The sequence below is a fragment of the Lepisma saccharinum genome, chromosome 12 (genome assembly GCF_977018435.1).
Source record: "Lepisma saccharinum chromosome 12, izLepSacc3.1, whole genome shotgun sequence".
Lineage (NCBI taxonomy): Eukaryota > Metazoa > Arthropoda > Insecta > Zygentoma > Lepismatidae > Lepisma > Lepisma saccharinum.
Window position 1 is genome coordinate 63,048,393 of NC_139240.1, and position 144,179 is coordinate 63,192,571.

Sequence of the window (144,179 nt, forward strand, 5' to 3'; positions counted from 1 at the left end):
CTTAAACCCACCCCCCAAAAAACCAATGTGATATTGTTTACTATAATAATCAGTAATCACGTAATGGGACTCCCCGATAGCGTAGTGGTAACGTCGATTACATCATATCATCATTAGCCAAGACTGGCAGAAAGGCGAAGTAAAATAAAAAAAATCAATCAATATTGGCCGATTAAAGCTGCTGTGAACTCCAACGATGAGAACTGTGCAAAGGGACTTAATTCAGATCATAACAAAGAAAACTACTTCATCAAAGTGTATGTTCAATATTATACTATTGTTTCCTGACATCTTTGTTACTACTGTACATTTTGTTACATTGTTTTGTCCGTCTTTCTCCTTTTTAGTTTTTCCATATGTTATTACTAGGGAACGGAACTTTATGTGCTAAAAAACATAGAAATATTTATTTTTTATGTGTCATAAATGTTGAAAATATGTGATAAAAACAGGAAAATATGTGATAAAAACAGGAAAATATGTGACAAAAATAAAAACATTTGGTAACAAAAACAAACTATAACATGCATTTTAAACACCTGAAATTAGTTTCTAAATGATTACCACTTAGCGAGCAATTTTTTGGAAGAGTTGCAGTGGATCACCATAGTTTTTTCCAAATTCTCCATTGTAAATCTGTGACGATTATCTCCAAAAAGCATCTTATATTGTGAGAAAGATCGCTCCACGTCACAAGAAACAATTCTTGCATATTTGAATCACGAAATGTCACTAACGCTTAAGTTTTCCAAAGCTTCCTCTTCCTCTACTTCACTTTCCAAAACACATGCAATTTGGCACAAAGTTTGAAAACCTTGTTTTTTCCCAAAAAATTCTGTACATTTAGACACTTAGATCCAGTGAGTTCTTGCAGTTTCGGTTCTACTATACGGACTTTAACAATGGAAGCTGCCAAAGTGTTCGCGGACGATTCAAGCTTTCATATGGAATTAGAGAGAATGGACAGGTTTGTTGAGATGTATGCCAATTCGACTTTTACGGAGGGCTCCATCAACAGTTCTTGCAGAATTCTTCTTTGTCGAGATCATTTACAACAGATACAATTTTTTCAAACTTCTGGGCATAACATCTGCATCCAACCAAGTGCCCCATCGCGTAACTACAGGTGTAGGGGGAAGGGGAACCTCAGGACATTTTTGTTTAAAATTGTCTATTCTTCTAGCCAACTTAATAAAAACTTTCTTGCCATTTGAAACCAGTTTATCGACATTGGGATAAAGAGCTCTTATCTTTTCACATATTCTATGCAACGCATGGGCCACACATTTAACGTGCACCATTTTGGGGTAGCTAACGGCAAGGCCTACTGCAGCTTTTTTCATGTAAGCTGCAGCATCTGTCACGAGGAGAAGAACATTGTCAAATGTTATGCCTTCCGGCCACAATAGCTGCATTGCTTCATTAAAAAGCCTTGCTATCATTACGTGTAGCCAGCCCCAGCTACTACTTACAGCTATTTTCTCCCAATAGGATCGTAGGCGAGGTGCCAGAAGTCTGCCAGCGAGGGTGTTCAAAGACAAAACAAACCTAGCACTCTCGATATGAAAGAGGTGCAGAGTAGCCTATAAACATTTTTCCTTCGAGGATTTCGAGGTGGATGAAGTCAATGAGCGATTTTATGTATTTAAAATGAAAATTCGCAAAATATGTATTTACATACGGAAAACTGGAAAATATGTGTTTTTATGTAAAATAAAATTTGCTGTGTTGACATATAAGGCTATAATCAGAATTTTGGCAAAAATGAGGGTCTGTATCTTATCGCAGAAAAAACATTTAATTACCTAAAGTTCCTTTCCCTAGTTATTACGCATGTCCAAGTTTCCCCTTTTTAAATTCCAGGTAGTTTCGCTCCTGCCCATCTCTAATAGGGACTTGATTCGTTAATAGTTGAAATAATAATTGTTACTAATTCTTGCCTTATTATTATCATTATTATTATATATCGATTTTGTATAAAAGAACACCCCCTTAAAAAAAATACTTTCTTTCAACTGATATTCTCTACCTCCTTCTTTCCTTCTTTACTCTCAATTGATAATTCTAACCTCAACAAGAAAATTCAACATAATTATAGTAGCCACTGTAATTAACCAAATTTATTCAATCAAAACTTCAGCGATGAAGGTTCTGTCTCGGGAGCCTGCCACTCGTCTCGCTCCATGCAAGAGTCAGCCAGCAAGCAGTGAAATGCGAATTGCTTTGCCAGTGGAGAAATTTTAGCCTCCGAAACCAGAATGAAAAGAAACAGGTGGGTGTCCTTTTCCTGGAAACCTCACTGCGGGAGTCACGCGGAGGGGAGGGGGTGGTGAAGGGAGGAAGGTTCTCTTCCTAGTCCTCTGATATGTCGCTAGGTGTCTCTGTATCGCATCGGGCCAGGAAACTACTTTCATGCCAACCGATAACCGGTGGAGGCACATAGTGGTTCGGATCCCAGTTTAAACTGTAGGTCCTGTCCCGATTTGGCTACTTGTGCATAAAGTGAACTAAAATAAAATCTCAAATTCAAGTAATCACGTATACCTAGGTACATTTCGAATGTTTTTTTCTTCATAAATTCGCTTCCCACTCTCATTATAAAACGAAGGTTTAACAACGGCAACAGTAATTATGAGAGTAAGATAGGTAAAGATTTGTTTTTATCATTCATCATCATTATTACTATTGTTGTTGTTGTTATTATTATTACTATTAACAGTGACGTGCACTGAGGAGTAGCTAGTCTAGCAGAGATAGATCAATCAATCTCACATCTCGAATTATATTCAAATCACAATATTTATTGTCTTGTTAAAGCCACCACAGCTCATATGCAACACCTTCTTTTCCACGCACTTCTCGTCCATCGGTGTTCTCCGCGGGCAAAGCAGGCTGGATACCCTAGCTCGCTCTTCTTCAGCCAGGCCAGTTTCCAGGTAGAAACGGGCGGCCCAAGGAAAAGGAAGATTTCTACCTCTACTTCCCTTGCCCCCACGCTCCCCGCTGCAATGGTTGAAAGCCCAGGCTTTCAGGTCCCCCAGTCTATCTCCTATAGGACAGATAGGGGATTGGTTTCTCATAATTTTTTTGTAAATCCTATAAAGAACACAGGGTAAAATTTTCTGCAGTACTTATGTTCTCTGTATTTACACAACCTTTTACACGTTGTACAATATGTGCGTATGTATAATATGGGATGTAGTTTTATTGTTTATAAAATGGGAACGTGTTATGTGCAGACAATAATGTTATGCTTTCTTTCTTTCTTTTTTCCTTTTTCAAATATGGAATATATAATGATTAAATTACAAATATGTGCTCAGGCTCTCTCTGACTCTCGTTTTAGTAGTGTTTTATTTAAATATACTAATATATTGGCCTGTAACAGTCATAAATACGGATGTATTTATTTGGGCAAGAGAACGCGTGTTCATATTGTTGTTGGTTTGGTTTATTTTACTTCGCTTTTCTGCCACATTTGGTTATCGCGAAAATGAGGATTGAGTGATGATATGATGAAATTGGTGAAGGGACCTCATATGAACAATCCAGGCCAGGATTTGAACCCGTGATGAGTGCGCATTCTTGTCCTATGTGTTGCAGTGAATAATGAAATAATTTGGAATGAAAAATGTATCTCAGAACTCAAAAAGTCAAATGAATATCATTGAAGAAACTACAAAAAAGTGTGTTGTGTTTTGTTTCCTGTCACCAAATCAACCAAGCGCGGGGGAGTGGTTATCACAGCGCGCTACGACACCAGGCGTTCCGGGTTCGAACCCCGACTCGGGCATGGGCGTTCCCTGTGCTCGTCCCTTCATCAGTTTCATCGTATCATCTTCACAATTAACCAAATGTGACAAAAAAACGACGCTAAGTAACAAAAATGAAATCAAATCATTGATTGATTGCTCAAATTGGTTTATTTTACTTCGCTTTTCCGCCACCTTTGGTACAACAAAATAGATGAAGGAACACACACAAAGAACACAAATGGCCAATCCGAGATTCGAACCCAGGATCTCTGGCTTAGAGTCAAATCAAATAGTTTTTTATTTTCGAATGTGGGTGGGGGTTACGTGTACTTTTTTCTAGTACTCATTCATAATTTTGCAATCTTTTCCTGTTATTGACATTCTTCTTTTTTGAAGGAATACTGGCCCTAAAGGGAGAAGAGGTGTGACTCACACCAACCCCCCCCCCCCTTGAGCACGCCACTGACTGCTACCCCAAGTGTCGACGTCACCGCACGTCACTGACTATTAATTATTATTATCTTGCAGTGGACTTAGAGTTATAACGAATATTCAGAGACTTTAATGTTGAAATTTCATCTTTATATAACTAATACATTCTGTGAAAAGGAACATAAATTAAGACTTCTTCAGGAAATTCACTTTCGAGTGCCGGCACTCAACTTTTCGCTTCTCAGAAATCAAGATTATGCGTCATCCAGCGTTCGTTCCATACACTGCGCAGCCAATAATAGTCTGACAAGCCAAATTGACATTTTTGAAAATCTGGTACGTTTTAGAAGACCGTTAACTAAAAATAAGTCTTTTAACCACATGTAATTTTAGTTTATGTTATTATTTTGTCGTCATTTTCTGTTGTTAGGCTAATACGTTCCAATGCAAAATGGCTAACGCTCAAGGACGCCTATTTAGGGGGGGTGCAGAGGGTCCGAAAGACTTACCAATTACAAAAATTAAATATTGAAAATATACGTTGTTTAACATTTTTTGTACAATCGAGTGATATTTATTTCCACCGAACTTATTTGAACGCAGTAAATATTTAGTTTTTATAATTGCTTGTTTTTTTATCTATTTTGCACTGATTTGCTTGTCAGGACAGCGATTTTTTAAGTATAAGTACGCTAGATAACGAATACATGCAATTATATATTTTAATTAATCTTATTTTAATTTAATAAAATTATAACAATTATTGTAATTTAAACGTTAATACTATTATTATTTCTGAGGCACTTTTTAATATTGCATTGCTATCATTTATATGAATAGGTAAAAAAATGACACTTGTGATGACGGACAATTGCGCTGACGGACAATTGGGATGCAAACAGTTATATGTGAAAGGGCGGGTCGACAATTGCGATGTCATTTTAAATCTTCTATCAAATTGAAGGGTGACTTAACACCTCGTACAATACCTTTTACAAGAGAATTGTGTGAAATATTGATATTTTCGGCTGGAAATTTGGTTCAATCAAGTTTTCGAACATGGGCTAGAGCCAACAGGCACCTTTTGAAGTCTCCCGTTTCCTCATATGTGCGAATACACTTTCCAACTATCTCGTCGATTTTAATGTTACGCTTCTTCCTTTTCTGACCTTCTAGATTAAGTTCCATCCTCATGTACTTGATGTTGGTGTCTTCTGCTTGGCTCTTGAGGCAGGCCAGAACATCATGAATTTTTGGATGCGGTCTTCCAAGCCACCTATTTATTTTGTTGTTCCAACCTTCTACAGCACGGGTTTCCAACTGGCGGCCCGCGATGTCTTTTCTTGCGGCTCGCGAAGCCAGTTTGCAAAATACATAAATTTTATTAAAATACGTTCTATTTATGGATTTCCTTACACAACTGGCGTTTCTAACAGATATCACAGGTCATCTGAACGAACTGAACTTGAATCTGCAGGGAAGAAACCGGCTGGTGTCAGATTTAATGGGAAACATAAATGGGTTTCGTAATAAACTGAAGATTTTCAACGTTACTTTGGAAAGGAATAACCTGGCACATTTTCCAAGCTGTCGGTGGCTAGCAGGAGATGAAGAAACACTGGACTTTTCTGAATTCAGTGTAAATATTAAAGAAATAATGGATGAGTGTGACTCCAGATTTAAAGATTTTGAAGAACTTAAAAGCAGCATCCAGCTATTTAGCAATCCTCTTGGCGTTAACATCGAAGAACAAGAAGCTTCTCTCCAACTTGAATTGTGTGATTTGCAATGCGATGTGTTCCTTCAAAGTAGGCAATAAAAGGAGCCAGAGTTTTTCAAATACCTTTCAAAGGAACGCTTCCCAAACCTACGTAGTTTTGGGCAAAGAATGACATCGATGTTCAGCAACACATACACGTGTGAAAGTGGTTTTTTTTTCTTCAATGAAATTAATCAAGAACCGCTACAGAAGTTGATTGGTAGATTCTTCACTGCTTCTCCTTCCGAGACTTTCAAATACAGAAATTGAAGTGGACATTCCAACTTTAATAAAAGAAGCAGATCGGCCTCAATTTTCACATTGAACACTTACTATGAAAGATGCTTATTTGTATGGTGTGTTTTGAATTTCTTTCAATTCATCCCTAAGTATTGGGTTTTTGTGAAATAAATTGTAATTATACAATTTTGATTTATGATTCCATTGTTTTTATTGCCTCATTTTAGAAATTTAGGTCATGCGAAAGTACTAATTTTCAGTTCAGTACTTACAATTTTTGTAATTTTTAATCCCCGCCCCTCCCCCCCCCCAAAAGAAAAATGCGGCCCTCCAATCAACTGATGGATATAATTTTGGCCCTCGGACCTTTTGAAGTTGGAAACCACTGTATCTACAGCATTATTAGTTCTGTGGCGCCTTTGGTTAACAATCCATAATTGTTCCTGTGTTTAAAAAAGGTGATAAAATGAACTGCAATAATTACCGTGGAATTTCTCTACTCTCAACAACATATAAAATATTATCTAACATTCTTTTAACAAGACTAACCCCATATGCTAATGAAATTATAGGTGATTATCAATGTGGATTTAAACGTAACAGATCAACTACAGATCAAATTTTTCACATTAGACAGACACTTGAAAAAAAAAGTGGGAATATAATCAAAATGTCCATCAGCTATTCATTGATTTCAAAAAAGCATATGATTCGGTCAAAAGGTAAAAGGTAAAATGTTCCCCTGTGCATAGCACCACGCCATGAAGGCGTATAGGGGGTGTGGGGGTAACGCCCCACACTTTCTTGATCCGGTCGTGAGTGGGGGTGATGTGATCAGCATCACGCCCCTGACCGCCTTTACCCCCCAGGGTTTCCCCCAGGTACCCATGTTATTCGACGCTGGGTAGGCGCCGGGGCCGCTTCCACCGTTAGAAAAGTTCCCGGATTTGAACCGGCCGGGGATCGAACCCGGGACCTTGAGCATGGTAGTCAGACGCATATGATTCGGTCAAAAGAGATAAATTATATAATATATTAGTAGAGTTTGGAATACCTAAGAAGCTAGTTAGTATGATAAAAGTATGCACCAGTGAAACATAAAGTAAAATTCGTGTGGGTATTAATGTGTCTGACAAATTTACAATTCATGATGGGTTAAAACAAGGAGATGCATTATCTCCATTGCTCTTTAATTTTGCCTTAGAATATGGGGGTGCACGGCTTTGCGCCAATCACTCTGGAAAATGGTTTGGTTTTGCGCCAATAATTACCGGATCCTTATCTTTCCGTACATGGTTTTGCGCCACTACAGAAAGTGGTAATTCAATGACTTAGGTTGGCAAGTATGATTTTCCGTCCCACTTAAACAGGCTGCGGACTGTGACCGAGATGGCGTGGTTAAAAATTATGCACCACCAACCATAAGTATACAAAATTGCACTTGTCAAACTGCAGTCTCTTACAATGGAACCTTTGTGGCATGTGAGATCGATTTCAAGTAATGCATGCCTGAAATTGCTTTGCGATTATATTGATCAACGTAAGATTCAATTCTGAGGTATTTTTCTCTTAAAACGCTCCTCTCACGAGCGGGTTTTTCGAGGCTATTTACTTTAAGGTAAGTGTCGGTCTGGAGGTTAATCAATGCATGTACAAATTTGAAAATATCAGGATGGTTGGTGTAAAACATGGCATTCAGTTTACCGTGAAAGGCTTCACGTGCATTTGTTGTGCGATAGGCCGAGGCAGAAAAATCTGCTCATATGTGTGGAGGGTACGTAGATTCTTCTGCAATATAGTTTTATACCAAATAATCACAGAACTTTGTAATTTTCTCATCTGATGGCTTATCTTCGAACATGTCAATTGCGAAGCAATCAGAGACATCATGGGGAGGTAAGTAAGACAAACCAAAAATATAATTGAGCCATTTACCTTCGGGACCTCTTTCCTTGTAGATTTTCGAAAGACCTAGGTTTTTCATTTTTCCCCACCAGGCTTGGCATAGGTGAAACCTACATCCTACCATAACACATCTCCCACACCATACTTCATTAATGGCACTGTGAATCCCTTGTTCAAAGTCAACGCATATTCTTTTCGGTTCAAGACTACTGCCGCAAACTTGCTCACACTTTAATTTCACAGCATTGAACAACGAAGTATACGTACTTTTTAATTTGTCCTTTAATACGCAGAATAACAGGGGCACATAATGGCCACATAATGGCCTTTTTCCAGAATATGAATCGTGAACAACCGAGTGAAATGTTTTGTACAGTAGCTGAAGGTCCCATCCATATAAAGACAATCAGACAACGTGTAACGTTGAGGTGAAACACAGGGAGGTAGACGAAAGCCACGATCAGTCGTTGCCCTTGAGAGACAGGATTGCCAACCTATACAATTCTTAGCTCGGCTAGACATTCAAGAGTGGCGGAAAAATTCTTGGCGCAAAAGATACTGTGGCACTAATATTTACAATTTGTTCATTGGCGCAAAACACGCGATTTTGGCGCAAATGCATTGCACCCAGAATATGCTGTTAGGAAGGTAAAAGAAACTAACGAAGGACTAAAATTAAATGGTATGACTCAGTTGTTAGCATATGCAGATGATGTAGACTTATTAGGGGATGATATAAATACAATTAAGAATAAAGCTAAAATATTTTTCAAAACTGCTAAAGAGATAGGTTTGGAAGTTAACAAAGAGAAAATTAAATATATGCTTACAGGTCGAAACCAAGTGTTAGGTAATAATCAAAATCTAATTATCGATAACAACTCGTTTGAACCAGTTTCCAAAGTCATATACTTAGGAGTAATATTAACAAATGAAAATTATATTAAAGAGGAAATAAAAAGTAGGCTTAATTCAGGAAATGCATGTTACTTCTCTCTCCATAAACTTTTGTCTTCTCGTTTAATATCTAAGAAACTAAAAGTTAAAATATACAAAACAGTAATTTTGCCTGTAGTATTATATGGGTGTGAAACTTGGTCCCTTACATTGAAAGAGGAACATAAATTGAGATTATTTGAAAATAAGATCCTTAGGAAAATATTTGGACCTAAAAGGGATGAGGAGTCAGGTGAGTGGAGAAGGTTACATAATTTAGAACTACATAATTTGTATTCATGTCCAGATATTATTAGAATAATTAAATCAAGAAGACAGGTGGGCAGGCCATGTGGAACGAATGGGAGAGGAAAGAGGAGTTTACAGGATTCTTGTTGGGAAACCTGATGGTAAGAGACCTGTAGGAAGGCCAAGACGAAGATGGAGGGACAACGTTGAGATGGATTTAAAGGAAATTGGTAGGGATGGAAAAGAGTATATAGAACTTGCTCAAGATAGGGAAAGATGGAAGGCCTGTGTTGCTGCAGCCATGAAGCTTCGGGTTTAAGAAGGCTAGAGAGTTAGTTAGTTAGTTAGGTCCTGATCGTCGCAACTGTCCTACCATTAATTTGTAAAATGACCTTCACCGTCAAAATCATCGCAATTGTCCGTCATTTTGGCTTCATCCTAGATGAATTGTCCTAGATTCGGTTCGGACCCGCCCCCGAAACAAATTTCTAAATGCGTGCCTGCTAACGCTGTGTTTGGAACCTTCTGTTAAATAAATAAAAGACAATTTGGCTAACAATATCCAGACAGGAAATTGAAACTACCCTTAAGGTACTCCCAGGTAAATTAGTCAGCGCACGCTTATGGACATCAATTCTAAACCACTGACAGATATAAAAAAATTGTCCAACCAAAGATTAAATCATAACTAGAAAGCATCACATTGTGGGTAAAAATAAGTTTAAAAATAGGAAATGAAATTAAACTTGACACCAGCTGCAGTTGTGACAGAATAATTAGCTGATCCAATAATGACCAACCATTCTGACGTAAATTACGACAGACCCTAGTCCCTGGGCAGAAAGAAAGGAGCAGATCACGTGTTTGTAGCTTCCTCCAGATGAACAAAACTGATTGAATTCGTGATAAGTGTGAGAGAGAGGAGAACCTGCCTTGGAGAAAACGCGTGGCAGAAATGAACCAGCGACGCTGAAAAATCTTAAATTGCGTAGCAGATGCGTATTGCCTTCTGGTCCGTTAACAGTGTTGCCAAGCACACTCATGTAAAAAGAACCCAAAAAGCACTGAATTTCAAAATCATGTTCGCCTGTTCGTGGGGGTGGGGTGCGAACCAAGTGTGTCAGGAATAATAATAATAATTATTATTATTGGGTCTCTCCGATGGCGTAGTGGTAGCGTCGTCTCCTTCTAATCAAGGTGTCCCGGTGCAGGCACATAGTGGTTCGGATCCAACTTTAAGCTGTAGGTCCAGTCCCGATTAGCCTTACAGTGCATAAGTGGACTTATAGCTCCAAATCAATGAATCAATAATAATTATTATTATATTACGTTTCAAACAAAATAATTATAAATAAATTAAATTAATAATTAATATTATATTATTATTACATGAGTAGGTATAAAGACCGAATAAGAATAGAGATATTACATTATCTAACTTACTTGTAGTTAAAGATCGGCATAATTTGAATAAAAACAAGTCCCCTGGCAGAGAAATTAATGTCAAATAGATGAAGAATTGAATGTATATTGAATAAAAAAGGATGTTAGATTAAGTTGGCGATTAACATTTTATGCATAAATAGTAGTGTGCAAGCATAAATATTTGATACTGTACTTCAAAGCCGTATGATCCCAATATAATCCTTGCCGGAAAGTGATAACCATTGATTACAATCTAATTATATAACAAATGATAAGAAAGTATACTTTCATTATTTAATTTAAGAACTTGGTAAGTATTTTGGTAAACACTGAATATTGTGTGCAATAATAGTAATGATGCATTTTTCCATTACATATTTATACTCAGAGTATTTTTCTAAAAACTGGCGGGGGGGGGCACCTTCGCGCCGACTTTAGCGTTGCCACTAATGCATGTCCAACACAAATTACTTGTCCTAGCATTCCCTGTTCCACTGCTACCTTTGCCAAGATAAATATCCGTGTTTCGCTGTTTAAATAAGGAATTTGACATTTAAGTCTTCGTATTACTGTACATTCTATGCACATAGACTAATTGAGAATGGACCTACAGTTTAAAGTGGGATCCGAACCATAATGAATGCTGAAGAAAGTAGACGTAATCCCCCCCCCCCTTTTTCGAAAGTTCTTGGTACGCAATTGTGTTCTTTGTGAGTGTCCCTTCATCAAATTCATCATGTCATTCATCACTCAACGTCACCTTCTCGAAGAAAAGCGAAGTAAAGCCCCTATCCCACGGAACTGGATTTCTAGTAGGAATGCCCTAGTTGGCGCTGAACTAACTTTCTTTTAGGTAGCCGCCTGGCTGACTGGTTTGGAGGAATAGGAGATGTTCTAATTGCTACTTGCTTTCGTCGACTGGATTCTGTGAAACAACCAATCAGAGCAAAGTTTCGCCATATAAAGATAATCTGTGAGTGTGCAAAGGAGCGCTTTTGTCTGTGGTTTCCGAGTGTTACTCCAGCAATGTATAACGTATACAGCATAAAAGGCGCGTTGAGTTACACCATCTATGCTGAGTGCGCAGTGTTTACATTTGAAACAACTAAAATATTCTTCCATACGTGTACAGTAAACGTTGTAAAGTATGTATTTAAGCAGCGCCATTGTTTTGTATCTAATGACGTTTTATACGAAACGTTATTCCTCTCGGTTGAATAGTTATCGGCTTTTAAAAATGTGAAGTGATACATTGTTTACATCTCACGCGGCCGCCATTACAACTTCCCTCGCATGGGAACAAAAGTCTATCGACAAGTTCGCTGATAAGTATCGTGTGAGGCGAAAACTAGCAAATTGGTAGCCAGTCCAGCGCCAACTAGGGCATACCTAATGGAAATCCAGTTCCGTGTGATGCGGGCTTTAAATAAAATCAGTGGCAACAAAAAAATATGATTTATTACTTGTTTATAATAACAGTAATTTACTATTATTATCATTCTATTATTCAATATATGTCACGGTCTGACCACTTCTACAAACATTTTGATAGAGAAGAATGTTACCAGGTTTAGTGAGACATATTGTAAGATGCGATCACTGATTTAGCATTCTGCCGTTATCTGCCGCTATCCCCGATTCCCAATCTACCCGGTCCCATTTGCGTGTCGGAGGAATCCGCGTAACCTCCTACTTCCTCGCACCCGAGGACCTTCCGAACGGGGCCGGCTCATTAAAACGTAATGAGCTGCTTCTGTTGCCTTCCATTCGTTCTGGTCCACGGCACGGAGAGGGAAGATGGTAGCGTGTATCCGGTTGCTCCATCTGCGGCTCAAAAGTTCAAGGTTTTCACTCAGGAACACTGCGAAATATCCCAGAGCGTAGAGCAACATATCGGCAAAGGTGCTGTAGGGGGGGGGGGGGTAAATGTATGTTGTAAACAGATACGTATCTAGAAATATATATGGTATGCCCAAATGAAAAGGAGACTACGGTTATATCTAAAGAATATCATATTACAGAATATTTGCATTACATAATATGTGAAGTACAGTTAATGTGTAACATGACACCTACACATAATTGCCATTAAAATTGATGCACTGATTCCAGCGCGTAGGAAGGGAGTGGATGGCTTCAGTGTAGAAACTCCTGGGTTGCTCACGGATCCAGTTTTCCACGGTGTTCTGCACTTCCATGTCACAGGTGAATCGGTGACCTTTCAGTGATTGTTTTAAGGAGACGAAGATATGGGAGTCACATGGGAAAATATCGGGGCTGTACGGAGGATGTGAGAGGACTTCCCATTGAAATGTTCTCAGCAGGTTGAGGGTCCTCTTGGCCACATGTGGCTTAGCATTGTCCTGGAGCAGCACTATCCCCTTCGAGAGCTTACCTCTGCGCTTGTCTTTGATGGCATGTTTAAGCCTCAACAACGTGTTGCAGTACCGTTCAGAGTACACTGTTTCACCCTGTTCCAGCCAGTTGATGAGTAGAGGACCTTCATTCCAAATTGGATTACAGCTCTCTGTGCTGATCTGGAGGAATCCATAACGCACCCGTCCACGCAAAACAACTCTCGCCAACTGAGGAAACGGCAGGCTAAGCAGTTCGCTACACCTGCAAACTGGGACAGACACCTCACCATCTCTCGATTAGATACAATGCCGCTACTGCAAAGGTCTCCTTTTCATTTGGGCATACCTATTATTTCGGAAGGGGTCCGAACCAATATCTCAGAAATAATAATAATAATAGTAATATTTATTTAAGTGATGAGAACGATTAAACAACCAGATATAAATCACTATGTTAAAATTGGTCATACAAAACTATACAATTGAATACATAATCTTCTATTATATAAAAATGGATGTATGTGTGTGTTTGTTTGTTCCGGCATAACTCTCGAACGCTTGGAGCGATTTCAACCAAACTTGGTACACTTATGACTTGCAACCTGGAAAGAAATACTGTGGGGGTAAGACACCCCTAGCACCCCTAGAGGTGTGGGTTAGGAGGGGGTGACATGTAAAAATAATCGAAAACGACCGATATTAGTGTGGAATAAATAGTTTTCGGGGTTGCTAAGCTAATTGGCGACATTCACGATGACCAACTGCCCCCCCCCTCGTCCCCGCTAATAGCTACCACTGATTTGCATCAATAGGTAAAATATAGTAAAATAATAGAGATATAACAGCATGTATTCATTATCTAGCTAACATGTCGTTAAAATCGTCAAAATTTGTGTAAAAACAACGGCCATGATAAGAATATTAATGTCAAATAGATAAAGAATTGAATAACAAAGAGAATGTTAGATCCAATTGACGAATAGTATAGTTCCTGATTAATATTTTTATGCATATTATCATTAGTGCATAAATCTTATTTAGTACTGTCCTTCAAAGCCATATACAAATTTATACACCATTAAGTGGGCATCTTCCCCAACACTTAATTCGCACACTGCTGTATATAGTAATTTAACATCTTAATAAATATGTGTTGTCTTCAAATTTGCATGCTAATTAAACAAATCAAGTTTATTCAACATTGTTGAAAATAAATTATGAACAAACCCATATTATATAAAATATTCCTATAAAAGGAACAAGTTGGGTGGGAAAAAAAAGTGTTTTTGGTAATCAACTGCTACTTTTCAAAACTGCTAAAGAGATAGGTTTGGAAGTTAACAAAGAGAAAACTAAATATATGCTTACAGGCCGAAAACAAGTGTTAGGTAATAATCAAAATTTAATTATAGATAACAACTCGTTTGAATAAGTTTCCAAATTCAAATACTTAGGAGTAATATTAATAAATGAAAATTATATTAAAGAGGAAACAAAAGTAGGCCTAATTCAGGAAATGCATGTTACTTCTCTCTTTACAAAGTTTTGTCTTCTCGTTTAATATCTAAGAAACTAAAAGTTAAAATATACAAAACCTTAATTTTGCCTGTAGTATTATATGGATGCGAAACTTGGTCCCTTACATTGAAAGAGGAACATAAATTGAGAGTATTTGAAAATAAGATCCTTAGGAAAATTTTTTGGACCTAAATGGGATGAGGAGACAGGTGAGTGGAGAAGGTTACATAATTTAGAACTACATAATTTGTATCCATGTCCAGATATTATTAGAATAATTAAATCAAGAAGACTTAGGTGGGCCGGCCATGTGGCACGAATGGGAGAGGAAAGAGAAGTTTACAGGATTCTTGTTGGGAAACCTGATGGTAAGAGACCTGTAGGAAGGCCAAGACGAAGATGGAGGGTCAACGTTGAGATGGACCTAAGGGAAATCGGTAGGGATGGAAAAGAGTATATAGATCTTGCTCAAGATAGGAAAAGATGGAAGGCCTGTGTTGCTGCAGCCATGAACCTTCGGGTTTAAGAAGGCTAGAGTGTTAGTTAGTTAGTCCTTCAAAGCCATATCATCCCAATCCGTCCATTCCAGTAAGTTCATAGGAATCGATTATTCTACAACAAATGCAATTAAAAGTATATTTTCATTGTTTAATTTTTGTAGCCTACTTGCTAAGTCCGGACCCCCTGAACCCTCCCCGTAAATACGCCCTTGCTTGTAAATCAGCACTAAATCAAAAATGTTTTTTTTCTGATTGACTAAATGCTGAAAGAACGGGTCTTGCTCATTACTAGACCTCGGAATTTTAGCTTTTTTTTAAAAAAAATATTTCTAATACGTCTTTTTTATTTCTAAAATGTATAAAAAGCAAAGTGCTTCCCTGTGCTTTGCACCACGCCATGAAGGGGTATAGGTGGTGTGAAATTAGGGCCCCATACTTTCTTGATCACGGCGGAAGGTGGGTGATGTGATCAGCACCGCGCCCCTGGCCACCTTTACCACCCAGAGTTTCCTCCAGGTACCCACTTTATACGACGCTGGGTGGGCGCCGGAGCCGCTTGAACAGGTGGAAACAACAATCCCGGTTCTCCCCCGCATGTCACCGTAACGACTGAGCTACGATTTCTAAAATAGGTTCTAAGAATTTCAAAATTCCTGAAAAGTACAATCTTTGAGAGTCGGCAGGTGGGTCTGGTGGTCACGTGGGAGATTCCAGATTCTGGAGTTGCAACAAGTAAAAGATGATAAAAAATTTCATGGTTAGTGCACGACAAGATATTTCATATTAACTGCCTGTAATACAGATTCACTATCCTCATCAACTAACTGGACCTCCCTGGCATAGGCGTGCACACGTGGGGGCTCAAGGGGGGGCAGTTGCCCCCTAATCATGGACATCCGCAGATTAATTCGGCGGAGGGACAAGCAAGGTATTTTTTTCATGGGGTATAATCCTCCGGTAATAGTGTTGCCCCCTCAAAAAACATCACTTGAATTTGAAATTATCGCATTAATGTAAATTACTATGATTGATTGATTTAGTTTATTTTACTTCGCGTTTTGTGCCTCTTGGCTAATTTGCGAAGATGGGGATGAGTGATGAAATGATGAAATTGATGAATGGACATTCACAAACAACCAAGCCCGACCGGGATTCGAACCCGGGACCCTTTGTAAATTACTATGACTGAAATCAAATATATAGGTACACACAGAACGTGTCAATTGACACATATATATTTTGATTGGTTGGTTGATTTGTTGTTTTAAGTGCAGTTTATGCACAGTAAGGCTAATTGGGACTGGACCTACAGTTTAAAGTGGGATCCGAACCACTTGAGCCTCCACCGGGTATCGAACCCGGAACCCCTTGATTACAAGGAAAAGACGCTACCACTGCACCATCGGGGAGGCCCATATATATATTTTGATTTCAGTAACACGTTAACGTGCATAAACTACAAATGATGCACCTTTTAGTGTGTCAAAATACACATAGGAATGTATTAAATGGTATTTTTATCAGATGAAGTTCCATGTGATGCACTAAACTGCATCAATTTGGAAGATCAGACAAGATCATTTCTAAGATAACAAACTTTCACTTTTTATACTCTTAAAGAAAATAAAGTAGTTTCAAGCCGATTAAAGTTCAAGGCAACTACGGGGGAATGGTGTGCAGTGGCGCAACCACAGAGAGTCAATGAACATTGAGGTAAAAGAAAGCAAGACTAGTAGAATCTAAGAGTAGCAGGACAAAAGGTTACTCAAGATGGAATTAGTTTTCACGTCTTTCTTGCATTTTTCTTTAAGGCGGCCAAGAGCAGCTGCAGGGTGGCACAGAGGAAAATTGCCCCTTCGATATAAAATTGTATACAAATAAAAATGCATTTCGTAAAATTTTCTTGCTCGCTTCGCTCGCAGTTTCTGCCTTTCACACAGTGTTGTCAAGTTCAGAGCTGTATCTAGGGGGCGGCGGGATTTGGCCCTGGACGCCGAACGATCTAAATGAAGAAAATTGTAAAAAGAGAATACCATGGAACCCCATGAAATGTTTTGTGCCGTATTAAATCAATATTGTTTGGATTTAAAAATTTTCTTGCTCGCTGCGCTCGCAAATTTATCCCTTCGTGTAATGCATTGCAAATTACCAGAGAGAGAGAAGTTATAACTATTAAGTTGTTCAGACTCTTGCTGCTCAAAGGGCTTCCCCGATGGCGCAGTGGAGGCGTCGTCGCTTTGTAATCAAGGTGTCCCGAGTTCGATACCCGGTGGAGGCACAAGTGGTTCGGATCTCACTTTAAACTGTAGGTCCAGTCCCGATTAGGCTTCCTGTGCATAAAGTGGACTTAAAACTGAAAAAAAACCCTCTAAACTCGGTTGGCCATTATAAACCAAACTGTTCACCGGACAGACGCACAGTGCTTAAATGACATCTCTAGGTAAAGATGAAGTTATTAAATAAACACGAGAACTTTCTTGAAGCTCCTTTTATGCTCAACCAATAAACATGGAGAACGTGGTGCTTTTACTTTCATTCCAAACAGAAATCCTTTGGATGATGGCGCTCGACTTCTGACTGTGCCTTTTTACACACAATCACCCCTTTCAAATGAGATTTCGAGAAGGAATAGGAAAAAAAATTAGCAGTACTAAATATACCAGACGTGAACTAATTTCCCAGTTGGGCCCAGTTAAGGAGAATGCCGAAGAAAAGTGTCTTGCTCTAGCTATATACTAACCACCCTCCATGACGGAGTGGTTAGCGTCGCGCAAATTACTAGGTGACGCCTCCCCTAAGAAACTTTCATCTTTGCTATGGTTGTTTTCAGCTACCTCCGCGCGCCCAACAAATGTATTACTATCATGCATTGCACATTATAAATCTAAAATGTAAACCTCACAAACCAAGAAACTTTTTGGTCAGCACAGGGGTTCAAATCCCGGCCTGGGCATACAGGGTGTATAATAAGTCAAATAAAAACAGTTTTCTTATTCCATAAATTTCCCCTTTGTCTTTAAAATTTCCTTTGTTTATCCCCAAATGTCAATTTAGGAGAGTACGAGCGGTTTTAGGGGGTCTGAGGGTAAATTTAGCATCAAATTAGGCCTTTGTGAACACTTTTATGGGGACGTGTCATAAAAAATGATAGGTATGTAAATTTGGGGAGGATAAATCGTATACTTGTACTGTATTTACTTAATTCATTTCCTTTCTATTATACATTAAATTTACATTGCCTTCAGTCGTTAACTTGAAGCAATTTCATTTAACCAGCTCAGTTCAGATTAAAACAAAAGACGATATTTCAGGTGCGACGACAAACAAACGCAATCGCGTGTCGTAAACAAGAAACTGTGCGCTCCACAGGGTGTGAAATCCTGGAGGGACTTAATACAAGACTAAAAAAGAGAAGAAAACTCATAAACTCGGCTGGCCAGTGTAAGCCAAACACTGGGAAAATCACCCCCCCCCCCCACTTTCCAAAAATCTTGGCCTCAAAAATCCTCCCCCACCAAAATTTACCGTGGAGAGGTTTTTGTAATAACAACAAAAGATAAACAATTAGTTTTGACTTTAAATATACTTTACTAAGGATAATATTGAAAACACACAGAATCTCTTTCAAGTGATCATTTACAGATCTACAGGGTGGCTCAAAAAGTCACCTAACACCCCCGGTACAAGGCCACTGTAGCGCGCAAGATGGAAATGGTGATGACCAATCGTTATCAGGCCAAGGGGGAACCACATTGACGCTACCCACGTGGTCTGCGGCCATCTTGAATTCAACTTCAGAATTTTAAATGGGAAGGGGGTGATATGATATATCACATCAGGATAGAATTTCACGAGAAATGCAATGGTGAAGGTTTTTTCGACGTATCTTTAACCAGTAAAACTTTATGACTGAATTCTTGTACCAATTTGCTCCTTTTCGAGGTGTTAGAAAAATGCCTTAAAATTTGTTTAGCGCATCGGTAATACATCCAGATCAAATTGATGTTTAGGGAGAGAAGTTCGCATGCGATTGCACACGATTTTAATAATAATAATAATAATAATAATAATATTTTATTGTCATTAAGCTTGTACAGCAATAGACAACGTCAAGAACGAAATACATGTGAAATATATTATAAAATTATAACCCATTTTATGTTTAAGTTGCACTAAAATACAATATTTTTAAATTCAAGAAATTCTTGAGTTGAGTACAATGGTGTAACAACTAACCAGGCATACAGTTTATGTTTAAATACATTCATAGGCATATTTGTCACATCAAGAGGTAGCTTACTAAATGGTCTTAATCCTAGAGCTTCATAACTATTCAGGGATTTTGAGAGTCTATGATAGGGTATATTTATACGTCTGCTGTTTCTTGTAGTATAGGAATGTACATCTTGTCTACTTTGTAGCTGTGGCAATTTTTTCTTTACATACAACAGCACAGTGTAAATATATAGATTTATCACAGTCATAAATTTTAACTTAATGAACAGTGGCTTACAATGAACTAATTTGTGTGAGTTGGTAATTATTCTCACGGCTTTTTTCTGCAGTATTAAAATTTCTTGTACATAAATGCAGTTCCCCCAAAGTAAAATTCCATATGAAATAATGCTTTGAAAGAAAGCGAAGTAAGCTGATCTTACGTAATCTTCAGGTACATAATCGGATACATCCACGAAGAGCTGCGCATTATGAATGGTTGTCGCGAACAATTTACAGTGTGAAGCTTCCATTGAATTAAAAGTCCTTCACAGTGACAAGGCTAATGTTTATGTTTATATATAAAAGAAATGGGTTATTTTCTATGTATTTAATAATAATGTATTTCTATTAGTAATTTATTTCATACTTGATAGCATTATAAATATGTATGTCATTGATATAATATATACATATATGTAGATTAAGATCTTTCTCCCCCCCCCCCCCCAGCAGTCTTCAATGCTTTCGCACCCTGTAGCATGGCGTCTAATTTCCCTGTTTTTTGCACACATTTTTGGACGTTTCCCCCTTTTTTCCGTATCCTGTAATTTTTTCGCTCCAAAATTACCCATTCCTGGGAAAACTCCCTGCTGGACGACATTGAAGCGGCACAGCAAAAGATGAATGACTATCGTAGCCCAAGGTCACCATCCTCGGAATCATTCAAAGGACTGAGTTCAAAGATGCCGCCAATGACAATGACCCTTGTGTTCCCGCTTTATGGATATACCCATGCAGAATCCTGGGAAGGCGGGATTCCCACACGACCGCAACCTCCTAGGGGTTTGGGGGGGGGGGGAGAACGTCGAAACTTTCTTTCTCGGAAACTACCATTGATCTGATATATAGCACGCAAATATTTGACGAAGGCCCATTTTATATGCGGCATGGGAACCATGGGTTTTTCTCAGAATGCGTATTTTATATTATCCTTCTCCTCCCCTATTCCTCTTGGGGCAACACTATTGGGGGGGGGGGGTTATGCTTCGTTTGTCCCTCGGAAAAATATCTTACTGACTCTCTCTGGAAAAATTCCTGTGGACGTCCATGGCTTGGATGCGCCCGGGAGATTCAAGACAGAGGGGGGAAAGGATCCCCCATTTCCCCTTCAAATCGCACCTGTGTATTCCATTAAAGTGTTTATTAATAATATAATTATTAAAATAGGTCAATTAACCGTAATAATTATTGTCGTTATGACATGAACAAATCTAAAGAATATATTAGAGATATAACAGCATGTATTCACTATCTAGCCTATTATATGCCCATACTCTGTCCCGTCTATTTCTAGAGCAAGGCCGAGCATAGCGGCAGAGAAGGGGGGATCGGGTGGGCAGAGCGAAGCAGTACACGCTGCTGTGAAGGCAGGTAACTACAGTCGCTTTAATTCCCTCCACGCAATCCCATTCTCTCTCTCACTTGTTCATTGGTGGAGTATTGTGGCGTCACTACTTGCGCAGTGACTTGTTTTCGTTCGCTTACTCCAGAGATAACTGGGGCAGAGTATAGTTAAGCCGGCCTCCGTGGCTGAGTGGTTAGCACGGCACGCTACGACGGCAAGGTCCCCGGGTTCGAATCTCGGCCTGGGCATGAGTTTCCTTGCATCAATTTCACCCTCATCTGCGCGATTAGCCAAAAGTGTCGGAAAAGCGAAGTAAAATAACCAAATTAAGTTCACTAAATTAAAACAGCTGTCAATAGAAATTAGGAGCAATGCAAAAAAGAGAAAAAGAAGTAGTGACAGAGGGATGATAGAGAAAATGATATAGAAGCAGAGAATGTAGATATAGTAGATGGAAATGGGGAAAGGAAGATAGAGACGGAGATTGAGAAGCAGAGAGGAAGAATGGAATGAAGAAACAAAGAAAAAGGACAGATACAAATGGGGAAGGAAGAGAAAAGGACATGCAAGAATGGGAGAAGAAACGAGGATGAAATAGTAAAAGAGAAGTAGAGGATAAAGAAAAATGGTGAAAGAAAGGAGGATGCAAGAAAAAGGAAATAGAGGAGTAGAGGAAGAAAACAAAGGGAGGAAAAGAGAAAAGACAGAGAAGCAAAGATAGAAAGAGAGAGAAACTGAGAAGATAGAGGAAATAGGTAAACCAAGAAAAATGGAATGAAGAGTGAAGAGAAAAAGGAAGCTAAGAGGGAATGAAAGAGGAAAACACAGAAACCCGGGAGAATATTTTATGCCTTTGAACCCGAATGAATGCAGCAAGGACAGTAACAGTAACATACCAAGGGGAAGGACACAGTTTTCCTTATAAAGACCGGGTGGGGGTTATAAAATTTTGTGTAAATTGTTTGCAGTGAAGCAGATATTATTTTGCTCACAACTTTGGCGAAGGATAAATTCACAGCACATGAACAGCAGCTATTACTATTACATTCGTTCATCTTATTTATAAGAAGTCTAAGTAGCGGCAAGTATTTAGGAGATTCTTTAGGTTTTGGAAAGTTCTTCCATAGGGGAGCTTCTTTACCTGTACCTTCGTTGGTCCTGTTGCAACCTCCAATATACAGAAATCTGCGACTTTTATGTCATTATTCAAATTCCCTCCGCATCTGCGTCAAAGGTTAACAGCTCCCAAGTTTTGGGAACAAAGGGGAGTTTTATTGTTTCCGCCGGGTGGAATGTAAGCTAGGCACTATGATTGAATATTGTCCATCTTTTCTGTATCATGGAGTGTGTAGTAATGGGATGATTTCAGTAGCAGCCAAATAGCACTTCAAGTAATATTTTAAAATATATAGAAAATGTAGTATTTGTGTGATATTTCTAAACTTTATGTAACTTAATGACCCTCCCCCCCACACATAATTTACCTTAATTTAACACTGTTAAACTTTTGAAAAATGGACTTGATTTATAAAGCTCCCCCTGATAACCCTTGAGCGCCCCCCCTGGAGATTAATTCTGGCTACGGGCCTGGTTTTAAGTCCACTTTTATGCACAGAGGGGCATAGCCTATACTACATTATAATCGGGACTGGACCTACAGTTTTCCGAACCACTATGTGCCTCCACTTTGTACCGAACCCGTGACCCTTGTAATACATGTTATTAGTAGGTTATTATCGGTTTTGTTATCATAGTACTTCACTTCCAATAATTGCTCGCTTTGTATTAATAACACTTGTAAACGTTAGAAACTCTTCCTTCTAAGTTTTGTCGTGAAATAAACAAGTAAAAGGACACGTTGTTTTATTTTCCTATTATCACAATATCAAGGACATGGCACAGTGGTTCGGATCCCACTATAAACTGTAGGTCCAGTCCCGATTAGCCTTCCTGTGCATAAAGTGGACTTAAAAACAACAAATCAATCAATCACAATTTCAAGGAATTTTAATGGTCGACGGCTTTTATCATTTCTGTCCCTTCAGCGTCTCGTTTTGTGCGGCCTCAAGGCTGTAGCGTAGGATAGCCTAGTGGCAAGTTTGCAGACAATAGAGGAAGGAGGTGTCTTTAGGAAAGAAAAAGAAGATGCTTACTGTTCGACTGTTGAGGCGAGCCAGGATCAAAGCCAATCCCAGGTGACCTACAACACCTGAGCTCAGAGTGGGCCCAGTGGTGTGCTACCTTGCCAGAAGTGGCTCCACCTACCTGTGAGCGCGGGATGTCATTGGTCCTCGAGCCAAGACCAGGTGCGAAGATGAGCTCGACCCGTGCCACAAAGAAAGACGCCTCCTTCTTGTTTGAAAATTGAATTACAATCAGGCTCGAAATGGAAATTCCTATCTGGGGGAGGCTTGATTGAGTTTAGGAATAAGAGGAGGGATGCTTGGAATGGCGTATTCAGAGAAAGGTCTAGGGGGTACTGGACCCCCGAAAAAACTCCTCAAGTTGTTGTTGTTGTTGTGTAATATTTATTTATTATTACTTACAATATATGCAAGGGGTAGAATGTAAATATGTGTGGTAAATACATAGTGCCTGCGAGAATTCTTTTATACCAGTTTGGTCGTCCTCTATCTCCATTTTTGTTTTATCTTTATCTCTCTTTCTCTCTCTCTCTTCTCTCTCTCTTTCGTAGAATGTCTGTCAGTGCAGGTATGAGTCTTGCAACTCGAAAGTGATGAGAGGGGGAAATTCCTTAGCTGAAGATAGGGCAGTGTAGGGAACGGAACTTTAGGTAAATAAATGTTTTTTCTGCGATAAGATAGAAACCCTCGTTTTTGCCAAAATGCTGATCATAGCCTTATATGTCAACACAACAAATTTTATTTTACATAAAAACACATATTTTCCAGTTTTCCATATGTAAATATATATTTTGCGAATTTTCATTTTAAATGCATAAAATCGCTCATTGACTTCTATAGAAATTCTGCAAGAACTGTTGAAGGATCCCTCCTTAAAAGTCGAATTGGCATACATCTCAACAAACCTGCCCTTTCTCTCCAATTCCATACGAAAGCTTGAATCGTCCGCGAACACTTTGGCAGCTTCCGTGGATGAAGTCCGTATAGTAGAAACGAAACTGAAAGAACTCACTGGATTTAACGCACAAGTGCTAATGTCTAAATGTACAGAAATTTTTGGGAAAATCCAAGGTTTTCAAACTTTGTGCCAAATTGCACGCGTTTTGGAAGAGGAAGCTTTGGAAAACTTCAGCGTTAGTGACATTTCGTGCTTCAAATATGCAAGAATTGTTTCTTGTGACGTGGAGCGATCTTTCTCGCAATATAAGATGCTTTTTAGAGATAATCGTCACAGATTCACAATGGAGAATTTGGAAAAAACCTATGGTGATCCACTGCAACTCTTCCAAAAAATAGCTCGCTAAGAGGTAAACATTTAGAAACTGATTTAATTTCAGGTGTTTAAAATGCATATAATATTTTGTTTTTGTTACCAATTTTTTTCTATTTTTTTGGTCACATATTTTCCTGTTTTTATCAAATATTTGCAACATTTATGACACATAAAAAATTAATATTTCTGAGTTTTTTAGCACATAAAGTTCCGTTCACTAGTGATCAGACCGGGATCAGATCAGAACTGGAGAGAAACGAGAGGAGAAGGGGGGGGGGGGTCGAGGTTCAAGACTGTCCGTCTACATGCACGGACAGGGTTTCATCTTCCCTTTTGACCCTTTTGAAAGCTGCGCATTCTCAAACACATAGTGTCTATAAAATTATTCAGTATCTGAGGAGTCACAGGCATTTGGGAGAGCGAGTGTCGAGCCACTGTTTTTGTAGGGCTACGACACCCTCTTTTTCTACTGCTTCTCTATTTATTTTCTCTCCCCTTCTTTATTCCTCTGCTTCTATATCTCTTTTTCTCTCTCTTCCCCGTATCTCTCTCTCTCTGGCTTTCGTTCATTTATATCTTTCTCCCTGTTTCTTTATTTATTTTCTCTTTTTTCCCACATTTCCATCTCTCCCTTTCTATATTTTCTGCTTGTATCTCATTTTCTCTATATTCCCTCACTTCTCTGACTCTCTCTTTAGCTTCTTCCCTTCATTTTCCTCTTCCTCACTTGGGGTATAAGGGGTGACCTTCCACGTAGTACACCCAAATGTCAACCTCACTTCCACGTTAGTGCACCGTGGACTGAAAACTAACGAGGCTCTGGCGACTGGCCCCATGGCCAGTATAATTTTGTTTGTATTGTCCTGTTCTTTTGTCCTTATGTGTGGTGAGTGCCCCTTTGCAGCCTCAGCTTTTAACAAAAGTCAGAACATTTTAATATTTTATGATTTTAGTTCTGCAACGATAGAGTTGTTATTTGTAACGATAAGGGGCTGGACCCCGTATAATGTGACGGGTGCGAAATAGCCTTAGTGCTGACGCACCCACAATTTTAAATTCAACTTCAACTTCAACTCTTCCTCACTTCTCTCTCCTCTCAAAAAGAGTGAGCAAGAAAGTTCAAGAAAATTAGGGGGAAGAGGTAGAAAGCTCCAGAGAAGAGAAAGGACGTATTAAAGGGGGGTCCAGGGGGTGGTAAACGTTGTAAGTGCCAAAAGCGAAAGTGTTGGGAAATCGCATCGTTCCGTAAGAACGTGCACACTAGTGACCTCTTTACACGCCCTTTGAACTACTTAGAGGGCTACCAGCCACATTTCACGCTTAGCACATTATAAAGCATGGCACATTTCACAGTTTAACGTGGAAAACGGTGTTTGAATTATTGTGGCACTTACAGCGTTTGCCAATTTTAGTCGTCATTTAGTTCCGCCAAACAAGGCATATTGTAATCATACTACTTTGAATGACAGTACCAAAGAAGATTTACACAAGATTTATTACTACTTACAATAACATACACAAAATATTACCAGGAACTTTACTTTTCGTCAACTGGATCTAACAACCATTTTTATATAGCTATCTAACAAATATTAAATTCTTTAGCTGACATTAATTTCCTTGACAGGCCAGTTTTTTGTACAAATTCTTCCGACCTTAACTATGTAAGCTATAGATAATGAATACGTGCTGTTATATCACTATTCTTATACCGCCTCTAGCTAATAAAAATATATTAGTTAATTTGAATATTTTAATTAATACTATTTTAATTAATATAATGTAATATTTTTTTAATATTATTTTTTGACACTCGGTTCGGACACCCCAGAAATATATTTCTAGATTGATTGACTTGGCGTTTTAAGTCCACTTTCTGTACAGTTAGGCCAATCGGGACTGGATCTACAGTTTAAAGTGGGATCCGAACCACTATGTACCGGGTATCGAACCCGGGACCCCTTGATTACAAGCCGACGACGCTACCACTACACCATTGGGGAGGCCATATTTCTAGATACGTGGTTAGAGATAAGATTTCTTAATTTTTGCCTACGTTTCTTTCCTTTCGTGTTTCCAGGTTCCTTTCTCTTCATCATTCTGGCTTCTCTCTTTCGTTTTATCCATATCGCTTTCTTCCTTTTCTCCTTGATTTCTCTCACTAAGGGAAACAAAGGAAGTAAAGGTGTCAGGTGTCAGGAAAGTCGCTTACTTGGTATATGCGTGCAAGAATTTAGGTAAAAATTGCAAAGGAAAAAATGCCAATGGAAAAAATGGTAACGGTAGAAATGGCAAGAATAGAAATGGCAAGAATAAAAATGGCAAATACAATATAGGCTACCTATTACGATTTTACGTGAAAATCGAGAAATTATGTGTCTTGCATTTCACAGTTTGAAATTAAAATTTAATATAATTTAATGTCTTTTAACATTAATTTGTCTTTGAATGGAAACATTTTATTTGATGTTTCCAAAAAAAATGCCGTTTATTTCTTTATTTCTTTTGGCAGGAGTTACTGCCGCTATAGATTCACATACTAATAAAAGTTAACCTTTGTAAATAATTTGAAACATGTGTGATTGATGTAACTTAAGGGGAGTGCAGCATTGAATGGGTTTCCATCAGTGACGTGCGGTGACGTCGACACTTGGGGTAGCAGTCAGTGGCGTGCTCAAGGGAGGGGTTGGGGTTGGTGTGGGTCACACCCCTCCCCCCTTTAGGGCCCAGTATTCCTAAAAAAAAGAATGTCAATAACAGGAAAAGATTACAAAATGATGAATGAGTACTAAAAAAAAAGTACACGTAACCCCCACCCACATTCGAAAATAAAAAACGATTTGATTTTACTACTAAGCCAGAGATCCTGGGTTAGAATCTCAGCTTGGCCATGGGAATTACTTGTGTGTCCCTTCATCAATTTTATCGTATCATTTTCGCGATTAGCCAAAAGCGGCGGAAAAACGAAGTAAAATAAACCAAATCGAGCAATCAATCAATGATTTGATTTCATTTTTGTTACTTCGCGTCGCTTTTTGTCACATTTGGTTAATTGCGAAGATGATGCGATAAAATTAATGAAGGTACAAACACAAAGAACACCCATGCTCAGGACGGGTTTCGAACCCGGAACTCCTGGCGTCATAGCGCGCTGTGATAACCACTCCCGCACGGTTGGTTGATTTGGTGTTTTAAGTCCACTTTATGCACAGAAACAAAACAGGAAACAAAACACACTTTTTTGTAGTTTCTTCAATAATATTCATTTGGCTTTTTCAGTTCTGAGATATATTTTTCATTCCAAATTATTTCATTATTCACTGCAGAGTACAAACACATAGGACAAGAATGCGCACTCATCACGGGTTCGAATCCTGGCCTGGATTGTTCACATGAGGTCCCTTTATCAATTTCATCATATCATCACTCATTCTCATTTTCGCGGTAACCAAATGTGGCAGAAAAGCGAAGTAAAATAAAAAAATCCAACAACAATATGAACGCCCGTTCTCTTGCCCAAATAAATACATCCGTATTTATGACTTTTAGAGGCCAAGAGTAGTATATTTAAATAAAACACTACTAAAACGAGCGTGAGAAAGAGCCCGAGCACATATTTGTAATTTTATCATTATATATTCCATACTTGAAAGAAAAGAAAGAAAGCATAACCTTATAGTCTGCACATAACACGTTCCCATTTCATAAATAATAAAACTACATCCCATATTATACATACATATTGTACAACGTGTAAAAGGTTGTGTAAATACAGAGAACTGCAGAAAATTTTACCCTGAGTTCTTTAGAGGATTTACAAATAAAACTATGAGAAACCAATCCCCTATCTGTCCTATAGGAGATAGACTGGGGGACCTGAAAGCCTGGGCTTTCAACCATTGCAGCGGGGGGCGTGGGGGCAAGGGAGGTAGAGGTAGAAATCTTCCTTTTTTTTCGGCCGGCCGTTTCTACCTGAAAACTGGTCAGGCTGAAGAAGAGCGAGCTAGGGTATCCAGCCAGCTTTGCCCGCGGAGAACACCGATGGACGAGAAGAGCGTGGAAAAAAAGGTGTTGCATATGAGCCGTGGTGGCTTTAACAAGACAATTAATATTGTGATTTGAATGTAATTCGAGATGTGAGATTGATTGATCTATCTCTGCTAGACTAGCTACTCCTCAGTGCACGTCACTGGTTTCCATCTTGACTGAAAACAAGTTTATGCTTTGCGCGCACCTGCTGACCAGTCACACATGTTTGTTACTAGTAGGACTTCAAGTCAGCCCTTATCTAACCCCCTCGCACTAAGAGGGACGAACTTGTTTACTTTTTTAAAATGAAAATTGTTAAATCTTAAAAAGCTGGAGATAAGCTCTTCTTTCTACAACAGTCTGATCTGAAGAATGTTATAAGGTGGAGGAACAATTTCAAGTGTCGAGGAATTCTAAAAACAAAATCCTGTGTGTTCCCATGACCATAATCATTCGTCTGAATATGATGCTGTGAAGGTTTAAGAAATTCAAAATATTAACCCTCCCTTCATATGAAATGTCATTATATGCGAGAAAAAATATTGCGCTACGAAATTCAATAGAATATACATATAACACCCGAAATAATGAGCTTCTAAGGCCATACTTCACAACACGTTGACTGCCATGAGACCCAAAAATGGGTCTCAAGTATCGTTTCATGAAGCCGTGATACCCACTTGTGTGTCTCAACTCAGCAATTGCTTCAGGCCGCGATACCCCTATATGGGTTCCACTTGTCATTTGCTAACATGATCAAGGATATTGTTTTGGCTCCAGAATGTTACCCTATACTCGTAGCCTGGCCATAGATAGGAACAGGCGATTACAACAATGGTGTACAAATGGCCGTAACATTGTAGTATTAAACTTAGTGCTCTGTGATTATTTATGATGACATTATTTTGTTGATTTTCAATACAACAGGCCACATTAAAAAATGCATCGTTGTTTGACATTTTTTGTATTTCAGGCAAGAATTAAACAAAGAAGGAGAAAAATAAAGGAAGAAGAAGAAATTAAGACTATATTCAGTGTGATTGAACGTGTAGATTGCATTGCGTGCAATATTTTATGGAAGAAGCACTTCTGTTGTTGTATGTTCTGTTGACGATGTATGAACAAGAAACAGAAAATATGCGTGCAACACTGGACGAGCTTGATAGTTCAAGTGATTGAAGTTGGTTATTTGAAGAAACGAAGTCATTTACAAAAAGAAGTGAGACACAGAAATGAGTCTCATGGCCTTCTGATCAAAATTCTCTTCTCCAGGCCACCATACCCAAAACTGGGTCTCAAATTTAAATTGAATTTTCAACGGTTTTTTGGATTGTTTTGAAATTTCTTGTGCTTCACAGATCTAATGACACCAACTTGATCCATTTTCACATTTTTTTTACTTGGCCCCACGATGTCATTCAGACAATCTGGCCTTGGCAGTCAACGTTTAACATTAGTTCAAGAGGAACCCGAACATATGGCAATTAAAATAATCAATAAGCTACCAAATGATATTAAAGCAGGAAATATGACAAGTTTAAAAAAAAAAAACAACTATTAGTTAATAACGAATATTATAGAGTAAATTGTAAATTATAGAAATTTTGTAACTATATTTTTTATCTGAACTGTACTGAACCCTCGAAATACCAATGTATATGGTTTATATGGAATAATGCAATTCAAATTCAAACATCCTACAGAGTAAAGACTGTAGGCTTTATTGTGGAAGCTAATCAGGTGCATCTAGCAAGAAAATGAAGCAGTGAAAGCGATCATTCTGCACCTGAGAGAGGACAACTGCCAAAGAAGAAAACTTGCCATTTTTTCCTTTGCCATTTTTACCGGACACCGCGTGCAAACAAAATTCCTGGACTTTAGTACACGGGAAAAATTAGAGGGGTGGGGGTGAGGCAGGCACGTATCTAGAAATATATTTCGGGAGGGGTCCGAACCCAGTGTCTCAGGAATAATAATAATAATGTTTAAATTAAAATAATTATATTAATTTAAATCCATACTAATAAGAAGATATGAATTAATTAATATTTTATCATTATTACAAAAAGACCGAATGAGAATAGATATAACAGCATGTATTCATTATCTAGCTTACCTGTAGTTAAGATCGCCCTTGCAAGAAATTAATGCCAAATAAATGAAGAATTGAATATATATTGAATAAAAAAAGAATGTTAGATCCAGTTGGCGAAAATTAAAGTTTCTAATTAATATTTTATGTATATTATCATAAATAGTAGTGTGCAAGCGTAAATCGTTAGTACTGTCCTTCAGTGCCGTATGATCATAATATAATCCTTTCCTTCCAATAAGTTCAGAGGCAATTATAACAATTGATTATACAATAAATACTAAACAAGTATTTGCTCATTATTTAATTTTAGTACTTAATGGTAAGTCTTTCGGGGGGGGGTCCGGACCGCCTGCACCCACCCCTTAAATACGTCCTTGGGGTGGGGGTAAAACCTATACCTTGCTGGTGGAAGGTGGCGCGGATTTTGAATACATGTCTGAGGGCAAGGAGGTCATGTTACTTGTCGTTTTCAAACTTTCCCTTCACGCTCTATCCAAGCTTAGAGCTGGCACTTATGTAGTTCTACCTGCTTAGAGATCCTATCTTGTTCACAACTGATGGTTTAAAAGTTTCTTTTAAACATAATAAGAACACAATACACGAATTGATCGAAGACATCTTCTTCCTCATCATGCTGCCAGCTAAAAATTGTAGAAACCAAAAATCAAAATTCTGCCACTTCTTTCCCAATCGCGGCAATGAGGATGAGTGATGATATGATTAAATTGATGAAAGGGCACTCACAAAGAACATCCATGTTCAGGCCGAGATTCGATCCCGGGATAACTGGCGTCGTAGCGCGCTGTGCTGACAACTCCGCCACGCAGGCCGGCAGAATTCTGTGTTTGGTACACTCAGAGAACTAAATGCATCATATCGAGTGATGCACCAGAATTCATCGATTGATGCACTAAAGTGTGTTTTATGGCTTCTTCAAAGAATCAGATTCACATTTGATCCATTTGTGTGCATTTTTGTATGTCGTGAAAGAAACACCAAAGTGCATAATTTAATTCAAGTGAGGATTTATTTCAGTTGAGATGCACTTCAATGCATCAGTTGATGCGTTTTGATGCACCAGAATGCATCTTTTTTATGATACACTTAAACGTTTCGTCTGAGCTAAATAAACTCTATACCTCAGACCAAACGTTTAAGTGCATCATCCAAAAATACGCAGATGCACCTGTTGTGTTACGGGGGGGGGGGGAAGGGTATGCATGTGTACACAAAAAGGTCGCAGAACGATCTTTTGGCATTTTGTATGATTGTGTTCAAAGATTTGTCTTATCATTCAATAAACATTTCATATTTAGTGGCTGATTAGATGAAATAGTTTTCTAAATAGAAGCAAATTGGTAATTTATCACAAAGGTAAGCCTTATTTTTTATTATTAAAACTAAAATTTATCTAAATTTTCCAGGACTAAAACAATGTGAAAATCTTAATCATAAAAGGAACAGTAAAAAATAACACCAATTTTAAATTAATAACACCGAATTTTGATCTAAACCGTGAAAAATTTACCGAATTACAGTAAAAAATAACATCGAAATTTAGGGAAAATTAATACGAAAACTTCATGTCCCCACTATACGAAATTTGGCTAGGATGGATCTGGGAGGGGGAACACGTCGACCAGGGGACATTGCAATTAGTGAAACAAGGATTAGAGGATATAGATAGGCAGGAAATAATAGCGGAATGTGAAACTAAGAGATCGCTCGAACTCCAAAGAAGGGGACCGCGGGAATGGGGACGAGTAGCGTACATCAAGAAGGTGAGGATGGTGGCAAGAAAGGGGTTGGCATGGATGAGGCTGGGGGATGGAGACACAATACAGTAAAAAATTAGGAAGGGAGATATAAATGCGTATTATGCAATGGTGATGATGGGACAGAACATTTATTCTTATGTCAGGACACGCGCGTTCTGCAGGAGGAGAAGCTACGCAACATAAGCTTGGAAAGTGTGTTCGAATCAATTGTAGTGCAAAGGCACATGGAACTATTGGAAAAAGTGGGGATATATTTACAAACAGTAGGGGGGAAAGAAGTGCTGTACAGAGACGGGAGAAGGAAGAGAAATAAGTGTTAGAACAGTTAAAACAACCAGAACTGCTATGTGAATATCTACATACGGGAATGTAATGGAAACTGTAGTCAGTGAGGAAAATCATAGTTGTGTAATAAGGATAGATGTAGTGGGCACAGCCGATGGCTCGCACATGACACGGGCAATAAATACTTACTTACTTACTTATAGACAAGGACGTATTTAGGGGAGGTCCGGACCCCCTCCCCCCGAAAGGATTACCAAGTACTAAAATTAAATAATGAAAATATTCTCGTTTAGCATTTGTTGTATAATGGATGGTTATTAATTCCCTCTGAGCAAGGCAAGGATTATACTAAGATCATACTGCTTTGAAGGGCAGCAAGGACATATTAGGGGTCCGAACCCCCCACCCTAAAGGCTTATCAAGTACTAAAGTTAAAAATGAAAATATGATTGTTTAGCATTTGTTGTATAATCGACGGTTATTAATTTCCTCTGAACTTATTGAAAGTCAATGATTATATTGGGATCATGCAGCTTTGAATGACATTATAAAGATTTAAACACGCTACTACTCATAATAATGTGCATAAAATATTAATCAGAAACTTTTCTTTTCTCCAACTGCATCTAACATTGTTTTTGTTATTCAATAAATATTCAATTCTTCATGTATTTGGTATTAATTTCATTGACAGAGCACTTGTTTTTATATAAATTATTCCGACTTAACTACATGTAAGCTACGTAATGAATATGTGCTGTTATATCTTTTTTGTTATACCGTCTCTTTACCTATTCATGTAATAATAATAATACAATATTAATTTATATGTTGTAATTAGTATTAATTTGATTTAATGCAATTATTTCAATGAAAACATTATTATTATTATTGAGACACTTGGTTCAGACACCCCCGAAATATATTTCTAAATACGTGCCTGCTTATAGCCCAATTACCATTGCATTCTACAGTAATTGTAACGATGCTTAGGCATTCTGTGTGGGCGATTCCCCGCATTGACCCCCTCCTTATCCTTGGGTTTCGTATTGACGCCGCAAACAAGATCCACTGGCGCCGCCAATACACCTGCTAAACGGTAAACACAGCTCTGCCTGAGTACCCATCCTAAAGCCATTTCCCGGAAGGCATCGGTAAGGAAGACATTGTGTGCGGATAACGTGAACAGGACGGGAAGGCTCCGAACATGTGCATGGGATAATGGCGTTACGGATTTTGATCCCTCCCTGCTGGGTTCAGGTGGCCGGCCGCTTCTGGGAGATAATGAGAAGAGGCGGTGTCACTGGTCCCCTGCGGCGTTGCCATGTCAGGCACTTGCACGCACGTGTTGGTGACTCTTCCACTGGAACTTTCTTTGAGTCGGAAATGTCAGCTGAATGACTGTACAGGATTTGTTAGACGAATACTTACTCTCTCTTGTCTCCTCTTCTCTTTCTCTATTTGAGTACCTCTATCTATCTCTCTTTTCTTTCCTCTTTTTCTCTTCTATTCTCTCTCTCTCTCTCTCTCTCTCGTATCCTATTTTACCACCTTCATCTCTTTCCATGTGTTCATATCTCTTCCCCTCTGTTTTCTCTCTAGCTCTGTCCTTATTTTTCTTCTTCTTTCCCTGCTTTTCATTTTTCTTTCTGTTTTTCTTGTTTTCTCATTCTCCCCCTCTCTCTCTCTTTGTATGTGTTTATTCTTTTTCGTTCCCTCGACTTCCTCTCCCCCTCTTTATCTATCTGTGTGTTTATAGATATAAATTTTGTTAATATGTGAGAAATGTTCGAGCCGTGTAAATTGTTCTTTTAATATTTTTTAGTTATTTATATTAAGTTGGCTTTGCCTAACTGTGGTGTTTAAAGTATAACTATAAGTATATGCGTGTACGGATTTTTTATGTCACTACTGTTTATTTGTGTACGGACATTTCACGTCACTATAGTTTATTTATATATTTATTATTTTTGAATTACAATTTTTAATTAATTGGGCGGTTTATATTCTAGATTTCACTCTAGTAGCGCCACTAGGTGTAATAGCGGATATAATTGCTATTGTTTATTTAAGAATATAATGGCGTTTTTTTATGTAGCTATTAATATGAATTTAAAAATGAGGTAATGTATTTTTAAGTTAAGGTAATATAAGGCTAGAGATTATTTTGTATATTTTTCATTATTTTTTAATTTTTTTTTTGAGGTTCTAGGAGATTTTAGTTATTAAGAATATAAATGAGTGGGTTTTGGGATTTTATTTCTTTTTAAAATTATATATTTATTAAAATGTAATATTTTAGTTGCAATAATTTTAGCAGTTATAGTTTAAGTATTTTAAATTATTTATAAGTTATGGTTAGTTTTAAATAAAATTTACATTGAAATTTTTAAGGATTTTTAATTAATAATAATAATAAAAAACATTATATTAATATATAAAGGGACAAAACACCATTATATTCTTAAATAAACAATAGCAATTATATCCACTATTACACAAAACATATATAATTAAAATAGCGCTACTAAAATAAAATTTAAAATAAAAGCCGCCCAAATAATTAAAAATTCTAATTTAAAAATAATAAATATATAAATAAACTATAATAACGAAATATCCATACACAAATAAACAATAATAACAAAAAAATCCATACACATATATACATATACGTACTTACACTTTAAACATCACAATTAAACAAAACTAACTTAATATAAATAACTAAAAAATATTAAAGAAACAATTTACACAACACAAACATTTCTCACATATTAACATTTTTTTTATACGATATTCTTTCTCTTTTCTTTTCTCGTTCTCCCGGTTCTCTCTCTCTCTATGTATTTCTCTTTTTGGTTGTCTCTCTTTTCTCTCTTCTTTTCTTTTTCTGTCTATTTTATTTCTTTCTTGTTCCCCTATTTTCTCTTTTTCTTTGTGTTTTCCTTGTTCATTCTCTCCCCTTCTCTCTGTATTTATACCTTTCTCTTCTTCCCTCAGCTTTCTCTTTCTCCTTGTTGTCTCCCTTTCTTTCTCTCCATCTCTGTGCGTTTATTTATCTTTCTCATTCCGTTATCCCTTCCTTTCTCTCTCTGTTTATTTAATTTTCTCGTTGTTCTCTCTCTTTCACTTTCCCTTCTCGTTCCCTCCACTTTTGGCTAATTGCGAAGATGAGAATGAATGATGTGATGAGATGGATGAAAAAAGTATCACGAACATGTATTGACGACAAAGGGAAGACCATGTAGGACATGAAATGAGGCAGGGTGCGAAATCACTACAGATTGGTGGGGGGAAGGAGCAGACCCACAGACACACACGCACAATATATATATATATATATACAGCGTGTAACAAAAGTCCGGGAACACTTTTAAAAAAATATTGTAGCCAAACGAATAGCATTACAAAGTGACAAAGTACATCATTTCAAAGAGTAAAATTCTAAGTTTTTCCCTCATTGCAGGTGTTACGTGTAGTTCCATATATCGTCGCTAGGCGGTGTCAATCAAGATGGAGCTATCTGGAGCTGAGAAGGCTTTCTGCGTGCTAGAATTTGACAAAACAAAGAGTGCAACGGATGATTTCTTTTATGAGGTTATGTAAAGGACCATGTACATGTCCCTCCTCTTCCACGTGATGTTGTGGAACTCAAAAGGAGAATTGAACAAGTAACAGCCACAGTCTCGGAAGACATGTTGGGCCGTGTGTGGCAAAAGTTTGATTATCGCGTCGACGTTTGTCGGGTCACACATGGTTCCCAAATAGTGTGTTTGTAAAGTGAGTGTTGTTGAAAGAAACCTACAACTTTACTCTTTGAAATGATGTACTTTGTTACTTTGTAATGCTACTCGTTTGGCTACAAAAATTTTTTTAAAGTGTTCCCGAACTTTTGTTACACGCTGTATATAAGTATATAATGTCATTAAATATATGTCAGTTATCAAATAATTCAATTATATATTATAATTATATATATATATATTATATTACAAAATATCGATTGTCCTTCATTCAAAATTCTATTGCAAATTTAAGATATTACTACACTGCTAATGCTGTGAACAATGATTTGCGTGAGTAGGAGGACTGGCCAAAATTAAGACACATAAGATAATTGTTGTCAACATAAAAATCACAACTAAAAACTAAGAAGTTTTTTTTATTTACAAATTTATATAATTTGCTGTAGTTGACGAAATGAGATGAGAAATGGAGAAGAAATAACAAATCGGACTAATTTCTGTGTTCTGGGGATTGCTGGGTTGAGTGTCCTTAGAGACGAGGCTCGATATTATTCCCGTGAAGTATATTCAACTTCAAAACTAATTGTTTAGCTTTTGTTGTTACAACAAAAAAATTCTCCCCGCTGGAAAGGTTTGGTGGGGGGGGGGGGATTTTAGGACAAGATCGTTGGTGGGGGGAATTTCCCCGGGATTTCGCACCCTGAAATGAGGGTATGAGGAGGAACATTTCGTAGAGTGGAGGAAGGAAGGAAGTTTATCTGAAGATCGTGACAGAGGGCGAGCTCTCTGTAGAACCTCGACACCAATAGGCAGGCCCGTAGCCAGAATTTTATTTCGGGAGGGGGATGGGGGCTCATCCCTTACCAGCACGGGCGTCGCCACAAATATTTGTAGATAAAACAACATTAGTACAAATAATAATGAAAATAATAATTTGTTTTTTTGCAATTATAACTATTATAAGTTATTAAAAATATATCAATTTTAATCCAAATTTATTGTTATTACATAAATGGGGAGTCTTTACTGCTCAATCCATCGTATCAGTGAATATCTAACACAATTGTTGTGCATTATTTTTCTTATATTTTGTACAGTTGGTGCATTGAAAATCATAGTTATTGTATTAACTTTTACACAATCGTTCAAAAAGAGCCTTTAATAGTTATTGGTAAATTTACTGATAAAGTTTATATTCTGTGACACCTCACAAAGAAAACTATAAGTTTTGGAAGCTGTGGATCCCTTTATTCTTTGGGTTAAATGGTAGAATATAGAAACATAACCTGGTTGCACTATTATACACTAAACTTCTTTCGATGTAATGCAGTTTTTACTGTGGCTATAACTATATTTCTGTTATTAACAATAAAAATAAGATTTAAATTAGATATTTGTAGGATTTCGGGTTGGGCTTCAGCTCCCTTATCCCTCGCCCTGGCTACGTGCCTGCCAATCGGTAGAAGAGGATCGGAATAAGACTAAAAAATATTGGCAAGGAAAGATGAGTGCCAGTGTTGGCTCTGGTATGTTTCTTAGTTATTGTTACTTGACACCATAGCTTTGCTGTTTAGAACAAGGCCTGGAGGAAGGGAAAAATCGGTGCATTTTCCTTTGAAATTCGATTCCTCTTGGTTCCGTACACCGGCGAGGTCATTAGCGGTCGGCTCTGTGCTACATTGTAAACATTTACCTTGTTACTTTGCCGATTCCGCCATCTTACTCCCTGGCTCCCTCTTTCGGTCACGCTTTGCTTCTAACAACCCCCGGGGTGAAATCTTACCCCCCGTCAGTCGGCATCCTCCCTTTGCAGTCTGTGTCCGTTTTGATGAAAATTTATGCGTTGATCATCCCCGTGTCACGTGACCTAGTCATTTATCCTATCCTCCGCACGTCAACGGATGTCCCGCCCCCTAAGCATCCCCGTTGCCACGTTGTTGAGGAATTCGGTTCCTCAAGACAGAAGACTTTCATTATCTTATTAGGAATACTGAGACAGGCTAAGGGAACCACCATTTCATCTACTGTCGGCCTCAGTAGCCGTGGTACGCGGGAGACCCGGGTTCGATTCCCGGGTTGGGTGATTTAACGTCGGAATTTTTTCGTCCTTGTTCCCGCATAAAGCGGCTTCCGAGCCCCCAGCTTCAAATCAATGAGTACCTGCGGACAACCCTGAGGGGCTGATCACAACACCTCCAAAATGGCCGTGATCGAGAATGTGTGGGGCCCTGGGCAGGAACATGGACAAGACATATGCAAACGTACAAGGAAATGCTGAGGCAATAACAAATGAAATAATGCGGACAGTATGGAAATTGAAGAAATATGATATACATTTTGTATCGTACATTATTAATAGGGTCAATAGGGTACGGGAGGGAGATATGGGGAGCAAAGGGGCGCGATGCACTAAACAGAATCCAATGCACATTTTACAAGAGGGCTTTGCATATCAGCATGGGCACTGCAAACTGCGGCGTACTACGGGAACTTGGACTGGTAAGGGAGAATACGTGGGGTATGTTGAGAAGGGTTAAATACTGGGCGACATTAATATCGAGAAGGGAGAACTCGGTAAAAGGGCAAGCGCTGATGCAACAGGTACAAGGGGAGGAAATGGGCGAAAGAGATCAGAGGCAAACTATACGAAATTGGACTGGGATGGATCTGGGAGGGGGAACACATCGACCAGGGGACATTGCAATTAGTGAAACAAAGATTAGAGGATATAGATAGGCAGGAAATAATAGCGGAATGTGATACTAAGAGATCGCTCGAACTCCAAAGAAGGGGAACGCGGGAATGGGGGCAAGTAGCGTACATCAAGAAGGTGAGCATGGTGGCAAGAAAGGGGTTGGCATGGATGAGGCTGGGGATGGAGACACAATACAGTGAAAAATGAGGAAGGGAGATATAAATGCATATTATGCAATGGTGATGATGGGACAGAACATTTATTCTTATGTCAGGACACGCGCGTTCTGCAGGAGGAGAAGCTACGCAACATAAGCTTGGAAAGTGTGTTCAAATCAATCGTAGTGCAAAGGAATATGGAACTATTGGAAAAAGTGGGGGTATATTTACAAACAGTTAGGGGAAAAAGAAGTGTTGCACAGAGACGGGATAAGGAAGAGGAATAAGTGCTAGTTTAAGTGAGAACAGTTAAAACGACCAGAACTGCTATTTAACACCTATACGGAATGTAATGGAAAGTGTAGTCTGTAAGGAAAATCATATAGTTGTGTAATACGAATAGATGTAGTGCGCACAGCCGATGGCTCGCACATGAGACGAGCAATAAATACTTACTTATTTACTTGCCTTCACGGCACGGTGCTATATGCACGGGGAACTTTGCCTTTCCTCCGTGCCGGAGTGATTAGCGCAGGCCCGTAGCCAAGGCAGGGGCCAGGGGGGGTCAGCCCCTCCCTGACAGTGTCCCCAGCCCCCTCCCCCCTGGCACTACCGCCAGCCCCTTGACATTAGGTAAAACTATTTTGTATTCTAATTTGTTTAGGTGAAGAGTGGAAATGTAGACAGCATATATTATTTTGTTCACAACTTCATTCGTTCATCTTGTTTATGAGCAGAAGTCTGAGCAGGGGCAAGTGTTTAGAAAAGTCTTAGACTTTAGAAAGTTATTTCATAGGGAGCCTTCTTGATCTGTACCTTCCCTGGCCCTGTTGCAACCTCTCGTTCGACAGAAATCTGTGACTTTGATGTCATTATCCACATTCCTTCCGCACCTGCGTCAAATGTCAACAGATCTCAAGTTTTGTTTTTTTGACCGGGCGTGTTGCTTTGACCGGGCGTGGAATGTACAGTAGGCACTATGATTGAAGTGAATATTGTACATTTTAACATGTATGATATAAATATCTGTATCATAAAAAATAGTATGGAGTGTGTATTAAGGGATGGTGTGAGTAGCAGTCTTTAGCACTTCAAGAGATGTTTTACAAGATATAGAAAAAACTGTAATATTTGTATGATATTTCTAAATTTTATATTTTGAATTAACTTAATGACCACCGACAGACATAATTGAATTTACCTTCAATTAATACTACGAGTATTAAACTTTTGAAAAATGGACTTGGTTTACAAAGCCCCCCCCCCCGACAACCCGTGAGCCCCCCTGGAGGTCAGTTCTAGCTACGGACCTGGATTAGCGCTACGACGCCAGAGGTCGCGGATTCGAATCCCGACCTGGTTATGCGTGTTCTCTGTGAGTGCCCATTCATCAATTTCTTCATATCATCACTCATTCACATCTTCGCGAAGAAGAAAAGTGAAGTAAAATAAACCAAATCAATTAATCAGGAAAATTCCTATGGAATAAAAAGACTACCATATCTAACCCTATAATACCCAAATTATCGCTTTGAACTTCTAGATGTCTTCGTCTCGTACAGTAACGGATATTCCTACACACAGAACCCAAAACGTGTCAATTAACACACACACATTTTGATTTCAATAACACGTTAACGTACATAAACTGCAAATGATGCACCTTTTAATGTGTCAAAATACACATAGAAATGTATTAAAGGGTATTTTTATCAGATGAAGTTCCCTGTGATGCACTAAATGCATCAATTTGGAAGATCAGACAAGATCATTTCGAAGATAACAAAATTACAAATTTAGCTGTGTCAATTGATGCATTAAAAGTGAAAGTTTGTTATCTTCGAAATGATCTTGTCTGATCTTCCAAATTGATGCATTTTAGTGCATCACAGGGAACTTTATGTGATAAAAATACTCTTTAATACATTTAAATGTGTATTTTGGCACACTGAAAGGTGCATCATTTGTAGTTTATGCACGTTAACGTGTTATTGAAATCAAAATATATGTGTCAATTGACACGTTTTGGGTTCTGTGTGTAGCTTGTAACGACCCCATTGATAGTCAATGACTGTACAAACAAATTTTAGTACAATCCTCCAACAATATTTACGCCATAAAAGTCAGTTAAAGCATTCTTACACAAAATTATCAGATTTTCAACGTCTCCCTACTCTTTGGTTCATTTGTTTCAACTTAGCAATGGCACTTCTCGGTGTCTGTATTCTACATCCACATCGGTCCGGGATCGAACCCTGAACTGGAGTTGTGTGTTCTTTGTTGTGAGTGTCCATTCATCAATTTCATCATATCAGCACTCATTCTCATCGTCGCGATGATAGGACCTCCCCGATGGCGCAGTAGTGGCGTCGTTGCCTTGTAATCAAGAGGTCCCTGGTTCGATTTCCGGTGGAGGCACATAATGGTTCGGAACCCACTTTAAACTGTATGTCCAGTCCCGATTAGCCTTACTGTGCATAAAGTGGACTTAAAACAATCTATCAATAAATCATCGTCGAGATGACCCAGAAGTAGCAGAAAAGCAACGCTAAATTATAAAAATCAAATGATTTTTCTCTCTCGTTCTTCACTTCTCAATTCCTGTCTCACTTCTCCCTCCAGCTCCTTTATTTCTTTCTCTGTATTGCTTCTCTAATTCTATTTCCCCCTTTTCCTCTCAATTTTCTAATTATATCTTTCTCACTTTTCTGTATTTTTCGGTTTCCCTCTTCTCTCTCTTTCTCTAATCCTGTCTTTTTCTCTCTCGCTCTTCTAATTCTGTATTTTCTCTCTCTCCCTTCTATAATTCTTTCTCTGCCTCTCTCTCGCTTCTCTATTTCCTTATGTCTTCCCTTCTGTCCCTGTCGCGCGTTTATTTCTCTCCTTCTCCTCTCTCTCTGTGTTTACCTCGCTTTCCATTTCACTTCGTTTCTTCTTCTCTCTCTCTCTGTGTGTGTGTGTCGCTTCTTCATTTCTCTATTATTATTTGTCTCTCACTTATGTTTCCCTTCTTTCCCTCTGTCTCTCTGTCCGGGTCTGGAAATCTCTTAGTTTCTCTCATTCTCTGCTTTTTCTTTCATCTCTCTAAAATAGGTCGTAAAAATCTTAAGTTAGGTTGGAAAAATCCTGAAGTAGGTTCAAAAAACTTAAAATAGTTAAAAATTTCTGAATACTGCTGATTAGGTATAGTCACCGGCAATGAAAATGGAGCACCTGTATATCCTGAATTACGCACTATCTTGCATAACGTTATGTGTGTTGCCTAACCCTACGGCGATGGCAGAACTTACCATTGGAAATTTCATATTAAAATCCACTCTTCCATTACAGTTAGGCAACAATCTTTCTTCGTGTTATCCACAGTCAAACTCCGCAATTTTGTCTGCGAGGATCATCTTATATGCTGAAAATAATCTTTCAACAAAAACATAGTCAATGGTGCAAACATCAATGCTGAAATGTTAGTTTGTAAGGCGTGAATGACCCAAAGCACCGAAGTGACGCGAAAGTGTGTAAGACCACACAGATCAGACCATTTTGGACTCTACACGTAACAGTGGCACCAGACATTTTACTTTCTTTGGAGCTTTGATAAATCACCACGAACTTAGAGGAAGGGAAACCGACAGGGAGTACATTTCAAACACGTTCGTCAATGAAGTTTTTCGTGACCAAACAAAGCAAATGCCTCTGTGTGACATAAAAATCCTGTAAAACCTTTAAAAAGATATAAAAACCTAAAAATAGGCTTGATTTAGGCGCATAATCTTAAAATAGGTTCTAACAAGCAAAATAGCTTTCATTAGGCACTATAAAACTTCATCAGTTCTTGCGTTTTTTTAACGAAACGCTGACATAACTTATTATTTCTCATATACCTTTAAAGGAAAAAAATAGGTTAAAAAACTAAAATCCGAGGTCTATTTATGTGTACAGGACCTCCCCGATGGGGCAGTGGTAGCGTCGTCGCCTTGTAATCAGGAGGTCCCAGGTTTGATGCCCGGTGGAGGCACATAGTGGTTCGAATCCCACCTTAAACTGTAGCTCCAGTCCCAATTAGCTTTACTGTGCATAAAGTGGACTTAAAACACCAACTCAATCAATCTTATGAAAAAAAAATACATTTTCGATTTTCACCCCTTTCGAATTTTTTTCCGGGCGTCCACGACACTTGACTCTGTACGTGGTCCGTTGCTCTAAACACTACACCACGTAAATCACTCATTTCCTCTCCCGCAAACAGATTTGGGACCACCGAAAAATAACGGTGTGTGTTGTGCACGTGTTCCTGAAAGCCAGGTGATTTGCCAAGCACAGCATGCAGAATCAAAAGCGACTGGGCTGACATCTGGCGGCAGCGTGATGAACCATTGATGTTTCTGGCGAAGTACGTGTTCGTCTATAATGGAATCGTTGGTTCGACGTTCGCAGCAGGGGACCGTGCTGTCAGGTTGGAAAAGCACAGCCAGCGGCAGTCCAGGGAAAGTCTAAACGGCTTAATCTTTTCAATGACTGACTTAGGAGACGCACCCTGATTGAAATGAATTCAATTGAATTGACTTTATTGCTGGGCGATGTTCAGCTGTTTCTAATCTACCACCTGGTCACTGCTTGACACGCGACAGGTTAGCTGTAAGCACCTGACTTCAGGTAGAATGCACGTGTCGACTTTCAACAATATAATTGTAAACTTTCCAGTGCCCACTTCATGGTCCAAAATAGGGGAGTTGACTACCCCTTAAACAAAGTAGTAACTTTAAATGTTTGTTTATGTAAGGTAAAGCCCCTATCACACGGAACTGGATTTCTAGTTGGAATGCCCTAGTTGGCGCTGAGCTAACTTTCTACGTAGTAATCATGGCCGCCTGGCTGACTGCTTGACTGGTTTGGAGGAATAGGACATGTTCTAATTGCTACTTGCTTTCGTCGACTGGATTCTGTGGAACAGCCAATCAGAGCAAAGTTTCGCCGTGTGAAGATAATCTGTGAGTGTGCAAAAGAGCGTTCTTGTCTGTGGTTTCCGAGTGTTACTCCAGCAATGTATAACGTATACAGCATGAAAGGCGCGTTGACTATGCTGAGTGCAAGGTGTTTACATTTCAAACAACTAAAATACGTATACAGTAAACGTTGTAAAGTATGTATTTAAGCAGCGCCATTGTTTTGTACCTAATAATGTTTTATACGAAACGTTATTCCTCTCGGTTGGATAGTTATCGGCTTTTGAAAATGTGAAGTGATACATTGTTTACTTCTCATGCGGCCGCCATTACAACTTCCCTCGTATGGGAACAAAAGTCTATCGACAAGTACGCTGATAAGTATCGTGTGAGGCGAAAACTAGCAAATTGATAGCAAGTCCAGCGCCAACTAGGGCATACCTACTGGAAATCCAGTTCCGTGTGATGCGGGCTTAATTGTATCAAGCAAGAGAAACACACAAGCCGGCTTCTGTGGCGGAGTGGTTAGCACAGCGCGCTACAACGCCGGGGATCACGGGTTCGAATCCCGGACAGAGCATGGATGTATGTGTGTGTCCATTCATCAATTTCATCATATCATCACTCATCCTCATCTTCGCAAATTAGCCAAAAGTGGCAGATATGCCAAGTAAAATAAACCAGTCGAGCAATCAAGAAACACAGAAGACCATGCAGCACCTTCATTTATTTATTTATACACGTGACGCGACGGTCTTGTATTATCACATTGTTTGTTACACAGAATATGCAATCAATTGAATCGATAAGGTATGATAATATGTGTTAAAGTAAGATAAAAAGTAATATGAAAAGGGAATAGAAAGTAGCAACCTGATAAGTGAGGTTAAATCTAACTCAGGATATGACAAAAATAGTAACAGAGAAAAACAAAACAACCAAAGAAAAAACATATGAGCCACGTATTAGTACGTGATGTATAGAAATAATGATAGTAGCTAGCAAAAAACTGGTCCTTCGCATTCATTCTTTCACCTGGACAAACAATGGCGTTTTAAGTCCACTTTATGCACAGTAAGGTTAATCGGGACTGGACCTACAGTTTAAAGTGGGATCCGAACCACTATGTGCCTCCACCGGGTATCGAACTCGGGACCTCTTGATTACACGGCAACGACGCTAGTATGTACATAGAAAATGACCGAACTGCTAAATGACGTCAAATCTTGTTTTCAAAGTAAGTTTCAATTATAAGCTTTGGAAGATGTCCACCAATTTCGTTATACAACCTACACATTTTCCGAGTGGGTGCCGCATTGGCTGACTTTGTTAGAGCTTTCGCTACTTGAAACAGCTCTCTCCGCGGTCTTGCCTTACGATATGGTATAAGAGGGATTTCTGAGAGCAGTTGAGGGGGAGTTGTTTAGAAGTTTATGTAAAAATAGTAACTAAAGCAGGTAATATTCGCTCACCATCATGAATTTTGCTGAAAAGAAATATGGAGCAGGGCATTCTATGAAAAGCGGTCCTACTCCATGTAGAAAAACGTACTGAATGATGGTATCGAACCTGCCACTCCCTATGGGTGATGTAGCTAATCATCACTCATCCTCATTAATGATGAGAGCACTTGTCATAACGACAAGTTAAATGCTTGGCAGCAAAAGGCACAACTGAAGTAAAATACCTGAAACAACTACAAATAGCAAATAGTCACTCGTTGGATTTTAGAACCTTCGAACCCGAATCATACATGGTAAGGATTAAGATAAATACGTGTCTAGACTTAGAAGGGTGATGATGAAGTTAATATCGATGAGTAAATCCTTTCTCCAGGCTTGGTAGGTAGTTCATCTAAGTCAGGCAGACTGCTGCCCTTCTCTCCTCCCCAAAGTGCTCTTGCCTGTCTCTAATCAAATCGGAAACTGACCCCTATACCAGTCTGTCCGCTCCTCTAAACCCCCAGTCCTTGCATACTTCCTATTCGCTGATACGTGAGTTTTTACCTTCCTATTATTGTAAACAGCTTGCTACTTGTTTACCTGTTGTAAACCTCGTAGCCTCAATACATCAGGAAGTGGAAGTCTGCTTAACACTCGACTGTGCATAATTCAAATACCTAGGAGTGGACAGCTGTTGTAAACAAGTGAATGAACCTTGGTGAATTGAAGTTTCCAGAGAAAGTTAAAATAAAATAAAGAATAATCCTATGGATAACAAAATTAATTAATATGGAAATTATTATTGTTTTTTATTGTATTAAAGTTTAGATGTTTGTGAATGCATATACGTAATCTGCGCATTTCATCAATAAAGGTCACTAGTATCTTCAGCCTATGCGCTTGACAGACAAATGAAGTGAAAATTTGCTACATTTTTGAAGCGTCACACACGTAACGCAATTTTGCTCATGCTTTTCATGCGTTCAGTCTATGCAATCATACTATTTTTTCCCATTTGTTAGCAGACACCACAAAGTACTTCATGATTCTATGAATTCAGTTCATAATGAATGTTTTAATATTATTTTATGTGTAGAACCAAAAATTCTGTGTCACACGTAATGCTGAAATGTCCCATATGTGGTAACAGGATTGTCTTATTTCCACGACGAAAAAAGAAGGCAGTGCATATTTCAGTAAAAAACAATTAACAACGTTAATTTTCATCCATATATTAGGGGTTTTCCTCAAACTTGCAACCAAAACTTTGTTTAGTGTTCTGAAGCAAGCGCGGAATGCTCTCGTGGTTAGGTTAAGCTTGCTATGGAGTAAATACACAACATTTAGCCTAACAATGAGAGCATTTAGTGTGACGTCAGAGGACGAAATACGGTGCTGGACGGAGAAGGTGTTTGACTTACGTGCGATAAGTGAGACACTTTCTTACCCGCAAGTGTTTGTGTCTGCCAGAAGCATCGTGAAGGACTTTTGGTCTTCCATTTTAACACGGTAACCCTTCCTGGAAGAACCTTTACGCCAGGATTCCCAGCATGAAACTCACACCTACCTGGTAAGTGTTTCGGTTAGCGCGATAATGATCCTACATAAAGTGATCGGGTGACACAACCATTGAAGTGAAGACCCTCTGTTTTCAGGAAATGGCACCATCTTGTTATCGCAGACAGACTCCTTTCCTTTTCACAGTTAAGGAGAAGGTAAGATGCAGCTGACACCTAATCCTAGTCCTTTTGTTATTAAATAGAAAGGGTAATTTGATGGAACAAATCATTTTGCACGTCGACTTGCTAAAAGCTAATTCATTTCTATAGAGGGAATGCTACCAAAGGGGTACAATAAAGATGTCCCCTAACCCACTTCCAGTCGTCGTAGGTCGGGGATGAAAGTGCACATGGATAAACATGCATCCTTACATGCGACAAAGAGTAGCCTCTCAGGAACGTATCTACAAATACATTTCGGGGGGGGGGGGGTCCGACCAAGTGTCTCAATAATAATAGGCAGGCCATGTGGCACGAATGGGAGAGGAAAGATGAGTTTACAGGATTCTTGTTGGGAAACCTGATGGTAAGAGACCTGTAGGAAGGCCAAGACGAAGATAGAGGGACAACGTTGAGATGGACCTAAGGAAATCGGTAGGGATGGAAAAGATTATATAGATCTTGCTCAAGATAGGGACAGATGGAAGGCCTGTGTTGCTGCAGCCATGAACCTTCTGGTTTAAGAAGGCTAGATAGTTAGTTAGTTAGTTATAATTAGAATAATTAAATTAATATTAATTAAATATGTAAATTAATTATAATTGTATTATCATTACATGAATAGTTAAAAATATAATAAAAGAATAGATATATAACGGCATGTATTCATTATCTAGCTTACGTGTAGTTAAGACCGCCAAAATTTGTATAAAAACAACTGCCCTGTCAAGGAAATTAATGTACGTAGATAAATAGATAAAGAATTGAATATTTATTGAATAACAAAAAAAGAGTCATAATTGTAATAGGCAAAAATAATTGTACGCTGATCACTTTTAATTGCCTATTGCAATTGACGAAAAGTAAATTTACTGATTAATATCTTATGCATATTATAATATGTAAGTAGTATAGTGTGCATAAATCTTTGGAACTGTCCTTCAAATCTGTATGATCTCAATCCTTGCCTTCCAATAAGTTCAGCGGAAATCAATAACAATCGATTATGTAACAAATGATAAACAATTATAGTTTGATTATTTAATTTTAGAAGTTGGTAAGTCTTCCAGGGTAAGTCTTATGCCTTGTCGCCTGTGTCTATTGAGTTTGAAATTATTTGCATTTTTCATGTGCGAATCGCAGGCTGTACGGACTACATGACATTTACTTAAAACAGTGATTTTCTCTTCCAACAAGACTCCATCTTTACGTTAACATACAAATTTAGATAAAAATGGCAAAGGAAACGGATATAATATCTAAAGTGGAAAACGGAAAAAAATATTTAAATGAAGGATGCCACATTCAGCGGGGAGGCACGTATCTAGAAATCGTGTTGTATCCCATTTCGCCTAAAATGGCGGACACCTGTCAGATCTGACAGGTGCTGATAAGCCATTAGGCGAAATGGGATGCGATCATAGAAATATATTTCGGGAGAGTCCCAATTCAGAAATATAATAATAATAATAATATATTTAAATTAATACGTTAATATAATTTAAGGTTCTATTCATAATAATTAATTAATAACGTATTATATTAATATTACATGAATAGGTAAAAAAGTTGGTATAAAAATAGAGATGTAACAACACGTATACGTATATATTCATTATCTATCTTACCGTTGTTCGCCAACATTTACGTAAAAGCCTGAGCCCAAAGGCTTGCGAGCGGTCGTCCAACGTTTTTCCTATAGCGGGTCATTTTCACATTCCATAAGGGATTGACACAGTTCCTGCCAGACAGTGATATAGCTTTGCAAATAATTAATGGTTTCTCTTGTTCGATGCATTCATTTACTATGCTCTTCACTTATAAATAGGGAGCGGAGTTGATGAAATGTCATCTTTTTTCTGACATCTCGGACACGATGCCCATTAAATATACACAATCTTACACTTCGAACCCAAAAAAAGGTAATTTTAAAGTGCATTTTTTGCCAATTTTCAGGTTTTAGGTAATTTTCTCCGATTTTCAGCATTTTTCGCAATATTTGGTGTAGGCTATTGTTTCGTCATATTTTGTCACTTCTTTCATTTTGGTAATATTCTTGAGTCTATTCACCAAGGTGAAATATATATCTTGCACGATTGCAATTTACGTGCAAAAGAAATGCTGAACTGTTGTTGTGTCGGGTGAAACCACCAGGTGTCCGTCTGGGGCAAACTCAAATTTAAGATCAGATAAGGAGATTGCATTTTGTTTAATTTCCTTTCCATTTAAGTTTTTAACCCGAAACTAACAAATGTAATGGTCATTTTTTGCATTTTTACGTCATTTTTTCCCATTTCTTTAGGACATTCTATAGGTCATATACCCATATTTTTTAGGTCATCAACTTCCGCTCCCTTATAAGTATTGCAAAGAACACTGGCATGTTCTGAATTGAGGTTAGGCACTACAACGCTAGAAGTTACGGGTTGGAATCCCGGCCTGGACAGTAGTGTTCTTCGCGATAAGACAAGAGCGACAGGAAAGCGAAGTAAAATAAACCAAATGAAGTCAAAACTTAGATCGGTAAAAAGAAAATATTACTTTTTTGGGGGAGAGGGGGTTACTAAATTACGTAACAACAGAAAGCAAAATAGCTTTCAGACTTCAATGAGCGTGACTCTAATATACAAAGGGAATAGGTATCTAAAGGTAACGTTCCCCGTGCATACAGAATAGCACAGTGCCATGAAGGCACATTTAGGGGATGTGGGGGTAGGGCACCACACATTCCCGATCTAAGCCAATTTGAAGGTGATGTGATCAGCACCACGCTCCGCACCCCCTTCCCCCTCAGGTACACATTGATTTGAGGTTGGCTGATCCCCAGAGCCGCTTTATGCGGGTACAAGGCTGGAAAAATTCCCACCTTAGATCATCTATCCCGGGAATCGAATCCGGGCCACCCGCGTGGCAGTCAGACGTTATACCGACTGGACCACAACATCTTAAAATTTCTCTTTTCCCCCCTAAAATTCTGCTTGAATTTCCATCCAATTTCCCTTCATGCATAGCAACGCTGCAATGGAGGTGAAGGAACCTCAAAAATATATTTTAAAAAAAAATCCAATAAAAACTGCAAGAATACTTAAAAACAACTAAGAACCTGTTTGAAAAGGGTAAGAAATATAAACTGAAAACATTTTTTAGTACTAATTGAAGGGGAACGGACTAGTATTGCCTTTCACATAGTTCCAAGGGGGAAAATATTAATTTTTCACCAACTTTCCAGCCCTGGAAATAGCCAATAAACTGAATAAGCGTGACCTGTTTATAGCTTAACGTGTCATTTTCCCACGGGTGACCCACCGTTCTGCTCTTTAATGGCTGCCCCCTCCCACCAGCCCCCAACGAAGGGGAAAGGATTGAAATGGACCGTTGTCTCCAGCAACCTGCTGCTTCTACCAACTGAGAAAACAAATCAATTTCCAGGAAGCGCTGTTAGTGTTGGGATCCAGAGAAAATAAACTTTTTCCTTGTAGTTAACAACCCACGTCTCTCTCGCGACCAAATATTATTCTCATGATGCTCTCTACTCGTCCGTAGAGACAAGGAGTATATTAGGCATAAGCCACTCTGCAATACACGATATATACTAAGATAGTTTCTAATTATAGTTTAATTTAATATAATGCATATTATGTAATAATAAGAACCTCTCTTTATAACTTATGTCGAACTCAATTTGTACGTACGTAGGGCCGCATAACGATAATGTCAAAACTGTCCGGGCCGCACATCTCGAACCAGTGTTGCCACAATCTGAGGGTACAATTTCCCTTTCCAAGGGGCAAAATTTCCCTTTTTGGACCAATTTTTCCCTTCATCTAAACAAATATAATAATAATAATAATAATAATTATTATTATTATTATTAGCAGCGGTAGTAGTAGCAGCAAAAGCAGTAGTAGTAGTAGTAATGTTTCCGTTGGTCCATGCTCTTATGAATAAAAAATGAAATAAAATTTTCACATAAATGATGCCCTAGGTTTGAATCCTGGTCAGGAATCCACTAAATCGTTAATTCCCTTATTTACAATTATCCAAAGGTATACAGAAAAGCGACGTGCAATAAACATAAAATAAATATAAGTTAATACAGGCTTGTATTCAAGGGAGCAGAAATATGAAGGAACAGAAAAAATTAAAATGTGAACATGAAACTGGAACTTAACATATATTGTTATAATGTATAGTCAGATATCTTAAAATTTTCCTGAAATTGTGGTATTTTTCATCGAAATTCCCTTTTCCCTTTTAGATAAAATTTCGGTCCAAATTTCCCTACAAAAGGGAAATTTCCCTTCATGTGGCAACACTGTCTCGAACCCAATCCCTTGATGTCCAAATCAAGGGGTTCGCCCCCGAGGGGAGGACAAAAACCTGATGCCCTTCACATACCACCCTGAATGACTGTACGACGATTACGTGTATGTGTGTAATTGTAATGAAAAATATTGGAATTAAAATCCTTATACTGAAATTAAATAAAATTGATTTTTTTCAAAGTCAGTGATACCATTTAACATGTTCGTTTCTAATAAAAGTTGTCTACAGTTGGGCAAACATTTATGGACAATTTTATGGTTCCGAGTCCCAGAGATTCGATTTTTTTTTCTTTTTTCTTTTTTGAAACTAGCTTCTCATTGTCCACGTTAAGTTTCCGTGAGCAGGAAACCCTTAACGCAGACAACAAATGGTTATCAGTAGGACTAGGATTTTTATAACATAAAATCACCAAAATATGCAAAATAAAATATGCTCTTATGATCTAAAATTTTTACAAAATATGCACTATAATTTCAAAAATATGCCCTTATAACTGGACTGTTTCAAGCATCAATATCTACATGCTGAGATATTTTCATATACGTACTTTTTTAGTTCACTTTATGAGCCCTGAGTTGCAATACACAATGAATATTATGTATTATTCACCTTAATATTTCAAATCCCTCACTACTGTCATGAATATGTGATTGTGTGTGTGTGTGTGTGTGTGTGTGTTTTGTTGTATGCTCGTGAGTATAGGTTAGGTTTTTATTCTCGTATGTATTTTTTCTTATCCTTTTTTTTGTAATTTTTTCTTTGTAATTTTATATTTTCTTTCTTTATTTTAATATTTACCTTTCTATGTAATAGATTAAATGTGGTTTTCTATAGAATTATAATTTTCATATTATCAAATTTCGATGTAAACATGGTTAAGTGGTAGAAAAGGATAGAAAGCCTTAACTTCGCCATTCTAAACAAGACGCAATAAATAAATAAATACTTTCTCTAAATTTTCAAATAAAAATGAAAAAGATTTTGCTACAGTACAAAATAAACCATCTAGTGTAAAAATGGGAGAAATAACGAATCCACTTCGAAAATGACTGTATATTTCTTGAAAATGCAAAAATATGCTGAATATTACCGAAACCCATCGAAATATGCTCTATTAGGTAGAAATGGCCAAATATGCCAAAATATGCCCTTAAAAAGCACCTTAATTGAATCAGTTTCTTCATAATATGAATTTCTACATGTTTAGGAAACACATCACCTTTACCCCAAAAAATATGCTGTCATGAAAATCAGTCCTATTTATCACTCATTCATCATAGTTGGGTTGTTTTATTAAACTTCATAATGGAGAATCGCTGTTCACTAAAATCGAGATGCGAAACTGATGCTGCTGTAGGAGATATGAGAAAAGTCCAGGAAATGCCGAAGGCGAGTGTAGCTAAGCTGGTGGACAATGTGTGTTTCGAACTTCCCCCCCTGGGGCAGGAATCAGTCGACCACGGAAGAAGAGACCCGAGGCTGCGTTCCAGAAGGGACACCTATTGACGCGTGGAGCCACACGGAGACAAGGAGGGGGAGGCCCAGGGGACATCAGAGTTGCAGCTACGGATATTTCGGCGCCCAGGGCGTGAATCGCACTTGCAGGCGGCAGGAGGGGGTGACCAGAGCGACAGAGAAGAGAGGCCTTCGGAGCTGCAGCCGAAATCAGTGCAACCGCCGGAGGGAGACAAAGATGATTCTGGACACTTCCAAGATGCAGGTGAGGGAACTTTCTCTTTTGTCCAAAATGTGGAACGCTCGCTCAACGACCCCAGATTGCATATCCTAACCTGGAATATCGAGGGTCTGGAGAAGAGGGTGCGTGATGAGAGTTTTATGGAATTTGTTCAGCAATTTGACATTCAGTGTTATATTGAAACTTGGGGAAGGTCTAATAGTGTCCCAGAGTCACTGGGGGAGGGGTTCTCGAAAGTCACGTGTAGGAGGGCTAATAGGGGCAGGCATCCGGGTGGGATAGCAATCATATTTAAACAAAAATGGAAAAAGTTCATAAAACCACTAGATATTAATCATGAGGGGATGCTGGGGATTCAATTTTCGGGGGGGTCTCTGAACTTCATGCTAATAGCAGTATACAGGCAACCACCGGGATCAAAATTCTACTCAGAACAGTTTTTCGATAACTTTGGAACCTGTCTGTTGCGTTTGGGGGAGGATCACCCGGGAATCAGCATCGTAGTCACGGGTGACCTGAATGCTCGCATAGGGGGGGAGGAAGTTCCATGGGAAACTTACCGAGAGATCGATGGGGACCAAATGACGGATGACAGAATGTATTTGGGACATAGGAGAGAAAGCAGGGACAAAACTTTAAACGCTGGGAGGAGGACGCTGTTGGATCTCTGTGCGATACACAAGATGCAGATATTAAACGGCAAATTTTTCGATGATCAACCAGGACACTTTACATACGTGGGGGAGGGGGGGAGCAGCACAATTGATTATACCATATGCTCACTTGATATGCTGAAAGAAATCAGGGATTTTCGTGTGCATGCCAAAACGCAATCCCATCATATGCCTCTCGAATTCTCCCTCCAGTACAAAATAAACGGGAAGGCAGTTTTCAATAACAGTAATACGAAACTCAAGACAGAGCCGGGAAAAAATATACGTAAATACATATGGACAAAGGAGGGGGAGGAACGATACGTGGGTTTTATGGGGGATGACATAACAAAAATTATGCGTGAACGCATGTGCGCAGCCTTAGACGAATCCAATATAGACGAAGCGGTCCAGCTGGGATATCATATCTTCGAACGTGCAGGAAGAAATATGGTAAAGGGAGGGGGGAAGGGGGACAGACCAGTAAAGACAGGGTGGTACAACGGGAAGTGTAAAGCGATGAAAAAGAAACTAGATCACGCGTTAAAAGGGTATAGATACTTAAATAGCATGGAAACCAGAAACAATTATATATCTAGTAGAAAGGCTTATAATAACATTTTAACGGAAGAAAAGGAGAAATGGGAACAGGGAAATTTTGAAGATATAAAAAAGGCCGTAGCAGAAAAGAATAACACCGCTTTGTGGGACATATTACGGAAATTACGGGGCCAAAAGAGCAACTGGGCACATATTGAACCTTACATCTGGGAAGCACACTGTCGTCGTGTCGTCGGGGGAGAAGGGGGGCCACCACGCCTAGAAGTTACGCGGGAAATATACTTTTTAGGGGATTTCGTTCCGATTCTCGACGAAGATATAGGGGTCGATGAGATAAAAATAGCGATAAGGAAACTGAAAAAGGGGAAAGCGGCAGGACTTGACTCCATTGGGGCGGAATTTTTCAAAGCCAACGAAACTGACATTCATATGGTGGAAGCACAAAGCAAACTAATGGACAAGATTTTTAAAGAGGGGTACTTTCCGAAGGACTGGGCAAGCTCCATAATCTGTCCTATTTATAAAGGGAAAGGGGACAGAAATGACGCAAATAATTTCAGGGGCATTTCTTTATTACCTATATGAAGTAAAATTTACACACACATCTTAAACCGTAGGATCCAGAAATGGACAGAAATATTCGACAAAATCTCACCACTACAAGCGGGCTTCAGGAAAGGGTACAGCACGGTAGACAACATATTCATATTACAAACACTAGTACAGAGGAAAATTAAACAGAAGCGGGGGAAATTATACGCATGTTTCATTGATTTTGAAAAAGCATTTGATAAAGTTCATAGGGAAATTTTGTGGGGAAAATTGTATGAGAAGGGAATGTCCGCGCGCATGATCAGAGCACTGCAAGCAATATATGCGAGGGTAGAATTCGGAGTAAGATGCGAAGGAAACCAAGTCTCGGCACTGCAGCCTTCGCTCAGGGGACTGAAACAAGGATGCATCCTATCACCAGTGCTATTTTCACTGTTCATAGATTGGGTAGCGCATGAAATTAAAATGGATCAGGATTCTATCCCATGTATAGGAGTGCAAAGTATACCAGTCCTTATGTATGCAGACGACATAGTCATCTTGTCCGAGACAATAGAGGGTCTTCAAAGGGGCATAGACAGCATATATGAGGGGTGCATCAAATATAAAATGAAGGTAAACATTAAAAAGACAAAAATCATTGCTTTCAAAAATGGCTACATATTTAGCAGACAGGAGACATGGACGTACGGGGTGGATTTAATCGAGCGGGTTAAAAACTTCACATACCTGGGGGCATCACTCTCCATGACAGGGAGTTGGACACACCACATAAGGGCAAGAAAAACTAAAACAAAATTTGCAATAGAACAAGTCATAAGGACAATAAACAAGGCACCTCAAATGCCTTTCCCGGTCATTCAAAACCTCTATTCATCAATAGTATTAGGTACATTAAACTATGGAATAGAACTGTGGGGGTTAAGGGGGGACAACACAATAATTGGCATACAAACAGAATTTTATAAGAGAGTAATGGGCGTAAGCAGAGGCACGGCCAACTGTGGGATTCTTAAGGAATTGGGACTGAACAGAGACACGGTACAAGCACGGATGAGGGTTGTTAAATATTGGATGCGATTATCACAAGAGGGCCAAACTACGCTGAGGGGACAATGTTTGGAAATACAGACAAGGGAGGAAAACGTTTCCAGCTGGGGTCTGGAAGTGAAAAATATCTTATATAATAGCGGAATGGGTTGGGTATGGGAAGAGGGAGGAAGGGGGGGCATCTCATCAGAAAATCAAATCAGAAACAGGTTACTCGACATAGACAAACAAGAAATAATAGCAGACTGCCAAACAAAGACCTCAATCAGGGAACAGTTAAGAGTAAGAGAATGGGGGAAAGCGAAATATATCCAGGTTGTGGGAAAAAATTAAAGAAGCGCGCTGGCATGGTTCAGACTAGGGGGATGGAAACAACTAAGAAAGATAAACGAATCAGGGGAAACGATATGTCCTTTGTGCGAGGGGGAGGAGACGGACAAGCATATCCTACTGAACTGCCCTTCTACACGTGACCTAAGGGACAAATGGATGAAAAACTTAACAGGCAGGGAGGTGATAGAAGTGGTAGACGACAGAATAAAGATAAAGGAAGCGGGGCAGCAAGTGGGGAAATACCTGGGAGAAGTAAGAGAACGGCGGGGGAAAGCTATTAGAGAAGGCAGCGAAATGAGTGATCATGCTCCAGACGAGCCATCTTTATAGTGTAAGTGTGTGTAAAGCAAAATGTAGGCGTGTTTTGGTGATAGTGCAGGAAAAGAGAAGTGAGGAGAAAGACTGGAAGAAGAACTGCCGAGGGAGGGGAAGAATGTGTATATAGGGGACAAAGTAAGAGACAGCTTAAACGAAAACTAAATGTAACAAAATAGTGTAGAAAAATCAAAAATATGTAGTGCGTGCGTACAGCCTATGGCTCGCACAAAAAGAAAATAAATCTAAATCTAAATCTATACTAAATTCAGTAAAGGCCGAATCACACGGACTGATATTTATTTCTAGTTGGCGCTGAACTGCCTACCTGGTCGGAAGTGATGGCTGCCTGGCTGGCGGCTTGACTGGTTTTGAGGAATAGGCCATGATTTAATTGCTACTGGCTTTCCTTGACTGGATTTTGTGGAATAGCCAATCAGAGCAAAGTTTGGCCATGTGAAGATAATATGTGAGTTTGCAAAGGGGAGTTATTTTGTCTGTGGTTTTCGAGTGTTGGTGGCTCTTTTTGTTCGCTTCTCGATAAAATAAGGGAAGAGACGATGTGCAGTGTAATTCGTGTTCAGTTCATTAATATTTAGTTATTCATGCAAAGCGATGAGATGCGTGGCAAATATGATTAACCGAAAATGAGAATCCTTATTATTACAAGTTGAGAATTAAATGTTCGACTTTTTTTTCTTTTCTTAACGAATCCTGCGAATCTCACGTATGAATATACATACCCGAGTTCATTAAAAAGCTTGTTGGGTACGCATTGATTACCATATATTTGCGAGCCAATTTCTACGACTACAGGGGTCCCGGGTTCGAATCCTGGAATGGGCATGGATATTTGTAAGTGTCTATTCATCAATTTCATCATATCATCACTCATCCCCATCTTCGCAAATTAGCCAAAAGTGGCACAAAAAGCGAATTAAAATAAAGCAAATCAAATCACAAATGTATCATGTGAGGCGAAAACTATAGCAAACGGGTAGCCAGTCCAGCGACAACTGGCATTCCTATACAGTTCCGTGTGATTCGGGCTTAAATCCTTTCTCTGGTTATAACTCACGAACTATAGTCGCCGCTTCTTGGTGTCCCGAGGGAAGAAGGCAGAGCAGGTGCGAGGCGCCGCGTAGCCTCTGACAGAAGTCGTGTCTTCTGAGGCGTGCATCCGACGGGGCCAGAATCGCGAGAGAGATCAGGACAAGAGGCGCCGCCCTTCATGGCCCTTGGGAGCGGAAATCTCGACCGATGCGGCGTTTGATATCACGGCTGTCTTGGGAACTTCTCTCAATGTCTAAGACTTATGGCTAGGACACCGATTTTTTATAATTACTACATTGCCATCGTAACGTGAGATCTACATTTAACATAAACCTTGAATATACTTAGAAATGATCTTAGATATGTACAACTATCACAAAAAACATTTCGTCACAATGAATATTTTACTCTCATGGAAGACGTAATGATACTATGTGCAACACGATTTGTCTTCACAATTTCAACGAATTTCGTGCACTGAATTGGAAACTTTCTTTTATACCAACTATACCATGCAATACTTAGCAGTGGCGTGCCAAGGAAGGGAGTGCGGGGCCATTGTTGAGGGACAATTCCATCCCATGTTTGCCTGACATTCCTGAAATATTAAAAAAAAACAAAAAACATTAAGTACAAGAGCACATAGACATAAAGAAACCCCCCTCCTCTTACGAAAATCCTGGACCTACCACTGTGACTTTCATTCCATGATTTGTAATTTTTCAAATGAACTGTGCCTTTATTTTTTTAGGATGAAAACGAATTATAGCTCATCTTGTACACTTTGTATATATATTATATTGTTGCATTCCATATCTCAATGCACACACACTAAGAATATTGCAGTTTTTTTAAGATATGGGATTGGACTTTTGTATACATTAATAAGTACAATTAAATGGCTTCTTTATAATTGTAGTCATTATATACATATATATATATATATATATATATATATATATATATATATATATATATATATATATATCGGCTGAACCGATACCGATGACGATACCAGTGGTATCGATATCGGAAAATACAGTGGCGGATCCAGGAATGGCACTATAGGGAGGGGCAACTTTCACACGGAAGTCCATTCTAACCAAGGTTTATATAGTTTTTATATGAACAATAGCACTATTCCGTGAGGGATCACTGGCGTATACGTAAGATTTTTTTTCGGATGGAGCTGAAGTTTTATGGCGGTGGGAGGAATACACACTAGTATTTTATTTTATAATTACCATTTTTTTAATCGTCGTCTTAAAAAAGTTATTCATAGACAAAAATGATAATTGCTGATCATTCAAAGGTGGCTTGCATTTACCACTCTGGTTTTCCTTTTCCCTTATTTCTTCTGTTGTTATTTCAAGATTTTTGATTTGCTTTAAATTTCGGAGAAGGCGTACGCCAGTGATAGCGAATGATGTGCTCAGGATGAAAATGGATATACTTGCTCCAAATCCCGTACAAGTGAAGTTTGACTATTATATTCTTCCGTCGTTATTATATCTTTCGGTTGTCGTGATAAATCTAGCGATGTAAAAAGTACCCTGTGCACTTTGCACCATGAGACATATAGCTATAGGAGGATGTGGGGGTAGAGCGCATGTACGAATTTTGCATTTTCTCTAGTTCCTCGGTGTAATTTCTGTCAATCTTACAGAGGAACATTCATGTTTGCAAACCAATTCACGATTTTCATAATAATATTGCGAAGTGTAATTGTTTGGTTTGCAATGACAAATTTTCTCTCTCTCTCTTTCTCTCTCTCTCTCTCTCTCTCTCTCTCTCTCTCTCTCTCTCTCTCTCTCTCTCTCTCTCTATATATATATATATATATATATATATATATTAGGCACGTATCTAGAAATTATTTCGGGGGTGGGTGTCCGAACCATAATAATGTTTAAATTAAAACAATTAAACAAATTTAATTAAATTTTTATTTAAATATGTAAATTTATTAATATTGCATTTTTATTATTACACGAATACCTAGAAAGATGGTGTAAGATAACAGTATTTATTATCTAGTTTGCGTGTACTTAAGATCGCCAAATTTGTATAAAAACCAGCAAATTAATATCAAATAGATAAAGAATTGAATATTTATTGAATAATAATAAAAATATGTTCCTGATTAATGTTTTATGCGCGTAGTAATGTGCATAAATCTTCTTTGCTACTGTCCTTCAAATCAATATGATCCCAATATTATAATAGTCCTTGTCTTCCAAGTTCATAAGAAACAAATAACCATCGATGTATTGTAGTACAACAAATGCTAAAAAGTGCATTTTCATTATTTTATTTGAGTACTTGGCAAGTCTTTCGGGGGGGGGGTCCGGACCCCCTAAATACGTCCTTGATTATAATAATAATAAAGAGTACAATTACACTAAATTTCTACAAAACCATCAATGGGAAATTAAGATCAGAATTTCTACTCACAGAATTCAATTTCAGAGTGCCCTATCGATCGACCCGAAACATTCAATTGTTCCACAACCCTACCACTAGGCTTTCTCTTATACAGCGTTCTCTGTTCCACAGGCTGCCCCAGTTCTACAATAAACTGCCTGCAAATATTGACGTTTTCTTCCCGGAGAGTACTTACAATTCATCTGTAGATCATTTGATTGTTTACATTGTGTGTTTACACCTTGTTTATACTTGTCATTTTAATGTTTATATATTATGCACGTATCTACCTGGAAATTATTTCGGGGGTGGGTGTCCGAACCATAATGTTTAAATTAAAACAATTAAACAAATGTAATTAAAATTTAATTTAAATATGTAAATTTATTAATATTGCATTTTTATTATTACACGAATACCTAGAAAGATGGTGTAAGATAACAGTATTTATTATCTAGTTTGCGTGTACCTAAGATCGCCAAATTTGTATAAAAAAGTATCTGAAACTTGGAATAAATAAATAAATAAATAAACCTCATCATTCCGGGAGATAAAGTTTGTCCTAGAACCTATGAGTTCGATTCCGGGGGGAGTTGTTAGCAATCCTAATCGGATCCAGGTCGAAATGCTCCCCCCACCCACTTTCCGCAATTTTGAGGCTGAATGTGACAGGAAGCGCGGCTTTCTTGTGGAATGGGAGCTGTAAACCCGCCTGACTCTCTACGCTGACGATGTTTGTCAGTTGTTGCCTCCCGAGTCAGCCATTCCGCCGACTGATGCGCGCTGTGTGGTTCCGGAAGGTCGTCTAATTGAACCTTTGCGGAGGAAGGAGGAGGGACGACGCATGCGCAGGGAGCGGTATCCATGGCGACGGATCCTCCTCTTTTTGTGCATCTTGCCACCGCACTTGGGGTCGCAGTGTTTCCAACCGAACATCGAAGGAGCTGGATGGAAGAATCGAGGCAAGGATTACACGTGGAAAAAAGAAGATATCAATAAATAGATGCAAGGTGTCGTCAGAAATTTTTCTAGGAGGGGGAGGGCCAGGCTATTGATAAAACTTGAACAGTAGAAATAATAACAATAATTGATTGATTGATTTTGTTTATTTTAATGTCACTTTTTGGTTAATCATGAAGATCTGTGATGATGAAATTGATGAAGGGACACTCACCAAGAACATCCATGACCACGCCTGGATTCAAACCTGGGACTCTTGGCGTCGTAGCCCGGTGTGCTAACCACTCAGCCACGGAGGCCGGCAGCAGAACGTCTTCAATGTTAAAAACCAAGATTTTAATAATAATAATAATAATAATATAAATGCTTAAATTGAAATAATGATATCGTAATTATATGCAATTATACTAAAATAATAACAATTAAAATATGTAAATTAATTAATATTTTGTTATTATTACATGAATAGGTAGGTATAAATACGGTATAAGAATATAGATATAACGTATTTAGTATCTACCTTAAGTGCAAGATCGCCTAAATCTGTATAAAAACAACTGCCCTAGCAAGGAAATTATTGTAAAATATATAAAGAATTGAAAATTAATTAATTAACAAAAAAGGATGCGAGATACATTCCACGAAAAGTAAGATTCTTGATTAATACTTTATGCACTAACTAGTAGTGTGCATACATTATTTCAAAGCCTTATGATCGCAATAAAATCATTGCCTTCCAATAAGTTCGGCGGAAATAAATAAACCCCCTAGCGACGAGAGCCACAACGTTTTGGGGTTTTCTTACAGTCACTAGTTGGCTACCCTGAGAAGAGAAACTGGGATAAAGTATCTGTGAGGTGGGATGGACAAGACTTGGCATCGCTGTGACAGCCACAGTCTCCGAAGCAGGTGCGGTCTCGTAGCTTCAGTTGTTTACCACTCGTTGTGCAAGACGAAAGGGGGAAGTGGAACATCAAAAGCTCTGGGTGTTGGAGAAAGACGAGCGACCAGATGCACGTCAAACAGGAGATGGGCTCTCCCATAAGCACGTACCCCCCGGACTCCAGCGGGATGCTGTTGGCAGAGACCATGGGCTATCTGCCGTCAGTGAGCGACATGCCGAGGCTCTTGGAGTTGTCGGCAGCTTCTGGGAAGCACTACCCAGGCCCGTCGTATCAAGGATTCCTAACCACTACGCCACCCCAAGCGACATCGTCCACGGAGCAACCTTGCGGAGTCAGGAAACGAAAGCACATCGGCAAAACGGACGACAGCAGGAACAAGATACGCCGAAAAGCGCCTCAGTCCTACGAGGAGTTGCAGAACCAGCGGGTGATGGCCAATGTTCGAGAGCGCCAACGAACCCAAAGCCTCAACGAAGCTTTCGCATCCCTTAGGAAGATCATCCCCACCCTCCCCTCGGACAAGCTGTCCAAGATACAGACGCTGAAGCTCGCGTCGAGGTACATCGACTTCCTGTACCAGGTCCTCCGGAGCGACGAGCACGACGCCAAGTTCGCAAGTTCCTGTTCCTACATGGCCCACGAGAGACTCAGTTATGCCTTCAGCGTGTGGAGGATGGAGGGTGACTGGAACGGTCATCTCTAGCGATTCCAGGTAATTCCACTTCTATTTACTTTGTAAAACAGTGAAGGAAATATACAGATGCATGTAGGGGCATTCCCCAAAATTTCCTCCACAATCCCTAAAATTTTTCACCAAGGTATGGGCATTATACCAAAAATTTTTGCAGAAGGGGTTCAAACCATTGATAACACTTGAATACTTACCACGGTTATAAATGTTACTTTACACAAAAATGAATGCGCTAAAATGCCTCAATTTGGAAGATCAGACAATATCACTTCAAAGATAACCAAATTACACATTTAATTGTGTCAATTGATGCATTAAAAGTGAAATTTAAAATTTGTAAATTTTGAAATTATCTTGACTGATCTTCCAAATTGATTTTTAGTGAGTCGCACGGAACACCAGCTGGTAAAAGTGCCCTTTTATGCATTTCTCTGTATTTTGACACACCAAAAAATGCATCATTTGCAGTTTATGCACGTTAAAGTGTTATTGTGTCAATTGACACGTTCTGGGTTCTGTGTGCACCCCCTGAATTTTTTCACCAAAGCATGGGCATCAGCAGAAACTTTTGCAGAAACTTTTGCACTGATAAAAGTTGAATAGTAGCAATAATAACAACAACAATTATTATTACCACGGTTATAAATGTTATTTATTAATTTATTTAATTGGAACACAACAGGCGCATACCCAATTACAGTATTCAATATGGGATGACACAAGAAAGCTGATTTTCTTAATATGTAGCCTATCGGAAACCCGAATTAGCTCACTGGGACAAACTAAAAGAATCCGAGAATGTAGATATTGCCGTTGATAAATTTTTTAAAATATCAAAAGCGTTTTTATTATACGTTACTATACGATAATATTTTGTTCGAAAATTCTTCTTCTCATTATTATTATTATTATTATTATTATTTATTATGTAAATAGGAAGCCTTTGTTACTCGATCCACTAGACGAGTGGATATCCAGCATCATTATTTCCTTTATATTTCATACAGTTAATACACTGAAATGAACAGTTATTGTATTTTGTTATTAACTTTTGCACGTCTCGATCAAGGAAAAAACTTTAGAAGTTAGGGGAAAATTTTACTCATAAAGTTTATATTGTGTGACCTACCACATAAACAAATTTTTTGAAATTTTGAAAACTGTGGAACCATTTATTCTTTGGATTATGTGTTAGAATATGAAAACATAACCTCGTTTCTATATTTTTCGCTAAATTTTTTCGATCTAATACAATTTTTCTATTATTATTCTGTTCCGATACTAACTAAATGAACTCTATTTTTGTTATTAACAATAAATATAACAAACTTGGGGTTTTTGCGATTTGAAATGAAAGATATCAATTCCCAGGAGGGGTCGACGGATCCGTTCAACCTCGCCCTACCCGACGCCAGGTTCAATTATGGCCAATTTAGCTCTAAATACGAAATTTCACCCTGAAAGATGGAAAATTCTGGATGAACTCCTGCAGACAAGCCTTAATTAATTAATTTATTTATTTCGTTTTGTTTTACATGGCGAAGTTAAGACTGTGGAGCCTTTACTTCCACCTGACCATATTTACACATTTTTTGAATGTGAATTGAAATATTAAAAAAGAAAAATATATAAAAATTACAAATCAAATAGTAATAATAATAATAATAATAAAGTTTAATTAATCATGCATCGTGGGTCGGGTATATAAAAATAACAAAAAGGCAATCAAAACAGTAGTTTGCTATTATTTGTTCTTTTGCGTTCTTTAATGAATGTAGTGTAATGATGAATATGAGAATTATTTTGCGAAATTGTGAAAAAAACAAAACAAAAAAAACACATTTCTGTGATAAGCATTCAAAATACTTACAGAATCACCTATTGGTTTTGAAACTTTTTTTTTTTTCAAAATGTGAACCTGTGTTGTCGGCCACATCCGCTCTTTATATTTAACATTTCATATACAGTTGCTGGACTGAAAGGCATACTTATTCTGTTGTTTGAGTACTAAAAGTGGTAAACGTTGTAAGTGCCAAAAGCGAAAGTGCATCAGCCCGTAAGAACGTTCACACTAGCGACCTCTTTACACGCCCTTTGAACTACTTAGAGGGCTACCAGCCACATTTCACGTTTACCACATTATAAAGCATGGCACATTTCACAGTTTAACGTGGAAAACGGTGTTTGAATTATTGTGGCACTTACAGCGTTTACCAATTATGGTTTTCATTTACTTTTACTACACGCCAGCGGACCAGGGTTCGAACCCCAGCCTGGTCCTTTGTGAATATGCCTTCATCACTCATCCTTATCGCCGCGATTAGCCAAAACTAAAGGAAAAGCAACGCTAAATAATAATAATCAAATCAACATTTTACTAATTTCACACCTACTCAAGGAAAAAATCTTTGAAAGTTGAGAGGAAATTTTAGTCATAAATAAGGGAAGGCGTTTGATGATTTTGCACTATTAACAATAAAATTGATAGCTTTCTCGAATATATAAAAATTGGTACCATGAAATAATTGTTATAATTGTTGCGTTTTCGAGAGATAGGGTGTTTCTTGGGGGGTGATTTTGAGCATACGTTTTGAGCTTTTATTTACTATTGAATATTTCTGCTTGTTAATAAGCAAGCAATTTTCAGGAAACAAAATAGATCGCATATAGCAATACTCCCTACTACTATTTTTCAAGTTTTGTCAGGTTGAGACTTATCTCTTCCTGACTGTGATTGATTGATTTCGTTTATTTTACTTCGCTTTTTAGCTACTTTTGGCTAATCGCGAAGATGAGGATGAGTGATGATGTGATTAAATTGATGAAGGGACTCTCGCAAAAGACACCCGGGATTCGAACCTCGTACTCCTGGCGCGATGTGCTAACCATTCCGTCACGGAAGTTGGCTTGTCGAATGTGAATTAGAACCAGAGAATGACAATGGAAAACCTAGATACTGAAAAACTTGTTTTCCTGCAAGGCGATGTGTGTGTTGCCTAACACTAAGGCGATGAGTGGATTTTAATAGCAAATTTTCAATGGCAACTTCTATCACCGCCGTAGAGTTATGCAACACACATAACGCCTTGCAGAAAAAAAATATTTCAGGATATATAGGAGTCCCATTTATATTACGACAATAGACAGTCATTTTTATTTGAGAATTTGAATTTATTACTCCATATAAATCATATACATTGGTATATGGTCACCATGGCGTAGTGGTTAGCACATCACGCTACGACGCCAGGGGTCCACGATTCGAATTCCAGCCTGGGCACGGGTGTTCCTTGTGAGTGACCCTTCATCAATTTCATCATATCATCTCTCATCCTCATCTTCGCAAATTAGCCAAAAGTGACACAAAAAGCGAAGTAAAATAAAAAAAATCAATCAATCAAAACATTGGTATTTGGAGGATTCAGTACAGTTCAGACAAAAAATATAATTACAAGATTTCTATAATTTACAATTTAAGCATTCACTTACGCTATAATATTCCTGATTTATAGTTTTCTCAATTTCTTTTTTAAACTTGTCATATTATTTTCTGTCTTTATATCATTTGGCAGGTTTTTGAATATTTTAATTTCAATCTGTTCGGGTCCACTCCTTGAACTAATGTTAGTCTGGTGAAGAATGTTTATTTCGGATGCTATATGACTTTTCTATTGAGCTTCGTGGTGTAATATTTTATTTCGCATTGCATTTTCTATGTGTAAAATGAAGGGAGGGTTAATATTTTGCAAGTATTTCTTAAAAAAAACATTTTGCACGATTCCCTAGTCTTTATTCCTGCTAAAATCCTAATACCTTTCTTTAGTTTTCTAAATGATTCTAAACTTGCTGGCGAGTTCCCCCAAAATTCTATTGCATAATTTGAATGAAACATTCCATATTAATATTCCTGATTTAGTGAAGTTGTATTACGTGTTGTTTTAATATCCTCCGCGATGTTTGTATTGTTCATTTCAATTCCGACTTATTTACAAATGCCACTGTAACTTGGGTTTTCAATTAACAATAATTAAAGGATAAAATTATTTTATGTAAATTGATTTTAAATTGTGCGTATGAATGGGACCATTAATGGACACGAATGATATTTTCAATACTGTTTGTTACATAGTTTGGAAATGGTATAGGTACTACATGGTTTCAATCCGATTATCTTTGAGGAGAATAAAAACATCCCTGGCATAATTTCCCTCTGCCAGATATAATTTTTTGTGGGGGTATCCCCGGCATCCCCCCCCCCCCGTAAATTCGCACAGTGATCAAAGGAAACAATTACATCTATTAGCTGATGCATTGGAAATGCATAAATTAAGCTTGACGCATTTTATTTTATGTACGAAGATTTACAACTATATTTTTCAAATTTTAAAATGTTTTAAAATTGTTGTGAACATCATCGTGCAGTAATATTTCCAAAAATCCATTCAAAATATTGAAATCGAGTACCAAAAAGTTCTTAAAAATGGCAAAAAATCAAAGTTACCTACATTTTTCAAGTTAGATGAGTATTTTAATTATTTACTCCTTTCCATAACAGTTTTTTTTTTATATTTTAACTTCTACTTGTAAACAAATTTCAGTAGAGAATTATTGCACATACTATTTCTTGCGTCGTCATTTTTAAAAATGTATGAATCTTGTCTTCCATGTGGTAGCCAGATGCTGTACCAAATGAGCGCGCCAACCTCCGTGCCGGAATGGTTAGCACAGCGCTCCAAGTCTCCCATGGGTCTCGGGTTCGAATCCCAGGTTCTTTGTGAGTGCCCCTTCATCAACTTCACCCATTCTCATCGTCGCGATTAGCCAAAAGTGGTAGAAAAGCGGCGTAAAATAAACTAATTGAATTAATACATTTCCTGATATGACTAGCGAAACATTTTTCTTCAGGCCGGGACATTTAATTGGTTGATTGATTTGTTTTATTTTACTTTGTATTTCTGCCACTTTTGTCTAATCGCGAAGATGAGGATGAAATTGATGAATTATCACAAAAAACACAAATGCGCAGGTCGGGATTCGGTCTTGAGGCCCATGGGGTCCTAGAGCGATGTGCTAACCATTCCGGCACGGAATAAATACATCCATTCATCCATACGTATAAATACATGCATTTCAGTACACCAAGTATGAATATGAAAAAGGTAATGATAATTAGTTGTGCTGGATATTCACTCATTTGGTGAATTTAAAATAATAATAATAATAATGATGAAAATAGATTTGTAATAAAATGAGTTTATTAAGTTATTTATTTAGTTCACAATAGTTGTTATTATACATATAGTAATCATTATCATAATAATGATTATTATTATTATTTCTATTTAAGTTTTTATCAACAACCTGTTTTCTTCTACAAATCTGGTGAAGCCCATACATATGAGTAGAGACATGCAAATTTCCATTTTTGACGAAAACACTAAATGTGCAAACAAAACACTCTAATGTCCATTTTTCGTGTTTTAAATAGGTGTGAGGTGCATTTTCCTGCCATGTATTGTCACGAAATGATGCGAAATGAACTGCAAAATGCGAAATAAAGTCTTAAAAGACTCGACACTCTGTATTCAGAATTATCCTGTGAATTATGCAAATCATGGTAAATTAATTTTTTTTAAAAATTTTTGCTGTAAATATTTGAGAAACAAAAATGGACTCCTTTACACAGGAATAAACATTTCTGATAATTACATAAATGTTCAATTATGGAAAGGAAATGTATCTTTTGTGTAATGAGTAGTTTTTAATATATATTGAATAAAAAAGGGAGTTACATCCAGTTGTAATATGCAAAAATAATTGTAAGATGACTACTTTTAATTGCGTATTTCAGTTGACGAAAAGTAAAGTTCGTGATTAATATTTTTTTCACATTATCACAAAGTGAGCATAAATCTTTGGAACTGTCCTTCAAAGCTGTATGATCCCAATTCCTTGCCTTCCAATAAGTTCAGCAGAAATAAATAACCATAGATTATATAACAAATGCTAAAACAATTATATTTATATTATTTAATTTTTGTACCTGGTAAGTCTTTCGGGAGGGTCCTTGCTTATATCAGTCCGTTTCCCATAAGTTAGAACTATAACACATAGTTTTTATTTTTCGGCGGTTTTTTTTTGTTGTTTTTAGGTCATTTTTCAGTATTTTTGCCGTCCCTTTCATGGCCGTAGGCAGGAAGAATTTTCGGGGGGTTCATTCATAATTGTTCCCATGGTTTGAATAATAGAAAAAAATAATAATTATTATACAATAATAATTAAAATTTCATAATAAAATAATTTTATTCCAAAATAATAATAATAATTATTATTATTATTATTGTTATATCCTTGATATCATCCAACAGATGAGTTAATATCCAGCACAAAGTTTTATTTTTCTATTTTTTTACGTTTCATAAAGAGTGTACTGAAATGCACAATTATTATAATATGTTATTAAATTTTAGATTACCTTCAAGAAAAAGCTCTAAAAGTTAGATGGAAAATTTTAGTTATGAAGTTTTTGTTGTTTCACCTTAAAACTTAATTTTTGGAATTTTGAACAGTGTGGAACCCGTTATTCTCTTTAAAAACTTAGCCTGGTGCATGGATTGTAACCTCAATCGCGAACGTAACGCGCTACGAAACTGGAGATCAGAGGTGTGATCTCCTATCAAGGGGGGATTTTCGACTTTATGTGACGGAATTTAAAAGTTGGGAAGGGAATTTTTGGACAGTCATTAGGGAATATTCAGTCTATATTCCTTGTGACGCAGGAACAACACTGGAATGAGAACCGCAGAAGTGAAAATGGAGGGGTCGCCGGTGGGCTGTGACTCCGAGAATAAATCCTATTTCACTCAAGTTTCAGAATTCCAAATGTATGAAAATTCTAGCTTGATCATTTCAACATTGTCTCCTTGTATTTTTGTTATGCTACGGAAAAAAAAAATTGAAAAATGAGTTACAGATTTTGGTTTCTGAACTTCCATTAATCCAACATGTCAGATGTTTCGGGGAGGGGTTAAACCTTAGAAACCCCCCTCTAAATACGGCCACGGTCCCTTTTGTATTTTTCTTCATTTTTGAGGTTTGTTTTTCTTCTCTCATGTTGTTTCGTGAATTTTAAATGCATCTTGTTAGCAAAATTTATGTATTTAAATTTACTGACATGGTATTTTCTAGCAAGTTTGCTATGCGGCCAATAGAAAGCGCATCCATAAAAATATTTCAAGTGGAATGACTATGTGTCTTTGTTCACAACATCGTGAACAGAAAATTCAAATTTATGTTATCCCAAATAATAATATTAGAACACACATTCAGAAGTGGATAATTGGGAATGAAAATATATAAATGTATGGAGCCTGGAACGAAAAAGGTAGAATGGGGGAAATTCCCTGACTTCTCCTCCCTTCAATTCGAACACTGATTTTCAGTCAGGGTTGGCAAGGTAATTTACTCGTTACGTTTTTTTTTTAATAAGTTACGGGTAATTTGCTTCTCGTAGAAAACCAGTTTTTACGGAGATATAAAAAAAACTAATTTCATTTCGTAAATTAATAATATAAAAATGACTTTACATTTGAAACTTTAATATTCTTACATGCAGCACAAAATCATTATTTTCTGAAGATTGTTTTTACAGCCACCTCAAGGCCTCACCCTCACTAACAGATTTCTAAAAATAGAACTGTTCTTTCACATTTTTTAAAAAATTGAGCAACCGGTTGATACATACGTCTTGCACTATTATGTATTTATAGCATAACATAACGATTAACAATTTATCTGGATTGGATTTGAAGTTTTAGTAACAGTAACAGCGTCAAATTTATTTTTCATACGTATCAGTGGCGTATACTCAGTCAAAGGTCTGGGCCATCTCATAAGAAATCAGGTTGCCAACTCATAGGAAATCAGGTTGCCAACTCATAAGAAATCAGGTTGCCAACTCATAAGAAATCAGGTTGCCAACTCATAAGAAATCAGGTTGCCAACTCGTAGGAAATCAGGTTGCCAACTCGTTGGAAATCAGGTTGCCAACTCGTTGGAAATCAGGTTGCCAACTCATAGGAAATCAGGTTGCCAACTCATAGGAAATCAGGTTGCCAACTTCAGAATCAGCATCATCATGAATAATAGCCTACGTATTATTTACAATTTCGCATCGATTTTTCTCCTGAATTTTATTCTCTAGACTTCAGGCTTCGCAGATAGCCTAGTATGTATGCTCCTGATACGTATGTATAGCCTAACTGTAAGAGGAAACGCGTTTTGTTAAATGTTATACGTTATACTGAAAAAGAAACTGCTGATTGAACCACTTATTTTTTGCTTGTAAGATTCCAATATAAGAGCGCATATAAATTCGGAAGGAAAATGTTTTAAAGCCTTTTTTTGTCTTGTTTTCTGCTAATGCCAACTGCCAGACATAACAATAACCATTGCAAGAAACATGTTTTTTTTAATTATTAGGTTTGATTCTAGTTTCTTACGCACTTTACGTTTTTATACGTATCTTACGCGTAATTTACGTGTCAGAAAGCCTCTCTTCAGTTAATTGATGCACTGATGCTGAGGAATTTGGACACACGTCGTTCAGTACTAATGGTACTAATGGATAGCGGTCCCACCTTTGGCGAGACTTATAAAATGTCATTGTCGACGCGCTGTTGTGAGACAATAGCGGACAATCAACTTCTCCCTTTCTCGAGCACAGCCTCGACTGCTAATGCAACCTTCTTCACCTCACAAGGCTTATTTGTTTATTTACGCGTACATTTATACATAACAAGATGATTGCAATAGCAATCGAAGCCGATCTCGCAAGGAAAATAAATGCAAACTGATTATGGAGGAAGTCTGTGCAATTTAAAGTCATAGCAATAGTGGTTTAGTAACGGTAACATAGTAATTATGATAAGTTGTAATGCGTAATATTACCTGTAGACAGTGTTTTTTTTGTTACGCAACGGTACACTGAACCGGCACCATTTTTTCAGGGCAGACTACAAACAAAAGAAATGTGTGTGTAACTACATTTATGAATATTTAACCTATACATTAGCTTTTGATTTTTGGGTAGTCTGTCTCGAATTAAAATATAAAGTTCTGTTTGTAAGTGAGACTTCTTGAAAGCAAGAATTGATTAGATTCAATTTCAGGGGAAAGGGAAGTAAAAACGTCACGTGCATGATTCGATTGTCATTGAAACAAAATCTTCAATTGAAAGTCGTTGAACAACGTTCTTATTGGAAACCTTGAAAGGTCTAAATTTGCACCCGCACACAACAAAAAAAGAATTGACAATTTCACACTTTACCGGCAGTGTATACGGCAAGAAAAATAAATAAGTGGATTAGCCGTGAAAAAGTTAATAATTTTCTATACAACGATAGATGTAGGCCTATATGTCAGAAACTCAAAAAGTGTGCGATGTATTTTCTCGGCATTTAAATATAATCTGACACTCTAGAGAAACTGTATGATCATAATACCATAAAATAATTTCCACAAATATATAGGCAGTTGTCTTTTGTTTTGTTTACGTACACTACAATTTAAGATCAACACAAAGCTATTCTATTTTACGGTTGGCTGCGGAATAGAATTTATTATTGATCATATCACATCACTCACTGCTGCAACGTTATTTTATTATTTCTTGTACAATTGCGATTTAATAAATACAGACAAGATTCTTCACCGTTCCTCCTTTCGTTTCTTGCAAGTCACCTAACCACGTGTTTACACTTTCCGCGTCTCTTTTTCTTCACTACAGAATAGCAATAAATAGCATTAAGTTCCTCGATACTTTTTTCAATAATCGATTGATTGAATTATTGTTTTAAGTCCACTTCAGGCACAGATAGGCTAATCGGGATTGGACCTACAGTCAGGCACGTAGCCAAGGGGGGGGGGCTCGGGGGTCTTCAGCCCCCTCCGAAATCATACAAATAGTTGATATAAATAGTGTATGGTGGATATTGATTTTACTTCATTTGCATGATTAAACATCTTGTATAATAAGTTGTAATATACTGAGAAATTCATCTTCAGGGTTCTAACCCCCCACCATTTCGCCTTTAGATGGTGTCTGCTGATTAGGGATGAGAAAATGAAATTCTCGCTACGGGCCTGTCTACAGTTTAAAGTGAGATCAGAACCACTGTGTAATGTACCTCCACCGGATATCGAACCAGGAACCCTTGATTACAAGGAGAGGACGTTACCACTACGCCAACGGAGAGACAATCGATATCAATAGCATGTTCTCTGATTGGTCAACAATCGCTCACGAGAGTCTTTATTTACAACCATTCCTAATTAGATATCCTTCGACGTTAACCATGAATTCGAATTTGTTGTTTTAGGTTCACTTTATGCACAGATAGACTATTCGGGACTTGACCTACAGTTTAAAGTGGGGTGCGAACCAATGTGCCTCCACTGGTATCGAACCCGAGACCCCTTGATTACATGGTGAAGACGTTACCACTACGCCGTCGGTAGGCCCACCATGAATTCGAGAAGCAATATGACGTGTGCCCTGACGTCACTACCTTTAAGCGTGGAATTCAATGATTTGTTCCTATCATTACTTCAATTCAATGCCTTGTTCAATCACCGTGTTAGAATTTCCTTGTCACATTTTGAAGGAAACTTGACCACTAGGCGTTGAGTTCATTTGACGCTTCATCAGAAATCCCTGCTGCGAAATTCGTAATTTCCGGACGCACCTCTGCTCTCATCTGTCCATTGCTTTTTAAACAAACGTCAATCTCCCTTTGTGCAGAACGTCCAAGACCAACAAATCATTCCTCTTCACTTCCGTTACGATTCATTCGTAAGTCCCCTTGAATGAAATCACCGCTTGTGAAGAAAGGCGTTCACTAGCGCCTCCGTTGGGCACAGAATGTACTAATATTTACATACATCAACTTCCTTCTCGGCTTTGGCAATACATCAAGATTTAGTGCCGTGGAATAACGTCATTCGTGAGAAGTAACTAACAATAGACTACATTTTACTACATGGTTAGGCTATACGCTATTGTTTTAGTCATTGTACATTATCACAGTGTGACAGTCAGATCTACCGTCATTATTATTATCATTATTATTCATGTATGTAGCGGTAAAAAGACGTGTTGATTCAAAGTGTTAAGTGTTTTAATTTGTAAGATTACATATTTGATTTTTTGCCAAGCCGATGGGAGGAACGAGACATTCGCTTGTGTTAAGGGTGAGCACCTGAAGGGTCACGCTATGCGTGTAAAGCTTAGGAAATTCGACCGTAATGACAAACATTTAAATATCTCGGTTTCCAACGGTCAGACTCATGTGAAACTTATACCAGCGCAGCGGCATGTGTGCAAGGACGGATGTGTGGAGTTTCGTCACGATCAAGCGAAAATTACGGACGCCAGATCAAATCGGTTCTAATTGATCAGTTTGTGGACAGCGATTGCTATTGAGCTATGGGCGACAGCCAGGCGGAAGCTTAATCCGCACAAACTCAACTTCGATCACGGCTCGTCCCACTTAGGAGACAATAGAGCAAAGTGGACTGACCCCTTCGGAAGCGTTGCTTCAACGATCGCCTAGCGTCGTTTTTCAAAATCTAAATAAAACGAAGGACATGGTTTTTCGATACACAGTCTTACCGCGATCCTTGTAGGGAGAGCAGCTCCGTGCTACCTCTCCATATACAGTCTTGTCGCGATTCTTGGAACGAGAGCACCTTCGTGCTACCTTTCGTGTACAGTGGACTTTGTCGTGTTGTGCGAACACCAGTGTGTGTGATAGGCAGTAAGTCTACACGAGTGCGCCTACCTCAACCGCTGGGGGAAGTTGAAGCGAAACCGTTTCCGTGATTACCTTACGCCATTTATAATTTTTGAGAAACGAGGAACACCGGAAACAATGGCGGGCTAGAGGGAGAAGAGAGATGAGGGCGTTACGTCGATTCGCCTGATGTCAGAAGAAACTACGCCGATGATGCCTATCCGCCGCCATGGAGAGAGAGAGAACGTCGAACGCCGCCCTATTGATACGCCGACGACGCCTACCATCCGCCACGTTGACGCCCCGACGACGCCGACGACGCCTACCATCCGCCACGTTGACGCCCCGACGACGCCGACGACGCCTACCAGCCGCGACAGAGAGACGTAGAGAGAGATGTTGACGCCCCGACGACGCCGACGACGCCTACAACGACCGCTCAGATGCGACGTCCGAACCGCGCCATACCACGGAGATCCACCGATCCCGAGAGGAAGAGGAGCCGGGAAACTAGGTGTTTGAATCCTTCTCGCATCTTCATCGTCGCGACCAAAGGAACCTTTCGCGTGGATACTATGTGTTTCAATCGCCCATAAAGACGCCCGGATGCACCCCGGAAGCTGAGAGATGTTAAAGTATTCATCTGTGTGAACCTTAACACGTGACGGCCCGATTGATTTAGAGAACGCCCTTGAAATTCGTCGACATTTTGGAAAACGCCCACTCAACTCGAAATTTTATATCAAACTCCCGTCGTGCTTGTCATTTGTAATCTATTCGTCTCAGGTCAATTTTTCTTAGTCCTTGTGATATTTTTTTATGATCTTAAATTCATTGTTGTTTGTGCTCCTTTGTATTTGTTTAAAGTGCGTACTATTAGAGTAAAGCGCCGCCCGCTTAATTGCATATTCTACTTGAGGTTTGTTCATTTTTATGTGTCAGCGCTGTGTCGCTGCTAGCTATGTCCGGTCGCATATGTGATTATTTGTTAAAGTATTTGCCTGGTAATGTGAATTGCTCGTCGCGGCGAAGTGTTTAAGTCCCGCCTGCTAGAGAGTATATTGTTTGCGCCACTCAACGGAGGTTATTTGTTATGTTTGGAACCACGTGAGGTCTTGTAAAAGGAAAACGTCCGCCCACGTGAATGTAATTGCCGTTGAGACGCCTTTGTTTATACTGGTCAAGTAATGTATTGTCACCGCGCCGACTAGTTTCTTTTTAAAAACAAAAGGTGAACTTAAGTAAGGGCTGGCTAGGATTTAAGTAGCACTGGAGCAAAATCACAAATGACCTGATTAGACAAAAAGTAAGACAAAATTAATTGAGAATGCAATAATTAGGGCTTGTCGTCATAAAACCTGTACATGTCATGTATAATTTCTTGTGTCGATGACCCCATGAGGTTTGAATCTGAGAGAGAATGTGAGAGTGCAAGTGTGGGGACCTGTAATGATTCCATTTTTGTTGGTTATGAATAGAATATACTTTTTATTTTCATGTTAATTTTGGGCTATATCATTTTCGTATGCATGTCGCTACCCGTGATTTTCAGGTATGCAGCTAGCCGCTTCCCGGCTACAGGTAAAGAGGTGGTAATTTGAAGGTACATATGTCTTTGTTTTTATTCGATATGGCTTATTACTATGCACTGTTGGTCACCGGTTCCTACACACGAACTTAACCTGGACCGTAACGCTATCTCGCTTGTCCGAGGGAGATTTTGCCGCCTCTATTTAGGTAGTGGTAGCATTTGTTTTCCCGGGCAAGGGAGGGCGTAGCACACAACAGGATACTACAGAGGGTGTCCCACATAACACTGGTACGCATCATATGCATCATTTATTACAGGCGTACCGGTTTTATGCGGGACACCCTGTATTTCCCACCCTCTTCATGAAATTTACATTTCCATTGAATTTGGATAATATCCTTGCAGATAAGCGAGTAAAAAGTTGCCATTTTTTTTAAAAAGCATCCATTGATATTTCATAAGTATAAAAACCCATGTTTCTTTAACGTATGTGCTTTTCCCAAAATGCCTCTCTTTTGGGAGAATAAGCTGAAATCATAAATTCAGAAAATAGACCCTAAAATAAGCTTCTGGTGCCACAAAACAATTACAAATATACATAAAATAGCAAATACATTGCACACACTAACAGGGTGACCAGTCTCTGAGGAAATTCAAGTAGAATTCCCGGTTGTCATGGCGAACTTTCCACATATTCAAGGGCACAAGTAGATATTCTCTCTATTCCAACCTTACCTATTACCGCCTCTCACCACCCATGCACTTACACACACATATATATTAACAATATAAAGCGTCTGTGTGATTCCAGTGTATCCAAAAATTCTAATTGAATTCAATTAAAAGGTATATTTTTAAAATATTTAATTTAAGGTACGGAGTATACATTCTACACACACACACACACACAAGTCATAAAGGATACGGGATATATTAATGTTAATTGTATAAGAATTTCAAACTCAAATTTAATTAATCATCTTTAATATATCTTATCATGCAATATTCTTCCGTCAGTCCGATATTGTTCTGCAAAGGACACTAATAAAGTAAACGGGTTGAGAGAATTCGGTTTTATTTTCCACGCAGCTTTCTTTTCTTTCCTCGATAAAAATAAAAACTAAAGTTTGAAAAACTTGCCTGAAGCCATTTATAAATATATATAAATTCAATGACACTGGATTAATAAAAGTTGCAATTTTTCGCGTCTGCGGAGAAAAATTCTTCAAGGAATTCCTAGTGAATAGACACCCTGACTAATATTCTCATGGGGGTTTTATGAACAAATTTAATTGTTCAAACATTGGTTTACCGTTATCATAATTTACATTTGAAACTGTTCTTGCAATGTAAAGCGAATTGTTTACAATACACGAAGACTCGTACGTCCTTCCTACAATTTTTTTTAAACGTTTCGGGGGGGAGGGGGGCCAAGCCCTATTGTTTCCAAAGATATTTGAAAATATTGAGAAAGATAACACATTTGGAGAACGGAAGAAGGAAAATTGTAGAAAATTGAATATATAATTTTGACTGAGAGTTTCTGCATTTTCGTTTTGTATTCCGAAGACAGGGCAAGAATTTTCTAACTATCCTCTGACCTCTTCCACATTAATAGAGTAAACTGTTATCAGCAGTGGTCTTATCTCTAGCCTGGTCTAGGAATGACCGTCCGTTGTGAGTGTACCTTCATCAATTTCATTATCTGATCACTAGACCTCGGATTTTAGGTTTTAACCTATTTTTTTCCATTACAGGTATGTAAGAAATAATAAGTTATGTCAGCGTTTCGTTGAAAAACGAGACAACTGATGAAGTTTTATAGTGCCTAAAAAAACTATTTTGCTTGTCATAACCTATTTTAAGTCTATGCGCTTAAATCAACCCCATTTTTTAGGTTCTTATATATTTTTAAAGGTTTTACAGAATTTTTATGTCACATAGAGGCATTTGCTTTGTTTGGTCACGAAAAAATTCAATGACGAACGTGTTTGAAAAGTACTCTCTGTCGATTTCCCTTCCTCCAAGTCCATGGTGATTTTTCAAAGGTCTAAACAAAGCAAAATGTCTGGTGCCACTGTTACCTGTGCAATCCAAAGTGGTCTGATCTGCGTGGTCTTGTTCACTTTCGCGTCACTTCGGTGCTTAGTGACATTCATGCCTTACAAACTAACATTTCAGCATTGAAATTTGCACCATTGACTATGCTTTTGTTGAAAGATTATTTTGAGCATATAAGATGATCCTCGCAGACAAAATTGCGGAGTTTGACTGTGGATAACATGAAAAAAATTGTTGCCTAACTACTAGTGGAAGAGTGGATTTTAATAGTAAATTTCCAATGGTAAGTTCTGCCATCGCCTTAGGGTTAGGCAACACACATAACGTTATGCAAGCTAGTGCGTATTTCAGGATATAGGTGTCTCATTTTCATTGCCGGTGACTACACCTAATCAGCATTTTTAAGGAATTTTGAACTATTTTAAGTTTTTCTTAACATACTCCAGGATTTTTCGAGCCTAACAAGATTTTTAGGGTTTTTCAAACCTATTTTAGGGTTTTAGAGCCTATTTTAGGAACCTAAAAAGCACACTTTTTAGAACCTAAATACCCACTCATCCTCATCACCGCGATTAGTCAAAAGTGGAAGAATAGCGACACTAATAAGAAATCAAATCAACGTTGAAAGGGTAATGTTTCAACCCGAAGCACACATGCAAGAGAAACTGTATGAAAGTTTAATTAAACTCAGACAAAGGTTTAATCTTCCCAACTGTTTACCACCCATATTGGGCGATTATAACAGTATTTCAACACATATTTATAGCGTTTTGAGAAGAGCTGGCCTCTTACTCTGTTTGTGAGGAAGTTTTTAGCCTCTTTAAAACCTTACACTTTTTTTCATTCAGTTAGATTATTCCAGAAATGCAAAAACAATCACTTGAGGGGGAAATAGTGTGTACTGTGTACAATTCGAGATTTTTGTCGCATCGGGAAATTTCACAAAATTTTCAAGATATCTCATGGGGGCAATTGTAGGAAATAATCATGTACTGTTACTGCATGTGGTTTTCAACAAAAATCAAATTCATTCACTTTCTGACTCTTCTTCCCGTCGACAAACTACAGCGGAACAAACGATGAAATTTGTGTTCCTCAGTTCCCAATAGCTTATTTATCTATTGTCATACTGTATGTTTAGTTGTGTAGGCTTTCATTGGTTCCCTTTGGCAAGAGGGAAGATAATTTGTTCTCGTAGAAATCGGATCCACCATTCCAGAAGCTGTGTTTGTTGTTGTAGATCCCAGCCGCCAGATGACCTCCCAGTAGAAGAGGCTGTAAAGCATAACAGCTGCCATTACATTGTGTAAACATTCACACACACACACACACGCACATGTAAACATAAACGCGTTGGGGAAGAACGAAGGACACGTTGGAAATTTCGGTTCAGTTTTCATGACACTATAGCGATAGAAGTGTTTTCTCGTACAAAAAGGACATTGTTATGCATTGATGTAAGTCAAGGCGTGTGTTACAATTTCGGAGAATGATAATCCTTGTTGATTTGGTTTATTTTACTTCACTTTTCTGCCACTTTTGGCTAATCGGGACGATGATGATGAGTGATAATATGATGAAATTTATCAAGGGACACTCACAATGAATATCCAAGCCCAGTCCAGGATTAGGGCCCAGGACCTCTGGTGTCGTAGCGCTTCGTGCTAACCACTCCGCCACGGAGTTTGGTTAATTGGCCTATTTTCATTGACAGATTTAGCGGGAGGGGTACAGGGATACATGCCTCTCCCAAAAGGAATGATTAAGTATTATAAAGAATGTTGATAGCATTGTAACCAAGGGCATGTTGTTTACATGGCAATAACGTTAAATGATAACACACAGCGAGAGCATTCTATTTTATAGGTCAGATATTTGACATGTTTGTGACATTTTTGCCCAAGGAAATTAATTCTCAAGCTTATCCATTTTCTGTAATCATTTTTAAAACAAAGAACGTAGAACTACTTATATTTCACAAAAATCTACTAATGCCTTATTATCAAAGGCAGTGCTCAAAAAATCTTCTTCAGAGCTAGGCGCCAGGAAACCACCTGAGAAGCATCACCGAATTCAAAACATGGCTGAATCATAAGAGCATTTAATTAAGAAATGCTTGCCAAGAGAAAGCGGGAAGATGAGGGTGGGGGACAAAGCGTAAGCAATTGTTACTGATTCTATGGAATATTCACAACGTTGATAAAAATAAAATCAGTTTGAACTTAGAATCTTCAAAATTACGTACATGCAAATTTAAAAAACGGCAATATTACAGCAAAACTTGCAGTAATATACACTTATATTACTAACTTCTATTAACTTGTTAATTATAAATTATTATTATTATTGCACATGACTCACGTGTCTGTCTCGATTCTGTCTTTTTTCTTTCCTGTATCCTCTTTTGAACTTGCCTAATAGTCTTAGAATATCTTTGCTCTATAATTTCTTTTTCTATTTTTCCTGTATTTCTATATTTTCAGTAAAATTTTCTTCTTCATTCTCTCTAGTATAAACTAGACTTTCCTTTCTTTCTCTATCTTTCCCTTTCACCCCCTCCTCTGTCTCTTTTCTTTATTTGGCTTTCTTTCTTTTACTGTCTCGTACAATATATCTCTTCACAATTGCGATAACACCTAAAAACGTTAATCGTTGTCCGAAATTATTTTAAGTGAGTTAAATGACGCGCTAAAGACATTTTGCACGCATAATTAGTCGCGAAATAACTTAAATATAGCCTAGTATTTTACGTGATTCTTACTATTTCTCACAAATTTCATTATACAGGGTGTCCGAATTGAAACGCCCTAATTTGAAATGCTTATAGTAAACCTAATATACAGGCAAGAACAGTGTGGTATGTGGTATATGGTAGCTTAGCTGTGGAAATTTTAAATAGGTAATGAATTATAAGGATACGTTTAGTATAGTTCCAGGTGGTGAAAAATGAAAATGACAACCAATGCTGAAAAAACGCAAACTGTGTGGTGTTACGCAGAATTGGGATCCATTATTGCAGTTCAACGACGGTTTCGTGCAGAGTATCACAGAGACCCTCCCGATGCCAAGAGAATCAAGGCGTGGAAAGCAGCGTTTCTAGAGACAGGATCTGTCGCTAAGAGGCATGGTGGTGGTCGATCACGAACATCAGAGGAAAACGTTCAGCGTATTGCAGATGCATTTGCACGAAGTCCCAAGAAATCCGTTCGTATGGCGTCACGCGATATTGCTCTCCCAAAATCCACAGTCCACGATGTGCTTCACAAGCGTCTTAAGCTTTATGCATACCAATTCTTCATACCACCACATAGTTTGCGCTCTTTCAGCATTGGTTGTCATTTTCACTTTTCACCACCTGGAACGATACAAAATAAACAAATCCTTACTATTCATTACCTATTTAAAACTTCCACAGCTAAGCTACCATATACCACCTACCACACTGTTCTTGCCTGTATGTATATTATGTTTAATATAAGCGTTTGAAATTAGGGCGTTTCTATTCGGACACCCTGTATTTTGTACATATTCTGTGAAAGAATTCGGCGATGATCATATGTGAGTACAATATCTACGGTCGGGAAAAACCATGTGACGAACTGCGATTTTCTGTTGTCTTCTGTTGCTGTCACCGAATCATTTAAAGAAAATATTAAAAGTAAAAATTTTCAAATTGCAGTGATGATCCCACACATATATCATGTCTGAAATGTTTGCTATTATAAGAATAAACGTAAAAACTATGCCTGCTGCAAAATTCCAATTCTTGACCATTGTCCCGAGCCACCTATATGTTCGATAACATTCTGGCAAAAGATGCATTTTGTGAATACAATTATAATAATTTATAGACATTGCGCGGCAGTGTATATTGCAATGGTATTTCAACAACCTCCCAATAATTCGGGAAAATGTATTGCGTACATGTGAGATATTGGTCGTCGCCTTCCTTCTAAAATAACTCAAAGGTAGCGACGCTTATGCACGTATTTCATTACTAGTTTTCCTTTTAGGTATTAGAACAAATTTCCAACACACCCGAAAATGATTTTTTGACTACGCCGTTGTAGTGTTATTCGTATCAACATAATGGTCTCCGCTTACCTTGCACACTTTTCTGCCGCTTACCTTGCACACTTTTCTGGCAACGCCTATGAAAAAAGAACCGTATTGATTTTGTAAAACTTGTAGGTCTATGCATACCTTGTATTAGATAAACTTTCTGCTATTATTTTAAATACAGTAATACCTCGTTAATCCGGACTAATTAGGGGGGAAGTTGACCGTTTGAACGAAAGTCCGGATTAACTGAAATAACCTAAATGAACAGTAGAAAGTGCATTAAAACTCCGTTTATAGCAACAAAACACGTTTATTATGGTGTATGTAAAGCACATAGGCCTAAATACACTGTACAGTGCAGTACAAAGTCTGCGGGAAACAGAATTTCATCAGTGGTTGACTGCCTTTTCTTTGGGAAGTTCTGTTGTTGACTTCTAGCCACAAAGCCTTGCATTCTGCTTTTCTTCTTTTTTTTGCCTGTCCGGATTAAACGAAGTCCGGTTTATCGGGGTCCGGATTAACGAGCTTTTACTGTGTGTACAATCACTCTGCAAATTAAGCTTTTTGCTTGGGAAAGGGGGGGGGGGCAGTCAGTGGCAAATTTGTGATAACATTTTGAGAGGTAGGTTTTTTTTGGGTCTGTAAATTTTTATATATGTTACCAACTAAACTAATGCCTTACAGTTGCAAGTAATTTAGAACATTGGTTCTTCATTAAATCTCGTAACATTTACATTTACTATATTTAGATTCGAAGATTGATTGATTTGCTTTATTTTACTTCGCTTTTTGTGCCACTTTTGGCTAACTTGCGAAGATGGGGATGAGTGATAATATGATGAAATTGATGAATGGAAACTCACAAATATCCATGCCCAGGCCGGGATTCGAACCCGGGACCCTTGGCGTCGTAGCGCGATGGGCTACCCACTCCACCACGGCTGCCGGCTACATTCGAAGGAAACTCAAACTCATACGCGAAAAGAGCTATAGAACTAATAACACCAAAAACTTGACCAAATTTCCAAGTTCAAACATAACGTCCATTTAACTTAACCTACTAGTTTCTTGTGAACACTTTAATGTAAAATATCAGCATTATGCCATGAAAACTTAAGCAGGAATGCTATGTCTTGGCTCGGTGAGGTTGGTCAGTTACAGAATGGTGACTTCCTTTAATCCACAAGGCTGCATACACACAGAAAAGTAAATGCATCATATCGATTGATGCACCAGAATGCATCGATTGATGCACTAAAGTGTCTTATGACTTCTTCAAGGAATCAGATTCACATTTGATGCATGTTTGTATGTCGTGAAAGAAACACCAAAGTGCTTCATTTGATTCAAGTGAGGATTTCTTTCAGTCGAGATGCACTTCAATGCATCAGTTGATGTTCCTTGATGCACCTTCCTGCATCTTTTTGGACGATGCACTTAAACGTTCCGTCTGAGCTACAGAGTTTATGTAGCTCAGACGAAACGTTAAAGTGAATCGTCAATACAGATGCAGGAAGGTGCATCAAAACGCATCAACTGATGCATCGAAGTGCATCTCGACTAACAGGAGTCCTCACTTGAATCAAATTATGCACTTTGGTGTTTCTTTCACGAACAAACATGCACCCAAATGCATCAAATGTGAATGTGATTCTTTGAAGAAGCCATAAAACACACTTTAGTACATCGATATGATGCATTTAGTTCTCTGAGTGTACTTTTCGGCAGGGATATCTGTCATGACTGGACTATTAATGGATACAAATGATTTTTCAATTGTGTTTGTTACATAGCTAAGAAATGGCACACTGCATGCTTGAAATTGCATTTTCATCCCTGGCGGCAGAAATTCCCGGCCACCGTTAATTCACAATATTTTACTTTGTTCCTAAAGCAAAATTAAAAGTATATCCACCTTTACTTTATGTGCAATGAAAATCAGGTTTGACTTATATCCAAATATTAATATTTAATTCGCGATATTACAGACATTTCCAGTTAAAATATTATGTGCAATAGGTCAATAATTTGACGAATACTGAAATATTTCCCCTCCCCCCATTTCATCATCTAGTTGGATATATTCTAACAGCACAAACACTTTTCCTCGGTCGAAAGCCTTTTTAAACACCGCTAAGAACGTGAAAATAGAAGTACAAACATTAACGGTAGACGTACGTGTCATGGATGAGATGAATGGAACAACAAAAACAGGATATATTATTTTAAAATTCAGGATAGGGAATTCGAATAATTGTTACTAACCTTGCTCAACACCAAGAAATACCACGATCGTAGTGGACGTTGCTTGCTCGTAACTTCCCCCTGCAAAAAAGGAGGGTTTTGTATCTTCATTATTACTGCAATAGTGTATTTCGAAATGAGAAAAGAAGCTCTTGAGATTTTCCCCTTGTACATTTTCTTCAATTCAAACTGAACACGTTCGAGAACATTGATTATAGTGAGGGGGTAATGCTTTATTCAGACTGTGTTCTGAATGTCTTCAAATTTCAAATTTTCTTTTGTACAGTTTATACATGTAACCTACTAACTTACTAACTCGTGTACATAAACTCGGAGACACATTTATACACACATAAACATTTCTGAGCAGGAGATTCATACAGGGACATTGAAATTGATGTACAAAATTATGTTAGTTTTGTGAGGTAAGATAGAACAATGCATATATTATAATAATGGTCAAAGATTTGTTAGGTATTGGCGAGGCTCGTATTCAGTTTAAGAGTAGTTTTAGTGCTATTTGTGGGAGCTTGAGCAGAGATATTGCTCATATCTAAAGGCCGAATCAGACGGAACTGGATATCCAGTTAGTTGGCGCTGAACTGGCTACCTGACCGGATGTGATGGCTGCCTGGCTGACTGCTTGACTGGTTTGGAGGAATAGGACATGTTCTAATTGCTACTGGCTTTCCTCGACCGGATTCTGTGGAACAGCCAATCAGAGCAAAGTTTGGCCATGTGAAGATAATCTGAGAGTTTGCAATGGCGAGTTTTTTGTCTGTGGTTTCCGAGTGTTGGCTGTTTTTGTTAGTTCTCGATAAAAAAAAAAAGGAAAGAAATGACGTGCATTGCATTCGTGTTCAGTTCATTAATATTTAGGTATTTTTGCAAAGCGATTAGATGTGTACGTGACAAATATGATTAGCAGAAAATGAAAATCCTTATTATTACAAGTGTATTAAATTAAATGTTTAATTTTCTTTTAAATTTGTGAATGGATCCTGCGAATCTCATGTACTCGTATGAATATGCATACACAAGTTAATTAAAAAGCTTGTTCGGTACGCATTGATTAACATATTTTTTTCGAGGCATACTTTTCTATTTTAACTTTTAATGAAAGCATAAAGCAGTAATTCTCCCACAACATTCTTCAAATTGCTCGTCCATCTTTACAGATTGTCTGCTCTGCGCAATGTCTTACGAGAACAAAAGACTATCGACAAGTACGGTAACATGTATGAGGCGAAAACTAGCAAATGGGTAGCCAGTCAAGCGCCAACTAGGGCATTCCTACCGTCCTACACTATAGCAAATATTTAAGAATACAGAATGGTGTCTAGTAATATCAAAGTAACGATATCAAAAGAGAACTGCAACAGTTATTTTTTGAGGAAAGTAGCTGAAACTCACTTAATTTTAAAAAGTAAAGACTGCTCTACAGTCTAGTATATTTGATATACAGACGAAGCGCCATTAAAAGTCTGCGTGGGTGTTCCGTTCTGTGCTTGCTGCTCAAGTTTCAGGTTCGAAGCTAGACAAAGGCATTTTACTCACTTGACAGTCTGGGGTAATTACATCGGTACGAAACAAATCACTTAACATGTTGTTTCGTATCTGAAACCCTTACCTTCTTGACGCACTCTCCCTTTGTGATCCGATATATCGTCAACCTTGAGACATTCTGGGAAAAGGATTTTTGGAATCTGTTTTAATCAGTGACGAGGAGATCCGGTGACTCCGTTTCTTTTATTTCGTTTTTTCTTTGGAAGAAGACCGGCACCACACCACACCACTTTTCATGCAGCTTCAACGGCTTGAATGACAATCGCAGCTGGGCGGACAGCGTTGCCAGTTCATGAGCTCGCTTCCCCCCAGATTATGTTGTTTTTGTTACCTCCCTCCTGCCACAAATTTCTTTCTTGTTGCTTCGCGAGACAATGCACCTTGGACAGCCCCTTCTGACTCACATTTTTCTTGCTTTCACTTTTTTCTTCCAACATGGCAAGTGTTCGTAACCATCGTCTCTTCCTTTGAAGTGTAGTTTCTTTGAATTTCGTCTACCAGCCCTGTTTTTATTACTGTCCAAGGGGGGTTCATCTTCAGCTACATAGGCGTGCGTAGGCTAATTTATTTGGGGGTGCCTTAGGAGGAGTTTCAATTGCCTATTTGGACAACGTTAGTCTAACTTCATATTCCCTTTTCATGAAAACATGAATTAATTTTCCTGCAGTATTTTTAAGATTTAATCAGAAAAATCTTACGTATTACATTTGGGATAGGAAACCATGGTGTGAAAAACACAAATAGTAAACTATTAATACGCACTAAATAAGTATATCACTTAGAATCATCCATTCTTCGCAGCACTAAATACATTTTAAGGCAAGACCTTGGAGACGATTTTAGATCTGTAGGTCGTGCTAGCTTTCTTCATGTTCATTGCTTGCAGTATTGCCAATTTAATTTTCTTTTGTGCAATGAAAAGTAGTACAGGGTGTCACAAAAGTCTCATATGTGGTGGCCTTGGAGAGCTAGGCACAGGCGAGTGCGTTCCCGACATGGATTTTTTGGTGTCTCACCTGCAAATAAGGAACATTATTCCTACGTAGGGAGACTTTTGGGACAGCCTGCATTTCCTGTGGATTACTTGAGCACTCTTAATTTTAAATTGATAGATGTTAACTGCATAATGCGTCAACATCTTTCTATGCTACTTACATTGTTGTACACCCAACGGCAAAGGAAACAGTAGGCGAATTGTCATTAACCATTTTTCTTTCGGTCTGTATTGCACAATATGATGCTAATGAATTGAAATAAAGACGTCAATAAGCAGAGGGCAATGCCTGTTTCGCACCAACATAATTTCATTCCTTGCAACACAGGAAGTAGAATAAAAAGTATTGAAATTAACGATGGACAATTTGCCTACCATTATCTTTGCCGTACTTGCGGTTAGTCCATTCTCAGTGACGTGTGCAGGATTTTCGAAAGGGGGGGAGGGTAACATATACTTTTTTTTAGTAGTCAGTCCTCATTTTACCATCTTGGCTACAGGGTACACAAAACGTAAAATAATTCAGGCGACATCCTCTTTTTCTCAGAAGTATACGGGCATAGAATAGTAAGGTTAGGTTAAGTTCTATGGTACGGGCTACAAAAGCCATGATGCTAATATAAAAGATACACGTTTTGAGATATGTCTTGAAAGCATTTAATTTATGAATTAATACAAGATTGGATTAAAAGAGTGCGCTGCTAAGGAAGGTTGGCTCTTAGCGCCGGTAAGAGTATGAGTAACGATGTAATACATTCTAATACATCGTCGATTCTACCATATCGTTCTAGATTTTAAAACTCGGCTATAGCAACAGTGAAAAAAATTATAATGTCATGTTTAATATTCTGATTAATGATACAAATTATGCAGAAAACACCCAAACATTTTTAAAACCACATGCGGTACTCTCTATTAACCTTGAAGTAGGTAGGTGGCCAAATTGTACACAAGTGTGTAGTGGGGTGCTCACGACACCCCACAGAAAAAATACACTTACAGTTATATTTCTAACAATTATAACTGTAATATATGTAATTTTACATTATTTGTACGGTTGTAAGATTGAGAATAATGAAAATAACTAAATTTAAAACTTTTTAAGGGCATTTTTATAATTTTCCTTTTATTTTATAGGGACAATTCCTTATTTTATAATATTTTTTTTCTGCACTACTAACTACGAGGGTCACTATTTATATTTTGAGCCTAACAATGAAAAAACATGAATTTGGCATTGAAAACTGCTTTATTGTTTTTCGAAGTATTCTCCTTTATGGTCAATACACTTTTGCATTCGTTCGAACCATTTGTCAAAGCAGTTTTTCCAATCTTCTTGAGACACCTCCATAATATGGTTTTTGAACGCATCAACGGCGTCTTCCGCCAACGAAAATCGTTGTCCACGCAATTTATTCTTGACATTCGGGAACAAGAAGAAGTCATTGGGTGCCAAATCAGAACTGTACGGCGGATGACCCATCAATTCGATTTTTTGACTGTTCATAAAGTCGGTTGTTAGACGAGATGTGTGACAGCTGGCATTGTCTTGATGAAGAATGATCCGACGGCGTTTGTTTGTTTTTCGTATTTGACCGAAGACCTCTGGCAAACAAATTGTTGTGTACCATTCAGAGTTGACCGTTCTACGTTCCTCTAAAGGCACAGTTGCCACGTGACCAGTTTTCCCGAAAAAACAGGCGACCATTTGTTTCGATGTGCTTCGAGCGCGAACAACTTTTGTTGGATTGGGTTCATCTTGAAACACCCATACAGTCGACTGCTGTTTACGTTCCGGCTCATATGCATACATCCATGATTCGTCACCTGTTACAATCTTATATACGTCTTTTGAAGCACCACGATTGTATTTATTGAGCATTTGTTTGCACCAATTGACGCGAGCGTCTTTTTGAGCTTTTGTCAAATTGTGTGGGATCCAACGAGAACATACCTTTCTCACAGCTAAATGATCATGTAATATTTTATATATGCTGGTGGAACTAATGCCTATGGTTGCCTCAATCTCACAGTATGTCACGTGATGATCTTGCAGTATTAGGTTTTGCACAGCATCAATGTTTTCTTGAACAACAACTGATTTTGGACGACCTTCGCGAATCTCGTCGGTGAGCAAATTGCGGCCACGATTAAATTCGTTATACCAGCGTTTCACAGTGGCAAAGGATGGGGCTTCATCGCCAAATGTGGAAGTAAGTTGTCTTGATAATCCACGTCGAAAATCGTAAAAATCATCGCACGAAAATGTTCACGAGTTAATTCCATTTTATTGTTGTCGCGCAATCTCCAAGGCAACATAAACTACACAAATCAAGCTATTGACAAAACATTTGAAGTACGTTATCGTCAATAATGCCAGACGATTCCGTGCAAAAGTCAAATCGCGCCTAACTTCAATCAGTGTTGCCGAGGCTCAAAATATAAATAGTGGCCCTCGTACGTCCAATAACTCTAATAGCTTTTTGACATGTTCCTGTTCTTTCTTGTATTCCATTTCGAAGAAAAGAAAAGCCATAAGTATGGCAACACTCGAGCAAAATAAAGTTTAGAACAATACGCAAGTAGGTAGGTGGGGTGCTGATAACACCCAAGAAAGCGGAGCTCTTTGATATTGTGGACCAGCGCACAACAATCAGGCGACTAAAAGACCTACCTCTCATGGAATAAACAACATGAAGGTAACGGAAAGATGAACAGTGTTGCCAACTTTTAAGACTATTTTCTTAACAATTTTTAGACCTGGGGTGTTGTGGCCAACCCACATACCCACTTAAAGGTTAAAAAAGAAAGTAATGGAAATTTCCATAGGCGGACTCGAAATTTTTTTAAAAAAATAGAACTGAATTTAAAAATTCAGGCGCCAGGTGAAAATTTTGAAGCTCGGTGGCGATTGTGTGCCCTGTATTTATTTTACTCCTGGTTATGAACCTTGGGCACGCCACAGTCCAATTCTTTCATATTAAAACATTGATTGATTGATTTGGTGTTTTAAGTTCACTTTATGCACAGAAAGGGTAATTAGGACTGGACCTACAGTTTAAAGTGGGATCCGAACCACTATGTGCCTCCACCGGGTATCGAACCCGGGACCCCTTGATTACAAGGCGACGACGCTACCACTGCGTCATCGGGGAGGCCCTCATATTAAAACAGTGACGTACCCAAGGGGGGGGGGGGTCGGTGCGGGTCACAACCTCTCCTTTGGCCCAGTATTCCTAAAAAAGAACGTCAAAGTCAGGTAAATATGGTCAAGGTGAGGGCTGGCTACTACAGAAAGTATGCGTAACCTCCTCTTCCTTTCGAAAATCCTGGGCACGCCACTGTATTAAAACATGGCACCCACTCGTTGGCAAGTAAAGGACTATTGCGCCACATAATTTTCGAGCTGCCAACGAAAATTTGTAAAGCTCGACGTAGAAAGTTTTCCACGTGTACCACATATTAAACTCTGCGAATGTAATACTTGGTAAGACAACCGATATCTTGTTTAATCTGTACTCCATGTTTTAGTTTCCTCCGTGGCCCAAAGTACGTGCGCCTGCCGGTGGCGTCGCTAGTGTCGCAAACTCAATCTGGAAGATATATTGGCTGCGGAAGAAGAGGAAGGCTGGAGCATAAGTCTCCCGGGACATAGATGTATCGGTGCACACTCCTACATTTCGTACTTGGATCTGCGTTAAGATTGCGTGGGTTTCGAGAGAATGTCGAAGTGGAGAGGGGAAAAAACAGTACTGTTTCTTCCATGCTGAAATTAAAGGCCCCTTGACCCACAGATAGTGTTGTGTACTCGTATATTGTTTTGAATTGGACTTTTAACCACTGTTGCACCAACACGTTAACTTTGGTCAGCTACTGTAGAGATGACCCGCAGTGGGACAAGGAAAAACTGCCTATCCTTCCTCAATCCTTCGTTGTTTTCTCTGTGTTTTCCCTCCCATTTTCTGTGTTTGTTTTTCATTCTTTATCTGTATCTATCCTTGATATTTCTCCCTTCGCTCTCTCTTTCTGCCTGCCTTGCTTTTTCTTTCTTTTCTCTCTCTTTCTTCTCTTTCCCTTTCTTCCTCTATTCCTGTATGTCTCACACACAAACCTCTGTTTCCATATATGGATTATTTCTCTCTCCATAAATTCCCTATTTCTCTTAGAGAGAGTTCTCTCTCTCTCTGTCTCTCTCTTCCATTCTTTCTTTCTTTCCAGAAAGAGAGAGAGCTTTCTTTCTTCCCTTCCTCTTTCCTTCTTTCGAGAGAGAGAGAGAGAGAGAGAGAGAGAGAGAGAGAGAGAGAAAGATTCTCTCTCGCTCTCCCTCTCTCGACAGAAGGAAAGAGAGAGAGAGGGAGGGGAAAAAACTCCCTCCTCTCTCTCTCTCTCTCCTTCCTTCCTTCTTTCTTTCTTTCTCTCTCTCTCTCTCTCCTTTCTTTCTCCATCTCTCTCTCTCTCTCTCTCTCTCTCTCTCTCTCTCTCTCTCTCTGTGTGTGTGTGTATGTGTGTTTGTGTTTGCCTCGCTTTTATATTTCTTCAGGTGACTGAAGAAGAAGGCAGGACAAGTTTGCGAGACGTCGGAATAAAACTGCAACAGTGGTTACAAGTAAAATTTCATACAAAGAGAACGGCATATTCTTCGAATTAACATAATGAAATGCTTATTTGTCGATTTGATTACGTAATTAATGCAAAATGTTTAAACCAATGTTAGGAATTTGTACTCTCTAAACCCTCACAATCCCTCAAGTATACGAGCTAATTATTCTCTTGTATCATTGCAGATTTCCAGAGAAGCAATACAGAAATTGAAGATTGTTTCACCTGTTGAATGCGGCGAATGTGTACAAAAACAGAGACGGAAAGAGTACAAAAGTGGACGAACATGAATAATGAATAATTCATTTTTTTTGTATTCCTTCTATATCCAAAACTCATACGAGGAGAACCAGTTGTGCAATAAATGTGGAGTGCGTGGTGAACGAGTGTTTTGATTGACCTTATAAGACAAATAAACTTCTATTTTCGTATATAAGTTAAAGAAGAAGACAAAAGTGCCTGAATTCATCTGTTCCTATTGTTGTCGTGGCGTTTTGTGATTATTTGTACAGTTACCATTGATCTTGTATACGCCATCGAGTATGCCAAAAATATATATTAAGTATTAGGTTTATTATTATTATTTTTGTCGAGTTGAGCAGAAGTAGTTATATGTATATTAATTAGCATATACCAAAATAAAATCCACTCAAGGCTTAATAAAGTTGTTTTATTGCAATTAATGAACATTGATTGTGTGTAATTTGTTTGCAGGATTTTTGTTTTTAGCAGAAAGCAAGTGTAACTGTTTCTGAACACATGCAAAGGCAATGGCGTGTCCAGGATTTTCGAAAGGGGGGTTTAAGTATATATTTTTTAGTAGTCTGCCCACCTTTAGCCATCGAAAAACAAAGACGATGTTACATGTAGTTGGAGAAAAATAAGTTTCTGATTAAAATTTTATGCATATTATTCTGAGTTGTAGTGTACATAAATCTTCTTTGTAATGTCATTTAAAGACGTATGATTCCAATATAAACCTTGCCTTCTAAAACGTTCAGAGGAAATTAATAGCCATCGATTATGCAACAAATGCTAATATTTTCTTTGGTTAATTTTGCTACTTGGTAAGTTTTTCATTGGGGTTCGGACCCCTGGACCCCCTTCCCCCAAAAAAACGTCCTTCCTGTCCTTCAATGCCGTGTGATCCCAATATAATCCTTGTCTTCCTATAAGTTCAGTCAAAGCCGTATGATTCCAATATAATCCTTGTCTTCCAATAAGTTCAGTCAAAGCCGTATAATTCCAATATAATCCTTGTCTTCCTATAAGTTCAGTCAAAGCCGTATGATTCCAATATAATCCTTGTCTTCCAATAAGTTCAGTCAAAGCCGTATAATTCCAATATAATCCTTGTCTTCCTATAAGTTCAGTCAAAGCCGTATGATTCCAATATAATCCTTGTCTTCCAATAAGTTCAGAGGAAATTATACAACAAAGGCTAAACGAATATATTTTTCATTATTTAATTTTAGCACTTGAAGTCTTTGGGCGGTGGGGGGGGGGTCCGTACCCCCTGGACCCCCCTCCTAAATACGTCCTTGAATCCGGTGTCTATTATTTTTACCTCTTCTAACCACAGTGTTGGGAATACTTTCAGGTTAACATATTTTGCCCTTGTTGCCGATGGCGAGGATCGAAAATACTACAATCCTATGAATTGTTACTGATCCAGTCCACTAACCACTAGTCTATCGCGTCTACAAGAATTGTTGATTCCTTGTAAGTTGCTCATATGTACTCATTTCTTGGGAACATGCATAAGGTCAGCGAAATGAGCCTGCAGGATTTTTTCTCAGTGCGCATGCAACTATTTCCCCAAATTGGGCACAACACCCTCCCCGCCCCCCTTCCACCACTCAGAGCACTGTGAGGCAGAGCAAGATTTCATATTGTGCCATTCAGTCGTCAAAAAATAATATTTCAACTTTTATTTTTGTATATATATTTATATAAATCATATAATTGAAAATACTTCCGCATTGTGTTGTCAAGTTCAGGCTTCATCCCACTGTTGAAATTAGAACTCGATTCACCTTGTATCATTTCCATAAACATTTATCATTTTTGTCTTTTTGACGATGCGCAGATGTCAACAGATACTACTTAATCTGCTGTTCTTCATAGCACCCCTCATTCATGCTTTCAGGTTGCAATTTTACAAATCAAATTATGTAAACATTTTCCACATTTCTAAGTGTGCCAGTGTCCCCTCTAATTACCCTCTGCGGGTGGACTTGAAGTTAGGGACATATTCAGGCCGAAGTGTTTTGGGAAATTAAGAGGAGACAGGATTTCTATGTATGCCTTTGCACAGTTGCGCGCACAAGGGAGGGTTGGTGGGGGTTACCCCCCATTTGGGCCAATTTTCCTTAAACAAAAAAAGAACGCCAAAGGCAGTAAATATGGATATAACTCTCCTCGTAACCATATTAATTCACTCATGCGAAGAATATCATATCTACAAACATCATAGATCCCGTAGAAAAAAAATGGGGAAGTTGTTCAAGCGGTTTGATATTTATGGCCAGAGACGTGCACTGAGGAGTAGCTAGTCTAGCAGAGATAGATCAATCAATCTCACATCTCGAATTATATTCAAATCACAATATTTATTGTCTTGTTAAAGCCACCACAGCTCATACGCAACACTTTCTTTTCCACGCGCTTCTCGTCCATCGGTGTTCTCCGCGGGCAAAGCTGGCTGGATACCCTAGCTCGCTCTTCTTCCGCCAGACCAGTTTCCAGGTAGAAACGGGCAGCCCAAGGAAAAGGAAGATTTCTACCTCTAACTCCCTTGCCTCCTCGCCCCCCGCTGCAATGGTTGAAAGCCCAGGCTTTCAGGTCCCCCAGTCTATCTTCTATAGGACAGATAGGGGATTGGTTTCTCATAATTTTTTTGTAAATCCTCTAAAGAACTCAGGGTAAAATTTTCTGCAGTACTTATGTTCTCTGTATTTACACAACCTTTTACACGTTGTACAATATGTGCGTATGTATAATATGGGATGTAGTTTTATTATTTATGAAATGGGAACGTGTTATGTGCAGACAATGATGTTATGCTTTCTTTCTTTTTTTCAAGTATGGAATATATAATTATTAAATTTCAAATATATGCTCAGGCTCTATCTGACTCTCGTTTTAGTAGTGTTTTATTTAAATATACTATTCTTGGCCTCTAACAGTCATAAATACGGATGTATTTATTTGGGCAAGAGAACGCGTGTTCATATTGTTGTTGGTTTCGTTTATTTTACTTCGCTTTTTTGCCACATTTGGTTATCGCGAAAATGAGGATTGAGTGATAATATGATGAAATTGGTTAAGGGACCTCATATGAACAATCCAGGCCAGGATTCGAACCCGTGATGAGTGCGCATTCTTGTCCTATGTGTTGCAGTGAATAATGAAATAATTTGGAATAAAAAATGTATCTCAGAACTCAAAAAGTCAAATGAATATCATTGAAGAAACTACAAAAAAGTGTGTTGTGTTTTGTTACCTGTCACCAAATCAACCAAGCGTGGGGGACTGGTTATCATACCGCGCTACGACACCAGGATTTCCGGGTTCGAACCCCGACCCAGGCATGGGCGTTTCCTGTGCTCGTCCCTTCATCAATTTCATCGTATCTTCGCAATTAACCAAATGTGACAAAAAAGCGACGCTAAGTAACAAAAATGAAATCAAATCATTGATTGATTGCTCAATTTGGTTCATTTTACTTCGCTTTTCCGCCACCTTTGGTACAACAAAATAGATGAAGGAACACAATCCGAGATTCGAACCCAGGATCTCTGGCTTAGAGTCAAATCAAATAGTTTTTTATTTTCGAATGTGGGTGGGGGTTACGTGTACTTTTTTCTGGTACTCATTCATAATTTTGCAATCTTTTCCTGTTATTGACATTCTTCTTTATTGTAGGAATACTGGCCCTAAAGGGAGGAAAGTGTGACCCACACCAACCCCCTCCCCCCCTTGAGCACGCCACTGACTGCTACCCCAAGTGTCGACGTCACCGCACGTTACTGTTTATGGGTTTTAAAGTATTTACTAGAAAGAAATTAAGCGTTTTGCAAAATTACATATTTATGAAAGATTCAGATCACATGAATTTATGACAGGTTATATAATGGCGTCAGTAAATAGAGCATAAAAAAACTCTACAGGATAATGATTTCACTGTTTGAAATTTTTGACTTTTACATTTTGTAAATTTTGTAACATCTCTCAACGCAGCGGTGGTAGAGAAGGACAGAGCTATTGGCAAAACCCATGTATCAGAGAGAGAGGGAAGTACTCTATTTACTTCCATAATGACTTTTAAGATAGTGTGGAACATCGAAGGGCTAACAAAAAGGTTCTGTGACGAAAGTTTTAGGGAACATGTGGATAAATTTAATATACAATGTTACGTAGAAACGTGGGGAAATTCTAATAACAAAGCAGAGACATGGAAGGAGGGGTTCTCAAAAACCACGCGTAGAAGGGCAAGTAGAGGGCGATTCCCGAGGGGGGGGGGGGCAATATTCTTCAAACAAAAATGGAAAAAGTTTATAAAAGAGATATGTATCGATAATGAGGGAATTCTGGGGATACATTTAGCAACGGGGCCCTTGAACTTAATCGTGCTGGCACTTTACAGACAACCACCAGGTTTCAAGTTCTATTCAGAGCAATATTTCGAAAAGCTAGGGACAACTATTCAACAACTGACGGAAGAACAACCTGAGGCCCCGAATAGGGGAGGAGGAGGTATCCTGGGACGACTACGGGGGGCAAGACTGTGACCAAAGGACTCACGACGACATGTACTTAGGAAATCCTAGACAAAGCAGGGATAAAATAGTAAACGCGGGAGGGAGGCAGCTGCTAGAACTATGCGGGTTGCATAAGCTCCAAATATTAAATGGGAAATTTTTTTCAGACCATCCGGGGCATTTCACATACGTGATGGTATTGGCTCTCTCGAATTATTACAAAATCGCATCATATGCCACTTGAAATCGACATTCAGTGGGATATTCATAGTAACTTAGATAAGCCAAAACTCGCGTTAGAGTCGGAGAAAACATTACGTAAATATGTATGGACTAAAGAGGGGGAGGAACAATACAAGATAATTATGACTGATTGCGTGACAAAAATGCTGCAAGAGCGCTGTAAAATAGCCATCGAGGAAAATAATATACAGGAAGCAATAGGATTAGGATATATTTTTGAAAGGGCCGGAAGGCATATGGTAAAGGGGGGCAAGGGGGGCAAACCTGTTATGTGAGGGTGGTACAACGAGAGATGCAAAATTTTGAAGAAAAGGTTGGATGAGGCTTTGAAATTTTACAGAAACACAAATAGCGAAGAGGGCAGAAACGACTACCTCATAGTCAGAAGAACGTATAATAGCATTTTAGAGGAAGAAAAAGAAAAATGGCAAGTTGAACAATGAGAAGAAATTAAAAGGGCAATCTCGGAGAGGAATATTTCGGCATTATGGGGAGTTCTACGCAAACTGAGGGGTCAGAAAAACAGCTGGGTACATGTTGAGCCACATATTTGGGAATCTCACTGTCGTTCTTTACTTGGCGGGGAGGGGAGGGGGATATTTCAGACGGAAATTGCACGGGAACGTTACTTCCTAGGGGACTACATACCGATACTTGATGAAGATATACGAGTAGATGAGCTAAGAATGGCAATTATGAAACTGAAAAAAGGGAAAGCGGCTGGGCTGGACTGTATCGGAACGGACTTCTTTAGAGCAATGGGGGAGGACAGGAATATGCTAGAAAATAACCGTAGATTACTAGACAAGATTTTCAAAGAGGGACATTTTCCGAGGGATTGGGCTACATCAATAATCTGTCCTATATACAAAGGCAAAGGGGATAGGAGCGACGCGGGCAATTTTAGATGTATCTCTTTGCTTCCAATATGGAGCAAAATATATACGCACATTTTAAATCGTAGAATACAAAAGTGGACAGAAATATTTGATAAAATTTCACCGTTGCAAGCAGGATTTAGGAAAGGGCATAGCACCCTAGATAATATATTCATACTGCACACATTAGTACTTGGGCGAATAAAAGAGAAACGAAAAAAGTTGTACGCGTGCTTAATCGATTACGAGAAGGCGTTTGACAAAGTTCACAGGGGTATTTTGTGGGGGAAACTGCAAGAAAAAGGAATGTCGGCGCGCATGATAAGGGCGCTACAAGCCATATATGAAAACGTACAATTCTGTGTGAGATGCGATGGCCACAGAGTATCATCATTACAGCCCTCCCACACTGGGTTAAAACAAGGATGTATCCTGTCGTCAAGTTTATTTTCTCTTTTCATAGATTGGGTGGCGAACGAAATACCAAGGGAGCAGGGCACAACCCAGGGGAGCTAGAGATACCTGTACTATTGTATGCGGAAGATATAGTAATCATGTCGGAGACAATAGAGGGGCTACAAAGGGGACTAAATAGCATATACGAGGGGTGCCAAAATATAAAATGACAGTTAACATTGAAAAAACGAAAATATAGCTTTCAAAAATGGGTATACGTTCAGCAAACAAGAAAAATGGAATTACGGGGGGGGGGGGAGTAATTGAACCTGTCAAGCGTTTCACATACTTGGGAGTAACATTCTCTATGACTGGAAGTTAGACGCAACATATACAGACAAGAAAAAGCAAAGCAAAGCTCGCAATAGACCAAGTAATACGTACCATAAGTAAAGTTCCTCAAATGCCGTTCTCGGTGATTCAGAGTTTGTACAAGTCAATAGTAACAAGAACCATGAACTATGGGGTTGAATTGTGGGGGGCTAGAGGGAGGAGCATAGTCACAAGCATTCTATAAAAAAGTGATGTGTGTAAGTAGAAGCACTGCCAATTGGGGAGTACTTAAAGAACTACGTGTAAACAGAGAGACAGTACAAGCTCGGACGAGAGCTTTCAAGTATTGGCTTCAGCTGGCAAGGGAGGGTAACACAACACTGAAGGGTCATTGTCTGATAATGCAAGTAAGAGAAGAAAATGCACGGAACTGGGCGAGGGATATAAAAAAACATGTTGTACTCTATTGGGATGGGGTGGGTGTGTGAAACGGGAGGTAGGGTAGATACATCAGTAGAAAACCAAATGCTGGACATAGACGGACGAGAAATACTAGCCGACTGCCAGACGAAGACTTCACTAAGGAACCAACTGAAATCAAGGGAATGGAGCAAAGCAAGATACATAAATTTAGTAGGCAAAAAAGAAAGGGGAGGGTTAGCATGGTTCAGACTGGGAGGTTGGAAACAAGTAAAAATAAAGAATGAAGCAGGGGAGACGATATGCTCTTTGTGCAGGGAGGGAGAGACGGACGAGCATCTGCTATCTGCCTGCCCCTCTACGCGCGATTTGCGAAACAAGTGGGTTAAGAACGTAACAGGCAATGGAAGTGGTAGAAGATAGAAGAGGAATCATAAGTGAGATAGTGCAACGAGTGGGGAGATCTTTGTGCGAAGTGAGAGAACGACGAGGAGAGGCGATAGAGGATACCGATAAGAGCGAAGAAACCTCACAAAGTAACCTTAGCTTATAGCCTAATACGTGGACTGTGGAACCAGCATTGTGCAATTCTATATATGTTTGTTTGTTTTTGTTTCATATTCTCAAACATGTGTCAAAAGAATAACCAATGTGAATCAGCATATAGTGCGTACAACCAACGGCTCGCACATAGAAGTTCAAATATATATACAGGGTGTCTCATTTAACATTGCGACCTGAAATATTTCGTGAACAACAACAAATATTGAAAAACTGCCTTCCCAGATATAAAGGTATGAGAGGGGCTCATGAAATTAGTCGACACAATACGTTCAACTACGTAAGGAAGTACGATTTCCAACACAAACTTACTTTTTTTAACGGAAACTCCATTTTATTTTCAGCTCATTTGAAAGTACGGAAAAAATCATTAAGAATGGCGTTTGTTACATTGTAATATGTCAAGTAGTTCTCAAGTAAATGTAACCTGAAGTTGACACTTGAAACAAACATTCTCACAAGTTGATTCGTGTGTCGTAACATGCATATCCCCCTTCTGACGCCATTCGTGTATCGTAACAAACATGTTACTCTTCTGCATACTATGCGTTGTGCTTAGGAAAGTTGTAACGTTCCAACAACTGCGGGTTGTACATAAGTAAACTCTGACAAATTATCTAAAAGGTTCTGATACATCTTTCTGAGTTATCAAATAAGGGTTAATTAAAAAGTATAAATTTTAAACATTCCGCCATCAGTTACATACATAAATGTTAGTACATTAACATCTCTCTAATTTTTAATTGGCGTTCATTTATTTCCGTCATAATTTTTTAGTACATTGGAACAATCAACTCTTCTCGTTTGGTCATGACAAATCTTTAAGTTTTCAACTTTGAAACTTTGCAGCTTATACATTTTTCCTTAAAATTGATGTATCAAGTTTATCAAATAAAGCAAGGGTGTAACAAAGTAGGCTACACTGATTAACCAGACGTCTGTGATAGTGTACGTACGTCAGAACTGTTGCTGAGAAAATAGTATTTTCAGATTCTGAAAAGGCCGGGATGATACTTATCTATGGCGAGTGAAGGAAAAATGCAGCACATGCGTGCAGGCTGTATGCGTGACGACATTTGCGCTCGGCTCTGCCGACCGGCATAGTGAGGGATGCGCCTTCACGCTCAACTTCACGTTACAATTACTTGGGAACTACTTGACGTATTACAATGTAACAAACGCCATTCTTAATGATTTTTTCCGTACTTTCAAATGAGCTGAAAATAAAATGGGGTTTCCATTAAAAAAAAAAGTAAGTTTGTATTGAAAATCGTACTTGAATCGTTCTTGATTGTCATTTGTTTTAGCCAACCGATCAGGTATAGCCTTACAAATTAATCTCGGATCATTTGAACGGAATCTCGTGAACGTCGTTTTTCGTTGGTGCAATGCAAGTTTTTAAACCAAGTTCATTTAGAGTGGATTAAAATTGATCTCGCTCATCTGAACTTCGAAATAATCGGCGTTGGTGCACGCGGCCATAAGATGAGCAGGAAACGTGTTTTTAAGCTGGCCGTTGTAGGTTCCATAGCAATAGTTTATTAAGGAATTCTCCCGAGAAATCAACAGTCCTGGCAACGCTGACCTGAGCCAGCGCGAATGTTGCTTCCCCCTGCCCTTTCTTGCACCCGCCGGCGCGATGTGCTTCTGCGCAGGTTTTTTTGCTTGTGGTTCCACTATAAAGGAATCTCTCGGTCGAGTCGCTGTCCCCCATGGATAGCTTTACCCTACTCGGTCCAGCTACTCTCCCGTCTACTCGACCAATGTAAACCAGGCTTTAAAGTCCTTTTGTCGCTGAAAAATCTACGTAGTACATCTCCTGTGTGTACCTAATTCAAGGAATGAATACTTATGTTTAAAAACTAATTAAATAAATAACTTACATAATATGGTGATAGGCACTGCACTCCAACCAAGCAGTTCTTTAGAATTAGAAGACATTCAATGATATTTTGCAGATGAATGGATGTTCTTCAATGCATCCTTCTTTCCAAATATCACTTTGTGAAAGTTTACACACTTGTTAATAACTTCACCTTATCAATCAACAGTAGCGGCGATTGGGTTCCAAAAGGGGGGGGGGGGGGGTGCAAGGCTACAGGAAGTCTTGCACAAACTGGAATTTGCGTATGCATGAGCGTATGCAGCAAGGGGAAAGGGGGCATTTACCTTCTCTGGAAAACGAGTGTTGAATTATTCCATTCTGTTCATTTTGCTTTTTTTAATGTGGAAAGCAAAATAAACGCTAATCCCCGTTAAAATAATTCAAAATAAAGCATTGCTTTCCTGGAAAGAAGTTTGTTTACAATAATAATGATGACAATAATAATCGAAATTATATCAATATCAGAAGTTAATCACAAATAATCATCTACCACAATTTAACATGCAATAAAATAATTGGATATTTTTAGTCCCGTTTTTTTCTTCAGGAAAATATAAAAATATCCCATTTTGTTGTTTTAAAAATCTGGTCACCATATCTTACACCGCCATTTGTGCAGTCAACTTTCTTTACAGTACCCTATACAGGAAGATATAGAATTGATGCTGGGGAAAAAAAGAAGTAACAACCACATCTCCCCTCCCCCCTCGTAACGAAATATCTGGGCACGCCACTAATGCATGCGCGACCGTGATTATTGTCTTGGACATCCATGTTCGAGTGGTAAAGCCGCGCTGTCACTCACACTATAAATTGCTTTTTAGTGGGCAGGGCAAGGCGTAAGGAAAGGGGGGGGGAGAGGCAGCCGGTGATTCGACAAATGACGAGTTGATGACGTCATATTCGAACTCGGCGGCGCTCTTTGTCGCTGTCAGTTAGGCAACCGTCCCACCAGAACGTCTGACTGCGGGCCAGGGCCCAGAGCCAGATGATTATGTTCTCCTCTTTTTAAAATCCAGACGGCGGCAGGACACGTTTTTCACTCAGAAATTGAACCCCCTTCCCTCCCCTCGGCAGTGACAAAGAGAGAGAAAAAGAACCGCTTTGAAAATTCACAAGGAAGGCCCCAGATTATTTTCTTCTGCTTTTAAAAGCGTCCATATACCAGGGGACTTGATTTGCGCAAGTTCTTTTTGGTCATCTGTACTATGAGACCTTTGATCTAATCCTCCACACAAAAAGAAGGTACACGGGAGATTTATAAATTATTTCTTTACTTATTTATTTATAGAACTTTACACTACAGGCAAATGCCCATTTATAGTGTTTTACATACCATAATATGAGTAATAGACACAGACATATAATTCATACATTACTCTCATGACATGAACATATATAAAATTGTATATAAAATGGATACATAACTCTGTGATTACATAATAAATGCAATTTCAAGATTGCTACCAGAGCCGGTCTTACGGGGTGGCAACTCGAGTCTCTGCGCCTGGCCATTCAGAATAAAAATAAAGTGTTTATCCTGATCGGCAAATACATTAAAAATACTTGTAAGATGAAAATTTCGTTTTACATTTACAAGGGAGAGTCAAATGCTCTCACCTAGTCGATTTCTGTATGTGGCTGCACAAGTTTGCTGCATTTTAGCACAGACTTATTCCTGATCTACATATATTTTCAACTTTGAGTTAAAGAAAAATAGGTCTTTGGTGTACACGTGCAGTCAATTATAATAGAATACACATTCAGAAGGAATGAAAATATAAATGCATACAGCCTGGAATGAAAAAGGTAAAAAAAAAAGTAAAGTGATCCCCTGTGGAGTTAGGGAGCCACAATTTCTTTATCACGGCCGAAGATGGGGGTGATGTAATCAGCACCACGCCCCTGGCCGCCTTGAATCAAGGACAATTGCGATGATTTTGACGGTGAAGGTCATTTTACAAAATAATGGCATAGGACAATTGCGACGATCAGGACCCAACCTAACCTAACCAAAGGCGCCACAGAACTAATAACGCTGTAGACGGCAAGGTCCATGCAGTGTTGCCACAATATGAGGGCACAATTTCCCTTTACAAGGTGCAAAATTTCCCTTCTTGGTCCATTTTTCCCTTCATCTAAGCAAATTATATAATAATAATAATTAGTAGTAGTAGTAGTAGAAGTAGTAGCAGCAGGATTATTAGTGGTGGTGGTGGAAGCAGTAGTAGTACGTAGTTAAGTATTCCATTGAATTCGTTATTCGTTTGGTAAAAAGTTATTTTTAAAAATTCGCATTTTAGTTTCATCACTTCCTGACCAGATGTCCCAGGTTTGAATCCTAGTCAGGAATTCATTTAATCGTTTATCCTCATTGTTACTATTTATCCAAAGATGCATAAAAGCAACGTACAATAAACTTAAAGGAGCAGTAACAAGTCGGAATAGCAAAATAAATAAATAACTTCAAAATGTGGATATGAAATTCGAAATTAACATAAACTGTTATAATGTAGTCAGATTACCTTAAAATTTCCCTGCAATAGTGGTATTTTTAATCGAAATTCCCTTTTTCCCTTTTGGCTAAAATTTCGGTCCGAATTTCCCTGCAAAGGGGAAATTTCCCTTCATGTGGCAACACTGGGTCCATGAAGACTTTCTCCTACTCCGCTTCCAGAGGTCTGACCATAGTCCCCTTTCCGCGGGGGGAGGGGATCGTAAACTTGTGACGTCACCGCGGAAGCAAGCTTTCCCTCTGCTTTGACAAAGTCATTTGAAATCAACGACGACGTCAATATTTTTCAATAGTTACAACAAAATATGTGATTCATTACGTCGTTCACTTCATTTCTGGGGCATGGCATGCAGGCACGTATCCAGGAATTCCTTTCGGGGGGGGCTCTACACCAATTTTTTTAAGGGGTATAGTAAGAACCTCACACTTGTATGTTTAAGACCAGTGGTGGCAATTGGGTTAAAAACGGGGGGGGGGCGGAGGGTGGTGCAAGGAAAGTTTATTTTCTCTTGGTAGACAAGGCTTAACATTAACAGGGCATAATATTGAGGCAAAAAAATGGGGAGCAACTATCCCTTAAATCGTCTACACTGTAAGGCTGTCATTTTAATCAGAACGTGAAATCGGAACATTTTTTACCACCCGACTCCTCTGTTTCCATGCATTAACATTGTGCGCCGGAACCATCTCAGTATGTGTGTTTGTCCATTTCTTCTCATCAGGCATAAAAACATCTATGGTGTATTTGAATGTTTTTTACGAAGCTGTTACACATGCATGGGATGGGCAATCCTCTCGACAACGCGAGATTCAAATTGTGGGCTGCCAACTGACGCAGACTGCTCTCGAATATTTCTCTCTTATTCGAGCCTGAACACCACTAACGTGTCTTGTTCTCCAATGTTTGCAGCTCTTATAAAAGCCGAAACCTACCAAATTGTGCAGATTCAAGCCTTAGCATTCACAAGTGTTCAAAAATGACTGTCACAGCTTCCGCTGTCTTGTCATATATCGGCACGAAACAAACGAAGTCTTCTCGAATACAGCTGGATCACGAAACAATAAATGCACAAGGAAACCTTTTGTTCCCAACACATCTAATGTTTCGTCTCCCAGTATGATCAAATGCTTATTCATTTATCTCCAGTGACGTGCCGAAGGGAGGGTTGGTGAGGTCATAACCCCATTTGATCCAGTATTCCTTTTCTTTAAAAAAAGAAAACGTTAAAGACAGGAAAAAATTGGCAAAATCAGGACTGACCACCAAAAATAGTATGCCTAACCCCTCTCCCTTCCGAAAATCCTGGGCACGCCACTCTTTATCTCGGACACATTTTTTAAAATCAACTCACCAGAAGTTTTTATCATTCCGTATTGGAGATTGAAGTAAGATGCGTTCTTCCTGCAGTTTTGGATATGATCCTTTGCGGTGCTGTCTGCCTGCCTTCACACCTAACCTTAACAAGGCCCTAATTTTCCATCCTTGTGACTTCGATTTTGAAGACTTAGGCAGGTTTCAGACCGAATGAAAAGGCGATACATGTCCATTGGAATGGGCCAATCAACAGCAACGTTTCACACCGTAGCGACACAAAAGGCCTCACAAACCTAATTTCGAATTGTGAAATCCTCAGGCGACACGGTGTGAAATCTCCCGTATTAAGCCACTGTCATTGTCACCTCGAAATAGTAGCTCTTGTTGACCACAGAAGAAAAAAAAATTCTCCTCAACCGGTGGGAATGGTCCTCAGTTTTATTCTCTCTCCTATATTTTCTGTGCTTGTTCACTATACAGGCAACACCTTACGATTTGATATACACAGGACATGTACTATGTAGACATTTTAACGAAAAATCGGTTGAAGTCAAGGATGGCTAGGTCGCTCAGTTGGTAGAGCCCTGATTCGGGTCCTGGTAGAGCCTGCAATTTCCGCCTAAAATGTCTACATATGCAACATCTTCTTGACATTCATAAAATTTTCGGCTGTCTCTTTATGGTAGTTAAGTGTTTGAATGTGTTTCGAACCCAGTAGTAATTTTTATACCATGAAATTCTCGGACTGCATATACGAAATTTAGTTCTGGCAAAACTAAATCATCACTCAAAACTTTGATTTTCAGTTGATCTATGCAGCTTATTTCTGTTTTAATAAACCACTCCAATATCCGGTACTGCTGAAATATTCACTTCAGAGAGAGAGAGAGAGGGGGGGGGGCTTGATCTCTTCAGCCCTCGACCCGAACTAGCATTAGACTGAGGTCCCGGAAGTTCTGCAGTCGTCAATGTCTTCATTTTCCGAATCACTATATCTTATAAAGCAACCAGAGGACGCTGACTGAACACTAATCGAAAAATTGAATCTGCGTATTTATATCCTCATTATATTCTAGAACGTTCCTCAGATAAAACGATTCGTTAATATTGCCAGTAGTTGACTCCTTCTCTCATTCAAGAACGTGCCCTCTCCCGCCTTCCAGAGATTTGATATTACAACGAATCGCCCTACGTGTGGCGCTACCTTTGTTGTGCAGCTTCCAAATGCTGACAAGTCTGTCTCTACATAGTGTTCAAGTGCGCTGCGACAACACCGAAAGCGGAAGAAAAGTTTACGTGCAAGATTATGAACAACATGGTTATAGAACATTCTCCGTCTTGCCTCGATAATTGTCTATCTCCTTAAATCGTCGTCACATTATTATAAGCCAAAAACCTAATTTTATCTAGTAAAAAATAAAAAAAATTCTGGTGGTGGCTCGAGCCACCTCAACCCCACCTTGGATACGTGCTATTAACAATAACAGGGTTATATAACATTCTTCGTCTTGTATCGATAATTATTTCTCCCAAATTATCATCACATTATTCAAGAAACCAAAATCCTAATTTTATCTAGTGTAAACAGAAAAATTTCCTGAAGGGGGGCTCGAGCCTCCTGATTCCCACCTTGGATGCGTGCTATTAACAATAATAGGGTTATAGAACAGTCTCCATCTTGTCTCGATAATTATTTCTCTCAGATTTATAAATCACATTATTCAAGACGCCAAAAATCTAATTTTATCTAGTGTAAATTGAAAAATTTCCTGAGGGGGGCTCGAGCCACCTCATGCCCACCTTCGATACGTGCTATTAACAATAACAGGGGGTATAAAATATTCTCCGTCTTGCCTCGATAAATTTCTCTCCTTAAATTATTTTCACGTTATTCAAGAAGCCAAAAACCTAATTTTATCTAACTTAAATTGAAAAATTTCCTGAGGAGAAAGTCGTGCCCCCTGTGCCCCATCTTGGATACGTGCTATTATCAATAACAGGGTTACGGAACATTCTCCGTCTTGCCTCGATAATTATTTCTCTCCTTAAATTATTGTCACATTATTTTATTTCACACCACAAGAAACCAAAAACCTCATTTTATCTAGTGTAAACCTAAAACTTTCGGGGGGGGCTCAAGCCCCCTAAGCCCCCCCTCTGGATACGTGCCTGATGGCATGGACGTAGGCACTTATCTAGAAATATATCCGGGAAGGGTTAAAAGTGGAAGAAAAGCGATAAAATAACTAACAAGGGAGGTTATCTAAGTGTCCCCCTCCGATTTCCATGAAACTTGGCAGGTGTATAGATGGGCCCAAAGGAAGAATGTTTTTGTGTTTCAGCTAAAAAAAAAAAAAAAACACGTATTTCTTCCTTTGAGCCCCTCTATACATCTGCCAAGTTTCATGGAAATCGGAGGGGGACACAGGGGTCAGATCCCCACTTCAAATTGTCCTCATCTTGACATTTGAGGGGTGTTTTGCCCCCTAAAACAGTTTTTTAGCTGAAACAAAAAACACGTATTTCTTCCTTTGGTCCCCTATATACACCTGCCAAGTTTCATGGAAATCGGAGGGAGACACAGGGGTCAGATCCCCACTTCAAATTGTCCTCATCTTGACATATGAGAGGTGTTTTGGCCCCTAAAACAGTTTTTTAGCTGTAGGTAGGGCGTTTGACTGCTACGAGACACGAGTTCGATTCCCGATGTGGGTGATCTATGTCGGTCAGGCAAGGAGGAAGACTGATTTCACGGATCTTGGTAGATGGATGGAACAACAAAATAAATAGGTGGCTTGGAAGACCGCATCAAAAAATTCATGATGTTCTGGCATAGATCTGGCATGATGAGGTTGTAATGCAAGTACGTTTACAAGCTACATTGCCAGTCGCAAGCCTGGAGAAAATGTGAGAGGATTCAGTGTTCTATCTTTAACCTTGTTAGTCATTAATAATTCAAACTCAGTATCAGCACAATGGGTAGCTATGGTGCTAGATTGAAAAGGAAATTTAAATTTACATATACTGATGAATAGTGTTTATGTTCAAATAATAATAAATACCTTTATAATTATTATATTGATAAAAATAAAAAAAACTAGAAACAACAAGAATTACAAGAGCATTTATAACATATCAATGCTATACATAAGAAGAAAATATCTCTTTGTTATCTCCTTCCAGGATAAAGCAAGTCTTTGTATCCACAATTCTGAGCTTCAGTTTTGTAAATTCATCATCTGACCAAACCACATCCAAACGTGGAACATATAAGTGTCACTCTATGCAACCTTCCTCCAAGCACTCATTTGAAGAACTGTAACATTTACAAGCCTGCCCGTTCAGGAAGATGAAAACAGATACCTATTCACTGCTTCAAATTCAACATGGCATCTTTTATACATATCAGTGTCATTCCACAACTTTCGAATCTTTATAAGATTATATCATGATCAAAGTTCATTCAAGTCATAAAAGGCTTCTATATAACTTAAACATCCAAGTTATTATAACATTACCAAGTTTAATGCTTTAAAAGCAACAATTATTGTAGAAATATATCACCATCCCATATTGCTATATCTGTCCTTATCCTTGTTCCATCTTCAGCTTCCTTTCAAAGTCACAGACAACTAGTATTAGAGCAACTAGTTCAAGCCAGATTTTTTAGTATGTGTTATCTTCAATTGTTTTTGTTTTATATTTTTGTCCATAAGTGCTTAACAGCTTGAATGTTTGTGTTGTAAATGTATATATTTGCTCTGTTACAGCTATTTTACTATGTATATTACAATATACTTATATAATGATTACAATTACCATTTTTTGAATGTTGATACAAAATACCAAGTATGACATCATATTATACATTGAACAATTTTAAAGAGTTGACCTTTGTATATAAACCTTGATGCCAATGCAAATTCAATAAATTTAATTATAAATTTGAATGTATCATATCTTTCTTGTCTGAAAGAACACATATGATTGAAGATATTTGTTTTTCATATTGCCAGTCAAAAATAACTGTTATGACTAAATTGTTATAAATATTGCACAAATGTGGAACTTTGAACTTAGCCTAACCTTTTTCAAATGTTGTTATGACAATGTATTATTTTTATTGTCATATATCGTCATCGCAATTGTCCTGCTACCGGCCGCCTTTATGGCTTCTTTAAAGAATCAGATTCACATTTGATGCATTTGGGTGCATTTTTGTATGTCGTGAAAGAAACACCAAGTGCACCATTTGATTCAAGTGAGGACTTATTACAGTCGAGATGCACTTCAATGCATCAGTTGAGCACCTTGATGCAGTTTGATGCACCAGAATGCATCATCCAAAAAGATGCAGGAAGGTGCATCAAGGAACATGAACTGATTCATTGAAGTGCATCTCGACTGAAATAAATCCTCACTTGAATCACATGATGCACTTTGGTGTTTCTTTCACGACATACAAAAATGCACCCAAATGCATCAAATGTGAATCTGATTCTTTAAAGAAGCCATAAAACACACTTTAGTGCATCAATCGATGCATTCTGGTGCATGATACATTTAGTTTTCTCTGTGCAGAGTACCCACTTTATACAAGGCTGGGTGGGTGCCGGACCTGCTTGAACAGGTGGAAAGAATCCCGGTTCTCCTCCACCGGAGATCGAACCCGGGTCTTTGGCATGGTAGTCAGACAGCTAACGACTTTCTTTTTTAATTAAAGGAAAGCCCCTATGCGGCGGATTCCCTCATCACACTTCATTCATTCACTCATATTACTTTTAACTCAATTCACTGTTTCATTTCTTTCAAGCCGGGATTCGAACCCGGGATCCCTGACGTCATAGCGCGCTGCGACCACTCCGCCACGGAGGTGGACACAACGACTGAGCTACCGCGGCTCATATGTGTAATACATAATAGTTTATTATTTAGGGAATCGACTTTCAGAAGGAGCAAGAATTTAACCAGAATTTTCAATTTTGACGGGTGTGTTTACGATTTAGGGAAGTAAAGCGATAAAATTTGCACCAAAATATTAATAGATTATTCCCTGTGAAAAACGAGTAGTTATGTTCCCGGATATGGGTCGATAAATCAATTGATTGGAAAAGATCGATGAAAGATCAATTGATGATAAAGGGCGGTGGACAAGCAAGCATTGTTTGTTTTTGGAGAGAGGCCAGAAATGGGCGGGGTTTGAGATATGGGTGAGAGATTTGATTGGTTGTTTGGATGAGGAGATGATGACGTCATAGGTGTTTTGAGTTTTGATTGGTTGAAGAGTTTTTTGACCCCGGAACGGGAAATTCCCGAGCTTGATTTCAACAGGAAATTACTGAGTCGGTTGAATGATGATTAAAATGTTGTCTGAGAAAGGTGAAAGGTTATAGATAAGAGGTTGAGGTTTAGAAAATATTGTGTGAATCACGTGAAAATCACGTGATAGGAAATTGTTGATTCGGGTCGATTCTGAGAATTTCCCGCCAAAATCACGTGAAAGTCACGTGACCGGAAATTTCTTGCTCGGGTTCATTTTCGAGTGAACAAACAGGCATTGTTATTATTTGGCAGGGTTCCAGAAATGTGTGGAGTTTGAGATAGAGGTTAAAAGGTTATAGATAACGGATGGGGAATGTTTTACTGTTGTTTTTTTATTTTATTATGTTTGTTTTTCGGTACAGAGGTTGATTTAGGTTTTCGAATTTAATGACGCATTCATTATAGAGGTCAACAACCTGTCTTTGAGAAGCCGGGAAAATGTTGCTGACTCATTTGATTCAAAGATCGTTGTATTAATTTAAGAATACAAAAAGTATTTATTTGGACATGTTTAAGGAAAATGACGTAATAGGAAGAAGGGTATATATATGGAGACGGTATAAAAAGAACGAGAGTGTGTCACAATGGCAGAGTATTACATAACGTTTCCGGAGAAAGCTTTGAATTTCTACGAGATAAGTTACGAAGAGTTTTGGGAAGTCATAGAATCCTGCGGCGATATCGATACCGATCGTGAGGCTGTACAGCGAGTGTTGAAACAGTTCCCGTTTATGTACGTAGCACTACGTGAAGCTCCATGGTGCGGATGTTACCTGTTCAATAGATCGGGAGAAGCAGTCCATCATTCCTGCGAGACGTTGAAGGAGATAGTGGAAAGAAAAAAGTTTACGGATGAGAGAACAGGATTTCCCAGTCACAAATGTTCGTGTGAACTCATTCAGAGGAAGGATGAAGATGAGATTGCTGAAGCTTTAAAACAAAGAGTGAAAGAGTGGCTTGCCGTGTTAATGAACAAAACTATTTTGTGGTGTACTACCTGCAACCGTTCTCTACTACGTAAATTAGAAGGACATCCCTGTTTTCCAGTGGTATCTTCGAATCGTCTTGGTTTTTCCAGAGCCCTGTTCGATAGTGATGTAGAAGATACTGTGCCGGTACCGTTATCACCAATACCTGGAACCCCATCACCTACTGTATCAGATTGTTTTTCTTTGGCTGATTTATGAAAGTGTTCAGTTACCCCTGCTACCGATTTTCGGGGCATTGTAATAACTACCTATCAGTCGATTCTCGATACAAAACTTACGAAAAGTGGCCTGTAGGATTACAACAGACACCTGAAGAGTTAGTGACTGCAGGATGTTACTATTCAGGCCACGGTGATAGAGTACTGTGTTCATATTGTTTTTATGGATTTTGTGATTGGACACCGGAAGATTGTCCTGTTATAAGACATCTGGCAGCAGTGCCCCATTGTAGTTTTATACAAAGTGTTGCATTACTACATTATAAGGTCGAATGTAAATATTGTGCTAATAGAGAAAACTCTGCAAAAAAAGTTATTGAAAAAAATGCAGATTCTGTAATGATTTGTAAAATCTGTTTTTTGAATGTTTGCGATATAGTGTTTCTCCCGTGCAGACATTTTGTCAGTTGTCGATCCTGTGCCTCACAACTCGATAAGTGTGCTATATGTCGTGGATCTATTAAAAATACATTGACAGTTTTTACCTGTTGAACAATGGATGTATGTTTTTTGGACGTTCAAGGTTTACGAGGAAAAGACGGTGAATTTGTGTGGAAAGAAGTCGGAATATTGAAGTCTCCTTTTGAATGTACATTTGATTATTTAGTAAAACCTCCATACGGTCTACATTTGTTAAGTGAAAAATATCGTCGTGTGAATTATTGGCTCCGAGCAAACAAACACGGACTCTCCTGGGAAAATGGTTGGGTACCGTATGAGAAGTTAGGAGATCTTTTATATTCTGTACTTGTAAATGAAAATGTGTATGTTAAAGGTACTGAAAAAACTAAATGGTTGGAAAAATGTATCGGAGAAAAACGTATGAGTACGTTAACCGTAGATAATATTGAAGAATTTGGGTGTCCAAAATTGGAGAGTGTGAAACTTTCGGTAGAGAAAAAGAAATGTAGAGAACATAGTGAATCAAAAAATGCGAACAAAACCTGCGCAGTTGAAAATGTTTGGAAAATGTACCATTTCTACTGTAATAGAGAAAAATAAAAAAATGTTTAACCTTTTTTCAAATGTTTTATTTACAATTTAATAATATACATATAAAGATATACATTTACAGTAAAAATACATAATGGATAATAAAATTATTTATAATATCAATGAATGTCCAACATTGTGTTGAAGATATATTTCAATCATCAATTCGTTGTACCAGAGAACGTGAAAATGGCTTATCAGGTTTTCCGGTACTTCTTTTCTTTCTGAAAACATATTCTTTTCGATACAATGCACAAAAGTCTGTATATGTGGCTGTAATTTATGATAACGTTCGTTCGTTAATTTTCTTAAGGGTGTGAAAAGTTCACAAAAAAATAAATGTAGTTCCGGGGGTGTAAAAATAAAAGCATCCGGTGAGGAATGTTGATACATGGAAATACAACGTTTTCCGAAAAAATTTACAGCACTGACAGTAACATTCCCTGTGACGAGATAATTAAATCGTCGACCTGTTTCGATGTAATTAAGTACATCAGATTTCAAAACACACAATTCTCTAATCTGTGAAGAATTAATTCGTACGGGTAATCTTCCTTGTTGCGAAAACTCCCATACCAGATTGAAAGGTGTCTGTTTTTCGAATCCTACTGCTACATATTTGGTTTTTTCTGTGTTCAGAAAGTATATATTTGCAAGATAAAGATCCAAACAGACATCTATGTTGTGCAGTTCCGAACATTCGGTTTTATTTTGGGAAGAACTGTTTTCTTGACGTATTTTCATGAAATCACAATCCTTTGTCACATCCGGTTCACTCTCGATCGGTTCAGTTTTTATAACAGGAATCTCAATTTTGGTAGGGAGCAGACGTCTACGTTTTCTACATCTAGAAACACCATCCTTATGAGTAATACGGTCTAGAAGCTGATCATGTTTTTCCATTGTAGAATTTTTGACCGGTTCCATGATGTTTTCACTAAAGGTGTCAAGATGATACTGAGAGTGAGCAGAATCATCATACATATTTTATATAGAAATCACCTTATACACTCCCGAACAGGTTTGATGGAACGACACACTTGTGCTCCTTTAGGACACTTTGAATGCGGTAAACATTTGAAGATCTGACGAAAACGGTGTAAAATATATTCATCTTTACTGACACCTGGTGGGAATATCCGGATGAAATCCCTGGTTGTGACGTGATGTGCTTTATAATAAGCATATACACAACAGTAATGTCCGCAAGTTGTAGCAAATATTCCTTGTAAGGGGGTATTATTGTGAGTCCAAATAGAGGAATGACGGTTCAAGAATGTTATGAATTCTGGGTAATAGGGGTGGAAACCGTATGAATCAAAATATTCTGCCTTATTGTTTTTGTCGAAATAGAAAGCAACCCAGTGTGTTCCTTCGGAATCGGAAGTATCCGTGTTTGCGATTATCAAAGCAGGGGTGGAGAACGTTCGAGGCAGAAGATCTCTCGGGTAAACACCACAAAAAATTGTTTTGGTGGAACAGTTGTGAGATAAAATATGTCTGATCTGTGATGTGTTCATGTCGGATACGTTTATAATAAAGTACACAAACACGATAGTCTTTTTCTATTACGATACAGGTAGGTTTCTGTGGCAGAAAACAGGAATACACCAAATTTATAGAGTAAAATTGTTAGGTTTATTAGTGAAGGATAGCACCTCTGTCTTTTGTCACATCCAAGGCCACTTCGAATTCAGCATAGAGAAGACAGGTAACATTTTCCGACAGTTGTGGAGAAAACTGCATTTCTACTCCCAAGGTACCTTGTTCCTGTAGACTGATGTGTGTATCGTTTCCTGAAAAATCTGGTGTAATGTCGTAAATTAGAAAAAATGATCCGTTTTCAAACATCTTCCTTGTTATCTGATGTCCATAATTATTGTGATGGATACCTGTGCCGGAAAAGAGAGTTTGGTAGGCACGTGTTACTAAACCGCTATTTCCTCCTGTACTGATTCGTAAAGGTTCAGAAGGTGTGAGCTCTCCATTTTTTACAAGATGGAAAGAAGATAGGTTAAAACTTCTAAAGTCGAACGGATTTTTTTTACTGTCTCCGAGAAAGCTGGCGGTGGATACCATAGTAAAAAGAATAACATTCGGAAAAGGACCTTGAAAAGCATTGTCGATAGAAATCTGCTGCGTTCCTGCAACGTAAGAGTATGCCTTGATAATACTTCTTGTGAACGGATAATGTGCAGGAGCGTAAGAAAGTGCTCTGTCTATAGCCAAACTGGTGCTAGGAGTAGGAATGACGTGATTTATTTCGAGAGCAGCTTTTAAAATTTTTATTTGTACGCTAGGTGAATCTTGATCTCCCCAGATATAAAAAGCATCACGTGACTTGATAAGTTCGATACGTACTTCCACACCATTGAGTAGATATTTAGGCTGATTGAAAAAATCTATGTGGAGTTTTCCCATAAGTTCCATTTCGGCTGTTACTTCCATAGGATTTCCTGATGACGGAACGTATTGGAAAAAATTTTTTCGGGTGGTGAAACCTTCGTTATTGGTTGTGATTTTATCTTGGTTTCCAGGCGTGTCCAGGTACCATAAAGCATTAGTAAGATGTGTATTTGCAGCATCAGTACCGTAATTGAGAAGTACCTCAAAAATCGATTTGTATGCATAATTGTTGTCAGCATTTGTTACAGATATACCGTTGATAGCAACGTTACATTGTGAAAATATAGTATTGAGGAGATAATTTACTACCCCACAATTTTTTGTGGTTGCATTATCGGTCGGCAAAGCACTCATACGACTCCCATCTTGTTTGACCATCTCCACCTGTAAACGAAGATAAACAGATGCAAGATCCAGAAAATCTGTTGCTGTTGCAGGTATGAGAAATGGTATCACGTTCTGGTTATCGATGGATGCAATAGGTTTGTAGGTAACAGTGTAGGTTTTTTCGACATTTTGTTGAATAGGTTTTTTCCGAAAAAGATCGAACTGTGAAATCATACACGTGTTGTCCTGCATCATTGTGTAAAAATATTTTTGACTTTGATAGTCTGTTTGATTTTTCTGATCCTCGAGGTTCTAACACGGGTACCTGAATGTTTTAACATCGAATGAGTATTTTTTCTTGTAATTCTTCTTCTTATACCCGAACCTGTCAGAGAATCGATTTTTTATCGGACGGTAGAGTTCTCATACGACTTCCATCTTGTTTAATCATCTTCAGCTGTAAGCGAAGATAGACAGGTTCGAGAAACGAAGTTACATTCTGGTTATCGAAGAAAGCAATAGGTTTGTACGGAATAGTATGTTTTTTCTGAAAAAGGTCGAACTGTGAAATTACCCAGGTGCTGTTCTGTATCATGATGTAAAAATATCTCTGACTTTGATATTTTGTCTGATTTTTCTTTTACGTGTTTTCCTAGATTTCGATGATGTTTTTCGACGTTTTACGGATGTACGTTTTTTCTTGATTCTCGAGGTTCTAGCACGGGTACCTGAACGTTTTAACACCGAATGGGTATTTTTTCTTGCAATTCTTCTTCTTATACCCGAACCTGTCAGAGAATCGATTTTTTGTTGTGCTCTAGTTTTAAGATTCTGACCAGCTTCACGTATTCGCTGACGAACAATAGTTTTCGGGGTTTGCTGACTTGTTGCAATATCTGTAACAATATTAGCACCAGTTTTTAAAGCTTCTTTTCCGATAGCTTTTGCACCACTCCAGAGAAGAGGTTTCACCATTCTGAAAAGTCCAGCAAAAAGAGAACCTAATCCTCTTCCTTTCTGAATTCTGTTAGAACGAAAAATGGGTCCGATTCCTCCATGTATTTGGGTTGTGTAATATTCTGCTTGCGAATTCATGATGACTCATTCGTTTACCAATATAGACTGAGAAAATAGTGTTATGTCGGTTTTTTAAAAGGATTTTGTTTTTTTACGAAAATGTAAAACAGCGATAGTAGGAACGGAACCGTTTCTTAAAGGTAAAAAGTTTCCTTTTTGATCGTTCAAAGTAATTTCTATTGTTTCAAAAGAACTTTTATCCAGAGAAACATAGTGAATCGGATTGAATGTGTGATGAGCTACAGGTATCGTACATGTGGTATCTACTTCTGAACATTGTTTTCGAGTAAGACGTAAAAGACGTATCATTTCTTCACCGACCAACTGTTGTTTTACAATATCTGAATATACAAATATGTAAGGATTTTTATCGACAACGTTATTAGATATTACGTGCGAAGAGTAGATAGATTTTAATATATCATATCGAAATTTAGCATAGTCGTCTGTTAAATCTATTGGTGTTATTGTATTGTCTACAGAGGCATCGGGTTCAGGGTCGAGCATTCCTGTTTCGGACAAGTGTTTATATACGGCAGCTTTAAAATAGAATCGAAGATGAGTAGGAATAGCTACATTTGCAGGGTTGGTTTTCAGGAAATAAATAAGATCATCTATTGTATAAGTAGCTGCAGGAAAATAAAACGGTTGATCATTAATATATAGTGTGTTATCTGTAGAAACAGATGACTCGAATGAACTCCATTGTGGGTCAGCCAGAAGATGCCAGAATTTGTAAAGCACAGATTTTCGTATTTCTCGATTATCGGGAAGGGAAGTTACGATCGACGAAATCAAGTCGTCAACATTTGTGTATGTTCGAACAGGAAATGTTAGTTGTCCTGAATCTGTTTCCAGAACGTTATCATAAAGAGTTGAATGACATAATTCTGCTAAACCGACTTCCCACAAATCTGGAGGCAGATCGATACGTTTTGCCAATTTTACAGTAAAATGAGTTAATGTGTTGTTTGAAAAATATTTTTCTGATGAAGACGATGGGAGGTAGATGTAGAAATTATCATCCATTCTGACTGAACAAGAAGAACTCACTGATTCGAAATGGTGATATATTTCGATATATATTGAGGTTTAGTTGTCTGCTATCGGTTTTAGCGATGATGCTTTGATCCATGAATCAAAACTGGAGGGATAACCCAGCCAACGAACAAGGTATTCTAAATTTTTACCTTTACCTCGTGTTTTTAAAATTTTATCAATTTTATACTCTTCGTCAGGATTCGAATATACTTTCTGAACCTCCTGTTTGTAAAATGTTCCTTTTACAGGTTCACCATTTAAGTCGTCCAATATGTAAACAGGTACCGGCTGCCGTTGAACGACGGAATGAATCTTAAAAAGTTCTCGTGACCACGATTGTTCGTATCCTTTTTCGAAATGTCCTTTAACAACAGAAATTCGCACAATGTCCCCAACTTTCAAATCTGAAATTGTGTGTGAGATACGGTTGTTGTGTCTATTGAGATGTTTCCACACTGTGTAAACATTAGTTTCGTTTACATCTTGAGGTGCCATTCCTATGGAACGATGGATCGCAGTATTGTAACCTTCAAGAAGTTGAGGTAAAATATCTATGTAACGCCTTGTCTGTTTTGCTGTAAAATATTTCCACATTCGTTCTTTTAACGTTCGGTTAAAACGTTCCACTATACTTGCTTTTACAGGGTGGTTAATTGCGATCGAAAAGTCTACTTGTTCATTTTTCAGAAAATTCTGGAACACAGAATTCGTAAATTCTGTTCCTTGATCTGTCTGTAATGTGGCAGGTTTTCTTTTGCTTTGTTCAAAAATGGTTCTGAAAGCTTCGGTTACAGAATTACTTGTTTTATTTTTTAGGGGTAATGCATAAGCATATTTTGAAAATACATCGATCACTGTTAGGAGATATTTAAATCCGTCGTTATGTTTTTGTATCGATGTCATATCGTTAAGATCGGCTTCCCAGAGCATATCTATGTTCCATACATTGTAATGGTTTCGAGGAAACCTTTTTCGTGCACTTTTGTGGAGAGTGTATGTTTCCTGGTGCATTAACCAATTTTTTACTGTATCACGAGATATATTCCTATCTCGTACAGCTTTCCATAAACGATCCACAGATGAAAATGAGGCTCTGTGTTGAGGATCGTAATATATTCTAGCAAGAATTTTATCATGTTTTACTTTAGGGACTCCCATGATTGGTCTCTCTGTCTACGACTTTTTCTTAAAGGAACGAGTTTGTATGCATCAGGTGTTCTCAAAAATGGTGAAGTTTTTCTGGAAACACGTAAGACAACATTTTTCTTCTTTTTTTTCGCAGGTTTTCGTTTACGAGACGGACCAGGAATCTCCGTTGGTGATGATGACGATGAAAAATTTAAAGATCTCGGTTCCGGAAGCGTTTTTTCCTGATCTTTTTCGATTAGACGTTGGGCTGTAGATTGATACTCATCAATAATATTTTCTAACTGCTGTCTTGTATTACGTGGTAATGTTTCTACCAGGTTTGGAGGAAAATATGTTGATCCTGGTGAAATACTAGAATCACCATTATCCTGGATAATAGGAATCTCTAATGGTTCTTTCGATTTTCGACTCAACCATAAATACTCATCCAATTCTTTTCTATAAAGACGCCATTTTTGGTCATCTGGTATATTTTTCATTTTAAAAATTTCGTTCATTTTTTTATCCAGAACAGATAATTTTTGATTTATAGACTGTTCGGAACCGCGAATACGTGTCAATTGTTCTGGTGAAAGAACAATCATTTTTTTGTAAACAGGTGTCATTATTAATGTGGAATGAGAGTTCCTAGAAGACCTGATAATAGAGATCCTAAAAGTAGGGGTAGAAACCCTCCTCTTTGAACAAGAATTTTTCTTCGTTTCTCGATATTTACTTTAGGTTTTACAAGTCTACGTAAAACAGTTTTGTAAGGTGTTAGACGATGCTTTACAGACGGCCGAAGTTTTATATTGCCTTTTAAAACATTCAGACAACATTCACTGATAAAACGGATTGTTTTTTTGGGAGCACTTTTCAATAATGTTTTACGAACTTTTGTTGGGGAATTTTTCAATATGTGCAAAAAAGGTGAATGTGTTTTAAAAGAGATATTCTGTTTAGAACGTAAGTTGGTACGTCTCTTCCTCGTTTTCTTCATCTCGAGGTTTCAGGCATTCCTGAGGAAGATATATGGTTGAATGATCTGTATTAAAAATATCTGTTTGATAACGTAAAGGATCCGGTGTTGACTGGGAAAGATCAATATACAAATAACTGTGAGGTTCTATTGTTGCATCTATATATACTTTTTCAAGTTCCTTCATGCGATGAGGTTGAAGTTGTCGTGCAAACACAGTAAATTGGTTCATATCTCGTGGATTTTTAAATATAACAAAATGTTTTACGTTCAAAGAAATATCTCTACAATTTTTTCCTTGGTGAAAAAGATTCTGTGTTATAAAAACAACTGAAATATTTTTGTGGTGACTACCTTTCGTAAAAAGATCTGCAACTTTTTCTCCTTCAGCAACCATCATAAGATCATCTAGCACTATAAGGGTAGGAGTTTTTCCGTTCCATGATTGCCAATTAACAATTCCTTTATGATATTCCACATCACCAATATTTTTTGGGATACTATTTTCCTGATCGTAACACCACACTATTTTTTTAACAGGTTTTTCGACAAAAGAAAAAATAGAATTGACAAGTTTTGTTACAAAAGTAGTTTTTCCACTTCCTGATGCTCCACAAACCATCATTGTAAAAGGATGGATAAGTTTAGGAAACATTTTATATTAAGCAAAAATTTTACAGATTTGTATCCAGGAACTTGAAAGAAAATGACGGTTTACCAGACTATTACTACATTTTATATTTATTTTGTACAAGATTATATAATACAAGTATACAATATAAAAAATACTGAAACAAAAATTTGAACTTTGGACCTAAAACCTATTACAATACCTATTACAGATTAGGATTACAGACATATTTATAACCTAATCTGTACGGTATCCGAAAGGAAATGATAAATGTCGGTGGTCAAAAAAACGTTTCATTAATACTGGCTGAAACAATTTCTTTTCATTTGTACTGATAACTTGAAACTGTTTTGTTCTTCTAATTCTAAAGATATTTTCTACTGTAACGTCAGATTTTTCATTGTTCATCATATCACACATAGTATCAAAGTTGACCAATTTTGATGTGGAAGTGTTTAAAGTGATCCCTTTAACTTTACAGATATATTGGGGTTCAGAAAGAGGTTTTTTAATTTTCATACTGTAACTTTTTGGTCCTGTTGAGACAAACTCTTCACAAATTGCATCGGGACCGAAATCACTTAATTCATCGGTGAGATCCCCTAATTTATCACCTGTTCGGGGATGATATTCCATTTCAGGACTATCTATGTAAATCACCGAATCTGTGTCACAATAACATACCCTGTCATCCAATTTTTCAAGAAGTTCATACAGTTTCAAACGAGCATGACATGTCGTAAAAGCTGCAATAGGAACGTTTACTTTTCTGTTCAGGGTGATTGCCTCTTCAACATATTTCCAGTTTACTATAACAGTATCCTGATTGATAAATATAACTCCTCCGATAATTATATTAGGATCGGTCATTTTATCGAGGAAATCTTTCGACTCCTTGATAATAGATGTTTGGGAAAGGTTATCTCGTTGACAAAATTTGCCCCATAAAGAATTAAGACAAAGTTTAGCCAAAGTACGTTTTCCAGGATTGATCTCAATATTGTCTTCCTCCAATAGAATCCCCTCTTTATCAAAATAGTCCTGTAGGTATTTTTCTTTATCCATTCTGTTTTGACACCAAGTAGGCCACCCACTGGCTTCCTGTTTTATTTTCAAAAATGTGTTGACATACTCAGCAAACAGTCCTCCAGTTTGTGTAACAGGATTGTACATAGATGTTTCATATTTCCACACTTCCGACATCTCCAATATTCTGTAACCTAAACTGCAAGCTTTACGTACTTCTGCGATAACCCAAGTTCCTGAAAGTGCACGCTGTTCATCTGAATGTTCACAAATACCTTCACATTTTAGTGTGATAGCACATTCTTTACATAATACAAACATCAGTTTTCCATTTATTTTGGAGGGTAAAACAGGGTGGAGAAGAGTTGTAGGGGGTAGAATTGTACATTTAACAAGTCCTTCCATGTTTAAAACTTCATCGACTGGAGGAATAGAATTTCCTAAAAATATGGTAGGATGGCTTACAGGATAGGTACAATATTTGTTCACATAAGGGTACAAACTTGTAAAATCGTTGTATTGTAATTTCTCATTTTCCTTGATTCTGTAATAAGTTCTGACTGTTTCAACTCTTCCGCCATATAAGGCATCTCTCGGATTTAAAGGAATACAGCAGACAATAGGGTGTGTAGATAGATGTCTATCGAGTTCAGGATCAGTTTTTAATATTCTATCAAAATCGCATTCCCACATTGTGACAACATGGTAACCTTCAGAACGTAAAGCTGCAAGTTTACGACATGTTGTTTCGTATCTAAAAGCTGCAGTGTTTAGCATGTCACTATTGGTTTGACCGTCATTTTCCTGGGTGTTTTCATCTTCCGTGATATCTTTAGGATACATATCCCTGTTTGTTGATATGCATCGTCTGCAGCCGTGCCAGAAGCAACCAAGCGCTTCGTACACTGTATTTGTCTCCTCGTGATATCCATCTACTTTATAACGTCCTCCTAAAACATATTTTTCACGAGTACGTCCGCCGTGGAGAAGTATTATGTGATTTTGTTCTTCAACATAGGTCAACCATTTCAACGCAAATTTTGACATTTTATCTGCATGATGGTAACCTCCTTTAGGAATTATTCCTATAGTGTTAGCGGGCATAAATTTATGTCTGTAAATTAATGAACACGCTGATGCTATAGTGATACAATTCCTAAAAATATCTATTTTACATATATCCAGAAAATTCTGTCTCAGTTTCAGACATCCTTGTCTTAACAAAGTAACATCTTTAATACAATATTGGAGTAGTTCTGCTTTGTTGTTGAAAGGCATATTTTTTTTGCATTCAGTATCATACCAAGACATGAAATTTGTCTGATCTTCAATTGTTTTCATATATTCATATCCGTATGCAGAAGGAGGAGGTGTAGGTCCTATGTAATTTCGATTTTTGTATGTGTTCCACAAATGCGGATAATATCCTTTCTGCACTGGAAGACCGAACAGTTTTGAAAACCCTGCAAGATTCGTTTGAACATAATTAAGACTGTCGATAAAGTAGAGATTTTGGTACGTCATACTGATGATTTTGGTTCCATCCAAGATTATACGAGGTTTCATCCCTTTTTCCAACATTTTTCTCAATATAAATGTGCAATCATAACCTCGTGCATTGTGTGCACAAATAGTTATATTGGAAAACTTATGTTGCAGTTCGAGATAGGAGAGAAATGTTTCTACAGGATCATCCCAGAATATAAACTGTCTTGTACCACAGACAGAACACGAAATTGTTAAATCCTCTTCGTTATGACATGCATGGCAGGCTGTTTGTACCACGATTAGATTCGGAACATGAAGAAAAGTTTTTTCTTTATCGCAGTACGGAATATCAGTATAACATTCGAAATCATAAAACACAAATAGAAATTTCGAATTCTGTTTAGCTTTTGGAATGGACATGTAACACATATGATTTATAGGTTTCACACAGTTACAGACAGTACAGTATTTCATGTTACACCTATGTACTTTCTCATACGAATTATTTGTGAGAACAATTCTAAAACATCGAGGACACTGTTGGATTTCACTACATACTGTACCGTTTCGAAATAGTGTAGAAACATGATTTGTAAAACATTTCTCATTTTTGAAAATTCTGTGACATGTTTGACATGTTTTATAAACTCCTGTTTCAGGTACGCATGGAGGGATTGCGCGGCACATGGAACACATTTGTTTGCACTGATGAATATGTGGTTTACAAAATATAAGTTCGTTACATCCCTGGCATTCCTGTTTTGCTGCAAAAGCTCCAACACGGTTCACAATAACATCGTAATGCTGCCGAGTACTGTCGTATAGAAGATATATGTATTTGGAGACATTCTCGACCTCTCCTTCAAAAAGAATATCTTTAACATCACGAAGGTTATTGTACACAGTGATTTTATATTCTGTAAGAACTTGTTGAAATTTTTTGAGTTCAGGAATTCCACTTCCGACACACGTATTGTCTGTTAGATTTACACCTGCCTTTCGCATTAGTTCAAAAACAGGTCTAAGAAGATTTCTATTTCTTTTATATTGTGTATACGATGGATCTTTATCTACATGGGCTTTCCCTATAACCAGAGCTTCAGCTAAACAAAGAGGTTTTTTTCTATTTGGTACACTGACAACACTTCTCTTCAGTGTACTTAGGATATAATTTGGTAAACAATAGGCACGCTTACCGTCTCCTCCTCCTCCGACAGGTATATCAACACGGTCAGCCCGTAAAATTAGACGGTCTGTACTTGAAAATGTTTTTGCACTTTGTAGTATTTTATGCATAACAGTCCATACCATATCACTATGTAACTGATCACTTCTATGCCATCCGATATAAATATCTTTTACATTTGGGTCGGATATGTTAGATAGTGTTAAACCTATTTTATCTCCGTCCTTAGCATTCTTTTTCACATAGGTGAGAAGGTTTTCAACACCTTGACGAATCCAACTGTGAGGGTCAACATTTTCTGGAGGATGTGAGAAACTGAATTCCACACGTTGTCCCTTGGAACGAAATTTAGGGTATTCACGTTCCTGAATATTGTGTAACAATATATTTCCTATGTGTTCACGAGGTATTGTATCACGTTTTCTTTTCTTACCTCTTCTATGTGATTCAGAAATATTCTGAGGTGACTGTTCAACTGTCGGTAAGGGGTCCTCTCTCCAAGACGGTCCAGGTAGAGGTTCCGGGTCTGGTCTGGATACGGCATTCCTTGAAGTTCCTTGAGATGATGCAGTATCGGATGTGTGAATATTCGGTGGCGATGATACTCCTTTTCCGAAAAGTTCGGGTGTTGCTGTTGTTGTTGTTACTGCCCGTAGTAATTGATCATACTCTTCAACTAAAGAGACAGTCTCTCCTTCAATTATCCTTTGTGCAATGTACGCCAGTAGTTTTCGTAACTGGTCAGCTGTTTTGTAATACCCGTTACGATATAACACTAACAATTCGTCAGCAGATAACTGTAAGTCCATGATAGGAGGATAATAGTATTCCAGAAACTACTCACGAAAGAGGGTGTCTATGTTATATACCTCAGCATCACAATACTGATTCTAACGGTTTTACTGTCTGATTTATAGGTTTCCAGGAAATAAGTAACAATCTTTCCGGTATCTACGACCCCTTTTGTTTTAATGATTTATCTAACGGTTTCCTGGTTGTATTGTAAACTTTCTAGAAATGTGTAACGGTTTCCTGGTTCTTATCTATAAACAAGGTTAAAGTCTTCGATAATGAAAAGATATTTCTAATAAATAGAACAACAATTGTAGAGGTCAAATTGCCTGATAACCTAAAACTTGGCAAAATTTCAGAACACGTAAACATTTCAAAAAGACATAGTCGTGTTGCTGATTGAGTTAGCCTGAAAACCGTTACAGATTCGGAATCCGCACATCGAGACCTTTTAGTAGAGTGGTCGGAAGGGGAGTCTTCGATTGGTAATAAAGGAAATAGGAAACTGTTGATCCTAGAATGATGAAATCTTTTCCGATAGAAAGAGGATTTCATTCCGAGTTCAACGACCTATCGATCATCCTTCTATCTCAATTAGGCACGGAGATATAACGATTTGGAAATTTGCCAAAAAAAAAAAAAAAAAAAAAAAAAAAAAAAAAAAAAGTCAAAGGTCAAAGGTCGGGGTCAAAGGTCATTCACCATTTTCCAAAGGGCCCGTGCCGGCCCTGGTTTTAACATACAGTGATAACTTCAGCAAACGTTGTTCATCATTTCCTGAGGGGCCGGGCCGGCCCTGGTTTTCGATATACATACAGAAATAACGTTACGATGGTTATTCACCATTTCCCAAGGGTCCGGACCGGCCCTGGTTCTAACATGCAGTGATAACTTCAACAATCGTTATTCATCATTTCCTAGGGGTCCGGGCCGGCCCTGGTTTTCGATATACATACAGAAATAACGTTACGATGGTTATTCACCATTTCCCAAGGGTCCGGACCGGCCCTGGTTCTAACATGCAGTGATAACTTCAACAATCGTTATTCATCATTTCCTAGGGGTCCGGGCCGGCCCTGGTTTTCGATATACATACAGAAATAACGTTACGATGGTTATTCACCATTTCCCAAGGGTCCGGACCGGCCCTGGTTTTAACATGCAGTGATAACTTTACCAGACCTTGTTCATCATTTTTAAGGGCCCGGGCCGGCCCAGGTTTTCAATAAATATCATTTGACACAAAACCTGGTTCCATATTTTTAAAGTGTCTGTTCTGTGTAGTTTCGTAAAAGATCGACCGCAAATAACCTCCTTAGGGTTTATTCTTCTTGTAAACCTTTAACCCTCATCTCAAAACTGTTGATTACAATTGCATCCTTAACTTTTAAACATTACGTCTACCGAGATATTGAAACACAGAATTTATAAACACCGGAGAATGAAAAAGACTCGAGAGTTTATCGACTCCTTCATTATTTCTCAATACTCTCAAATGTGACAGAGAACCTTCTCGAGACTGTTAATTGCTACGTAACCTCTAACCTTTAGAATGATACATAGAGATACTTTCAGAGAACGTCAAAACAGTTTGTAAAATATGTTTCCCACTAATTGCTACGTGACCTCTATAACCTTTAGAATGTCAAAACAACTTGTAAAATATGTTTCTTGATTCCCGATTATAATTTGACCGCTAACCTTTAAATGATACACGGAGGATGTTACAAAATTTGGATCAAACTATACCGCCAATATATGGAATATTTATAGCAGTCTTTCTTCACATTTATCGTCTGTAACAGAACAGAAATGGAGAACGGAAACTTGGTAAGTAATTTGCATGTTTGTCTGTTTCTAACTTATTTTATGTAAAGAGACTAATCACAACTAGACCTCCAGTTTACACCGGGGTTCGAATTGTTAGACCTCCCCGATGACACAGTGGTAACGTCATCGTCTTGTAATCAAGGATCCCGGATTCGATTCCCGGTGGAGGCACATTTCGGATCCCACTTTAAACTGTAGGTCTAGTTCCGATTAGCCTTAATGTGCATAAAGTGGACTTTAAACAACCAATCAAAATCAAGAGTTCGAATTGCTGTGTATTTTTACCAGGTGTCGAACCCGGGACCTTAATTATGAGACATGTCACCATAGTAAAATCGGATTCGAACCATTTTTATGGAATAGCAGATCCGGAACTCTGATTATAAAACAACTATGTCACCAATGTATTATGAGAAAAACGTAACTAACATACAGGTATTTCATATTAATATAAAAATAACATATTTTCTGAATATATTTTATTATAAACATTTCATATCCATCTAGTTATATTTTAAAATATATACATTTCATTTACTAAATCACCTATACACTTTCTCATTTAATTTTTCGGGTATAGACAAACGAAAATCGGACAAAAGTGTTAGTGTATTAGTGGTGTTAGTATTTATTTGTCCAATTTTCTTTTCTTTAGAAGTTCTGACATTTTACTCTCCATCTCCTTTTCATCGTTCTTTTTTGTCTCCTCAGTTTTTTGTTTTCTAATATTTTTGAAAACCTCCATCATTTCGAAACATACACGAAGGGATAAATGAGATGGCACATACTGTGCCTGTTTTACATTTTCCAAAAAATCCCCAAATACTGGGGACGTGTTCTTTTTTTCTGATATGTAACTAAACATTTTAGTGAGCGTGTCGATTTGGACTTCCATATCACGGCAGACCTCCTCCAGGTTCTTCATCAGGTTCTCTGCTAACCCGTTCTCCTCGCAGAAATCTATGTAGCATGCGATCTGTCTCTCCACTTGGCGAGCTTGGACCTTGCTCCACAGATTCCTTCGTTCCCCGGAATGTTCTGCATCTTTAAGATTCCCATGCAATACATTGAATTCAAATGGTAGGGATGCCATATCTGAAAATATAAAGAAAATATGTTAGATATATCGCACGTACACCTTGATTACAGTTATACATTTTTGTTTTAGAACAATCGGGGGTTGGCTCTTTTAGAGGCCTTCCTTCTGTATATGGCTAACGCCGATGTGCAGGAAGAAATCCGAAACATGCAGAGGGCATTTCGCCGGTACACGGATAGAGTGGCAGGAGTCGATGTGGAGGCGCACACAACTGGTGACCGTTTAGGCGCTGAATTAGAGGGTATCGGACACCGTTTTGTGGAAACACTCCAACGTGCCGTTACCGCGAACAACGGATTCCTAGCCAGGCGGGAAGAGTTTAGGAGAGAGTTGGAGGCAGAGATCGGCGAGATCCAGGAAAGGTAATATATTTTTTCAATTATATCTATTACATCATCACCCCTATCTATACAACTTCCGATTTATGTGTGAATATGAAATATTATTATTCTAACTCCCTTCTTTTTTTCAGGCTCCGTCGTATACACGAAGAACGAGCCGTTCAGTTCTTCGGGTTGGTACCGGAGCCTCTCCTGGAACTCGTCCGGAATGGTGCTGTTGCACCACCTCCTCCTCCTGCTGCTGCTGTGCCACCCCCTCCTGCTGTGCCTGTTCCTCCCGCCGTTGTGCCGGTCCCTCGTGTTGCTACGCCACCGTCCCCTGCTGCTACGCCACCTTCTCCTGCTGCGGCGTCACCGTCTCCTCCTATTACGCCTTCAATTATAGATATCACGGATGAAGAGGACGGCGATTTATAATCTATCAATAAATATAGGTAATATTTTTTCTCACCTTTTATTTTACACGTCTTCCACTTCTGATGTATCGGTCTCCTCGATGATGTTAGGGAATTCACGGTGAGGTGGGGTCAAAGTTCTGTTGAATTTTTCTTCTACTTTGTGAAGGCTAGAAATAAAAAAATATTTATTTCTTACATCATCTCGTCGTAATGGATTGTAACAATAATCCGATAATTCTTCCAGATCCAATGTAGGGCCTTTTACTCCTAATATTTCACCTATCAGGTCCTCAGGGGACACACTGTATCGAAACCACCGGAATATCTCCCCCAGTGTTAATACAGATTCTCGGTACTCTCTCCGAAATATCTGCATTAACGTTGCAACATCACAATGATCTACCATCATATACTTACCGTGGCAGCCAACCCTATATAATTGAGGAATTTCGTTATTCAGCAGATTTTCCAAATTTTCGTACCGTGTCAATTCGACATCGGTACGGTCGCAATTCAGTCTTTCATTCGCCATCATAATATATTTTGTTGCCCGGCAACGTGGAGGAGCATGTAACTCAGATGTATCTAAATACTCCGAATTTAATTCCGATTCTGTTTCTATACAGATACAATCCAATGAGGAAAGCCCTGATACTAAAATAAAAGGTCCTGCATTGTATCCGTGTGTCGCTATTTCACTAGCTACACGACTCGTCCATATACCGTACGACAAATGCCCGTATACAGGTGCTCTTTCGAACAGATAGTGTGTCTCACATAAACCTGCTCTGCGATTATTAATAAAACGCATACTGATCGGAAAACCGTTATTTTCAACTTCCAAAAACGTTTCAGACACTAAATTTTGATTGTAGACGGTAATTAAAAAGGATTCTCTGAACCTTACAGGGGCGTCAAAAATAATCAATTTTGTATTCTGATGTCCAAATATTTCCGATTTACAACTTTTAAATTTCTTTGATCTATTAACTGTTACAGGATATGTCTGATACACAGTCTTTTCGGGAGAGCACTCTGTATACCCATACATAGGATTACACTTTACATTATACATATCACGTTTTCTCTTCCTCGACAATTCACCAGCATCATCGATACTGTTCTTTCTATAACGTCTAATTTTTTCGTACCCGTGTTGGGCAGCGTTCTTTTCTTCCCACACCTTTCGAAATTCATTCTCCGTAAAATATTTAGGGACATTCACATATGTCTCTTTTTTCGACAACATTCCTGACCGTATCGATGATCGTGGTGATTGTGGAGGAGTCGGTAACGGACGAGAACTCTGTCTAGTTACCGGTTTCTCTGATCGATCAGGAGATGAAGTCATCCCGATCATTCCTCCAATAAATTTCATCATCCACGATACTATACCCATTTTTATACTTACCTCCGGATACCGTTATATACCTGGTAAATCACTTCGAAATCGGCTCTGAAAGGCAGTCTCTGGATCTCTGGAAGAAGACGATGGTCGCACAGGGTGCTCACTGTGATGTAAACATAAACAGATCAATTGTCCTTATATACCTCATCCTCCTTGCTTATCACGCACCTATTTTCTCTGCGCATCCTCTCGCGCAAAGCGTCCAACGCCCACGTACCCCTCCTATCCTCTTCCCATCCCGGAATACTATACACACTATCCCCTTCCGCAAATTGTACTTTTTTTCTATTTACTTTATTTACTCCCTGTTTCTCCACAACTTTTTCCTTTTTCACTTCTCCCTCCATCGGTCGTTACCCTATACGGTCGTTACCCTATACCAACCACACATACAATGACGCCACTATCGATAAACACGCACAAACATTTCCCGGAAACATACAACGAACTTTATCTCCAACCTTTACACCGTCCACAATACCTCCTTTGTTCTACCACACTTCCATATCACCCAACAGACCCACACTCACATCCTGATTTCATCATTTCAGACTCTCATCTGTAACCTTTCACCTTTCTCGGGCAACACTCTCACTCACCAGCCCACGCCACCATCTCCCCATACCCCAAAACCCAATCAAAACACATCCACATATCTCAAACCCCGCCCATTTCTGGCCTCTCTCCAAAAACAAACAATGCTTGCTTGTCCACCGCCCTTTATCATCAATTGATCTTTCATCGATCTTTTCCAATCAATTGATTTATCGACCCATATCCGGGAACATAACTACTAAACGTTATGGTGGGGGTGGGGTGGGGGTTTATATAATGCATGTAGCACACGACACACTATGTGCATTGTTTCGGCGTGACCACCATCTTTGTCTACCGTACACGATAGCGCTACACGGCTGAAGGCTGTAACATTGCACTCACTCGAAACTTACATGCTTTCTGCTTGTATTACAAGAAACTACTGAGAGATACGTACATTAACCTCACGTATATAACTGTTTACTTTTCTGACATCTCACACGGATCACCCTGTATACTGTATTTGTGCAATTCTGTCCCTTATTTCTGGGGGGGGGGAGAATACACAATAAAATATTTCATAATTACAATTCGTTTTAAAAGTTGTTCAAAGAAAAATGTAGTCAGGGGTCATTTTAAGGAGGCTTGCAGTTATCACTTTGCTTTTTACAGGGTTATTTACTGTTTTCATTTGAAAATTTTAATTTTCTTAAAATTTCTGGAGGGGTTTTAGCCCCATCAGTTACTCCTTTCGTACACCAGTGTCCATAATTAAAAGTGACTGCCTCCCCACTCACATTATGATGGCGACGTTACGGCATGCAAGAGGGAACTGAGAATATAATCTAAAGCGACTCTTTTTGTGGTCGTGATGAAACCCGACTCCTTGAGAGACTGACGGACGGAAGAAGCTCCCTTCTCGCTAATTTAGCTTTTCTGATGTCCCCAGCCCCTCCTTCCTTTGCGCTGACTGAAAAGTTGTTAGGGCATCATCGGGAGAGCAAGAACACCCCCCACCCACCCTCTGCTTCCACCAAAGGGAAGAAAGCAATTCTCTTCACTCTTACAGCAAACAATCTTCGTTACGTTCTATCGCTGCCGAAGCTTCTGCACCTTCCCCTTGATTTTATAAGAGAAAAAATTTACTTAATTTTTTTTTAATAAACCTCCAATTTAGAGAAATTAGCATGGAGAGCCTCTGAGCATAGTCTCATGAGGGGCTTCCAGGGAGGAAATTAAATTAATTAATTAAATTTTAAAAAAATATACATGTAAAAATGAAAACCTTAAAAGTCCAATAAAAATTGACAGACTATAGCTATGCATCTCAAATTTACATGAGGTAAACTGTTATTTACAATACGACCTCAAGGCTGCAACACTAATCAAGTGAGCCTCTAAACGCCATTTTGTTATTTTAAAGATGGCGCCTCCTACACTTGCACCAGTGAAGAGGAGTGGTTTCTTGCCCTCTGTCAGCCTCAAACTTACATACATTTCTCGGCAAATGGAAATTCAATGTCTCTTTGCATGCTTACCATACCTGCTTTCTACAAAGGGGGTCCCCAAGGACCGACCTTTCAGCGGTGGTAGAGGGAGATTATTCCCATAACATCTTTGGCTGTTATGCATTTGATGCTTCGGAACGAGTCACAACTCTCCAAACAGCCAATGAACGAAGCGAGCCACTGACGTCATCTCAACCCAGACCTTATCGCTAAGCCCCTGCTCAGGTTCTACACGCCCACTAGCCTCACTAGACAGACCCGCGTAGTCCGCTGGAGATGTTCCGGAAGTAATTCGACTCTAACTCACGGATTACCGTTGTTCACAATAACTGGGTCTTGGCCGAAGGAAGAGCAGGGTAATTATCTCCGCTGGTTCCTTCCAGTCCCAACCTGCCTTTTCATCCCCAGCCGCCTTTACGCACGCGTATACGTAGAAAAGTTAAGGCCTCTTAAACTTTTGGGCCGTAAGAATATTACGGGGGTGCGTAAGGAACTTACGGTGCGTACCGTCCGCACGTCCCCAGATATTGTCGGATTTCTACGTTGCGTGCAAAATTTAATGACTTCGACGTGTTTTTTACGGTTGTGTATGCCCGCCTTTAATGGAGGAGAAAGTTCCACAATGGCCTCAGTTCGCAGGCAGATGGGTGGAAAGGCCTTGGCAGTGGCTCATAAGTAGGGCTCGAAAGTTGAAGACCTATAAATTGCCAAAAAAGGACCTAAAAACGGAAAAAAGGACGTATAAATGTGATCCAAATTAATTAATAACTTCAGTTTTAATTACATATTTAATGAATATGTGCCGTACCTCCTTATCTGACTTGAGATCTTTGCAGGCGCGTGCTGTCTAGTCGTATACACCGTGCTGAAAGCTTCAAAACAAGAGAAAGTTGCTACTTACAGCGCGACCTTCCTACCGTACCTGCTTCAGTCGTCCAAAAATGTTTTTATCTTGTTTCAGGGATGGTTCAAATATATTTATTTATTTCTTTACTACAGAAAGGATGTTTAAGAGTTGATGAACTGATGATGATTTGAATTGAGAATGGGCAGTAAAAACGTAGTCGAAAGAAGGCGAAGTTGCAAAAACAAGCCGTTAAGACCTAAAAAAAAGGCTAAAAAAGGACCAATAAGCCAAAAACGCTGAAAAAGGCAAAAAAGGACAAATAAAACCCACCTTTATCTGTCCTACAATGACCCAAAAAGAACATATATTATGTTGGGCCTCGTCTTCGGACACTAGGAAGAAAAAGGATTTTTCCTCAACTTCCGAGGCCTGCTCATAAGTAACTGCACGTGGACCCCAAAGACTTATTCTTCAGGCACTAACTTAAAGTTGAAAATACATGTTGATCAGCAATGGGTCTATCCTAATTTGCAGCAAACTTGTACAACCCTACATGCAGAAATCTACTAGATAATAAACAAAAAACAAATTATAGTTTTCATTTGACTCCCTTATAAACAATATAACTAATGATCTGACTCAGATGTTTATAAGGGAAAGTCAACTTGACCTTAAAGCTATAAATGAAAGCATACAGGTGTCACGATGATGTTAACCTCAAGCTTCCATTTACTATATAGGAATCTAATTCTGTTCATCATTGAGATATGACGGAAGAAAACAAACTTCTGTCCCGCACCATGACCCCGAGTCTCCTGATGGGAAGCGTAACAACCTTTCTTCAGAGATTTCCGCCTGTTTATGGAACCGGTGACCATCCACCATCGTGAGGAAATTGGGGAGCTACGAATGAGTAACGTAACCTGGTCATAGAAAACATACAACGACGACTGGGGGTTCGTCGTGCTGACCACACGTCACCACGTAACTGGTTGTATGATCTCCCACGGTGGGAGTGAGACCGGCAGTCGATAGGTAGGCCCTGGTCCTCACGGACTGTTACGCCACAGGTTATTATTATTAGAGGAAAAGGTCTAAATATGGACCCCCCTTTTTATTTTGTCATTTTCGGAGGAAAAAAATTATATATCAAGTACCTGCCTTTAAAATGCATATCTATGAAATACGTATATACTTAAATGTAATAGCATGCTAAAGTATAGAAGGTCTCAATTTTTTTTAAAAAAAAAGCAATTTCGAAAAAATTGTAAAATGATGTATTTCAAAATTGTGGTCTAAATATGGGCTACTAGTGGCAATATCACAAAAAGCAATTAAAATTTAAAGAAACAGTCATTTACCGCTAAAACATGATAAAATTTATATTTGTGAATAATCTGTTGTTTTGATAATCACGCGGAATGGGAAATATCGAAATTAAAATCCAAATATTTGTTGAAAATGTGATCTCAGCATTAGACCTCATGTCATAGCCCATATTTAGACCATCACGCTATTTTTCTTCTTCAATTTATTTTCGCTCTCTGTGGTACACATTTCACAAACAAATCATGGCATTATAAAAAACCCACTTTTGTTTTATGTACCACTAATATCATAACCTATACAAAGCAGATGACAATTCAGAAAACGCTGAGTTAAAACATACCTGCAAAATGTTTTCGGAGATCGAAATTCTATAACAGAGTCCAAGGCCGAAACTAACCACCACTTTCTCTTGCGAATTGGCGCCGCAACCTTTGTCCTTGACATATAACCAGTTCCAATAGACTCTGCCAGGGTGCAGCACCCGGGAGCGCTGATAACTCCAAAACCCATATTTAAACCTTCGCCCATATTTAGACCTTCTCCTCTATATATAAACTTCTAAAAAAATACATAAAAGTATCTTGCTTATTTAATTTTTGGCATCTGAAGGTTCTGATTTCGAGTCCCGGCCGGAATGTTTACTCCATTGCGCATGGAGTTGTATTACTCCATTGCGCATGTTCATTAGATTTATTTTATTTAACAATCTTTCCACACAGAATCCAAAATGTGTCCATTGACACAAATAATTTGACTCCAGTAACACACTAAAGTCAATAAACTGCTAATGATGCACTTTTTGTGTGTCAAAATACACACAAAATACCTCAAAAGGTATATTTATTAGCTACTGCTCTGTGTGATGCTTTAAAATACCGTCGGCCAAGACAATTGAACATGTACAGTGGGATTCATGAGCATTACCGTGCAAATTGTCCATAAATATATTCGTGCACCCAATAATAGCTTCAAGATTTAACAGAAAACTCAAAACAAGCTGTTGACAACTTCTGCACCAGCATACATAAAAAATCCATCGCTTAAAACCACATAGGATGTGAGAGAAAAATTAATGTAAATAGTCATGGACAATTTGCACTATAATATTCATGGATCCCACTGTACAATCCGTTGCATTACATAAGTTGTGTATTACTGTTCTGTTCATTTATTTATGAATTATACACAATTGTTACTGACATCTCTCGAATTAAATTCTTACCTTGTGTGACACCGATGAATCAGGCACATATCTAGAAATATGTTTCAGGAAGGTTCGAACCAAGTGCTTCAAATAATAATAATATTGTTTAAACTAAATCAATTATTATTATATTAAATTAATTAAAAGAGTATGAATTAAAATATAGAAATTAATTAATATTAGCCTATATTTAAAGAGGAAATAAAAAGTAGGCTTAATTCAGGAAATGCATGTTACTTCTCTCTTCATAAACTTTTGTCTTCTCGTTTAATATCTAAGAAACTAAAAGTTAAAATATACAAAACAGTAATTTTGCCTGTAGTATTATATGGGTGTGAAACTTGGTGAAACTTGGTCCCTTACATTGAAAGAGGAACATAAATTGAGAGTATTTGAAAATAAGATCCTTAGGAAAATCTTTGGACCTAAAAGGGATGAGGAGACAGGTGAGTGGAGAAGGTTACATAATTTAGAACTACATAATTTGTATTCATGCCCAGATATTATTAGAATTATTAAATCAAGAAGACGTAGGTGGGCAGGCCATGTGGCCCGAATGGGAGAGGAAAGAGAAGTTTACAGGATTCTTGTTGGGAAACCTGATGGTAAGAGACCTGTAGGAAGGCCAAGACGAAGATGGAGGGACAACGTTGAGATGGACCTAAGGGAAATCGGTAGGGATGGAAAAGAGTATATAGAACTTGCTCAGGATAGGGAAAGATGGAAGGCCTGTGTTGCTGCAGCCATGAACCTTCGGGTTTAAGAAGGCTAGGGAGTTAGTTAGTTAGCTATATTTTTATTACATGAAAAGGATGGTATAAGAATAGTGATGTAACAGCGCATATTCATTATGTAGCTTACGTGTAGTTAAGGTTGGCAAAAGTTGTAAAAAATAAAAATAAAAGCAACTGCCCTGGCAAGGAAATCAATGTCAAATAGATAAAGAATTGAATATTTATTAAACGTAAAAAAGGGTGTTAGATCCAGTTGAGTTCCTGGTGAGAGGTATTTTATGAATGTTACGTTGCAAGTAGTAATAAATCTTGCAAAAAGCTTCTTTGGTACTGTCATTCATAGTCGCATGATATAACCTTTGCCTTCTAATAAGTTTTGCGGAAATGAATAACCTTTGATTAAACAACAAGTATTTACATTTTCATTATTAATTGTTGTACTTAGTAAGTCTTTCTGGGGGGTCTGGGCTCCCTGGGCCACCCTAAATATGTTCTTGTGATGAACCCCCACTCAACAATTCTCACCCGTTACAATTTTCAAGTCTCGGTTCAAACTCGTATCGGCTATCTCAGCACTAATAAAAACACAAATTCGAATATTCGGGGTACTAGTGTCATGAAGACATGAATCGACGAAAGCGACTCCTGGTGTCGGTTTACCAACAACAAAATCATCGTCACCAGGAGGAGACGGAAGCCGGCTGAAGATAGATTACTTGCCAGCGGTTCAAAGCCACCATCGTCCAGTCGCGCCTGTGGCCAGTTGACAGACGAGGCACGTGTGGGTGTCAGGTTGCACCTGCTCCCATGTTGAGAGAGATCTTCCTGCCACCTTGGAGCTTGGATTGAAACACAAGGACGGGTTGGAGCTGCGTGTAGGGCTCTTCACTGTTCTTGGCAAATAATATTAATAAGATTTTATTTCCGGGGGTGCGGGGTGTGCTTGTCCCTTATCAGCAGCCACCATCTAAAGGCGAAAAAGTGCGGGGTAGAAGCGCTGAAGATGAATTTGCTCAGTATATCACAACTTATTATACAATACAAGAAGCACTTCTGCTAAGGAAGTAAATTAATTACCAGGTGGCCCAGTCGGTGCGCTGCAATGCCAGAGGTCCCGGGTTCGAATCCCGGCTAGGACATGGATGTTTGTGTTTGTATGTAATGAGAAAAAACGAGAAAATAGTAATATTGATATGAGTGAAAGTAGAGAAAATGCGTGAATGACGGGGAATACTACCGCATAGGGGTATTCCTTTTAAACAAAGGAAAAAAAAGTCGGTAACGCGTAAGACTACCATGCTAAAGGTCCCGGGTTCGATCCCCGGCCGGTTCAAATACGGGAACTTTTCTAACGTTGGAAGCGGCCCCGGCGCCCACCCAGCGTCGAATGACATGGGTACCTGGGGGAAACCGTGGAGGGTAAAGGCGGTCAGGGGCGTGATGTGATGCTGATCACATCACCCCCACTCACGACCGGATCATTACCCCCACACCCCTATACGCCTTCATGGCGTGGTGCTAAGCACAGGGGAGCACTTTTCCTTTTTTTCAGTATACACTATTTAAATAAGATATGTTTAAGATATTTCGGGGGGGGGGGTTCAGCCCCCGAAGCCCTCCCCCTTGCCACGTTCTCGGTTTCATTTTTGGCTATGTGGCAATTTACTGCAGCGCCCTCGGAAAATATGCGAACTACATGCGGAGCCAGTGGCGTGCCCAAAGATTTCGGAAGTGGGGTTACGTATGCTTTTTTTTTAATACTGGGCCAAAGAGCTGAGTTGTGACACGCCACTGTGCGGAGCCTGGGGCATACAAAATATACGCGTCCTATAACTATTTTTTCAAAGATCTGAGAAAATTAAAGATTTTTGTTCCATAGTCTGAAATATAGTAACAATTAATAACAATTAATTTATTTATTTCGTATCGTTCTCTAACAGCAAAAAGAATCCATGAGGGTGGGGTGAATGGATATGAATGAAGGAGTAAAAAATTCTAGGAATCACTTAGCTAAGAAGTTAGTGAAATAGTACAATGTTAGTGAAAGTGGAAGAAGCTGAAAGACGATGGCAGTGAACTATCAACGAAGTGAAGCGAGGAAGTAGTCAAACAGTTTGGTTTGAGTTGGTCTTTTTAGTCCACTTTATGCACAGTAAGGCTAATCGGGACTGTACCTACGGCTTAAAGTGGGACCCGAACCACTGTGCCTCCACCGGGTATCGAACCTGGACCCCCTTGATAACAAGGCGACGACGCTACCACTGCGCATTCTAGGAGGCCCTGAAGTAGTCAAAGAGATGGAGGGCATAGGAAAAATACACATTTTTTTCTCTGTCTTGTATGGTATGTACACTCACCGGCAATACAAATGGGTCACCTAGATCCTGAAATACACGCTTCCCTGCAAGGATAAGTGGATCTTAATATCAAATTCTCAATAACAACTTTCACCACTGCCGTAGAGTTACGATCTAGGTGTCCCATTTTTATTGCCGATGAGTGTACAGCTGCAAAGGCTCATACTTGAAAATACATTTATATTCTATTCTATTCTAAGAACATGTTAAATATTCTCGATTAACTAAAAGTGGAAGGAAAGCGAAGTAAAATAAATATATCAATCAGAACATGCTGAAGGTTAATGGGAGTATTGGTATCTAATTTAGTACTTCCTTTCACTTCCGATGTGCAACTGGTGTGACGTGTTCATTATACAGTAAAACCTCGTTAATCCGAACCCCGATAAGCCGGACAAGCAAAGGGGGGGGGCAGAATGCGAGGGTTTAAATGTGGCTAGAAGTCAACAAGAGAACTTCCCAAAGAAAAGGCAGTCAACCACGGATGGAATTCTGTTTCCAGCAGACTTTGTACTGTACTGTATAGTGTATTTAGGCCTATGCCCTTTAAATACACCATAATAAACGTGTTTTGTTGCTATAAACGGAGTTTTAATGCACTTTCTACTGTTGTTTTAGGTTATTTCAGTTAATCCGGACTTCCGTTAAACCGGCCAACTTATCCCCCTATTAGTCCGGATTAACGAGGTTTTACTGTATTTAATTAGAAAACTTGGCGTATTGAATTAACATTTCATAACATAACGCATAAAAGGGCCGTTACAGTAAAAACTACTAACTTTCTTCAAACATTGATCTCCTTGCGTCCCTCCCCAGCCATCGACATATACCGTGCCAACTGAAAAAAAAACTTACTCCTCGTTCCCTCTGCAGAAAACTGTCCCTTCGCTGAGGGAAGTGGGGGGGAGGGGGAGGGGTCATAAAATAAAACGAGACCAGGAACTTTATTCTTCAAGAAGACAGGCCAAGATTTAAAACATTGAAGAAATCCCGTTTGACAAACAAGTGACATACGATGACATTTCTGGCGTGTTCCCAGTGATTTAGATTTTCGTTTTTGTTTGATTCACTGGATCGACGAACTTCGCCAAAGACATAAACTCTAGAAGAGTACGCCCACCCGCACTTAAAGAGGGTATTTTTAAGCGCCAAAGAGGTTTCCCGATGGTGAACCATAAAACCAACGTTTATTTGTTTGTTTGTCAACTGGGAGACAGGAATGGGTCCAGAGTATGACACTATTTCCTTCGAAACAAGAAATACCGTCCCGAGTTAAAAATATAAACCCTAGCTTGCTGCTTCTGTACAGTGTGGTGTTTCCATCTTCAGAACTTTTGTCTTTGGGTACTGCAACTTGAGAAAGTAATGACAGGACGCCATTTTTGAGCCAGTGCCAAAACCGAACTGTCGTGGAGGGTACACATTTCTTTTAAAAACGTCAGATTTAGGCTTTTAGGGCGGATGCAGAAATAGAAAGTAAAGAACGTTGAACAAGTATGTCACAGAAAACCAACTGCAATTGAGAACTGTCGGAAAACAATTCAGAAAAGTATAACTAAATTGATTTCACATCTGTCACAAGGGTAGCCATGACTAAATAGTTAGAGAAAGGGATAAAAAAAGTGATAAGAAGAAAGGGAAAAGCAAAGAAAGATGAAAGATAGAGAGACACAATAAAAGAGTGCACAAAAATGATAAGAAGAAGGGAAGCGGAAAGATAAACAGGGGAATAGGTAAAAAGAATAAAAGGAAGGAGGAAGAGAAACACAGAACACCACAAGAAGAGAGAAAGAGTGAGAGAGAAAGAGTGAGAGAGAGAAACACAGAGTGAGAAACTAAAAAGTAAAAAAGAATAAAAAATAGACACAAAAAACAGAAGAAAGAAAGGTAAACATGGGGGAAACGTGAAAAGAAAGGTAAACAAGGGCAAGCACGTATTTAGAGGGGTTCAGGGGTCCATACCCCCCCCCCCGAAAGACTTACCAAGTACTAAAATTAAATAGTGAAAATTCTTTAGCATTTGTTGCATAATCGGATGTTATTTATCTCCGTCGAACATATTGGAAGCCAAATATTATATTGGGGTAATATGACCTTGATGGACCTTGCAGACCACTAATGATAACATGCATAATATATTAAATATTACTCAAAAACTTTACTATTCGTCAACTAGATCTAACAGTATTCTTTTATTATTCAATAAATATTCAATTCTTTATCTATTTCACATTAATTTCCTTGCCAGGGTAGTTCATTCTATACAAATTTTGGCGATCTTAACTACACATAAACTATATAATGATATGCTGCTATAACAATAAAATATTAATTAATTTATGTACGTTATATAATTTTAATTTTTGTTTTTTAATTAATATTATTTTAATTTAATGTAGCCTCGTATAATATAATTATTATAATTTAAACATTTATATTACTATTATTACTATTTGTTTCCCCCCGAAATACATTTCTAGATACGTGCCTGAACAGGGGGGTAAGGTGAAAAGAAAGAGAAAAAGAGGAATGAAACACACAGGGACACAATAATTAAAAGAAAGAGATAGAAACATTAAGTGAAGAAAGGGGAGGGAAGTGGAAGATACAGAGGAAGAGAAAGATAAAAAGGAAGAGAGAGCAAAAGAGAACAGCACACACAGAGAGAGAGAGAGAGAGAAAGAGAGAGAAGGGTGAGGGACAACAACAAAAGTAGGAGAAAGGGATTATATGAGACGCACTTTAAAAGAAACTCGAACCATTCCGGTTTTGAAGCTCGCTACCGCAATGGCTGTTGGGAGGCCAGGAGCCTCACGTGACTGGAGCGGCGCCGCCTATTGGCTGTGGTTCCAGATCGAACGTCTGCTAGAAGCATTCGTCTTATTCGATTCCTTACTTTAGTTATTCCTTACCTTATCCTCTGTAAAGTATGTGTAATATAGCGACACGTACTCTCCGAAACCTCATCTTTTTAATGATGTTCGACACAAACCACAATTTTGTTTCGCGGCTGCTGTCACAATTTTGGAAGTTGCCCCTTGAGATGGATTCTCAAATGCTATCGCATAGGGAAACACTACGTGAATGGTGAACTCAATCTCGTTCAGTGACGTCACACTTACATGGTCCATTATCGACACTGTGCAAATTAAGTAGGGATGTGCCGAAGCCGATTACAGATGTATGAAAATCGGCCGAAATTGACACATCGGCATCGGTATCGAAATCGGCAAAAATCCGATATTTAAACCGGTACAGATTATACTAGAGTTTTTACCTTCTAAGTTTTATATTCTAGTTTTGTAAGATTTATTGAAAATTTGGTTATGATTCGTCATTATTGTAGAGTTTTTGTAATAAAATTATTGCAAAGTCATTCAGAGGATCGACCTAACTATAAATCGGAAATAAAACAGTACATTGCTGAACCAGGATCTGCTGTTGTATTGGAAATTCAAAAATGAATATTCAAACCTGAAGCAAGTGCTGAGAAAATACTTGGACATACCTGCTGCATCAGTATTCAGTGATTGAGTGTTCAGTGCTGCTGAACAGATTTGAGATAAGAGAAGAAGTAGGTTACTTCCTGAAGTGCTTCCAAATCTCGTGTTTCTGAAGTTGAATCTGGCAGAACAGGAATTCATGTTGCATTTCAAAGAACTGCTTGTGTACTAATGTTTAATCTCTTGAGAATCCATGTTCTTCTTAAAGGTTCACATAACATTTTGTAGATGCAAATGCACATTCGCATCTCTTGAGAATATATATGTATATACATATGATATGCAACAGAAATGTACATAGGAAATTTCTGAAATTAACATTCCATTTCTGTTTAATAATCTTATGTATCGGAATCGGTTAAAAATCGGCATCGGTATCGGTTCCAAAAATTATCGGTGAGTACATCGGCATCGGTAAATTTTCAGCTTCGTCACATCCCTAGAATTAAGATTTCTCCTTTTTTTGGGGGGGTGGGGTGGATGGCCACCCAATGGTGTAATTCTGATTTCATTTCGGGAGGTAGGTATTTTCGGGTATGTAAATTTATATAACCTGGGAATATCAGCATTATATGGGTATCGTGTATGTACGTACTGCATTGTATGCACAGTATTGCCTTACATTTTACTGTACTGTATAGTGTATTTAGGCCTATGCCCTTTAAATACACCATAATAAACGTGTTTTGTTGCTATAAACGGAGTTTTATTGCACTTTCTACTGTTCTTTTAGGTTATTTCAGTTAATCCGGACTTTCGTTAAACCGGTCGACTTATCCCCCCATTAGTCCGGATTATTGAGGTTTTACTGTACCTTAGAACTAGGTCATTAATTATTATGATATAATTTCACTTAGTACAAAACTTGTAATTACACTCTAAGAAAACGTAAACTCATACACAAAAGGGCTATATCGAACTATAGTACTAAATTTTGACCGAATTTTTATTGCCAAGCTCAAAATTAATGTCCATCTTCTTATTTCTTGTGAACACTCTCTAATATTTGTAAAAATATCAGCACTATGAGACAGGCACGTATTTAGAAATATGTTTCGGGGGGGGGGGTGTCCGAACCAAGTGTCTCAGGAATAATAATATAATAATGATAATAATGTTTAAATTAAAATAATTATATTAAAATCAAATTAATACTAATTACAATACATAAATTAAAATTATATTATTACTACACGAATAGGTACAAAGACTGTATAAGAATAGAGATATAACAGCACATATTCATTACGTAGCTTACCTGTAGTTAAGATCGGAATAATTTACATAAAGACAAGTGCCCTGGCAATGAAATTAATGTCAAATAGATGAATAATTGAATATTTATCAAAGATGATGTTATTTGGAGAAAATTAAGTTTCTGATTAATATTTTATACATATTATTTTGAGTAGTAGTGTACATAAATCTTCTCTATAATGTCATTCAAAGCCGTATGATCCCAATATAATCCTTGTCTCCCAATAAGTTCAGAGTAAATTATACAACAAATACTAAACGAATATATTTTTCATTATTTAATTATAGTACTTGATAAGTCTTTCGGGGGGACCGGAACCCTGGATCCCTGGACCCCCCCCCCCTAAATACGTCCTTGCTATGAGATAAAAACTTAAGTGAAAGACAGCCTGCTGTTACCTCGGCTCGGCGTGTTCTTCAGTTGCAGAATGCTGTATTTTTTTTAATCCACAAGGCTGCATACTTTTCGACAGGGAAGTCTGGTGACTGAACCATTAATGTACACGAATGATTTTTCAATGATGTGCTTTCTATTACATTCTATTTGAGGGGGGTTTTGCCGGGGATAATTTGTTTGTGTGGGGGTGGGCTCTCCGGCATCCCTCCCGTTAATTCGCACACTCGTTATTATCAAAACTCTGCTGTACTGAAATAAAAGCTACCCGTTCCAGGATAATGTTGTATAGATGGCAATCCTGCTTATAGTGAGCTCGTACACCACACTTTGAATCTTATAAATATCGAGTCTTGGAAGCGTCTGTTGCTGCCTAACACGACAAGACGCTTCGTTAAGTTCAAACGAGCAGCATTATTAGAGCCTTCCTCCAATTTATGTCTTCCTTATGTCTCTGCGCAACCCCAAAGAGGACTCTAAAAGTCAAAGCGACGCTCACAAAAATCAACCCGTATTTATTCGACGAAGCGTACAAACCTGGAATGGTATGCGACGTGGTTAACTGAGTATGGTAGATTGTTCCAGAGCCTTGGATACAAGTATAGACAGGAATTGGCATACAGAGGGAGAAGGCCAAATACAGATCTGGATATCGGATAATTTTCTATCCGGACTTGAAATATCCAGATATCCGATATACAGATTATCCGCATGTACGCTACGAATTGCTCGGATTGTCCCGGTATCCGTTTTGGATGTAACGGATAATTGAATATCCAGATAGCACGGATAATCCGATAATCTTGCAGCAACACAAGCCTTCCATCTATCCCTATCCGGGCAAGATCAATCCAATCTTTTCCATCTTTACCGACTTCCTTTAGGTCCATCTCAACATTCTCCCTCCATCTTCGTCTTGGCCTTCCTAC

General features: G+C 38.4%; 1 protein-coding gene across 1 annotated transcript; it reads left to right on the forward strand.

Annotated features, from left to right (window-relative positions):
- The first annotated feature begins 62,090 nt into the window (after positions 1–62,090).
- Positions 62,091–92,242, forward strand: LOC145996508 (twist-related protein 2-like). Its single transcript, XM_083133010.1, has 2 exons — positions 62,091–62,764; positions 91,778–92,242. The coding sequence occupies exon 1, from the start codon at positions 62,159–62,161 to the stop codon at positions 62,753–62,755; it is 597 nt and encodes a 198-aa protein (XP_082989136.1). The 5' UTR covers positions 62,091–62,158; the 3' UTR covers positions 62,756–62,764; positions 91,778–92,242.
- Positions 92,243–144,179: the final 51,937 nt, after the last annotated feature.

What these genes read in the sequence shown, in the direction of transcription:
- LOC145996508 (XM_083133010.1), top strand. Translation starts at nt 62,159, where the DNA reads ATGCACGTCAAACAGGAGATGGGCTCTCCCATAAGCACGTACCCCCCG.